General features: G+C 48.0%; 1 pseudogene; it reads left to right on the top strand.

The window, feature by feature from the left end:
* The first annotated feature begins 30,052 nt into the window (after nt 1-30,052).
* On the top strand, nt 30,053-120,713 carry LOC129150834 (60S ribosomal protein L26-like 1; annotated as a pseudogene).
* The last annotated feature ends 23,466 nt before the right edge of the window (nt 120,714-144,179 follow it).

Below are 144,179 nucleotides of genomic sequence, written 5' to 3'. Positions count from 1 at the left end.
CGATCTGAAACAATAAACTGAGTACAACTGGACAATTACTATGGACTAGAGGCCCGGTGTACGAATTCATGCATGGGTGGGGTCCCTAGGCCTGGCCAGGGATCAGGGCTGATAGGGGTGGGGGTGGGGGAGACGGGGTGGCCAGGGAGAGGGACCGCAGGAGGTTGGCCAGCTGTGGGAGGTTGGCTGTGGGAGCTCACTGACCACCAAGGGGCAGCTCCTGTGTTGAGCGTCTGCCCCCTGGTGGTCAGTGCACACCATAGCAATTGGTTGACTGGTCGTTTGGTCGCTTAGGTTTTTATATATATAGGTAGATGTGCAAGCATAGAATATAATGAACTACTATATACCCATCACCCAGATTCAATAACTATGAGGATTTGCCCCACTCCCTGCAGCTCGCCCCTCTTTCTGCCAACGTGTTTTAGAGCAAATGGATGTTGGCTAGCAGAGCCGCAATACCCTCACCACTGGAATGGTCAGGTGGCCCCATTTGTCTCACCGTGTCTTTTGCTCGTTGCTTTTCCAGAATTAGATGCAAACAAGGGCCGCTGGCCTTCAGTGGGCCAGTCTCTGGAGTCTCTTGTTGAGTGCGGTCCACTCCCTCCATCGTCCTTTTCATGTCATTGCTGTAGAATTCCCTGATCAGTGGCCCTGCGGGTGCCCCACATCCTGGATGTGTCTGTCTGGGCCTTGTGGTGTCCCATGTTCATTCCCGCCACCTGGAAGGTGAAGCAGAGCCCCGAGCCACCTGGGAAGGGGGAGGTTTCAGTTAAGTGCAGCCTGGGGGTTGGGACTCTGGGGAACCAGCTGCAAGCAATACGTTAGAAAGTGACTGCGTGTGTGAGAACCTTCCCTGGATCACGATGGAACCAGCACAGCCAGTGTTTGCTCCTGAGTGCCGCCGCCTCACTCCACATCAGCTCTGTTCCAGGGGAGTCGCTTAACGAGCGGCCCTGCCTTTCCCAGGTGAGCTGTATGTTAGCATTCACAGTCCCCAAACCATGGCCAGGAGCCCCCACACGGAAGAATTGCTAACCTTTGTGGCAGGAAGATGGACTGGTGAAAGGGCTGTGTTATACCGCATATGTGCATGGCACTTATTCTGGCCACCGTTACCCTCTGGGTAATTGGCGTGAATTGGGGAAGGTCAAGATTCAGTTGTTACAGGTGTAGAAAGACCCTGGTGCCGTGTGCTGGGCTCCACCACAGGCATGGTCTTACTGAATCTGATTGTGAGTCCCTCATTCCACGGCTGAGGACACTGAGGCTCAGGGAAGATAAATTTACTCAACGTCATGCATCTTTTAGTCCTGGGTTCAGTCTGGATCCCTGGCTTCTACTCTTGCCTCTCCATTGAGTCCACCCAGTAGCCAATCAATGACTACTCAGAAGTGAGATCAACCATCATGGTCTGCCCGTTTAAGGTCCTCCACCCCCTTCCCACCTTTCTTCACTTGAACCCTACAGTCTTGCCCTAACCCTGGAGGCGTGTCCCCTGCTTCCTACCTCCCTAGAACCCACTCTCCCCCACTGTCCCGTCCACAGCTTCCTCTCTGTTCCTTGCGTGTGTCCAGTCCAGTCCTGCCTCCAGGCCTTGGCCTGTGCTTTGCCCTTTGCCTGGCATGTTCTCCTGATGGCTTCTCTGTGGCTGGAATCTTCTGGGTTTTCCTCGGAGCTCAAATGTCACCCCTTTAAAGTAGTTTTAGCCTCTTTATCAGTCTTGTCTTTTATTTGCTTGTTTATTGGGTCTCTTTTACTAAAAAACTCCTCCTCTGAGGCCTACGCAGAGAAGGTGATCAATAAATATCATTCAGAAAGTAGTGAATAAATAAATGAAACAGGTCTGAATAAAATTCAAAGTACATGATCTTTCCCAAGGTCATATTATTGTGGACAAAGAGCAAATAAGTTGTCTTTTGAAAGCTGGACTGTGACCATTTACTTCCTCCATTCTACACGAAGAAATAGAAATAAAGATGCTGAGGATTTTAACTGGAAAGTGCAACCCCAGACCGTCTCTGTGTCTGACCCAGTCCCTGCAGCAGCGGTTCCACATTATAAACGACAGGACCTCTCCTGCCCAGCCACTTCCTGTCCCTCACGGGGAGTCTGGACCTTGGCTGTTTATTGTGTTCTTTATTGTTACATCCCAAAGGGCCTTGGAGAAATGCTTTATTTTTTCCCCTTTATCTCAGGACCTTCCTGGTCCCCTGCCCACCCCGGGGCATGTTCTCAGGACTAAATAAGTCACAGGGACACTGATAAGGGCTCTGGGCAGCCCTGGACCTGCAGGAGACCCCTTTGTTCCCAGTCCCAGGGGTGCCTGGGCCTGGGAGGCATTTTCTTTTCCTTCCTCCCTGCCTTTTTTTTTTTTTTAAAATCAAGTCTGATAAAAAGGCCTTTCTTCCCGCTTCACTTCAGATCTCCCTTCTCCGAAGAAGCGGATTCCCCTCCTGCTCCGTCTCCGTGACCTCGTGCTGCTTTCATCCCAGAGCCAGCCTGACACCTGCGAGGAAGGGGAACTGGCTATAAAAAGGAAACACTTCTCTTAATTACTCCTAAACTGCAGAGTGATCTGCTCAAGGTCAGGGCTCCGAGGCAGTGGGGTGTCTATGAAAGCCGGGGCCATAAATCACGCTGGCCCTGCTGCCTCTCTGAGCTGCCTGCCCCAGCCCACCTCGCTGGCACCCTTGCCCCTGGCGGCATTGAATCGATGGCTGTCTGGGAGCTCTGAGTGATGCTGTCTCGTGTGAGATGAGAACCCACATGCAGCTGGCCCTCTGATGGGTAGGGGTTAGGTCATGGGAGATGCTCTGGCGTGGCTGCAAGCTTAGCATTCCTCTGACTCCACAGCATCACAGAGCATTCTGTGGGCCAGAATTTCCCCCGGTGGGAAGGGACCTCTGACAAGACGCCAATTCCCTCCTGTCCCCTCACAGCCGCTGCTCTGCCAATACCTCTCTGGAGACCAGCAGGCTGTTTTCATTGCCCCTGTATCCTGTTCAGGTCAATGCGAAAGGAAACCCAGGACCCCAGTCCTCCTGCTTCCCAGCTCTAACCCCCCACAGCTCTGGCTCTCAGCTCTGGGAGAGGTGGCAGCCTCTCCCCCACCCCCTGTTTATAAGCCAGGTCCAGCTCTGCACGTCCCTGTCCTTGCTGACCAGGGGCGGGAAGGGTGAGGGCACACTAAGGTCAGGGCCCACCGTGCTGCCGGCCCCTTGCTTTCTGACCGGCTGTGGGGTAGGCCAGGTGGGGCGGAGCGTACAAGGACGTCACCCCGCACCAGGTCTCCTGCAATCTGCTTGCTCATTAATGCCAACTTGTATCAGCTCCGGCGATCAGTGTGGGAAAAGGGCTGCGAACTCCTGAAGGTGACTGTGACTGCAGCTGGTTCAGGTCTTCAGAGCAGGGAAGCTTTCTCACCCAGGGGTCTACAACTGCAGGCATTTGCCACATCATTTTGGGCGTGCAGACGTAAACGATGCATTGGTAGATGAGGCCCTGGGTGTCTTGTCACAGGTGGTCTCTTGCACTGTGTTAACCTAGAAACCTGAGCGGCCAGTGGTAGATGGCCCACCCCTGGCATCCCCTCCCCCGGGATCGGCAGGGCCCTTCCTCCTGCCTCACTTGGCACAGGGGGCCTGTCCTCTAACTCCCAAGTTCAGATTCAGGAACCAGGCTGGTTTTGAGAAGGTGTACATTACACACACACAGTCAGCACGACAAGGCTGGGTTTTGTCACCTACCTCTTTCTATTGTGTGATTCTGTGCAAATAGGCAGATGGCTTGTGGTTGAAGGGACAGAGAACTTAGTGCAAACAAGCTTGAACAATACGGAGATTTACGGACTCAAGCCTTAAACCATGCCAGAGATAAAAAGGCTCTGGGAGTGATTTGATCAGGCTCAGTTTCCCTGAAGTTCTCTCGATTCCTGTCTCTCTCAAGGTCTGTGCTGGCTTCAGAGTGCCTTCCCTCGTGGTAGCGAGGAGAGGCTGCAGAGGCTCTGCGAGCCCCACTCATATTCACCTTGTCCAGAGAGAGCCTCAGAAGAGCCAGGGGAGCCAGGCAAGCACCTCCTTACATCTCACCACCCACCTGGCAGGTGCCCATCCTTGAATCAACCAAGGCAGGGGAGTGGGATGAGGTGACTGATTAGGCCAATCATGGCTCACCCGCTTCTGGAGCTGGGGTCAGGGTCAGCCCACTAGGCTACTGGGCTGGGAGAGTCAGTGTCACATGACGAAGGGGATGACCAATAGTTGCCTAGAATCCCTCAGGAGGCACCCATGGCACAGAGAAAGTCACTGAATCTTCTTCTTTGGAAAAACAGGAAGAAGGATCACGATAGCAATCATAACCTTCTCCTACCAACCATGCAATGTTGTCATAAGAATCCAATGAGGTCATGGGAGGCAAACACTTTGGAATTAGCAAAGCCCTGTGAAATGGTTAGCAGGAGGAGCAGATGTCATGGTTATTACTGTTATTATTATTAATGCACCAACATTGGTTTGCTGCTGTGAAATTGGTTCTTTCAGGATGATGGCGTGCTCGGTGTCAGATATCTCAATCAAAGCTGGAAATTCTGTTTCTTTATTGTAAAATCGTTATTGCATGAAATCGATTTTTAAATTAAAATTAATTTTTATTACACAAGTAATACATAAGTTTGTTTCCCCTGGAGGAAAATCAAAACATTAGAGGCAAGCCCAGGTCCCTGTCGTCCTCCCCTGGCTTCCACCCGCCCACATATCATCACTGTTATCAGCTAGGTGTTTATAAATATGTGCTTTTTCTAGGCAGTTATTTACATGGTTACTCATATAAAGTAAGTAAAATCTCATTCCTTCAACAAATGCATATTGAGTCCCACCGTGTGCCAAGCAGGCCCCCCGTGGAGCAGGCATTCTGCTGAATGGGGCAGAAAATGAACACATAAAAGACAGAGCAGGTTAAAGAAATAGAGGGTGGGTGGTCAGGGAAGGCCTCGGGAGGAGGTGGCCTCTGAGCGGAGGGAGAGGGTTGTGAGGCCACCTGGAGGAGGACTGTTTTTACAATAAAAAAAATAACTATTTTTATTGTAGTTTTAATCACTGATGGGCCAAGAGAGAACCACAGTGATTAGATCACTGTCATGCCAACATGTTTCTTTAAAAGACACGATTGAAAAGGTGCCACTTTGGAGAACAATCCTGCCCAGGACTGCTTCTGCTATTGGGCCTGAGGGGCCTGACCTAGGAGGGTCTGCACTGGCCCTCGGGTGCCCCCATAACCATTTAATAGTGAATAACAAACACCACGAGGGGCCAAGAGAGAGAGACCACAGAAGAAAAGAAAAAGCTTTCTTAGCACTATTACTGGCATTTTCTTCCTGCTTTTGAGCACTTTTCTTCTTGTACAGACCCCACGGATAATGAAGCTGGGCCTGCCTGGAGAACGGTAATAAACCTCATTCCTCTGTCCCCGCCCCACGGTGTTCCTCACAGTCAGTCAGAGGAACCCTATGAAAGCGCAGACCTCCCCTTCGTCTTCCCATCTCCACACATGGCAGCCCAGCCGACACCTGGGCATTGTGCTCAGCTCCTCTGTCCTTTCACACTCACCTATCCAGCAGTGCAGCCTGTGAAATCTACCGGGAAGAGAACACCCTCTCACCTGTGACCGCCTGGCTCAGGCCATCATCACCTGCACCTGGCCACCCCCTGGGCTCCTTGATCCAGCCCTGGCCCCACACCCCCAACCTGTTTGTAGCCAGATAATTCCTGTTAACATATAAACCAGGTCATGTCCCAATGGCTCTCGCTTCCTTCAGAGTAAAAGCTGAAGTCTTCACAGTGGTTTTATAGGTCCGAGGTGATCCATCTCCTTGTCCCGAATACCACCTGTCACCTCTCTGGCCTTACCTTTCTCCACACTCCCCTTTGCCCACTTGGCTCCATCCACATTGGTCACCTGCTCTGCTCAGGGCCGAGTCCCCAGTGCCCAGAGTCTGTACCTGCTGCATATTTGCTGCATGTTTGAGTGAATAAAGGAATGAATGAATGAATGAATGAATGAAACATATATTCTCAACAAGGCGATACTGCTCCCCAAAGGGTGAAAGTTGGGTCTTGAGGATGAAAAGATTTCACCCTCTTTATGTGAAGACACGGATGTACGTACAGTACATAACCCATTGTACCGTATTTCTGCGGTATTAAAATTTCATGAGGGGCGATGAAAAAAAAAAAAAGTCTAATATGGCTCCTTAGGGAGTGATAATGAAATAAAGGTTGAGAAACTGAATTAGAGGAAACGCGGCTGAAACTATAGTGGTTCCTCCCACACGCTGCGGAGGCGTTGGTAGGAAAATGGGAGACAAATCAAGACACGTGAAAGTATGTCAGACAGTCCAGGCATTTCATGGGGAATGAATAGGAGGAAGGCCTCCTTGCTTTGGGGAAACACTTTTTTTTTCCCTGCCAATAGGACTTACAAAAGATGATATTTACATTTTCCCAAGCCTCTAATTGTCTCATTTATCATTTGTCAGAGCCCGAGGCCCTTCCACAGCCGTGGAATGTTTGCACACATCTAACGATCCCTTTTACCAAACACGTCGCCGTCTCCACGAGGAAATGCATTAGTGTTGCTGAGGCTGCTAATTCCATGCATTAATGTCACCTGTGCCGTCGCAGGGGTCTCGGGGCAGCTCCTGGTGCATGTGTTCCCCCGAGCGGCTGGAAGACAAGGGGAGCCATGGCCACCGCCGCAGGCAGGTCAGTGAGAGGAGGAGCCCGGAGACTGGACACAGCTGCGCTGAAGGGGCTGGGACGGGGCTCCAGCAGGGAGGGCTGGGGCTCCAGGACCCCACCCTCACTGGGGCCTGGGGCCTGACTGGGGCTGCTGGACTCACTGGGGGGGACTCTAAGGAGGGGCTTGAGCCAGCCCCAGGGAAAGGCAGGGCCGCGGGTGCCTCTGCCCCTAGGACAGGTCTCGGGCGCCAGGGAGGGCTTCCCAGGGCCCTGTGCAACCACTTTCCTTCCCTCCCCAGGCAGCCCCCCCACACGCTGAGAACACCAGCCTCTTTACATAAATTCAGTTCGGGCCCCAGGGCCGTGGTTCCCAGGCTCCAGCTGACCCTGCAGGGAGCATTCAGGTCTTGCTGGGTGCCAGGCATCTTGTGACAAAGGGACATGTGAACAGCAAAGCCTCTCTGGACCCGTCCTTATAAGTCAGCCGCCTGGTTTAACCAACAGATTATTAGAAAATGACAAAAATTAAGTTTTTGGACAATCACGAGTCCCGGGCTCTTTGAGAGACGGAAACCATCTCCAGGTTGGGTGTCTGCAGGACGGGACACGGGGTGGGGGACCTTCCTTCTCACAGTAGAAGCTCTGACTGTCCACAGAGAAGCCTGAGGCTCCTCCTCACTCACTGAAAAGCCAAGACATGTTTATTTTGCACAAACCGGAAGCCGGGTCCTGCCAGTCACAACGGGGCTCTTGATGTTGTCCCGCTCAGGGCCTCTGACCACAGTCACATTCCTGGGCCTTCCAGACCCCGCGCGGCAGGCGTCTGTGCACTGTTTTAAGCAAACTGGCCATTCAGGAGGTCAGAGCGTGTGAGGGGGCTGCCTTGGTGGTGGTTTGGCCACTCAGCAGGTTGGCTTTGGTGGGTGAGCTGTGGGGGCCGAGGACAGGGGGTGAGGCAGCAGCAGGGGTGACTGCGTGCCTGTTCTTGGCAGAGCCCATGATCGCCCTCATGCCCGTGTCCTCATCTAGGGAGCCCCTGCGTGGGTTCTGTGAGGCCTGGGCTCCCTGTTGGCCAGCTGGTGTCACACAGGAACCCGGGATGGCTCAGGCCGCCACTCCCGACGCAGTGGAGGCTCGGGGTGACCCCTGACCCAAGGCAGGCGAGGGAGGGGTGTTTGCGGAAACAGAAGGCCAGGGCGCATCTGAGTCAGATGCACGGGAACAATGAAACCTTCTGTGCGAATGCCCCCGGGGGAGGCAGGCGGGAGACGGGGCTTAATTGCAGGGTCTGGAACACAGGCCCCTGTGAGCAAATTCAGAAAGTGACCCTCGGAGGTCAAGGTCGGGCCACCGCACAGCAGAGCGGCTCTGAGATAGGAACTACTTAATGCAGCAGATAAAGTGGCCACTGTGGGGGCAGGTTCAGTCTGTGTCAGAGACACGGGTGGCGGAGCTCAGGTTGGGCGTCGGGGGCTTTGTGCTGAGTCCCCATGCGTCAGGGTGGTGCCGGCGCTGTGAGGCCTCAGTTTCCTGGACTGTGGTTGGTTCCAAGTGCGCTGTCCTGAGAGGAAGTCTGGGTCTCTGACCGCTGACCCCAGTTGCTTCACTGCTCCAAGGTCCCCATGTCACCTTTCCAAGAGGATGTGGATTTGAAGGACAGGCTGTCCACCTCTGGCTGGGAGCTCTGCTCCAAGGGTTTGGACCACCTGTGCCTGCAGCCTTAATTGGTCGATCGCATCCTCAAGTAGCCGCACCAGGTGTAATTAGCTGCCGTGTAACTTACCGTCTTGGTTATGTGGGGACAGACATGGACTCAGGGCCTGTTCCAGGTCAACTCCCCACTGACTCAGTGCTATTCTGAGGATGGATCTTTGCCTCCTCTGAGTTGTTAAAAACTAAAATCAGCGCTGGTCCAGAATTGACTCGGCCTCACTTTAATGGCCTCACCAGCAAATTGCAATAAAAATCATCTGGGGCTCCTGAAGCTGCTATTAAAATGGGCCTCATGCTGTCACTCGGGGACGTGTCACTGTCTCTGTTTCAGCGTTGATACCTGAGATGATGTCCATGGGAAACGGTGACCACAGATTCCACGGAGACAACTGATTGGCCAAGGTGTGTCCACCACTATGTTGAAACCAAAGTCACAACCATGGGTCTGAAGTTCACTTGGGAATTCCTTCCAAAGCGGCAAGAGAGATTTACAACAAAGTGTGACTGTCATTGGGCTTCAGAACAGGCCTCCCCCTGCCAGCTGCAGGCTGACAGGTCGGGAGAGCAGCCCGGGGCCGTCTCTGCCCCAGCCAAGGTGCCACGTCTGCGCCTGGAGCCCCAGCCGGAGAGGCCAGCCCTTCGCTCTGGTGACTGGAATGTCAAAATCATAAACCAGCAGGAGCTGGTGGAGACCAGCAAATTCCATAAAGGAGTCACAAGGCTGGTGAGCCAGGATCCACAGCTATTTCTTTATTTCTTCCCCTGACACCGCCTGCTAGCCCACCCGACCAGCGTTCCCACACTTCCGTTGTGAGCCTGCACAGGCTTCCTTGGAGCCACTGACCTGGGCTGGAATCCATCTTTGGGACCCGCCATGTGCTACAGCCCTGCTCACCCTTGTGGGTAAATCCTGACTCTTTCCCAGGCCAGGACACACTCCTGTGACCCCAAAACAGTGCACAGGAAGAACTCCGAGCAAAGATGAAATCTGTGACTCTCTACCTCATTATCATGAAATTAATTGTCATTCCGTCTCAGCAATTTCATTTTCACAGAGTGATTCAATAGCCCTTTAGAATCTGGATCACCTCCATGTGGTGTGTCCTAGAGAGGCTTTAATGTCGTCTGCAGTGCTGTTCTTTTACTTCAATTTGTTTGCTCCTGCAGTACGTGTGGGTCCCATACTTACTTACCCGGCAATCCCTGTGCCCAGAGCAGGAGTTCCAGGGTCTGAGTCACACGTCACTCTTCCGCAGCTGTCCCACACTTGGGTTCCTCACTGACTGGGGACACATGTTGCTTCAAGTCATCGTGTTCACGTTAGTGCCTGGTGTGCTGGGAGACGGATTTCACACGTATGTGCTGGTGGGTGGGTGAGCAGTGAGCTGGCTGGGAGAATTAAAGGCCTGATTTCATTTGGTTCTCAACTTGAAGATTTGAGGGAGGGAAATGATAATGTTCCTTTCCACAGTTGAACAGAGCTCAAAGCCAGGCCCAGGGACTTGCCAGTTAACTCTGAAATCCCTCTCTGTCCGGTTTTGCAGAGAGATTTCTGTCCATGGAGGTCACATGTGGCCCAAGGTCAAGTTACCATCTCCAAAGCAGCCTCACGCTAACAGAGCTGAGATTTCCCGTCCACCGCGAGATCCCTGGGTTTACCGTATTTCTCAGGGTTCTGAACCAGGAGCAGGGAGGCACATTATTCATTATCGTCCACAGATCCCAACATGTGTTTTGTTTTTAATTAAAAAAAAATTTAGATATATTTTTATTGATTTCATAGAGGAAGGAAGAGGGAGAGAGAGCTAGAAACATCAATGAGAATCATTGATTGACTGCGTCCTGCACAACCCCTACTGGGGATTGAACCAGGAATCTACGCATGTGCCCTGACCAGGAATTGAACTCTGACCTCCTGGTTCATAGGTCAACACTCAACCACTGTGCACACTGACCAGCAGCATCACATGTGTTTAAAGATTAAACATGATGTCACAATTTCTTCCTATAAGCATCATGTATGTGATCAGTATAAGTGATGTTTGCTGAGTGTCTGTGCTTTTTACAATGCGGAATGGTTAGATCTGGGATCAGAAAGTACTTTAGGGAAATAATCTTTGCTGGGGAGATAGAAACATGTGGTGGGGAGGGGGGTGGGGCATCAAGGTGGAAGGGAGAGCCTTTAAGGCCAGGCTGGGTAGAGCTTCAGGTCCTAGCTTGATTACTTCTCCCTTGGATGTGGGGGTCTGTGGGGGAATGCCACTCAGGGGAGGTCTGCCCCAGGCCAGGCAAGAGCAAGAGCAAATAGAGGCTGCCCCAGAGCTAAACAAGAGCCTCCTGTTTGTTCCCTGAGAGTTCCCTGCAGGCAGGAGATGTCTAAACAACCGCCTGCAGGCTGAGAGGGTGACTGCTCTCTATGAAGAAAGAAAACCCTTGGAAATCTTGTCCGTGAAACTCAAGCCTTTGTTGCAGAAATGCATCCTTAGACCTCGTTTGAGTAACCACAGTGGCCTCTGGGCTTTGTGGGAGTCTGGCCCCGGCTCAGGCTCAACGTCTGTCCTTCACTGAACAGGGTCTATGCTGAGATCATGGAACAAGAGGACGCTAGAGAGCGGCAGGGACGTCCTCAGCCTGACCGGTCCAGCTGCCTCCTGTGCATATGGGGCAGAAGAGGCTCAGGGAGGCAAAGGAACTTTTCCCCCCAAGGTACTAGGAAGCCTAGCAGAGGCCAGAGGTCCCAGTTCCCATCTCCTAGGTCAGTGCTCTCTCTATCTGCTCATCATCGGTCATCATGTGCCAGGCCTGTAAACTGACCCAGAACATCCTGGGGATGAGATTGCACCCATTCTACAGGTGAGAAATTGAGGCTCAGAGAGGCCACTTGATTTCCTTAAGATCTTAGGGCTTTTAGGTGGCAGGGTGGGACTCAAACCCAGGATTGTGTGACTCCAAAGTGCCCTAACCTCTTTTATACATGCCTCTGAGAGACAATTAGTTTTTTTTCTCTTATTAAAAGAAAAGAAAATGTAAATTGTCAGGAGAATGATTCTCTAATCAGATACTCAAGAGAGTTTCTTCCATCATTAGCAGTAACGCTAATAGCTAGTACTCTATTAGCTTTTGCCCCCCTCCCCACCCCCCCCTGTGCTAGGCATGCTCTAAGCACTTTTCTGGCATTCCTGTGTTGCATTTTATCACAAACTTATATGACATGATTTGACGTGACATCATTACCCTGTTGTACAGAAGTGGGAACTCCAGCGGGGAGAAAAGAAATGACTTGCTCCAAACCTGAGTCCAGGATTCTGTTTCATTGAGAATATGACCAGGAGGGGACTTTCACGTCTGTGGGAGGTTGTACTGTTGAACATCGTTGTTGTTTCTAATTCTCCATCTTTCCTTCCCTAGGTCCATTGCCCTGTGTCATGAGACTTTGTAGTTTTTTCTCTAGAAGTAGGATCTCTCTCTCTTTGTTTCACTGACATTGAATTTGGTGTGTGATTTGCTGTGTCTGATGGGATGTGGACAGAGGGTTGACATGTGTTTGCCCAGCTGGTCCTGACTTCACGCAATAGAAGGCTCCTGCCTCTGTTGTAAGAAGAATATGCCTTTGGTCATCACTGGTCCAAGGAGGATGAGAGACATGTGGGGCGGCCGACCTGGACTCAACCCTCAGCTTGGAGCAAAAAAGAGCCTGGCCTAGACTAGATCCGATGCTCCTCAGCAGACCTGTAGGTGTAAGAATGAGAAATAACTGCTTATGTTCTTTGTAACTGAGTTTTGGGTGGTTTGTTATGTAGCTTCATTGTGACAATAATGAAGTCACAAACCCTTGGGATGGACACTCTGCAGCCCTCAATAGCATCCACATCTCCTTGCTCTCAGCTCCGGGGAGGCAGCCCATTTTGTCCTTCATACTGGATGGTGGGTCCCTGCTCGCCGTGTCACGTTGGCACATGTTCCCAGGGGGCAGCACCAGCATGCGCTGGGCCATGCTCAGTGAAGCTCCAATTCTGTGCACGTTTTTGTTTGTTTCATTTTTCTCTAATCAGATCGTCAAGGCTCATCAAGTCCCACTAATGCTGAGATCGTCTGTGTGGACATGATGTCAGTTCATTTTCTCCTTTCCAATAGTTTTTCACTCCGCATTTGCCAAGCCTAGCGCTGGCCTCTTCCCAGTGACAAGGAAATAGCAGGGCAGTCTGTCTCCTCTGGATCACACACCACTCTGCTTCCTGTGGTTCACCCTGACACCTTCTCTGGAGAGACCCCCACTGTGTCCCCTGCCGGTGACGGTTCTTATTGTGGAGTTTGCTATTAAATCACCACCAGCGTCACTGACGGCCGTGGCTCCTCTGTGGGAGAGGTCGGGGAACGGTGGTGGGGGGTTGGGGGAGCAAAGCTCTCTTCCTGTCTCTTAGGATTCAAATTAGGAGTCAAGAGAGAAGCGACAGGAACTGTTTCCCCAGAGACGAGATGTGCTGGTCTGGTTGACTGCTCCCTGTCATCGCACGGTTTAGGCTGACAGCCCTGTCATTCATCATTCCCACTGGACAGGAGTAGGAAGTGAAGCTCAGAGAGTTTATGTAACTAGTTTGAGGTCACACAGCTCCTTCCAAAAGGAAAGCCACTTGTGAAAGTCATTCAGGAATAACTCCATAAAAGGGACAATTCAGTATTAAGCGATCAGGCTGAAAGTCTGAGCCTTTATATTAAATCAAAATGAGCTTAAGAATTTATGAGCTGATTTCTTAGAGCAAAGAGCCCAATGGCCATGCCAATTTCAAACAGGAGATGTCCATCAATTGCCCACCATTCTCCTGTCTGCTACGAGAGAGTGGCAAAGACACAGGTCCCCGTGAGGCAGGCTCCCCTCCCAGCAGCTCTGAGTGCCCGCGTCTCCTCCACCCCCTCTCTGAGGAGATGGAACAACCAGAGGCTTGTTCTGCCTCAGCAGAGCTTCTGTTCTCGGATGGAGCTCAGAGCCTCGCGCACCTGCTTCAGAACAGGCACTTTTTATATTGAGCGAAAACGTAAGAGAAGAACACATTTAAAAAAATGAAATTACAGCAAAACATTTAGTATTTCCCATGATCCAGGGGTTCCTAGTGCTGAACGTTCAGATCCAGCAGCTGCCTGCCCTGGGCTTGCCCTGGAGAAGGGAGGTGCTGGGCGATGGCACCGGGCAGGGGTGGGAGCCCTCTCCAGGTGATGCCTGGGGTGCAGAGGGGTGGCACCTGGATGGTTCTTGGGTTCCACACACGTCTTCATGCTCGCCTCCACCTCTGCAGACAGAACCCTGGAAAAGCTCAGGATTTACTTCCAGCTCGGGCTTAGGTTTTCTTTCTTCCCACTGGGAACGTCAGGGATCACCGGAGTGACTGAAGATCCCTAAGGATGTTCACTGCAGTGTTGTTTATGCTAAGAACAAGAACAACAGCAGCAGCAGCAGCAACAAAAAGACAGAAAAGAGAGAAAACACCCTTCTGTCCAGCAGTAGAGGACTCCTCGTACAACCATAGGATGGAATATTTCACAGTTGCTAACACTGATGTTTCTGAGGACTCCTTGATGGCACAGAGAAATGCATACAATACAGTGTGAGGTCAAAATCAAGGCAGGATCTGAAGGGTACATTTGTTAGCGAAATCCCAATTTTATATCAAGTAGACTTTTTATATGTGCAGTAATGTACTGGATTTCAATTTTATTTTTTCTCTAGTTCCAGGAGTATTTTATAAACGTTTTATTACTTTTTAAATAAAAAAAAAATAAATGGGCATCATTAAAAATCTATACTAATAAAAGGGTAATATGCAAATTGGTTAGGATGCCTTCACAGTAACGACCAAACAGCAGGCTGCGTGGGGCGGCCAGGCCGGCTGGGGGGTTAGTGAGGGGTGACTAGGCCAGCGAGGGGGGGCATTTGGGGGTGACCAGGCCGGCAGGGGGGGCGGCAGTTAGGGGTGATCAGGCAGGCAGGCAGGTGAGCAGTTAGGAGCCAGCAGTCCTGGATTGTGTGAGGGATGTCTGACTGCTGGTTTGGGCCTAAACTGGCAGTCGGACATCTCCTGAGGGGTCCCAGATTGGAGAGGGTGCAGGCTGGGATGAAGGGACCACCCCCCCATGCATGAATTTCGTGCACTGGGCCTCTAGTAAAAATATAACAAAGGTATAGAGAAGCCTTTAGCCACAACATATCATTGTCTTTTTAGCTGGAACCTGTTTCAGCCCCACAGACTCTCCCTCCTATCTGGGAAGCCCTGGGCAGGGACCCTGTCCCCTTTCTGTCTTGGTGGCACCAGGAATACAATCAGGGTTGGGATAAATAATTGATCATCACAAAGACCCCAATAGGAGCCCATTCACTTCAGCCCAGATGCCTGCTAACTCCCGAAGGCATTCTCCTAAGTGCATTTTATTTGTTTTTAATGTTTCTTTAAGTTAAATGTATTAAAATGCAAGCCAGGAGAGAGCTGTGGGTTTGCTGAGAGCTGGAAAGAGAGAAATAAATGAATGAGAGTGGGCCCTGCATGGACCCTGAACCCCAGGCACCTGAGGTGACTCAGAGTCCCCTCTCTCCTGAGAGGGGACTTTCACATCAGGGTAAAGCCACCTTCCAGTTTCCTTTTTAGAAATGTGTGTTTTTTGCCCAGCAGAGCTCTGAGGCTTTACTACCTAAGAACCAATAGAGAACGTGGGTGATGTATGAAGACCATTCAATATCAACATAGGAAAGATGCACCTGTGAGTTTACAGGGAAAGGGCTCTGCTTCTGAGTCATTCACAAACAGCTAATTGCAGAGCACTAGTCCCTGCCCGGCTCTGGGGACAAAATAAGTCCCTGTTCTCCTAGAGCAGTGATGAGCAACCTTTTGAGCTTGGTGTGTCAAACTTCGCCAAAAAACGGAGCATAACTCGGGTAGTGTGTCACTTTGAGGAAAAACATTATTTCACAAATGTTTCATCCTTGGCATGCGGCCGCCTCAGCAGCCGCGTGTTATCAGAAATGGCTATGCGTGTCAGTGCTGACACGCATGTCATAGGTTCGCCATCACTGTCCTAGAGGTTACTTTGTAGTCTGAGGACATGCAGCAGCCATTGAACCATCCACTATATGATGTGTCGGGAGGTGATAATTGATGTAAAGGACAATAGAGCTGATTGATGCAGCCATATAAGTGCTCAAGGAGGGCCCCTCTGAGGGCACTGGGAAGGGCACACCAAGAGAGGGAACAGTAGGTGCAAAGGCGCTGAGGTAGGAGAGACCTTGGTGATCTTTGTCGCTCTCATCCCCACCTGGAAGGCTTCACCCACCAAAGTCAGCTCCCTTAACTGTCATCTCTTTCCAGACCCAGTTCAAACCACTCTCCTTAGTCATCTCTGCTCCCTCACCTCTTGACTTCTCACCCCTGCAACACTGGCATTTTGAGCCGGATAATTCTCTGCTGCTGGGGCTCTCCTGTGCAGTGTAGGGTTTTAGCAGCATCCCTGGTCTCTACCCAGTAGCATCCTCCCAAGTTGTGACAACCTAAAATGTCTTGAGACATCGCCCCATGTCTCCGTTTTAGAGGCAGGGGGACTGCCCCTGCTTGAGAGCTCTGCCTTTTCCGAGCCTGAATCACTAGGATTTCCTGCCACAGCATCCACTCCTGTGTTAACATTTACTTCACTTTTCGGATCTGTTTATCGCCTCCACACACAGACTGTGGCAGCCAGAAGGGCCACCCCTTGGCCCGACTCTGCCTTTGGAGTCACCACACACTGTGCGGCGATGGCACAGGGAGGACAGGACACTGCGGTCACACGCTTGGGCTGTTGGCTTGGAAGCCGCTGCCAGGCCAGGAGGCTCACAGCTCGGTACCACGTCTGCAGGCAATGCCACGTCCCTGACGAGGACGGTCCTCATCTACTCAGGACGCCTCGCTGGCTGCAGCGCCTGACAGTTATCAACGGATCCAGTGCAAACCCAAACCTCCCGAGACCCTGCCACGCACTGTACTGACGGCCACCACCGGCCCCACCCTCTGAGCTCCAGACACAGCTCTGAACAGCTCTTCCCACGCACTGTCTCATTGACACGAATTAGGCACGCGTGCTCAGTTGTCAGATGGGGAAACCGAGGCACAGAGCGTGTCAATGGCCTGCGCACCTTCGGAGCGAGCGGGGTCTGACTGCAGGGCCGGGCCCATCGCCACGGTTCTCACGGGCACCGCGGCCCTCGGTGTCCTGGAGCAGCAGCGTGCTCCGCCCGCGAAGAACCTGCAGGAAATGAAGGCGTTTCCGCGGTGCCTGTGTCCAGCGCTAACTCACCTCCGAGGCAGCACAAAGCCGTCACTGAAGTAGACGAAGCGCTGACTGGGGGCCGCACTGCTTCTCCCCGTCACCCCTGCAGGGGCCGGATCTGCGTTTTGCTCACCCTGAGCCGCAGAGTCAGCAGAATTCTCAATGCGTGAAAGGAACTCGTCTTTATTTGCCTCATTTGATGGAGTTGTACTGCATTCCCTTGCACACTTCACCACGCCGAATGGTGTTTTGCACAGAGTAGTTGTTCAAAAACTACTTGTCAAATGGTTGATCAATCAATAGGTTTCAACGGAGTGTCCTTATAAGCGAGCATTATGACGTGACTCTAAAAGTGCGCTTATTCCTGTACGTTGACAACTCCAATGGAATGCTTTTCTAAGCACTGGGGGGTACGACACGCTTCCAGTTTTGTGCAAATGAGGCAAATAAAGACGCGTTCCTTTAAGCTCAGGTCTTGTCAGGTTTGATACATGCAGGTTTGGCAATCTCTGGAATGTATAATATGGATGCTGTGAGACCATAAGCTGGTGGCCAATTAAAAAGAATTCTTATGGAAACTTACATTCACTAGGAATGATGGCAAGTTCTGGAATGGAATTCTGCGGAGTCAATTTGTGTGTGTGAGTATTGCAAAGCTCACCAAATCTGTGTTGTCATTTTACTCATATCATGGTTAAGTATTAATGTCTCATGCTAGGCCACAGCTGCTCCTGTTGTCCCACTTTTATTTGGCTTCACGGATGTCACTGTCGCTGTCACAGGCCATTGCAGTCAGGTTCCCAGCTTTTCCTTCGTTCCTGGCTGATGGCAAAGTCAGCCACTGCTCTCTGGGCGAGGCCCTCACAAAAAGGCAGGCTGAAGGCACCAGCCAGCTTCTCTACCTCAGACTCCATTTAAAAAGGTTTGTCTCAGGGAGATAACTGAAGAGCAGCAAGCTGAGAGCTAACTTGGCTGTGATGCCCCCAGAGACAAACTCGCCTTGACGGATGGTGCCGGCCGAGCTTGGCGAGTGCCGGTTCCCATCCCAAAGGGGCCGCCCATTTTCTGACACCTGTCAACTCTGTCCATTAGCTGCAAATGTGTTGTGGGACAGGGAGGAACACGGTCTTTAGCCCTCAGAGGATAAGACGGTTGTCCTCTTGACTTCCACACAACTCTGCCTCTAGGCAACCCTTTGGGATTCACCGTGGTGAGATCTCTGGGTATTTAACCGGATACTCCCAGGGGTGTGTCCCATCTACCGGGGAGGCTGAGGAGAAGGGAAGCTGGGAATTTCTTTGACCCTGGGCACATTCTCCCAAAAGGGTACCTTGGCAACAACAATCGTTTTGAAGCGTTATGTGGACATGAGCGCTGTGAAGACAATGATCAGAAGATTTCAAGAAAGCATTCTAAAATATGCGATTGCACCTGGAGTGGCCAGGCTGTGAGACTGTGTGAGTGAGTGTGCTCAGTCACCTCCCTCCCAAACGGCACAGACCTCATCCAGATCCCAGGGGTAGAAGCAGCTTCCGGCTCTGAGACCTGCAAGGTGGAAATGCTGGAGGAATCACCCCTTTCCTAAGGAGGAAGGTTTAGGGCTGCGAGGGCTGCAGGCACGTGCTTCTCTGGTGCTCCGTGGCCGCTGGTCATACGACAGCAAGTTTGGGACTGCTGAATTCCTGGAGCTGAGGCTTCTTTGCAAGGGGGGTTACCTCCCCTGTTGGGAGTTCAAATACATCTATACCACCTTCCGGGCAGGGAGTGCGAGGACTCAGAACTGTGCCGGCAAATCATGTCACACAGGTGACAAAACCACAGAAGAGTTCCTTGAAAGTGGGACCCACGGTCATACCCACCCCCAGAGAAACGCCCTTTTTGGCAGGCTAACCTCTGTACCAGAGAAATCACTCAGCATGGACAAATGTTTGTCACTGTCTTATTCTGCACCAGGTGTCAGCCGTGCTTTAAAACCATCCTCAAGTTCACGTTCAAGGCAGAGCCGAGCTGGAGTTTGAAAAGCTGTTTTCATTGCAAGTGATTGGATTCTAGCTCTTAAGGCAAGCGGGGAATTTGTTGGTTCGTGTAATTTAAAGGTCCAAGAGTAATGACTTCAGATCCAGGTGCTGGCATGGTGTTATTAGACTCAGCTCTCTCTCTTCGTATCATGGTTCTACTTTCTGCTGTGCTGGCTTCATCAGCAGGAAGGTGCTTTCCTTTTGCAAGTACCAGTCGTGGCCATGTTTATCTTCCAAAGATGGCTACAACAATATCCCGACCTCCCTGCTCAGCTGCAGTGGGACCTTGACATTCCTCCCACGGACAGGTGGCTCTACGTCCCCTCTCCTTGAATCTGGAGGCGTGTGACTGACTGGAAGTCAATAGGCAGAGGTGAGAATGATGCAGAGACCAGGTCAGAAAAGGCAATGTGGCTTGTGCTTTGTTCTCAGGGACGCTTGCCCTTGGAACCCTGAACTGGTAAGATTTCCTGCTGTCCGGTGGCCACCACGCTGTCAGGAAGCCCGGCTATAGAAGAGGTCACTTGTAGGTGCCAAGGACGGCATCCTCAGCTGAGGTCTCAGCTGATAGGCAACAGCAAGCACCAGATGGAAGGAAGGTAATTCTGGATGATTCCAGCCCTGACTATTGCAACATCCCAAGCTGTTGATTCTTCCTGGCTGAGGTATCAGACCTTGGGGTGTAGAGATGAACGGTCCTGCTCTGTTCAGTCTGAATTCCCGACCCACCGAATCCATGCGATAATAAAACGGTTATTTTAAACTCTTACAATTTGGAGTAATTTGTTTATGTATCAATAGTAGGTGGAACTCCAGTGTTATCTTCTACCAGCCTCCCAGCCCTACCAGAAGAGGGTCTTCTTTTCATTGTCCCGAGGCTGGATGGTCATTGACCAGGCCCGGTGGTCATCGGACTAGGCTGGGTCACATTCCACCCTAAGCCAATCGCTATGGCAGGAAAATGGCGTCCTTGATGGGCCAGACCTGGGTCACTTGCCTTCTAAGAGTGGGTCAGCTCTGGGAATTACCACAAGGGTTAGGAATGCGGAGAGAGGCTTCTCCAAGGAAAAATTGGAACAATGTGGGGGAAAAAATGGTGGCTGGAAGCTGGGAAGGCAGAAACAACAGCTGTTCCTTCAGCAATTTACTATGATAAATGAGCTTAATTTTAGAATGAATAAAAGCAATCTCACCACGTGGCTCTACAGATTGCAGCTGGGGCTGTGGGCTCCACACTTTGCATCTTCACTACCACCCTCCGTCGTGGATCCCACTGCTGGGACCTCACATTTCCATCCACTGGTCTCTGAGATAATCCAGGGGATGGATGTCAATCTACCCATTTGACCGATGGGGAAACTAAGCTATGGAAAGGAGAAGGCTTGAGCAGACCCCAAGCAGAGGGGATGGTGAGTGGGGGCCGAGCTCTAGAAGCTGACCCAGGAGCCCCCACTCGAGGCCAGGCAGATGGTCAGTCACAGGGACGTACCAACCACCAGGACGCTGGCAATCATCAATGACCTTTGTGTCTAGCTGGCCATTGGGCCAGTCCTTGTCCCCATATGTGGGGAGGGCCCCTGAGAGGCGCCCCAGGCCCCAGGCCCAGGTGTCAGCAGGTCTGTGGAGCAGTCAGCCACACCGTGCACTGCAGGCGGCTCGCGTTCATCCCCACTGGAGGGAGGGCTCCGAGTCCTGCACGGCAGCTGGAGGAGAAATCAATACCCATCGCCTCTGAGACTTAAGTGCCTGATAGTCCTTTGAATAGGCCTTGGGCTCGGCTGACTTTGGGGCCTCTCCCTGCTCCTCTCGGCTGCACAGACAATCAGCTCTTAATGATCCAATCAAGACCGAGGAGAGGGAGAGGTGCCAGCACTTTCCTCTCTGAGGGGGCTGCCCCTCATGACCCGCTTCAGGAAGACAGAAGCCCCCCTCCTGGAGGGTTGACCTGAGAGAAACACCCCCAGACTGTGACATTGGCCTGGACGCCCCAACTTGTTAAATCACCTCTAATTTCTACAGGAGTCGATGTGACGTGGGCTGTGATCACAGTCCGCCCAGCCATCTGCCCCTGAGCGCCCCTCCTGCATCTCTCCCTCCACTGTGGCCCATCCAGCGGCCAGGAGTGCAGAGGAGAGCGTCCCTTCCCTTCCACCCGCCCAGGCTTTGGGCCCTCACGGGAGAGGATGCCAGCAGGGACGTGGGGTATGCTTTGGGGAGTCTGAGAAAGCAGCTGGGCTCTCAGAGGAGGGGGATTTAAGGTGAGCTGGAGGTTCGTGAGCAGGGAAGCGAGAAAAACAGTGATGTGGGAACAGTGAGCTGGCACCAGGCTCGGCACGAATGAAACATGGTTCTTCTAATATTTTATGTTTCATTTATTCATTTTTCTGTTAACTTATACTCTCTTGTTGCCAGGTGTATACAACTCAGGGAAGAAGTTGATAGATTTGCATCCTGTGGGTACACTGCCTAATAGATACGCTGGCCCACAGGAGAACTTGGGGCTTAGCATTTCTGCCCAGAAGACTTAGTTTTCAAGATATGATATAAATGCTTTTTATTTTTATTTTTGGTGTGAGTTGGAAGAGGGGGATTTTAAATATTAGTATAAAAAGGTTGCTTACTTTTTTTACTCTTAGAGATTATAAATCATTTGGAACTCTTTGGGGACAATGCATTTTATAGAAACTCTATCTGACCAGGTACAAATTGCATAATTAAGCTCAAGTTCCAAGTCTCTCATCCTTGACTTTGATGTAAAACCCTGTCATAATTCACTCAAGGGCTGCCTGCATGTCAATGATGTCAGCTTTCAGAGAACAGAACCTCAGTTTAAGGCAAGGTAGCTATTGCGTTAGTTTGCTAGGGCTGCCACAACGAAGTTCCATGGTCTGGGTGGCTTAAACGACAGAAATATATTTCCTCTTAGTTCTGGAGGCTGGAAGTCCAAGGTCAAGGTGTCAGCAGAACTGTTTTACCAGAGGCTTCTCTCCTTGGCTTGTGGACGGCTGTCTCCTCTCTATGTCTTCACATGGTTTTTCCTCTGTGCATGTCTTAATCTCTTGTAAGGACACATCAATCGTATTGATTAGGGCCCACCCGAATAACCTCATTTAACCTTAATTACCTCTTTAGAGACTGTCTCCAATTATAACCATATTCTGAGGAAATGAAGGTTAGGATGTCAACATGAATTTTGGGGGAACACAGTCCAGCCCATAATAGTTATTTTTCATGAAAACAAGTCTTTTCTTTTCTTTCAGTGATCCCAGTCCACACCAAGACCTGTCATTTCCTGATTTTTAGAGTCATTAATCAAACTGTCAACAAGAATTTACTGAGGACTTCTTATTCTTGGGTTCAAGGAATAATGGATGGTGCTAAGATCCTAAGAACCAGACATTGAATTCATAGCACATTTGGTCTACCTGGAGAGACACAAATATTTAATTTTAAAAATCCCAAACTCCCTTTTCTTATTGACAGGAAAAAAACTACAAGAGAATGACCTTTTTTGGGGAACATCAGAGAGTCTTTTGGTCATCAGCATTTATCATTTCTACGCTCATAAGGAATATGCTGAATATTGCCTGCACACTAGTTACAGACATCCCATTTTTCCCCACCTGTAATTGAAAATTTGGCCATTTCTATTCTTGTGACTCAGCACTAAAGGGGTCATCAATCTCAGGTTTTAAATGAACTGCAAAACGTGAAAGAGACAATTCAGCATGGGGGAAGGTAAGCAGTAAGTTCAGTTTTGCAAGCTTAAAAGCATCTTGGAATAAAGAAATCACATTTGGAAAGTTGGATACTGGAGGAAAATTCTGCCAAGTTTGCTGTAAAAAAAAAAAAAATCTACCCCATCACATTATGTATCTTAAAACTGTTTAGGAATATTTTATCAAATGATCCATTCCCAGCAATGTTATTTTAGGGACCCATGTGATGCCAGATGAAATGCTTCTAGTTAGTATTTCACTGGCTTTGAAAATCACAGCACCCAAATTATAGTCTCTAATGAAAGAAGGTGGCACGTCTGCCAGTGGAGCCTGATTAATATATTCATTTCTGTACCTGTTTCATTCTTGCGTTAGATGATAAGTGCAAATGTTGCATGAGTTATTTATTTATTTATTTATTTTGGAGGAAAAATAAAGGGAAGTTGGGATGCATGGCTCCCAGGTGAGCAAACACTTCATCTATGTCTTCTTCCTGGTCATCCACATAGAAGTAGGTCACTGGATACTGGCCTGGCTTGTGGAGGTGGCTTGTGAACTTGCCTGGGCTGCTTTAGATGAAAGGGGTCCTGTGGTCCCTCTCACAGATGGCAAGAGAAGCCTCCACCTGGTGAGCCCACCCTGAGATACTTTTGTGAAAGCCGATGTCTACTCACGGTGTGATGGGTGTGATGGGCTTCTTTGGAGTGGTTCCTACTCAGAGTAAAGAAAGAAGGGCTCATTTTTAAGAGGAAGATTCACCTACATGGTGTATGTTTAGGCATGGACTTCTTTCCCCCAAAGCTCCACAAGACAGGAATCCCTAATGGTTCTCTTTGGGCTGAGACAATGCTTCTCCTAGAAACCTCCATGACAACCACTTCTGAAACACCATTCAAGGAGAACCTGACCCGGTAACATGACCTCGATGTTGGGTTGGCAGGACCCATCTGGGTTCAGGTATTTCTGACTGATTAAGGTTCTCAAATTAGGTTCTTAAGTGATTACCTATGAATACTTTAATAAGGTTAAAATTGTAAGCTGATGCACTATGGAATTAAAATATGAAAGGAATATTTTGTATTAGTAAACCATCCACAGCTAATGTCTCCTATCTTCAATCATTGTTTCCCAATGTGTGGGGAACTGCTGCCACCACCATTAAATATCACCCATCATATTCATCATCACCATCCCCACCATCAATAGCATCACCTTTGTCATCAGCATCACCACCACCACCACCACCACCACCACCATCACCACCATCAACATCACCATCATTTACATCATCACCATCCCCACCATCAATAGCATCACCTTTGTCATCAGCATCACCACCACCACCACCACCACCATCACCACCATCAACATCACCATCATTTACATCACCACCACCACCACCACCACCACCACCATCACCACCATCAACATTACCATCATTTACATCATCACCATCCCCACCATCAATAGCATCACCTTTGTCATCAGCATCAACACCATCACCACCACCACCACCACCACCACCACCATCACCACCATCAACATCACCATCATTTACATCACCACCACCACCACCACCACCACCACCATCACCACCACCACCACCATCACCACCATCAACATCACTATCATATTCATCGTCACCATCCCACCATCAATAGCATCACTTTTGTCATCAGCATCAACACCATCACCACCACCACCACCACCATCAACATCACCATTATTTACATCATCATCATCCCCACCATCAATAGCATCACCTTTGTCATCAGCATTACCACCACCACCACCATCAATATCACTATCACATTCATCATTACCAGCCCCACCACAACACCATCACCACCACCTTTGTCATGAGCATCACCATCACCATCATCATAACCTTTGTCATCATTGTTTCAGCTACAATCTTAAGTAACAACTATTACTCTAGTTGGAGGAAATAAGAAAATGATTTTGTAAAGCAGACTTCAAATGAAAAAACACACACACCCATACTAGTAACAAATCAACTAGTGAATTTATTGGAAATAATTTCTAAATCAGTGAAGATTGAAAGCATGCTAACTACTCTTTATTATGAAAATGCTGCAAGCTAGTTACAGAGAGGGCACTTGGAAGCCTGGAAATGGCCCTCGTTAATGGCGAATACTTTGAAATGAGCTGGTGCTATGTTTGATGTATGTTCAATTTTATATGTTCAAAGTGGATGAGGAAAAAATGAATCACCTGCAGAGAAAAAAAAATTCTTAGAGAACTGTTTTTTTTTTTTTTTTTAAAAAAGGGGGAGGGAGGGGGGAGCACTTGGATGTGGTGTAGCTGGAGTCAATGCAGATCCCGCCATGTTGTCACAGGGTCTCTGAAGCCAAAACAAAAGAGGGGGCATCTTTCGTCTCTGTTAAGACTCATGCACCCACCATTGTTCTTTCTCGTCACAGAATGGAGAATGTCAAGGTTGTTATAAAGCTCCCTGTGTGTTGTGCTGCCCAGGGGAAGCAGACAGCCGCTAAGCGGAAGAGAAATAAAACTGGAAGAAACAGGTAGTCCTAAGAAAGAAAGCAGAGTGTGTGATGATGTCAAAATATATCCTTGGGTGAGTGTCCTTGTTCCCAGCGACCATCACAAATTCCAGTTGAAGTGGGTTCAACCCCACTGCATCTTACAAACCCAGAGGGTCCCCAATGTTTTTGAGATTGACGCTATGAACAGTGTCTCCACTCGGGTCCCCCGGAGCAGAGCCAGAGATAGAGCACTGCTCTCTCCTTCCTGCTTTATTTATCTCCAGGGCATCTGATGCCTTCTAACAGTTTTCATTGGGGCTACTCCCTTCTTCCACTAAATAAAATAAAAACTCCACAAGGGCAGCGGTGTGTGTTGGTTTGCTTGATGCTTTATCTTTGGCTTCTAGAAAAGTGCCTGGAATATAGTTAGGCAGTCCATAAAATGTGTGGAATGAAAAAAAAAATCATGAAGTGAGATGGAGAATATCGGGGGGTATACTTTGGACAGGGTATACTTTATCAGGGAAGGTCTATTAGAAGAAGTGACAGTTAAGTTGGGCCCCCAAAGGTGAAGGGGCTAGTTGGCGGAAGGTGTGGAAGACAAGGTATTTACGATGGATGGAACAGCCTGTGCAAAGGCCCTGAGGTAGAACAAAACTGGTCACATTCAAGAACTTAGAAATGACCAAAGTGGCTGGAGTTCTAGGAAGGGTGGGCAAGAAGGGGCTGTGAGATAAAATGAGACCAGAAAGATGGCAGGGGCCTCATTGTGCAAAGTTTTGGGTCTGCCCAAGATCTAATAGAATTGCACACTCATCTTTATCACTTAAGTATTCAAATAACACTTTCTGATTATTCTCTTATCACTCATCCAATTGTAACTCTCAGGTTATAGATCTGTTTCCCCCACTATCCTGTGATATCCTTGGGGACAGGGGGCCATACTCAAATCCTCTGCACCTCTCCAACACTGCGCACATATCCAGGCCCGCTCATCACCCAGTGTGGTTGCTGAATTGAAGGTTCACTTATGAAGCATCCCCGGCCCTTCCCCGCCCCCCCCACCTCCTCCCTCCCCTCCCCGCAAAGGAACACTCTGTGGACTCAGGGCTGTGCCAAAGAGCAAGGAAAAGAGAGGACCCTCACATGGTGGTAACATATTTGGGGAGCTGGTGTAGAATCTGCTGTGTGCCTGTGTAGCATCTGCTCCCTTTCTTCAAACATCAGTCCCTCTGCTTGCCTCTTGGGACCCACCACTCACCTGTTCTTCAGCTTAGCTCAGGCGGTAGCTCTTCTCAAGGCCTTAGGCCTCCATCATCACTGCCTCTTGATCATTTATCTGTCCTTGAAAGACAGAAAAGAGAAGAAAATGAACAGAAACACTGCGCGCATCATTATTAATGATGGCAGAAAAAGATACATAATTGAAATGAACATTTTACATTTCCTTGGAAACTTCAAATGAACGTTGCTCGATCCAGAGTTTCTATTCTGTCCCCACACTTTTCCTTTTGGTTAGGAGCTCAAAACATTAGCGCTAGCTTAACTGTTCATCCCTTCTTAAATACTGCCTTAATTCCCGGGTGGCCCACTGAATACTAAAGACATTTGAACACAATCTGTTCAAGGTTACCGATGGTGCTTTAAATATTTTCTTAAAAGTTGTTTTGGTTTTTGGCACAACTCAGAATCCATAAACACATTCTGCTATGCATTCTCTCACTTACTGTTTACATATTTCTTTAAAAACACAGTGGTTTTCTTTCTGTCTTAGAGTTATGTTCATGCCCTCCCTCATTTGCTTCCTAGGAGGCTGTCACCACACACAAATTTGTTTAGAAGGAAAGAATAATTCCTATCTGCTTCCCCAACGGCCCCTAATAAGTAATTCCCGTCGGTTGATATATCTGCTGTTAGTGGATGAAACCTGCTTTTATCCAAGGCACACAAATGAATCTTTGCCATACCGATCACAACGCTGTATCTTAGGGGGAAAAAGACCTTCACACGTTCCTGTCTTTCCAACCAGTGGCTTCCACGCGCTGAAGCCACGAGGACCAGGGTTGTCTTGGAGAGAAAGATAAGGCAGGGTCTTGGCAAAGCCATTTTCTCACTGACGCTGAAACTTCAAGTAAGGTGAATACTGCTTTGTGTCATTGGACACATGTAACCATGAAAGAAGCTCGAGATCATCGGAACATAACACCCTTGTTTTTTGCTTTTAATTATTTGTTGCCAGGGGAGATGCACAGTGACCCCACAGCGAGGAGGCCGGCTGGCTTTCGCTCCTCAGTGTTGGTGGGATGCACCTTGAGGACCTGCAGCCTGTGGCTGTCCGTTCTCTGCTCTGACTGTGGGGTGTGCAGGGCAGTGGTTGGCTGGGGGCAGGTGGGCGAGAGACAGCAGGGTGAGCGCAGGGTCTCACCAGGGAGCTTGGAGGTGCCAGGTCCCCACTCCAGCTCCATCCAGAAGTGGGCTCGTCCAGGAAAGCCAGGCCCACCCTCCTTGAGAACCCTCTATGAATGCCCAGGTTGGGTCCCCCGAAGGCCAACAACAACTGGGAACAAATCGTCTATTTGCCCAGAATATGAAACAGCTGACTCCTTCAGGGTGTCTCTTTGGAGAAAGAGGGGCTGGTGGGTGGAGACGCACTGGGCTCTCATCCCTACTCCCAGGGGAGGTCTGACTGAGAAAGTTTTCCGGTCCCTGGGAGTGGGGCCGAGAGCAGCTTTTCCTTCAGAGGTCCTGGGAGGGCTGCGATGGCCTGATATGTGCTGAGATGTTCACACTGGCACACAGTAGGGCTGCTAAGTCTGAGGGGGTCTTTCTGATGCCGATGTGAGAAAGTTACCAACATCCCATAAGGGATAATATAGATAAAATTCGATTCTTATGTGCATGTTTCTCTGCCCAGCATCTGACATCGAGCCGCCTACATCTCCAGAGTTTAAACAGCAAAACTGGCTGAATGCTTGTGTCCTCTGGACTGAGATCTGAGAACCTTTTATTTCTCATATGGATGTTGAAAGCCCTCTTTCTCCTGTTCACTTTTCTCTCCCCCTTTTTCCTCTCTTTCTTCTTTCTCTAAATTGCACTAAAAAAAAGTCTTAGTGTAATAACTGAACGCCTTGAGTCTTCTGAGAAGTACTGCAGCTGGACCAATGAAAAATGGGCCCTTGATTAAACCCAGCATCAAAATCTTGATTTTTTTTTTTTGCAGTTAAATTTATTTCCCAGTCTCTAGCACGGGCTCATGGAGGAGGCTGGGGCGGAGAGCGCAGACTTGCTCAAATCCAAATGGCAGCCCCAGAGGGTCCTGTGAGAACCCAGTCTCCTCCATGAGAACCCAGTTCCTCCTCTTGTGGTTTGGGGTCGTGGAGGATGGTGATGGGTGGGGTGCTCTTTGAAGGATCACTGGCGCCTCAGCTTCCTCCATGAATCTCGGGCGTGGCTGGGCTTCCTGCTGCCTCCATATCTGGACGGGGTCAGTCCCCAGGCCGAGGCCCTGGGCGCAGCGACCGCACGAGGGTCCCTGCGTGCTTAGGGAGCTGAGGGAGGCCCCACAGCTGCTCAGGTTTTCAGATCGGGCAAGTTTTCAACAAAACCACAGAAGACCCAGTGCTCCCATCCTCAGTAAGTGGTCTAGTCGCTCAGGCCTGTGACCCAGCATCTGTCATCCTCAGGCCCTCTCTCCATCGCATGCACTAAATTAAAAATCCACTCCCAGGCTGTCTGCTGCCCCCCAGCCCCGTGCTTTCACCTGAGTTGGCACCTACTCTCTACAGGCACCCAGAAGGAGCGTGAGCTCTGCAAAATACTAATGGGATCCTGTTACCCCGAGTAGATGTTTCAGCAGCTTCCCATCGCACCTGGGAGACAGTGGACCCACCTCCACCATGTCCTAGAAGGCCTGGCACCATTACTGCAGCTTTCCCCAAATCATCTCCCATCTCTGTCCCCCTCCCTCCCTCCATTCCAGTCACATTGGCCTTCCTCCAAAAGTCCAAGTCTTCCTGCCTCAGGGCCTTTGCACATGCTGCCGCCCCACCCCAATGCTCTTTCTCTAGCTCTCTCCAAGACCTGCTTCCTCATGCCCTTCCATTCTTTTCTCAGGTGTCACCTACAGAGACCGACCCCCTGTCTGAAGAAGCCCTCTGCACTCCCATGTCATGTCCCCATGTCCTGCACTGAACTTGTCACCGTCTGAACGTGATTTACTCATATGATACCATTCCACTGTCATTCGTGCCCACAGGAATGGCAAGCGCATGAGAGAAGGAAGGCTGTCCGTTTGCTGTTGAATTTCTGCTCCAAGAACAGAGCCAACCACAGAATGAGTTATTGATTTGTATTTGTTGAGTAATTAAAAGAGGAAGAAGAAGAATAGAATGGGAGCTTAAGAATTCTAAAATACATATATAAATCATAGAACATTCCCGTCAGACGGAGCCCCTGGAAATCATCTAAAACGCACTCGTTTTGCCAATGGCAAGCTGAGCCTCAGGTGGAAGGTGGTTTTCCCCACCTCTGAGACTGAGTGGTCCTGCTCTGTCAGGAGAGCCGCCCGCTCAGTGTGTTGCGTGTGGCTGTGAGGGCTGCTTCTCCCCTGACACATTGCCTAGGAAATAAGTGACAAAAGGCACCAATATGTCAAAGGGTCAGCGTGGAGAGCGGCTACAGCGTTCGGACAGGTTCAAGCCTGGGGCTAATGAGAGGGCCCGATCCTCTCGTGGCAAAGCCACGTGCAAGTCCCAGCACAATTACAGCCAAAGGCTATGGTTGTAAGCTTGACCTTATGGTCCTAACCTGTGGCCCCATGTGGCTGAGTGATATGGGCTGCGGGAGGTGCAGCAAGTAAACAAAGCTTGATCAGGTGCATGTAACTGAGCAGATTCGAAACCCGTGAGAACATTGTAAACATCTTGACTGTGCCCTTACTTTGCCTCGTGGAATCCGGCTATAAAATAAAGACTCGGCTTTCTCCATCAGAGAAACAGTATCCCACCGAGACCCAGCTTTCTTCTCTTGCCTGTCTTTTCTCCATCCTTCACCGCCCCCTCTCAGGTTCACCCATGACCATGCTGGCTCGGCACAGGTAAGTGACTAAAGGCAACACAGTTCAGCTGGTGACATGGAAGGGCTCCCCCGAGGACGAGGAGGTCTGAATGGCTGAAGAGCAGGTGAGCCCCAAATCTGATGGTCAGCTGGTCAGAGGGACTGGGGCAAGAACAGGGTGAGGCAAATCCCTCAAGAATGTAACTCGTGGAAAAAGAGGACCGGCGGCGATGTGCCCTGGGAAGCATTGGTTATTGTAAGTCACTGGGTTTGGAGCATTATTATGTTGTAGAGCACTATTGCAACTGGCTGAGTGAAAATGAATTAACCAGTTTCTTCATCTGTAAAATGGGGCTAATCACGCCACCTACCTTCTCAGGTTGTTGTGAGGATTAAATGAGATAATATATGTAAAGTGGCACATGGTAAATTTCAATGAACATCAGCTGCTATTATTATCATGAGGCGCAGCAGGACCCCCACCATCTCATATTGTCCCCCTAGGTCACTGTGGCTGAAGGCAAAGGCCTCCCCCCACTTTTTTTTTTGGAAAAGCTAACCCTTTGCACTCTGCACCCAATCTTCAAATGGGTGGATTGTTCTCATTCTTAGAGCTCAGCTCAGAGGGCCCACTTGTGGAAGTGCTGTACCCCAGCTCGGTCTGCAGCTCATGCTGGTCAGCTGCCTGCTTGCTTGAGTAGTGGGGTCCACACGTCGGAGGTCAGGTCATCCCACGAGGGCAGGGACTCTGTCTCTTTTCTTCTCTAGTGCTGCGGTCGCCAACCGGTGGTCCGTGGGGTCCAAAAGATTGGTGACCGCTGCTCTAATGAGTTCCAGGACCTAGAACCGGCCTCGCACATAGTAGGTGCTCCATTAATACTCGTTCTAAAAGGCATGTCCAACTTAGCTCTTACGTACTAGCATGTCTTCACCCAGCAAATCGCATTGCACTCCTTCCCGGCACTAAGCTCTCTTCAAGGAAGCAGAGAAGAAAAGCAAACAAGGTCCCTGATCCCTCACATGTTAGCCCAGGAGAGAGACCACGGACATGAAAAGGATCAGTGATCGGGGATATAATGGGCCAGTGGTGATGACGGCCAGGAGCAAAGTGCAGCAGGATCGCGAGGGAGGAACAGGAGTGGTTAAGTGGACCGCCCGGGGAGGGACTCGCTGAGATGGTGACAAGGGCCAAGTGTCCTGAGGAAATGAGCCAGGGACACATGGCCCCTGGGGGGAGATGGTTCAAGGCAGAGGGCACAGCCAGAGCAAAGCCTGCTGGTGAGGAGCAGCGAGGGCCAGAGTGGCTGCAGGGGCGTGGGAGACGGGGACTGTATGCGGCTGAGGTCAGAGGTGACATAGCCGGATCCATGTGAGACCTTGTAGACCGCTGCAAGGATGTTAACTTGCACTGTGCATGACCGGAGCCATGGGGCAGGTCGGCGCAGAGGGGCGGTGTGCTCTGAGTGTATTGTATATGGACTCTCAGACCGTGTGTACAGACAGACTGTGGGGACGAGGACAGAAGCAGCTGGACCCATGAGAAGGCCACCGTGGGGTGGGGATGGCAACACGGTAGGGCTGCCAATGCCAGCTTTGGGATTTATCTGTGAAGGCCAGGCTGGTGGATGGAATAGAGGAAGGAAGAGGAGAGCAAACAAATCAAGGACAACTCCCAGGATGAGGCCTGAGCAGCTGGAGAAGGGAGGTGCTATTGAGCCAGGTGTAGGAGGTGTCAGGAGGAGTGGGTGGGGGACAGTGAGGGGCTGAGACACTGAGAAACGAGGGAGGGGCTGAGACCTGGAGCTTGGAGAGAAACCTGGAAAGGACTGGCTGGGGTGGGGAGGTTTGGGGGTTGAGCTGACTTGCCCCCTGGCTCAAGGTCTTCCTTTGTTTGAGCTGCAAGGACGGCCACCTGGGTTGTCTCTGAGCAGGTGAAGTCAGCCAGTCTCTGCACTTGTGTCTCCCTCTGAGGGACAAAGGTCAATGTCACAGCAGTCTGCTCTGATGCTGGCTTCACGCCAGGACCCTTAACAGTCAATGAGAAATCTGCATTGATGAAATTTTCATTAAAGAAACATTATCCCTTTCACTCCCCTTGTTATTCTGAGGCTTGGAGTATCAGGCTAATTTGGGTTTGATTACCCCGGTGATCTGAAGATCGGAGCATTATTAAAAATTTAGATGAGCAATGATATGTCTGGGCCTCCCTCTCCTCTCTCAGCCGGAGCACCGGGGGCTCTGCTAATGATCACGATGAATTCGGGGCAGGCAAGGCAGTTAGAGAAGTATCTGTAGTTTGAGGGAGCTTTGACCTCTCTGTCTTCAACGGAAATGAGCTGCTTGGCTTCCAGGGCGCACAGATTTAATGGATGAAATGCATCCAAAGGAAACCCCAGTCCTGGACCTTTTTAGGACCAAGGAGCTGTATGCATGCCCGAGCAGGCGCCCTCCTCTTTCTGGGCCCCAAACAAGCCCCCCTCTGAGAGGAAGGAGGTGGGACCAGGGCAGATGCTTAAGGTGGCCACGGGCTGAAATCGGCTGAAGAGGGAACCTGTGCTGCAAACTGTTTCATTTGTTTAACGAACATTTCCTTAGGCTTGTGAGCTTAGTTCCCTGTGTTTCCTGCCTATGAACTTGTCTAATTCTCCCAGCCCCTCCGTGGGGCACATACGCTTCATTCCCACTTCACAGCTGGGAGACTCTGGCCAAGAGGGGTGGAATGACTTACGCTGGGTCACCTGCTAGGCAGAATTTGAACTCGGGTAACCTGGCTCCAGAGCCCATGCTCTAAATGGTGTGAGCAGGGCTGATCTAAGAATTAGATCCTCATAATTTTCTTTTACAAAAGGAAAACGGTAGGTAATGATCCAGAAAAAAATGAACAAGTAGCAGCATAAACATATTACTGGAAAAATACAAAGGTAGATACTCATAGAAATGCTAAAATTGCCCCAAATGGTTATTTCTGGAGAACAGAAATCAGTGGTGCATGGTGGGGCATCCACTATGACTTCGATAAAAATTATAATTAAATAAAAACAACAGGTATCTTTTTGGTGTAGATGGTACATGTAAATGGAAACATGCTATATCATTTTCCTAATTGCTTTTCTCACTCAACAGTATGTTTTTGAGATTCATGTCGATACACATGGTTTTGAACTTTTCTTTTGTTCACCGCATAGTATTTCTTGGTGACTTCGGTGCCATAATTGTTTATTTGTTTGCTTGGTAATAGACATCTGGGTTCTTCCCAGGTTTTTCCTCTTCTGGACAAGCCTGCACTGAGCATCTTTGTGTGTGTGCGCATCTGTGTGTCTTCCCAAGTTAGATTCCCGAGACCGATCGGTGGGATTCATGTCTTAGTTCTTCTAATGGATGTGCCAAGTCACCAAGCACTTGTTCAAAACAGCCATAACAATAACAAAACATGGTTTAAAAAAAAACCAAAAAACAACTGACTCAAGCTAGATTTTTTCCTTTTTTTTCTTACTTTTTGCTGAGAATTTTATGGTTGGTTGCATCCACCATATGTCTACTCAGCCTCTTTGTACCTGCTATTTATTTCTTCCACAAACTGAGGGCTCTATTTTCCAGGCCCTGATTGTGACACCAGCCCCAGGGTGACGGAGGGCACAGGCCGCCCTGCCCTTGAGAACCCGCAGCTGGGAGAGATGTGCGAAGAGATGATCATAGTACAGGACAAGAAAGTCATGGCAGGAGAACGAACAGCTGTGGGGTCACAGGTCTGAGTGACTGGCCTCCTTCTCAGGACATCTCTGCCTCAGAGCTCCCTCCTTAGAGCAGCTGGGTCCAGGAGCCCTGCGCCACAGTCATCCCTCATTTCTCTGTTTCCCCTCAACCCCAACCTGGCAGCAAATCCGTGGTCTCCACCTTCAGAACAGACCCGGAATCTGTCTGCTTCTCCATTTCCACCTCCACCTCCACCACCATGGCCCTAACCTCCATCGTGGATGCTTGCAGATACCTCCCCATGGGTCTCCTGTTCTCTTCGGGTGCCTGTAGACTGTCCACTCCCATAGGCGCCCCCCCGCCCCCAGGGGCCTGCCAACAATTGAGTCATCTCCTGCCACTTAGCTCAAGGCAGCCAATGGCTTTTCATCTCCCTCAGAGTAAAAGACAATGACATTAGAAGAAGTTATGGACTGAATGTTTGTGTCCCCCAATTCATATGTGGAACCCCTCCCCCAACATGATGGTATTAAGAGGTGGGGCCTTTGGGAGGTGATTGGGATTAGATGAGGTCATGAGGGTGGAGTGTGGAGAGCGGCTACAGCGTTTGGACAGGTTCAAGCCTTGGACTAATGAGAGGGCACGATCCTCTCGGGGCAAAGCCACGTGTCAGTCTCAGCACAATTACAGCCAAAGGCTATGGTTGTAAGCTTGAGCTTATGGTCCGAACCTGTGGTCCCACATGGCTGAGTGATATGGGCTGCAGGAGGTGCAGCAAGTAAAGCTTGATCAGGTGCATGTAATTGAGTAGATCGAAACCCGAGAGAACGTTGTAACCACGCCCTTACTTTGCCTCCTGGAATCCGGCTATAAAATAAAGACTTGGCTTGCAGGTCAAGCACTGTCTCTCCATCAGAGAGGGCAGCGTCCCACCTAGCACCCAGCTTTCTTCTCTTGTCTGTCTTTTCTCCATCCTCACCGCCCATCTCTCAGGTTCACCCATGGCCGAGCCGGCTCGGCACAGTGGAGTCCTCGTGAGTGGGATTTCTGCTCTTAAAGAGTCACAGGAGAGCTTGTTCTCCTCTGTTCTCTACCAAGTGAGGGTAAAATGAGAAGATGGAAGTCTGCAACCCAGAAGAGGGTTCTCACCAGAACTTGACCAAGATGATACCCTGATCTTGAACTTCCAGCCTCCAGAACTGTGAGAAGTAAATGTCTGTTGCTTATAAGCCACCAGGTCTATGGCACTCTGTTATAGCAGCCCGAGCTGACCAAGGCCCTGTAGAATCTCCCATTCCCCCCCACCTTTTCTACCTGTCCTGGAGTAGGATGCCAGGTCGGCGCCAAAGAGAGACAGAGAGGCACTGCTGACCAGGACACGAGGAGAGTTTCTTCTCAGAACAGCCAAGACTCAGGGCAAAACATTCTTCTCCTCAAATAGTGAGCAAGTACGTGAAGAAGCGCCTGCTACTGTATCCACTGCAAACCTTGTTATTCTAGAAATTGAGCATGTTGGGACTATTCTAGAACATGAGCATGTTGGCTGGTTTGGTGCTTTTTAAAATATATATTTTTATTGATCTCAGGAAGGGAGAAGGATAGAAACATCAACGATGAGACAGAATTATTGATCAGCTGCCTCCTGCATGCCCCCTACTGGGGATCAAGCCTGCAACCCCGGCATGTGCCCTGACTAGGAATTGAACCATGACCTCCTGGTCATAGGTCAACGTTCAACCACTGAGCCACGCTGGCCAGGCTAGTTTGGTGCTTTGTACTGAATTATTATACTGTCTTGAGTGACAGCTTTATGAATAAGAAGCAGATTAATCTAACTTATTTCCCAAATGTGATGGAGGCTCATTGAAGGAGGTGCACCTGATTCCTTTAAAGATAGGAGTTAGTCCAGGCGGGATGAGGCTGGCATGAGGCCCAGAAGGTCTCAGCAAAAAGTCCAGCTTGGGGCTTAGAGACCCAGTCTAAGGTGCTGGGACTTGCTGGCAGGGAGCAGAGGCAGGTCCCAACTGTGTAGGACCAGGCTAGGCCGAGGGCAAGGTGCCTCTGGACGGGCTGGCTGGAGACTGAGGACAGAGAGACAGGCAGCCAAGCAGAACTTGCCATCCTATCTAATAAAATAGTAATATGCAAATTGACCGCACCTTCACTATGCCCAAGCCACGCCCACCAGCCAAAGCCACTCCCACCAGCCAGCCAATCAGGGCGAGTATGCAAATTAGCCAACAAAGATGGTGGTTAATTTGCATACGCTGAGGGAGGGAGGAGTGAAGACTGAAGACAACTTAGAAGGAAGAGGGAGGAAAAGCGGAAAGCAAGGTGGCTGCCAGAGGGCAAGCCTGGCGGGGTTGTAGCGGGGTGCAACGGGGTGGAGCTGGGCGGGCGGCAGTGGCGAGCGGGTGCAGGCGCGGTGGCCGCAAAGGCGGCGGCAGCGGCCGCGCACGTGGCCGCAACAGCCGCTTGCAGGATTTTCCTGCAAATGGGCTACTAGTTATAAATAATACTGTAGAGAATATCTTTGGACATATATCTTTACATTTTAAATGCCCTGCTATTATGTAGAAGTTTAAATTTTAATGTAGTAAATTGTAAGAGGAACTCAACCCTGATTTAAGAAAAAGTAAAATGCATCAATTCATGTACCTGTAAATTTCAGAGGCAAGGCTTTAGGTACCGGTGGATTCAGGGGCTCAAACAGTGCCATCAGGATTCTGTTTATGTCAGCTCTGCTCATGCTGGCGTCACTCCCGGGCTCTCTGGGTGGTTAAATGGCTGGGGATAGCTCCCAAACCATCTATATTTTTATTTCACTTAAAATAATTTGACTGGAATAATAAAACCTTAATCTAGAAAATAGCTTAAATATGAGTTCCCTTCTCCCCACACCCACCCCACCCCACACATTTAACCCTAAGACTACGGTAATTCTGAGAGTGATTCAGGAACTCAAAATGAAAGGTTCTGGTAGATTTCTTTGGAATTCTGTTAGTCTTGCTAGTATATCCCCAAATCGCTCCATCTCTAAGCATATTGTGTTCACAGGTGGCATCCAGTGAAAGTAGAAAAGGAAACCTCTTGCCAAGCACATCTCTCCTTTTCCATATCAGGCAGCTCTTTCCCAGGATTCTCATCATCCCACTTCCCCCAGCCCCATAGGAGCTCCCTCAGATGCAACTGGCTGGACTGGGTCATGTGACCAGGACTCTCACTGCAAAGGATGATGGGAGAGCAAGTAATGCACTGTCTTCCTCTAGACTGGGGGTGGGGGGCTCTGCTGGGGGTGGAGTGGGGACCGGTGGGGACACCCAGCAGTCTGCCCCGGGGACCATCTTTTCCAGTCACTCTGCTTCAGACAGTGGATTCACTCTGCTTGGATCAAGTCTTGTGTGCTCATCCTGAATCACTTCCGGATCTGGGGGATTTGCCAGCTGATTGACCAGGCCAGGTTACATGTCCCACCCGTAGACCCAGACCTGAAGTTCAGGCTGAACCCTAAAAATGGAGAGTGGGAGAGTGACTACTGGGTATAGTTACTAGAGGATGGGGGGATGTGTGCTTGAAACTCAAAATGGGAGGTTTAAGTATGAACATGTAATCACTGCTCAGAATAAATGTCAGTTTCTGAGAATGAATTCCTGATGCACCCTGGGCTTTCACTAACTTTCCATTCTTTCATCCTCTTGGAGTGAATGGTGAAAAGGACTCCTTAATGAGCTCTTTCCTTTCCCTCTGCACTCCTCTTATTCTCACTCCACCCCCCTGTGCCAATCGCCCACTTAAAAATGATTGTCTTTGAAGTGGGAATTCAGGGAGCCCTAGCACAGACCAGTGTCACTGTTTGCCAAGTCGAGTGCCCATTAAATTCAGAGATATCTTTAAAGATGGCATTTCCAGCCTGTGTCTCCATAGGCCCCTATAGAGGTAGGTGTCATTGTGAAGGTTAATGACAGCTCTCCGTCTATTTCTATCAGATGTTCTATTTCTGCTGCCCTAAATGGAAGCCATCTAATCACGACTTCCTGTCCCCACATCCCTATTAGCAGGCTATGAAGAATCAGAGCAGCTCAAAGGCTTGCAATTGGTATGTTTCAGCATGGGCTCAGCTACAAAAGCCACTTGAATGTTCACAGCTTTAAAATGACTTGGCAGTCTGTCTATAAAATGTCCTGGAGTCTGAACAGGGTGAAAACTTGCCTGCATGCATTAGTGATCCATTGATTGTTTCTGGAGCTAGGTAACCTTTCTGACCAAATGGGAGAATGGCTCAGACCTGATCAATCAAAGCAGCCATTAGGAATCCTGCCTAGTGCAGGGCCTGCTCCAGCTCCGGGTTCCTGGGGAGAGAGATGAAAAGGGAAGGGGTTTAGCCATAAATGCAGGCAGTGTGCAGATGGGCTGGACAAAGGTTGGCGAGGCTGAGGACTGTTCGTTGTGCTGGTGGTTTGTGACTTTCTCTAACCCCCTCCCGGGTTAAAAACGGGAGCAAAAGGCACAGTGACATCAGGGCTCTGAGACCAGGAGCCACCCTGCAAGGTGACTGTCATGCCATTTCCTGCAGCTGCAGATCTCAAGGCAGCAGGGGTGCAGGTTTATGGTCGGGGCAAATCGGGGTGGGGCGGGGGGTGGACTCTGAGTTCACCTCTTCTCAGTAAAAGGGTCCCATCTCTGAGTTCCTTTAGGCCAGGTCTGAGAGCTCTCGTCCCCAGCCAACCACTAAGTGTGCCTGGGCCCAATTCAACATAAATGTCACGGGGAGGATGGACGGCAAGTACCCGAGGCTTTATATTAAACCGGGAGTGATGGATGAATGAGTGGTACTGTGTCTTTAACCTCGGGCATTGCAGAAGTTTTGAATGACAGTTTCTTCAAATCAGAAAGCAGAATTTTTATTTTTCAGAAACTTCATTTTCACTCTTAAAAAAACCCCAATTTTATAGGATACATTCTTTGTTTAAAAATCAAAATTTGAGAAACACCCGGGTATATCAAAGAAATGGATAAAAGAAAACAGACTTTTTTTTTTTTTTTTTTTTTTTTTACAAAAAACACCAGGAGACACATCAGTTTCCTAATCCTTCTGGAACAAATGACCACAAATGTGGTGTCCTAACCCACAGGTCTATGCTCTTGCAGTTGTGGAGGTCAGAAGTCTCATGGGTCAACAGGACCACTGTAGGGAGAACCCGTTTTCTTGCCTTTTTTGGCTTCTAGAAGCAGCCTGCTTTCCTTGGCTCACGGTGCATCCCCCATCCTCACCCCAGAGGTGCAGCATCTTCCCATCTCTCTCTCTCCTTCTTTGGTCACATCGCCTTTTCTGACTCTGATCCACCTCCCTCCCTCTTTTTTTTTTTTAAATATATTTTTCATTGATTTCAGAGAGGGAGGGAGAGGCAGAAACATCAGTGATGAGAGAGAATCATTGATCGCCTGCCTCTCGCATGCCCCCTACTGGGGATTGAGCCCACAACCTGGGCATGTGGGGAATTGAACCGTGATCTCCTAGTTAATAGGTCGACGTTCAACCACTGATCCACACTGGCATCCCTCTTTTAAGGACCCTTGAGATTACACTGGGCCCATCCGAATAATCCAGTTAATCTCCCTAACGAAGACCCTTAACTTGACCACATCTGCCAAGACCCTTTGCCATGTAAGATAGAATAGCCACACGCTCTGGGGATTAGGATGTGGACAGCTTTGCAGGGGCTGTTATTCTGGTGACCACAGGAGAATCTGCGTCCATCAGGACAGACAAGACAAACGCCCCCCAAACCTCAGGAGCTTAAACAGGCAGCAAGGCTTCTCTTCAATGGAGTCCCATGTTTACAAACTGGGAGGGGTCATCTAGGGACCTTGCCAAGGGCCACACAGCTGGAGAGTGGGCAACTGGACTTCCACCGGGATCCTCAGCCTTGCTCCACCGCCGTGACTTTCTGCAAACACGGCTTCCCGCTCCCCCCATGTTGCTCCGTCACTCTAAAAAGTAAGTAAATGACGGAGCTAGTTGGACGCCCTCTGCTCTGTTTATTTTCCAGCATCTGCTTCATAAGCCGTTGGACGTCCATGTTAATTTCCTCATTGCTGTTAACCTCGCCTTCCAATTATGCAAAATGTTCCAGCACAGCAGCCCCTTATTACACGGCCCGTCTTCGGCTGACATTTGGTGCTGTGTATCTTGGCCTTGACCGACAGAGGCAGCGACTTCTCACATCGGCCTCGCTTTCTCCAAAGTGCCAACGACTCCATGACCAGATGGGCGTCTGGGGGACCAGGAGCTCCAGTGGCTGCTGCGCAGGCAAAGAAAAGCTCATTTAAAAAAGACTCAAGACGGATGAACCTGTGTTTACAGGGTTTCTTCAAAAAGCATGAAGATTGGGAGCTTCAAAAAAAAAAAAAAGAATTGCATGGAACTCTGTAGTTTTGGTCACAAAATTTCATGTGGTCCATTTTAGTTAGCATTGGGGCTTTTCTCACTGCTCAGTTTTGCCCAGTTTCCCAATTAAACACTGAATCATTCACCATCAGTCATTCATGACTTAGTAAGCATCTATTATGTCCCGGGCACCATTCTGGACTCTAGGAGCGATGAAGAATCTGACGCTATGGAGCTCACCTTCTCCTTAGCGATAATCAGTAAAAAGATAAAATGTAAGTGGAATAACTCTGGAGGTGGCTGGTGCTAAGAAGGAAAGTGAGGAAGGGAATGGTGGGATTGGTGTTCCTCAGAGGATACTGACATGGAGCGGAGACCTTAAGGTGAAGAGGGAGGGGAACTTTTAATATTTGGGGAGAGAGTATAAGTATTTCAGGCAGAGGGAACAGTGCGTGCAAAGGCCCTGAGGCAGGAACATGTCTGGCATTTCTGAGCAGCAGGGAGTCACTTGTGTGACCACAGCAGAGTGAAGGAGAGAGTTGGGTGTATAAAGGCCAGAGAAGTGGGGAGACCAGATCAGACCGGGCTCGTAGGCCATTGGAAGGATCCGGGTTTTATCTGAGTGAGGTGGGAGGACTGAGGAGGATTTTGAACAGAGGAGAGTGAGTTTTCTATTACTATGTAACAAATGACCACAGACTCATGATCCCACAATTCCTGTGGGCCGGGAGTCGGGCATGTTTTAGCTGGGTCCTCTGCTCAGGGTCTCGCAGGCTAAAATAAAAAATGTGGGCTGGCTGTGCCTCATCGGCAGGCTGCACTGTGAAAAGATCCACTTCCAAACGCCCCTGGATTGTTGACATAATTAATGTTCTTGTCGCTGAATGACAGGTCCCCGTTGTCTTGCTAGCTGTTGGCTGGATACCACTCTCAGCTCCCACATGGCCCTCTCCATAGCTCCTTCAAGAAGATCTAAGTGCCTTAAAGGGTTCCAGTGATTATGTCTGCTCCACCTCCATACTCTACCATTAGATGAACTCAGTCAACTCACTAGTCATTTACTTACCAGGGTGATTACCATATTTCTAGTTTCTGCCCATATTGTAGGATAAGGAACGAATAGACCAGTGAATAGAGATCTTGGGGCTATCTTAGAATCCTGCCTGTGAAGAGTGAGTGATTTGACTTGCAGTTAAAAGGATCACTCTGACCATTGTGTTAAGAATAGAGGGCTCTATCCCTCCCCCCAGTCTGTTCTTAACACAAGTGCAGATGCTGGGAGATCAGTGAGGAGACAGTTTTAATAGAGGCTTTGACCAATGTAGCAGCAATGAGGGTGACAGAAGTTTGAATTCTGGTTGGTGTGGCTGTAAATGGATTGGATGTCTTGTAAAATGAATCGAATGAGAATAAAATATTTTTTTAAATATATATTTTTATTTTAGAGAGGAAGGGAGAGGGAGAAAAAGATAGAAACATCAATGATGAGAGAGAATCATTGATTGGCTGCCTCCTGCACACCCCCTACTGCGGATTGAGCCCGCAACCCGGGCATGTGCCCTTGACCAGAATGGAACCCTGGACCCTTCAGTCCACAGGCCGACACTCTATTCACTGAGCCAAACTGGCTAGGGTGAAAACAATAAAATCGGACACAGGTCTCCAGGATGTCTCTAAGCTGGCTGGTCTGAGCAACTTGGATTTTGAACTGTGACAGCTGATCAGCTTCATCAAGAAGTGTGGCAATTTCCAAAGAATTTCTTTGTGTTTGTGAAATTAAAAAAAAGACACATTCTGCTTTGTGGTTTCCTTATAAAGATAGCAATGCATGACCTATGCAGATGAAATTCATTGTCCCATTAGGATCTCAATTGCCATTTTTATCTTTTAAGAAAACAATACAGAAAAGAAAATGAGATCTCCTTTAACTCTATCAGTATATTTTCCCCCCAGCTATTGGTTCCTGAAAAAAACTGTAGCACAAGAGAATCAGGGACAATAATTCATGGCAGAGTTACAAATAGGCCAGACATTGGCTCGCTTTACTGGTTTTGACTTGAATTAGATGTAAGACAGATGCATCGACTCAGGCTGTTAGGCGGCAGAAAAAAATTGCAATGTCACATGGAGCAATAAAGGTGTAAGAATTGAGCAGAAACATATGTTCTCCAGATATTAGCTGTTAGGTGTGCGCCTTTCTCTTGTTGATGTTATCAGTATGAAATCCAATATTATCCCAGGGAAAGGAAACAAGGCCACTTAGCTGTTGGATGACAAGCTGTCTTACACTTCATCAAACCCACTCGTTAACGTGACACATGGCGTGTACTGCTCGGGAAGACAAGAGAAATTATGTCTGCCTTTCCTCATGGCGTGTTATGGGCGAGATGCCAGCGTGGCGGGCTGACCACAGGGCGTGTGGCCATTCACTACGGACAGGGCCTCGGCACAAGGTTCTGTGTTTTTCCAAATACAAAGGACAAACTGTTAAAGCCACACCACCCTGATGGACCACGAGATGTCCCCTGGCAAAGCAATGGTGCCTTTGCTACTGATGTCTTTCTCTTCCTTGCAAAATAATGTTTCTGCTTTCAGTTCGGAATGAACGTTGTTGAGAATGCCCCCCGGTGAGCCACTCCACGTCAAGAACAGGTATTCTCTGGAGTGGATATTGCCAGTGTCCCCTCTCCCTCAGAAGCCTTCAGTGGGCAGGCATCCCCGCTGTCGTATTCGACCCAAAGATGAGGGGGTTTTCCATCTCTAAGGCCCCTGGGCTGGAATTCTAAGGATAGAGGGACAGGAAGTAACTCAAATATTAAATCACAAGAGACCTGCCAGTTTTATTTGAAGTGCGGGAATTTTCCAGTAAATGCCGGAAGAAAGGAGGACGCCAAGTCTGTTGTTGTGCTCAGCAATTTGCCATCGCTAGGTTTTACTGACCAAATGCAAGCTCTGAAAATGTGATCACAGTTCCAAGGGGTAGCTGGGCAGGTGGGCTTCACCTGTGGTTCCCCCTCAGCATCTTGTGCTGCAATTGTGGTTTTAGTTATTTACGTCTCTTCCTAAGACAGCGCCTGGAGGTAGGGACGATACCTTATTCATCCCACAATCCTCCTTGCTCACTGTGGTGCCAGGCACCTAGGACACAATACTTAGGGTGAGCACATGTCCTGCTCTGTGTGGGAAAGTCCCAGTGTGGGCCTGCTTGCCTGCCCATTGCACTTAACACCACACCAGAGAACTGCCCTCTATCTAACTTAAGCAGAAGAAATTTTGTGCAGGGGTGTGGAGTGCCTTTATCAAGAGGTGATTTCTTGCCCCACGTGATGAAAAAATCATTCATGAGTAGGGGGCACCGTAAGTCCTGTTTGTCCAGGATGGTTCTTGTTTATGACTGTTGTTCTGGCATAATTGTGAATAATGTCTCTGATACTTCCACACGTGTCCTGGGTTTCATAGTAAGTTACATGGTCATCTGAGACACGAGTCAGGCACAGCTAAATTCAGAAAGCAAATTCAGGAGTCATCAGGATATATAGGAGTTGGCCTAACTTTCTGGGGACCAGATAGGGATAAAATGGCCCCAGCGGTCGTTTTATTGAGTTTTTCAAACAATGTAGCTTTCACAAAAGCTGGAGATAAACTCTGATTGGATCCATTTAGGTCACATGATCACCTAGTAATGAATTCCTGTTGTCAGGGCAACGCTTGTGCTGTTTACTTGAACCTGGATTACAGGTCCCACCTCCTGAGTCTGGGGCACCTTTCCCTGCACCCTTTATCGACTGGGTGTTGACTGGAGGATGAAGTTTTCTAAATGAAAATTTGTTGCCAGATCTCTCCCAGCAGAATATGTGTTTTTTTGAAATGGGGACTTTTCAATGCTATATTTCAATGCTATATTTTGAGCATCTAGAACAGTACCTGCTCATAGTAGAAGCTCCTTGACTTTGAATGAATAAATAGAAGACACAAAACAAGTTTTCTAGGCACAGTGTCTTGTACAAAATACGATACACTTCATTGATGCAAATGCTCTGTGAAGCAACCCCACAGTACAGGGAAGTGGAATGATCCAAGATAATCCCCCTTTGGTGTTGGAATCACTGGCCTATGTGGGTCTCTGATTCGCTGATGATACGAACCCTCCCAATGCCTCAGGCTAGATTGGGTTGAGCCATGTGCACAGGAGTTCTGATGCTTCCTTAGATGATGAGGTTCCTTCTTCCAGTGAAACTGGGGTCCTGGGCATGAGAGAGCCAGAGGTTCTCCCACAAGCCTCCACAGGACCAAGTCAGTTCCCAATGCGTCCTTCCTTCCTGTGTGAAATTCACACGATAAGATTTTTCTCAGTTGTGATAATGTTGATGAGCTTGGATCTACTTACTGCAGACCCACCCACCTGCCGTTCTTGGCCTGTTCCAGGGGGTGACTGTATCCATCAGCCAGGGTCCTTTGGTTGCAAGCAACAGGAAGCTGGCTTCGATCAGCCTTATCAAAACAGGAATCTACGGAACCATGTGGGGTGAGTCTGGGGACAAAAGGAAGGGCTGGGGGACAAGGCTCTGGAAGAACAAGACTGGAGTCAGCTCTAGGGTTCAGGAAGCAGGAGCCCCGGGAAAGTCTCTTTAGGGCTTACGTTTTAGGGAGATGAACCAATCACACTTGGTTCTTGTGTCACTCAAGATAAAATTTCCCAGGTGACAAATCTGAGTTTGAGTCTCATGTCCACCCTCTGGCCAGAGCACCTTAATTGTCTGTTCCATCACGGTAGAAATAAAGTGGACATGTGATTCTCAAGGTAAGATTGAGCAAAATTGTGGGGAAATGGATGCTGGCCAGCTCACAGTACCAGAAGCCCACCCCAGGCAATTTCTACATTCCTATCTTGGGATCTTTACAGCCTGGAATGCACCTGGCACTTAATAGGTCTTCAGGAAATGTTGAACTTGCCCAACTTCTACCTCTGCTCCCCACACTTGAGGCACAATTGCTTCCTCGCTGACCCTCATCCCACAGCACTTTATTGTTACTTCTATCAACCCAGTACATATGTCTTGTTAGAGTTGATTTCATGGTTTTGCCTCTTTGAGTTGGGAATTGTGTTTAATTTACTTGTCCCCTCCATGTCCAACTGAGTTCTTGACACAGAATGGAAGCCTAGTAAATGGTTGTTGAATAGATGAATGATTGGATACATATGTTCAAGGTGGAAAGTCCCCATTAAACCAACAACCATATTTATCTTTAAGGCATGGGAGAAAAATTTCATATATGTTAAGAAAAAATATTCAAAACTTGAAAATAAGGCATAAAGACAATGTGAGACCTTTAGGGAAGAGGACAGTGTAACAAGCCCATGTGGAGGACACCGACTACCTAAGGAAATGAGACTTTGTTTGATTTCCTACAACAGTTGGCTAGTGCCCGGACATTTTATAACTCTGGAAAGTTAGAGGTTAACAGAAATATTGTCAAGTACAACATTTTTCTTTTCTGGTGGTACTAAAGGTAATCCAATAGTTCTAGTTTTATTGCCCAGGGGAATATGAAGAGGTTATATCTAACTTAGCAATTGTATTGTAACATTCCTTCTTTTTCATGGACTATATAGAATCTTTGTTCTTATATCTTATATTTAATCATTTTGATCATCCTATAAATTACATCACTAATTAAATATATTTGACAAATGTTCACCATCTAGTTTATAAGAATTGTGTTTTTTAACATTTTGAGAATTATACTTTGATATGTCTACACATACACACACACACACACACACACACACACACACACAACCAGAATCTTTCTCTTCTAAAACTAAATGGTATTCATTACATTAAAATAGCAAGTTTCTGCCAAAAACACCTTTTCCTGGAATAACATCTGGAATCTATATTGTGACTTTTCTCTACCAAGCATTAGCTCCCTTCTCCTGATTTCTCCACCAGGGAGTTGAGAATTTAATACTTCATTTTTTCTTGTCTCTTTGTCAATTTAAAAAGTGATATCACTGCGGTCAAGAGCAGAGCTAGATAGCTATGCTGGGAAAATAACTAGGTAGTGGACATGTGTCATGATTTATGGTTTTCCAGAACGTTCTGAAACCCTTCTACATTCTGGAGAATTTCTCCCCTATGTATCTGTGCATCCTCCAAAGAGAAGCAGAAATGCACCTTCCCTGTCACCCTCATAGCTGGAGAGCAGACACGTGGTGTAGACTGCACTGGTCAGATGGACACAGACATCAACTCAGAAGACAGAGCAGTGTGAAAGGGCAGCACACATAGTGCATTTTGGGACTTTCAGAAGCTACTGGGGAGGCAGAAGGCTGTCACCTTGTCCCCTGTGCTCAGTGTCAGTGGTGTGAGCTGCAGGGTCTGTGCCCAGCACCAGTAGCGATGAGAGAGACTTTTTCTTGGTTATAACCTCCAACTCTGATTCTCTGGCCTTGTGGAGACTCTAGAAGCCACTAAATAAACTCATTTTTGACCTAAGGAAGCAAAGGGGTTCAGGACATGTCATCTCAGAATATGTCACTTTGTCATATTGATTAAATAATGCCAAAGGCACTGAGAAACTGCAGGTGCAGGAAGTGCTATATGATCTCCCATTTCTACTTAAAAGCAGGTCATAAAATTTCCCAGGAGAAAGGTGCCCTCCCCATACCAGAAAGAAAAGGACATTCTTATCATGGACCGGGAGTCGACATCCAAATGGATCTGTACAAACAAATCTACTAAAATAACTCTTATCTTCTATGAGTTTCCCATAGATTTCCTAGTCACCGTCCCACAATTTATTGCCTCTAGCCCAAGCCACTTTTTCTTGTCACATCCTCACGATTTATATACCTTTTGGGCTTAAAGGTTTCTTCGGGTCTTAATTTTCTTTAGAAGACACTCATGTGCCCGTAAAAATATTAAATGTGTATGCTTTTCTCTCGTTAATCTGTCCTATGCCAGCTTAATTCTCAGGCCCAGCCACAGAATCTAAGAGGGCAGAAGGAAGTTTGCCTCCACTCCACTAGCTAGAGTGGATTCTGTTGTCTGTAATGCAGAACCCTGCCTCATCCAAACTTGGGGACGTCAGAGAGGCTTGGATCAGGTATAGCTGGGTGAGAGACAGGAAGCTGACACCCCTGGTCGCGTTCTAGAATTCTGTAATTTTTCAAAGGACTGGGCAAGGTTTCACGGTGCTGGCTGATCACTTTGCTGACAACATCTGCGAACTTTTGCCCTATTACCTAAGCAATATCTCAACTCTAATTATTCTTGAGGCTGCATCCAGTTCTTTGATTTCCTGATTCTGTGATGCTTCTTAACAAATGCATGCAATCAAAGGTTATCTGGAGTCGGACTTGTCTCAATCTTAGAGAAAAAAAATCACACAAAACAGTGAAATCTTCAGGGATTAACCTACCCACCAACTGGCATGCCAGCAGGGGGGAGCAAATTAAAAATACATATTCAAAATAGGATCAGTAAATGACTCCTGGGATGAGCTTCCTTGATATTGACTTCAAAGAAGGATTTGCGAGTATAATGAAATGAAAAAGATACATTATAATTTGATGGTTTCCATGCAAATGAAAAAGTGGCAGAAATATCGCTCGTTTCAGTTCAAGGGAAATGGTATATCAGAAGGTGGTTTTTATGGATGGTTGAAAAATAGGGATAAAGATTACTTTGGCTACAAGTTACAGAGACTCCCTAACCCCTCCTCAAATAATTTAGAGGTTTTATTTCCCCCTCATGTTTAACAAGTCTATACACAGGTAGTCTAGGGCAGTGGTCGGCAAACTCATTAGTCAACAGAGCCAAATATCAACAGTACAACGATTGAAATTTCTTTTGAGAGCCACATTTTTTAAACTTCTTCTAACGCCACTTCTTCAAAATAGACTCGCCCAGGCCGTGGTATTTTGTGGAAGAGCCACACTAAAGGGGCCAAAGAGCCGCATGTGGCTCAAGAGCCGCAGTTTGCCAACCACTGGTCTAGGGTGAGGATGGTGGCTCCATGGTAACACCAGGAACCTAGGTTCTTTATGGCTTTCCACACCTCTGTTCCTCTATTTTTATTCCAGGCCCTGTCCTCATGCTCTCAAGAGGGCTGCCAGAGCTCTAGCCAAAACCACAGACACGGCAAAGGGCCCTTCCCTGCGGAGTCGGCTCCTTTTAAAGAGTTTTGCCTGGAAGTGCCACCCAGTACCTTTTGCTTAGTAACCACTGGCTAGATTTGTGTCACATGAACATTAAATGCAAAGGAGCCTGGATTTTTTTTTTTTTTTAAAGCTGGGAATCCACCCTCTTCAAATACCATCAGGGTTCCGTGAAAAGGGAAGAAGGCTAGGCAATCAGGAGTTTCCGACACAAACCTAATGGCATTTCTTTACATAGAGTTTTCTCAAAGAGATGACTTTTCTTAAAAATGCTCCCTGATGGTCCTCATTAAAAAAAAAAAATCTCTCAATGTTCATAAAAAAAAATTTGCAGAATCTATTCCTGTCCTCCTGCACTTCTTCTTCCTTCCATCCTTGAACGTTTATATAAAATAGGATCTGGGTTGCACAGACCCTGTGATCTCGCCTCTAAGACACTACAGCAGAACAATCATTACGCTTCAAATTCCTAGGAGTTCCATGATAAAAGACCAATCTTATAAATCAAGCAACTCCGTTCTAAAGAATTGCATTTGCATATTTTCTGCAATGTGGCTGCTTTACATACATATTTAGTTAAATAAATATTTTAAATCACGTGAATTGAACTGAACACTTGAATGAACTAAGCTAATTGGCTGGAATGCCATCAAAATCAACACTAACTGTTAAATTTTATTCCCCGATCTCCCTCCCACAAATATTCAACTCGAGAATTGAATATTCATATTTTCTTTAAAGATTCAACTTGAACAAAATAGGACCATCCAATTATTTTCCAAAGAGCTTCGGATCCAGAAGATTGAGTTCAGAGTTCAAAAGCCCAATTGAAATCAAGTATTTTAAAAAATAATTTTATTTTTAAGATGATTGTATAGTAAAACAGATTTCTCATGGCTGTACAGGCCTATGGCTTGTAATACGTGTATAAATATGTGTATTCACTGCCATAGTCAGGACATAAAGCAGTCTCATGGCCCTCGAAATTTCTGTGGCCCATTGTAGCCAGCCTCTCTTCTCTCCTCCAACTGCTGGCGACCACTGGCCTGACCCCCAAATTCTATAGTTTTCATCTCAAGAACATCATACAAAAGGCATCATACAGTTTATGACTTTTTAAGCCTGGCGTCTCTCACTTAACGTAATGTCTGTGAGATTCTTCCAGGTCATCATCACCCGGTGTGTGTCACTCATTTGTTCCTTTTTGCTGCTGAATAGTATTCCATCGTGTGGGTCCCCCACAGTTTTGTCTTGTTTCTTCCATTCATCCTCCATTTGATGGGTACTTGGATTGTTTCCACTTCTTGGCTATTATGAATAATGCTGCTGCGAACATTCATATGCACATCTTGGTGTGGACATATGTTTTCATTTTTCTTGGCTTGCAACTGCAGGGCAGGAGGTGTTCTTCTAGAAAATATATGGGGAATAGTGTGTTACTAAAAATAATGTGAGTGAATATGTGTGATGGGAGCCAAAATGAATACTTGTCTATTACACTGAGCCAAGCTTTTTATTTTTTTTTAATAAAATAAAGTTAGTTTTGGTGTTTTATACTTGCAGTTTACCAAACTTCTCAGTTCTTTTTGTAGCTCATTCTTTTTCTTTTTCCCCCCTCTAAAATATATTTTTATTGATTTCAGAGAGAGAGGGAGAGGGAAAGGGAGAGATAGAAACATCAATGATGAGAGAGAATCATTGATTGGCTGCCTCCTGCACACCCACTACTGGGTATGGAGCCCGCAAGCCAGGCATGTGCCCTTGACTGGAATCAAACCTGGGTCCCTTCAGTCCACAGGCTGACACTCTATCCACTGAGCCAAGCCAGCTAGGGCTAGCTCATTCTTTATGGGAACAAAAGATGTTCTTTTGATTTCTGTAGTCATGGTTAAGCCATGTTGACCACCCCATGAAAAACATATTTTCTCCTTGTTTTTTCCTCCCATTTCTTAATAGATTGAGGATGAAATATACTCACAAAGTGGATGACAGCAATTATGTAGCTCAAATAATCTCCAAATGGCACCATGTGCCCAAGTCCCACTGGTTCCTTCCTACCTGTCACTAGACTATTTCTAAATTTAGACCTCCTTTGACAAAGCCATTATAGTGTCCATCCCTGATGTCAGCACTTTTCAACGCTTCTCTCCCTTTTATCATATTTTATATTGGAGCAACAGTTCCTGATTTGCTGAAGTCAGCAGCTATCTCATCTATAACACTTCTGATTTTTTCTTTTCTTTTTTTTTTTTTGGCCTGGAGGAACTTCAGAACCAGTAATATTTTGAGAGTAAATTTTGAGGAAGTTATGGGCTTTTTATGTGTCCATTTATAGGATATCGTGGTGGAAGATATTGGGTATGTTAATCAGGAGGGAAAAGGTTATGCTGCAGTAAAAAGTAAGACCCAAATCTTACTTAACACAACTAAAGTTTTTCTTACACTTTATGTCTGATGTGGGTCATATTGGGGCAGGTCTCTGTTCATCATAGTCATTTAGTGATCCAGTCGGAAGGGGGCTGTGCCATCTCATATCTGCCCCTGGGACCACTGAGGCAGGGGAAGGGAGCACAGAAAATCACATTCTAGCTCTTGATGCTCCTTCTTGCACAGAGCACCTGCCATTTTCTTTTGGATTTTATTGGCCAAGAGTGGTCACATGTTTGTGTATGACTATGAGGAGTGGAAAGTCTGATCCTTCTGTGGACCTGGAACGAGTGGGGAGCTAGGGACAATGGTGAGCTCTAACAATGTTTACCAAGAGGCCCATGGGGTGTGAAGAAGCAAAAATGGACTTAATGAACAACTTTATTCATGTGATAGCTTCTCTTTGACACTTTGGATCTCAGCAAATTATTGGGTTTCTGAGTGGATGGATTAAGGAGAAGTATTATTTGAGGTTGGGCATTTTTTTTTTTTTTGCGCTCAATATCTCTATAATCTTATTTTTGTCTGCATGAAGGCATTAGCATACGTTTTCTGGGCTCTGAGCCAAGATGAGTCATTTGTCTGTTTTTGCATCTCCATGGTGCACTGGTCTGTGCCAGAACCAGCAGTCTCAGTCAGGAACTGCTCCAGGGATCTTAATTCCCCCAAGCCTGGTGCCCAGCCACCCCTCCTGTTAGCTCGATGGAGCCCACCCTCAACAAGAGCCACCAGCAGGGTGAAGCGCCAGGGACAATACCACTTGGAATCTGATAAGTAACACTTGGTACTGTGCCCAGATCAACATTTCATCACCTTAGAAATAGAAGGGCTTGTGACATTTCAATCTCCACTGAAACCCTCAGGGGTGCCTTTATGATTACTGGGTGGGACTATTGTATCCTGCTCTGTGGATGGACCCACCCCTACCTCAGGCTATGTGAAGATTAGAGAGGGTGAAAAAGCAGAATGAAAATGTCAGATTTTTATTGGGGATTAGGAGTCACTCAACTCTAGCCAAGTTTTGTGTGGGTTGGTTTTTTTTTAAAGGAAGAAAAAAAAAAAAGGTGCAACTCAAATTCTCCCACTCAACATACCATAAAGGCATGATTAGAAGGAAAAGAAACCCCAAACATAAACTATTTGGTCAACCAGCCAAGATTGCTTTGCTCAAAATATTTTCGTTTTCTGTGATTTGAACGTGAGCACACAGAAGTTTCTAAGACCCATCTCTGGTGTGAATGAAGGCTGAATTCAGGGGACAGAGATTCCTTAAAAGTGAGAAATAGAAGAAAATGCAATCTCTTAGCCAGCCATAATTTATTCTACCAACTATCAAAAGTTTGACCAGAATATTTTGAGTAAAATAATCACATTGACTGATTCTTGTCATCCTTGAAAAGCAGTTTGAGTTCACCTAACTCCAGCCTAGACTCCAGTAGGCATTCTCAACTCTAAGTGTTAACATTTTCTTCAAAGAAAAAACCTCAATGTGTAAAATAGACCAATACCAACCATCCTCTCTGAATCTTGTGGACCCAGTTCATCCAAGAATTGTTGGTGTCCACTTGGGACAGCCCCACTCCTTAGAGAACCTTTGGAAACATCTAGGGGTGTTGTGAGTTGTCACAGTAACTGATGGCTGATGTCATCTCTAACATTTAGTGTGTGGGATCAGGGATCTACTCTGTGACTTGCAATGAATGACAGAGCCCTCACAACAAAGAATTGTCCTACACAAATGTCCAATGGCCTCCATGAAGAAACACCCGACTAAAGGATTTAACTGCCTTTCAGAGGCAGGAGATAAGAGTCACCTACCCAGCACCAGCCTTGGCCCCTGTTTCCCTGTCAGAGGAAGCATGGTCCTCCTCCGCCTATAGAGCAAGAATATGCAGAAACACCTCTCCCAACCTTCCCTGCAGCCGTCCCACCTAGGAGAAGGAAATGGTAGGAAGCCAAAAAGGAAGGACGCTCTGATGATGGGATGCCAGGCCCTGGGCAGGCTCGTGGGCTGATGGGCAGCCTCCCCACCCCATCAGTCTGGGTGAGGAGGACTCAGGCTTCTGCCTGAAATGGAGACCAGGCAGGGGCGCTGGGTCACCAGCTGTGCCTTTCTCTGTGCACACCAGAGCCACTACCACGTCCTGCACAGACTTGGAGGCCCATGCGATGCTCATACAATCAGACTTGACAATGGATCTGCTTCTGTGCGCTGGACGATGTCCAGGTCCCCGTGGAGAGATGGCTGTTCATCCTGAATCCTGACTGATGATCAATAGACAAATTACAATGTGGCCAAGTGCTGCAGGGAGCAGGGCATCCTCACTTCCCAACAACAGAGCCAATGTGTCTTGAAGGTGAGCAGGGATGAGCGCTGCTAAATGGATCTGCGAGAGAGCTCACATTTCTGAGGCTATCTAAGGAAGACGTGCAGACTCACGGGGGCAGAAATCATCTCGGGGCAAAGCAGATGATGCCCTGGGCATGGGTTGTACACTTGCAGCTTGATTTTAAAAAAAGAAGCATTTTATACATGCAGAAAAGTGTTAGGTAACAAGCACCTGGGTACCCCCTACTTGACCATAAGAAATATCCAACTTTCAAAGTTCATTTGACCTTCCTGTGTACCCTCTCCCTATAGCTCCCTCCCTCTCCCCAAGAAGTAACCATTCTTCTAACTTTGTTTTCTTACTATGCTTATTATACTTTTCATGAATTTGTTTATTCTCCCAAATAGTGTGTGTGGATATGTGTATATATACTACTTGGCATATTTTAACACTTTATATTAATGACACTTTACTGTATATATCCTTCATTATAATTTGCTTAGTTTTATTGAACATAATGTCTTTCAGTTTGATTTTTGTTGATGTCTATTATTCTAGTTTATTTTAACTTCTATAACCCTGCCGTGGCTTCCAGCCAATGGGTAATCAAGTTGCCTCCACGTGTTCACTCTCACAGACAAAGTTGCAATGAACATTTTTGGGGTACGGGTGTGCCAGGTATTTACCTGGGAGAGGAAGGGGTTCGCTTTTCCAGATTATGTCAGGGCAAATCAAGGGAAGACATACAGGAGAGGTGGGGATCTGGAGCACAGGAAGGCGACTGTGTTTGACCTTGCGGACGTTCGGCGGGCTAGCTGTGGGGCTTCCCCTCTTTTCTTTCTTTCTTTCTTTCTTTCTTTCTTTCTTTCTTTCTTTCTTTCTTTCTTTCTTTCTTTCTTTCTTTCTTTCTTTCTTTCTTTCTCTCTCTCTCCTCCTTCTCTCCTCCTTCCTCCTCCTCCCTCCTCCTTCCTTTCTTTCTTTCTTTCTTTCTTTCTTTCTTTCTTTCTTTCTTTCTTTCTTTCTTTCAGAATTATCCTTCCCCATTAGGAGCATCCTTTCTGGGACTATTTGATCAAGATGGCCTTCCTATCCCCTCGCTGGGCCAATCACTCTTTCTAGGGAATTTGATTCTGGGGAGGAAGAAAAACAGCTTGAGAATGACTGAAACCCTCTGTGATGTCCTGACATTTTCCCCTTATTTTTTTCTTTGTGGATCCTCAGAAGCAACTCAGTTCTTGTCCTTCCTAAGGCCAGTTCTCCAGCCATACCTTGCTTTTTTGAGCTACTCGTTTCTTAGCTTAAGTTGGCTGGACCCAGTGTTTGCGGGATGCAACCAAAGATCACCAACTGATACATCCTCCAGGGCATCTGGTAAGGATGGCAGGTGGGAGGGTTTTCAGTGTCCTTCCTGTCCTCTTCCCATGTGTTCACACCCTGCCTCAGACCATCCAACCCTGGAGAGGGGCTGGGGTGTGGCTCTTTCTCATTCTTGGCCATCATTCACATTTATTTAGCACCAATGTTGAGCTAGCATTGTGTTGACATGAAAGACATATTCTTTACCCTTGGAGAGGCCCCGGTAAAAGCTTGAAGTCTCATGAGGGACCACAGGTCATTATTTTACGCAGGAAAGAAATGTCCATCTAGGTCACTGTCTCACTCCCTTCCTCCTCAAAGGTCCCATAGAAGACTCAGTGTCCACCAAAGGATTGTTTTGTGCTTGGTATGATCCAGAAACTGGGGAGAAGGCATAGTCCTTTCTTTTAAGGCAGACAAGATATTTCATCAACACATGGCTTGGCCTTGCCAACATGTGAACTCACTAGCAGTGACTGGTGAGCTCATAGGTCCAATAAATCAAGAGATCCCATAAACAAGGTCAGTGATTTCAAATCCATTTCCCAAACACAAACAGATGAGTCTGAAAGATACAGATGACACACTCTGCAAGAGGTCGCTGTGGGTTGCATGCATTGTGATTGCTTCTAAGTAAAATAAGAAAAAAGAGGAACTTTTCTCACATAGGAGCCTAGGTAGTGCTCTTTATTAAGTTGCTCTTAATCCCCTGCATCTCTATCACTTTATTTTTGAAACAGGACACTCTCACCTGCCTCTCCCCACTCCCCAATATTCATTTGGAAAACCTTCCCTCCCCAGCTTGAATTATATGCTCTGGGAGTCAGGGGTTGGCCTAAGACCAGAGCTACCTGGCAACAGTGAATCATCAGGTGTGAGCACATGACTGAAGCTACCCCAATCAGAATGAGTCTCAGGACTTCCCTGGAAGCTCTGGCTCTTTTCCTCTGGGTTCAGCCTGGAGGATGAGGCTGGAGGTGTCAAAGACCCCTTGTCACCTGGAGCCTGAGAAGGAAGTGGTCACAGCTGAAGATAGTGCTAAGGCACCAGAGAAACTGAGTGTCATTGAATTGGGTCCAGAATCCAGCCATGCTTGAAACCAGCACAATACCTCAGTGTTTTGTTTTGAGAGCCAATACATTCTCTTCTTGCTGAAAAAAGTTTGGTTTGCATTTTCTGTCACTCACTACCAAAGGGGAAAAGTCCTTAGTAACACACTGGAGTGGCAGAGCAGCCAAAATATCGAGGCCTCAGTTTCCCCACCTGTCACTCAGGGCATTGATCTAATGAGGTTCACCACCATTGTCTTCCAGCAACACCGTCCCAGTTCTCTGATTCTGGGTAATTCTTCACCATCTTTTCTGAGTGACTGAACTTTGGGATGGTCTGCCTAGTTTCAAATGTCAGTGTCACCACCACTAGCTGTGACTTTGGACAATTTACTTAAGCCCTCTGTGTCTCAGTTGTCTTACCTGTAAAGTGGAAAAAGAGATAATATGACTTTCATATTATCTGCTTTAGTTTATAAATTTCTTTAATGAATATAATTTTTGTAATGTACTTAATTTTTTTGGCTACCCAGAATCAATTGTTTGGTAACCAAACCCCAAATTCCCTGGGAAACCATCTCCCCAATTTTCATCCAAATGACTTGACCAGCACTCTGTCAGGTGGGATAAGACCATCAGGGCTTTCCTCTCCCAGCAACTATGATTGGTTCAGGGCTGGGCATGTGACACACTGAGGACCAATGAGATGTAACCAGACTGTCGTGACTTCTGGGATTGTGGCAGAGACTCTTTACTACTGGACTTAGTCTGTCCTGCAGCCATAACAGGAGATTGTCTCTAAGAATGGAGGTGAGAGGGAAAGGAGGAGCCGAAGAGCAGGAGACATGAGTCAGGATCTGATGACATCATTTGAGCTTCTGGATCCAGCACTGCTTAGTTACTTGGTGTTCTAAGTTCCTTTAATTTAAAGCTACTTAACTCATATTTCCTGTGGCATGCAACCAAGGGTCCTAACTGATAAAATCGTTCAGTTGTGTGAAGTTTGCCTTTAAAAAGGAGTGTTCACCCTGACCGGTGGGGCTTGGTTGGAGGGTCATCCTGTACACCACAAGGTTGCAGGTTCAGTCCCCAGTCAGGGTGCATCTGGGAGGCCACCCATTGAAGTTCCTCTCTTCCTTTCTCTCTCAAATCAATTAAAAATCTATAATAATCAAAGCATACTATGCTAATTAGACTGGATGTCCTTCCGGACAACCTTCCAGATGAAGCCGGGGCTGCGAGGGAAGCCTGGGTCCCAGGTGCCAGAGGGAAGCCGGTGCCGGCAGCCGTGGGAAGGAAGGCCTACTCTTGCACGAATTTCGTTCATTGGGCCTCTAGTAAATAAAGAGGTATTCAGTCTCATCCTAGAAGGAATAGTGATAACAGGATTGCAGACACATGACAGTCCAAGGAGGAAGGTGATGGCTGGGAGGGGGGCTCTGACATTGCACCGGACAGCTGGTTGCTACTCTAGATTCAGCGGGTTCTGTAGGAAGAGTCTTCAAGTTATCAATGTTCTCCCTTCATTCCTCCAGAAGCTGTCCTGTTCTCTTAAGACAGCACACAAGTAGTTTAGGACCACTTTAATTATTCCAACAGGGGAGACACTGAGGAAAAGTTAAAGCCTGAACCGTTGGAATGTGGTGATTCGGAGCTTAAGGATTGCCCAGGTGGGGCTGACCTCATCCAGGACTTTAATGCTGAATTGCATACTCTGGTTTCCATCAACATTTAGGAATGTTGGATCCCTGCTCTGCCAAGGCCTCAGACAGATGGGGAAACATTTATATGTACAGAGTGAAAAAATCCATCACAAAGGGAGAATTTCAATTGCCTTACCACCATTGACCCAGAATACCAGGGTCTAAGATGAAGGTTTCAAAAAGTGTCTAAATGAGCTGCTTGGTTGAATGGAGCAAAGGTTCCGACCAGCCTTGAAGGCCGGCCATTCAGCAAGTACACTGGCACATGCAGGGTGGTGTCTGAGCCTGGATGTGCGTTAGTGGAATAGCAGGTCGTGTCCATTTGACTCGCTAATCAGTTTTCCTGAGTTTTCTGGGCAAGTTAATCACTTTCTCTGGTCTTCATTAGGTATACATGGTGTTTCTGTTGCAAAGACCTTCGTGGTTACGTTCTTATTTGATAGTAAATGTTGATGGACACCAGGCCTGCTTATTGCCTCTGGCCCTGGGTCAGACCAGGAAATGGGATTTATGAGAAATGTCACAAGGGTCATAGGGGCAGGAGTAAAGAAGTAACCACGGAAACACTGCTCAAAGATCTGTGGAAAGTTGCAAAACCCAACTGAGTGTTGTATTAGGGCTCTTCAGAGAAACAAAACCAATAGGAGTTGTGTGTGTGTGTGTGTGTGTGTGTGTGTGTGTGTGTGAGTGTAAAATTGTAAGGAATTGGTTCACATGATTATAGAGGCTGAGAAGCCCCACTATATGCCATCTGCAAGCTGGAGACGCAGGGAAGGCAGTTCCCATCTGAGTCCAAAGCCTGAGAACCAGGGTAACGAATGGTTTAAGTCCCAATCCAAGGCCAGGAGAAGACAGAGGTCCCAGCTCAACCAATCAGGCCCAAAGAATACATTTTCGAAGAGTAAATTTTCCCTTTCCCTGCGTTTTTGTTCTATTCAGGCCTCAACAGATCAGAGGATGTCCATTTACCTGAGGGGAGCAATCTGCTTTACTCAGTCCACCGATTCACATGCTAATTTCATCTAGTAACACCCTCACAGGTAAATCCAGAAATAACCTTCAATCAATTATCTGGGCACTCCATGACCCAGCCAAACTTACACATAAATTAATGATCACAATGGGCCCTTTCTGAAGACAAATCAGAGGAGAGAATGAAAATTGTCAGTTTTTGAAATTTATTTAAAAAGGCAGATATTTTAAAAGGCAGATATTGACCAAGGCCTACGGGTTTTAAAGATGAAAAAGAAATGGTTACAAAGATGAACTGAGTATAGAATAACTTGGCATTTCACAGATTTAACATAGGAAGTTTCAGCTCTTAGTAGATGGCTCTTGGTACCATTCAGGATGGGTGAGGCAATGCTGCAGTAACAAGCAAGACTCAAATCTCAGTGGCTTCAAATGAGAAACGGTTCATTCTCATGAAGGCTGCATACCCATTTCAGGGTCAGCTGGCACATCTGCATGCTGGTACCCAGACTCCCAGGGGTCCACCTAGGCACATCCTTCTACACTAACTGTGGCAAGAGGAATGGGCAAAAATATTTGCCCAAGAGGGACACTACCACTTCCTCTCACATATCACGGGCAAAGACAGTCACATGACTTCCAAGACAAGGAGTCTGGAAGGAGACTGGAAATGTTTGGTGAACAGTACTCGAAATCACCACACCCTATGAGGTGCAGCAATGTGTAGCTTTGTGAGGCATGGATTCCACTCTCCTACAGCACAGTGTTGGGCCTCTTAGCTGCTGAGCAAGGCCAGCCCACTCACTGCTCAGGACCCAGATGTCAGAAAGACCCGGGGTCTCTCTTGCCCACTTTGTATAACTCTCATGAATTGATGCAGAGGCAGATTCTTTGTGACAAATTAGTCCTGAAGTGGAAGCCAGGAGTAAAGAGCCAGAGAAGAGATTTAAAGGAGTTCTCAGTAAACAGCTCTTCTGGAAAAAAATTAGACACAAATGCAAAGGACAAAAATGACAAAGTTGTGTAAATGACAGAATAATGTCAATGTTAATATTTTGCAGTAAAGCTGTTGTGTCATCCTTTAAGTGCATCCAATTAAAGCTAAATCTCACAGCTGTTTAATATCCACTCTCTTTTAAAAAATATGTTTTCCTGAATCATTAAATGTGTATCATTCTCTTGTCTCCTTCAAAGATCTCTTTCACTTCCCCCTGGTAATTTTACCTTATTTTAATATATTTTATTCTATCAATTATTTGGGTTATAAAACAAACATAGGATATATTTAGGTAAGTAATTATTAAACATCAAAACAACATTTTATTGGAAATGCATGTTGTTCGGAGGTGGATGGAGGGGCTCAGGGAGTCTTAATTAAAGGACACTTGCCCCAGACCCCAACATTACAAGCTGCCTGCTTGTTGAATGTGTGGCGGTCTGACCTACCTTGAAGCAAGGCACTATGGGAAACTTCCAGATGGGGGAAAATTGTACCTTTTTTTCTAAAATGGGAAAAGGGCCATTGCGAAAGGGGAGATGGAAAAGAAGGACGGTGAGAGTCTGCTCAGGTAAATCAACACAGGAACCTCAACATACGGGAGAGTTTGAGGGGCTGTGCCCACATCCTCTTGGAGAGTGTGTGCCTCCTGGAGTAAGTCGACCTCAGTTTGAAAACCCTTCCTGTGCCCCCGCTGCTCCCACAGGAACAGCTAGAATTGCTAGGGAGCATTGGGTGCTTTGCACAGGACTTCTCACCCATGTCCATTTGTGCCCTTGCAGCGATGCTAGGAGGTGCTCAGAGCAGGAACTGGTCTTCACCGCCACCTGCCATGTGTGGGGAGGCGGTGTGTGTGTTTGTTTGGGTGTCCACACACTGGTTCCCACACCTCTCTTCTCTCCCTCTTCCTCTTCCCCTTCCTCTTCCTCTTCCCCTCCCCTCCCCTCCCCTCCTCTCCTCTCCTCTCCTCTCCTCTCCTCTCCTCTCCTCTCCTCTCCTCTCCTCTGCTCTGCTCTCCTCTCCTCTCCTCTCCTCTCCTCTCCTCTCCTCTCCTCTCTTCTCTCTCTCTCTCTCTCTCTCTCTCTCTCTCTCTCTCTCTCTCTCTCTCTTCCTCCCCTATTTTCCTATGTTCTAGTCTCTCCTCTAGTCTTCTTTCTCCTTGAAAGCATTACCACAGAACTAAGGCTTGGATGTTTTTGCATAAAAACACTACAAAGGGGGCAAGACTGCCATTTCTTTGTGGGCCTGGGTCCAAGCCTTTGACAGATTGGAGCTGATATCAGAGGAAACAAATTGTTGATGTTATATTGCAATTTCACTGCGGGCACTAGGTATTTGCATGGGGGAAGCAAATAGACTAGGGTTGAAGCAGATAAATTCCATTCCAAAACCACTAAAATGAAAAGCCAACTGCAAATTAGGTCTGAAATGGACCTGCCTGTCCTCAGAGATTTCACAGTGACAGATGAGTTAGTCCCCACGAGGAACACAAACCTACTTTGCTTTCAGAGAGCGAAGACGGCTAATGAAGACCGCGCCTCTAAGCAGCTCTGAGTCAGCCAGGGCTCCGTCAGCCTCCGTTAATACCCCGCCGCTCCTCAGCCGGGCTTCTTAATTAAGTCGCAGTAAGAATTGACCTTTAAGAAATCCCCAAACATCTGAGTCCTTGAGTTTATTTATTAATTAATATCCAATTTTCTCTTATTTAAAGTTAATTAATTGTTATGTTATTTTGAAAATTAATTGTAATTTAAAGGAATGGCTTGGAAAGGGATGCGTTAGCGCCCTCCTGGCATCTATCGCATGAAATAAAGAGCTAAGAGAAACACATGAAGTGAAGTAAGATAATCTGTAGGAAAGTGTTTTATTCCATTTTATCTGGTTCATCCATTCTGCCTCAAGCCAGTATCCCAACCTCCCTTCTTGCCCCCAAACCCTTATCAGTCCAGAAGGTTCTTATGCTGCAGTAACAAACAAACCCCAATCGCAGTCATTTAACACATAGAGATTTATTTTTCTTTCTCACACAAACATGACTGCTGGCCCAGAGGACCCTTGAGGACAGGGTTCCCTGTGGACTCGGCCATCTAGGGGGCTTCATCTTGAGGAGTCAGCCTGGCCACACCAGATTCCACCCCCACAGGTCAGGGGTGAGCCCTGGGCTCCAGTACCTGCCATGGTACTTCAGGGAAGTGACACACAACGCCTCTTCCCTCCACACCAATTGTCTAGAATGTGTCTCACTGGCACCCCCTCCCCAGCTTCAAGGGGACAGGAAGCGGCATCCCCTGTGTGTCCTGAAGGAGGGGAGAACCAGCTGTGTATAAACACTCAAAATTTCTATCATTTCTCCTTCCAAAAATTTAACGCCTCCAAGACCCTCCTGCAAACAAAATTCTGGAGCCACGAATGCATTTCACAATATGGGGGTGCATCTATTTTCCAAAAGAAATAAGCAATAATTTTCCCCTTTTACATAGGGCAGGACCCATTCCTCTTACCCAGAATAGTGCCTGGCACATAGCGGGCCTCAGTGATAGCGGTTGAGTGAGGTCACGAGTAAATGACGGGTGGAATGAACGAACAAGGGCCGTGCAAAGCCCCTCCCATGGTGTCAGGACTCCTCTTCAATCCTGCCAGCTTTGCAGGGTGCAGCCCTGGAAAGATGGGAGAGCCAGGTTCCCCTTGTCCTGCTGACAGCTCTGTGAGCAGCTAAGCCTCACACACATGGGGCATGAAGGAACATGTGTGTGTGCAGAAAAGGGCCTGGAGCTCGGGAGCCACTGGCTGCTTCACGAGGGACACCAGCCAGGGGTAGTGCCAGTATGGAGGGCGGGGACTGGGGAGGACTGAGCAGCGCAGAGGGAAGCACCAAAATATGATCTGGGGTTAGGGACTCAAGAAAAGATTGAACTTGAGGCAAGTAGAGAGGAGGAAGGGTCTGGCTTGATAGTTGTTGGGGAAATCTGAATTACACAAATAAAATTATGTACCAATACAAGAAGACAGGAAACCAGCTGGGGGGACATGACCTGGCTTTGTTAATAATCAGGATTATCTTATCTGTATAAGCTCAGACCAGTGGAGGTGATGGGGTGGTGAGAGTGGAGTTTGCAAAGCATTTTAAAATAGAGAATCGACGCTATGAACATTACATCGAATGGGCACCCCACACACCATCAAAATACCTCACAGGCAATTACTTTAATCCTCAGAGCAAGACTGTTTCCATGTGACAATGAGGTGGAAGGTTAATTATTTTGGCTGAGGTTGTACCGTTAGTGGCAGAGTCAGCATCTACACTTTGAAGCCAGGCATAAGGTCCCAGAAGACGCTCACTGAATTCTGCACCCTGCAGCCCCTGAAGAAGATGAAATAAAACTCTTGTGATCATGCCAGTGGTTGGAATCCATCACTTACTCAGAATGACGGGGCTACAGCTTCTCAGAGGGAATGACCTCTGTTTGGAGGTCGTTGAGGGGCAAATACCTAAATGTTGTCTCGGCCTGGTCTTATCCTGTAGTACAAAGACAGTTTGTCCTATATTTCCCATCTTTTATTTATTCTCTGAGGAGCAGACACTGATTGAGCGCTTATTATGTGCTGGGCGCTGTTGGAAGATTTCATGTGTGTTACCCTCACACACCTCGTCTTAGTCTGTCCAGGCTGCTGCCACAAACACCACAAAACGGATGGCTCAGAAACAAGACATGTATTTCTCGAAGCTCTGGGGAGAGGGGAAGTCCAGGATTATGCTGCCAGCAGATTCGGTGTCTGGTGAGAAGCTGTTTAATAGCTCTTTCCGATGTGTCCTCACGTGGCAGAGGAAGAGGGATCGCTCTGGGGTCCCTTTGTAAGGGTGCTCATCCCATTCATGAGGGCTCCACTCTCACCACCCCATCACCTCCTAAAGCCTCCACCTTCTATAATATTAGCTCGGGGTTAGGATCTCAACACAAGAATTTGGGGGGGACGTAACCATTCAGTTCATAGCACAACTTTCACAGTCACTCTTCCTGCTACGTGGGCACCAGGATTAGAATCCTCCCATTTTACAGATGAGGCACGGAGGAAACCGAAGCCCAGATTGGCGAACTCACTGGCGACACATCTGGGCCCCCTTATGGATAGAGGCCTCTTCGCTTCACAGCCCACACTCTCGGCATCACCCTCCACCCCAGGTCAAATGTCACAGCCTCCAGGCAGACGTCCGTGACCCGCTCAGGCAGAATTCAGGACTCCCTCTGGGCTCCCTCACGCTCTCTCCTGCCTCTCGTAGGGCATGGCCATACGGTTCTGTGACTTATTTGCACATTTACCTTCCCTGTCGGTTGTTGGCTTCTTGGGCTTTTATTCCCAGGGACGGGCACATGCTGGGACCTTCACCCATGTCTGTGCGTGAATGAATGACTGAGTGACTGCCTGACTTCAGTCATTCCTACGAATGTCGCAGACACTTCCTGAGGCCTACACTTGTGCTCATTTATATGTGCCACTGAGAGAGACAGAGGGTCGTATAGACAGAGGAAGAGAATCATAGAGAGACCAAGGACGAGAGAGAAAGAGAGAGAGAGAGAGCCACAGAGATAGGAGAGGCAGGGGAGCACAAGGAAACCCCAAAAGAGGGAGAAAAAGGGAAAAAGGAGGGTGGAGAAGGAGCCTCCAGCTCCGATTGAGCCCTCCAGGGTAGGGGTGCCCACAGAAAGGTTCCTCTCCACACCACTGGCTTCTCTGCCCTCACCCACTCTGCTCCAGCCACACCCACACCTTGCCAGTCATTGCCGGTGCAAAGCTCTCTGCTGCCTCAGGGCCTCCGCGCCCATCTAGACCACGCAGCCATCTCCACGGGCCAGTCGTCATGTGGTCGATTCTGATGACGAAAATAACTAATCGAATCCCTAAAATTTGTTTACTCTGAATGCATTAAGGTGCTACTTATCAAATCAGAACTGTATTACCTCTTAAATTACTTTGGGGAAAAAAATCAATATAGTTTATTTAACCACAGTCCAGGAAAGAAAAAGTAGGAGAAAAATGGCCCAGAGGAATCTGTGTGATACGCTCTCCTTGAGAGGAAACATGGGCAGAAGTGGAGGGTAAATGAGAGCTGTGGTAACTTGGAGGAACAAACTGACCCCCAGCCCTTGACTGGTCATTTCTTGGCTCCTCCTTACAAAGAGCTCCTCAGGCCATCGCCCAGTCTGAACTTCTTTCTGCCCAAGTGATTAGAAGCAAAAGTGCTGTTGACCCATTAGGTGGGTAGTGTGGATGTCGATGCTATTTCTTTTTTAAAATAAATTTATTCAGGTGACATTGGTGAATAACATTATAAAAGTTTCAGGTGTACAATTCCATAACACATCATGTGTATATTGCAACCTGTGCTCAACACCCACTATCTAGTTTCCCTCTGTCACCATATTTGACCCCCTTTACCCCTTTACCCTCTTTGTCTAATGCTATTTCTTTTTTTAAAATTCTCATCCAAGTATATGGGGTGGGAGAGAGAGAGAGAGAGAGAGAGAGAGAAGAGAGAGAGAGAGAGAGATCAGTTGCCTCCCATATGCACCCACACTGGGGATCAAACCAGCAACTTAATCATTAATACATTGAGCCTCCATTTGGACTCCCTATCAGCACCACCATTTGGATTCCAAGAGCAAAGTGGGAGCTCATTCAGATACCACCACCACCTGAACTGCTTTTATTTTTAAAAATCTTTTCTTTAGATTTAAAAGTTCTCAGTTTGTTTGCACCAAGTCCTGGCTTTTCCGTCTTTGGTGGGATTGGCAGTTCCCATGGGATGGCACACACAGCATTACTCCCAGCTGCATAGACTCCGAGAAGCTCGATCAGCTGATGCTCCCACAGAGTCTGTGAGCTCCCAATGCCCTTTACTGAATTCCTTTTCTGCTTAAATAGCTAGATCGGATTCCATTGCCAGCAGCCCTGGCAGATGTGCTGGTTAAGACCTTCTACTTTATACGCTCATTATTTCTGGGTCGGAACAGCTGGTGGCTGCTGGGATAGCCACCACCCCAGTGTCTGACATGCAGGAGTCATTCCTGCTCGCTTCCCCGTGAGAGCTGACAGACTAGCCAAGTGGAAGAATTTACTTATTACTTGTTTTTAAACAGCTCTGTTGAGGTGTAATAGGTACAGGGAAAAAAATGCACATATTTAATGTACACAGTTGGATGAGTTTGAACATATGCACATGCTGTGAGACCTTTTATTAGTATAAATAAATGCTACGTTGTGTCAATATATGTTATGTTATATAAGTTATTAAGCTTTAATATATTTATTTATACATACATAAATAAAAGTTATATATAAATGGATGTAATTTTTGTCATGTAAATATAGATATTTTAAAAGAAAATTGTAGTAAAACATTCAAAATGTGCCCAAATGAAGCTCAATATCATTGTGGTTTGATACTCACCATCATGGATTAAAATGTATATATATATATTTGATACTCACCATCATGGATTAAAATGTATATATATATATATATTCATGTACAAGCTTCACTTTGTTAGTAATTCTGTATTGTTCTTTTTTCTGGATGAACTTGTATTCCCTGGCAGAAATTTCATCTTAATGCATTATATATTTGTTCTTGGAAGTCTTTTATTAATCACTCTATCATATATCACTGACTGCAACAAAAATAGGCTCATAAATTTAAATTTAAAAGTTTTAATTGACTACAAGTCTTTAAATTTTAAAGTAAATTGTTTTTAATTCAATTATTATTATGCTTGTTAGAACACCATTGATCAAAACAACATAAATATGTCACAGCTGGTGATAAATAGTGATTAATCCTTTAAAAAGTAAAGTACTTTGGGACATACTTCTCTTAATATGACAGGTGGGACTGTTTATTTCTCAATTAATGTATTCATGAATGAATGTTGGTATTTTAAAGAGACAGGTTTCGGCATCAATTGTGTTTTCTTTGGTGTCTGCACTGAGAGCCTGTTCACACAAACCAGCAGATGGGAAGGAAGGGCCCCTGCTGCATGCTGCTCACGTGTTGGGGCTCCTTTCAAGTTATATGCCAAAAAGTAATAGTGATTTTTAATCATCTATGAGCTGACATCAGTACGGTTCTTCAATTTCAGTGACAGTGGAGAATTGAACATAATCAGACTCTACAAGGTCGAGGTTCCCAGGGATCAAAAATGTTAGTGTTCTGCACATCGAGGTGAATATTTCAAAATGTGCCTTTCCTTGGTGCCCTGAAGGACTTTGCACAGAAGGGGAGGCGCTCTGCAGGGTGGGTGATGCCTTTTCAGTGGGGATGTCCTCCATTCTCCACCTCCTCCACCCTCCCTTCGCTGGGGGAGGACAACTGTGTGGATCAGTCAGTGAGCTCTCTTCCCCTGTGGCTTCCGGTTGGGTTTGGCCAGTGAGAAACCCGGGCTGTGGGTAGAAGCTAGAAGCAAGGGGAGGAGAGTAAGGTCGGTCGCTTATTCCCGAGTCTCACCTGCAGGTGACCCAGGCTGCATCTTCAGAAGGACAAGCTCCTTCACATTTTGCACAGCCTCCCCTGTCTCCAGGTTCCAGAAACCTCTCCCTTCCCTCACCCAGCTCAGGGCCCCACCACCCAAGGGGGCTGCACTATTATTGCAGCCACACTTTTATAAATATTTCCTCTATTAAACACTCATCAAATTCCCCAGTTTGAGTGCACTTTCTGTTTTATGTTGGTACCCTGACTGACAAACCTGTTTTTTATTTAGTGGGCAAAAGGACATCTGTGAAGGAGGGAGTGGCAAATAGGACTCATGTCAGTGGAGGGTTTGCAAATGGATTCTCTTCAAACTGTTCGTGCCTGTGAACCTCGAGAAAATCTTCATGGCCCTCAGGGGTCTGGGGACTCCGACTGGATGATGGCTCTTCTGGTACCTGCCCATCCATCTCTGCCCCCCTCCACTGAGTAGTGATAAGGACTCAGTTGGGAACCAAATAGGCGCTAAAGAAAAGGGCGCGTGCTTTTTCATGAGTGCCAACGACACAGGCGAATCCTACCAAGCCACGCTGTGCGTCCAGCACCTGCTCTCCTTTCCTGCTGCCCAGCCACTCCCACCACTGCCTCACACACAGGGGAGGCACACGTCCCCCCCCCCTGAGCTGATGGATGAGCTGATGGGGGCTGGTTTCATGAAGCCAGAACCCCATGATGGCCTGCTGGAGTCTGGCATCGATCACCCTGAACAGAGAGCCGCCTGGCTTCTCCTCCAGGCTCCCCGCAGTGCTGATTTAGAAATTCCAGACAGCCAACCCATCGAGGGTTCTTTATGGCAGCAGCGGGCACCTGATCTACCATAACATGTAAAAAGATAGGGGTCCCCAGGCAACAACAGCAGCTGCAGTTTAAGTTGAAATTGGGGTTAAATGTGTGCTGTGTTGAATTCACCTGCTCGGGGAGAGCGATGATCTCGAATCTTCCATCCTGGAATTGGCTAGAATCCCCCTGGGGCCAATTGCCATTATTCTTGGTGCCACTGAGACTTGGGGCTGCTGGCACATGGCCGTGGGGTGTGTTTGCATTAGCTGCTACTGTGATTTTTTAACTTCAGGAGGGTATTTAAGATTCTAGCATTTATTTACTTATTGTTTGTTTGTTTGCCAGTTTACAGCCATGGCTTATGTGATAGTTTGGATTATTGTTCAGCAAATGTTCCCTTCCTTCCCTTCACATTGTGAGGGGAGAACACTTCACAGCCCTTGGATGTGGGTTTGGCTCTGTGAGTTGCTTTGACCAGTTGAATGTCAGTGGAAGGGAAAAGAATGAAGAAATGTGTCCCTGCTTTTGTTTGTCCTGCTCTTGCTCTAGGGATCAGACACTAGGAATCAGGCTAGGAAGAAGGCCGTAGACCTGAGCCCCAGCCTGCACCAACCCTGGGGCGCCCAGCCGCCATCAGAGCCACGGGGGGGCCCCAGGGCCTGTGAGTGTGGGAATCGGTGCTTCTTGTAAATCGATAAGATAGGCTGGCAACAACTGACAAATGACTGAATTTGCAAATTCTGTTCTGCTGAACCCAAGGGAAGTCGTTTTCAAAAGATTTCTCTGCTCAAAATCAGCTTTCATCCATTCAGGCATTTATTTCTTAATGTACTTGTTTATTCTGCAAACGCTTTTTGATCACCCGAGGGATCAAGCACTGTTCTAGAGAGACTCATCCATCTCTGTGTATCTGGGTTGTCTCTTGATCTTCGTGAGAGAAACGAGGTTATGCAGGTGCACATTCTTCAAGTGCTCTGAAAGGCAGGGCATAAATCAGCCTGTTTCCCAGCTCATGCCTCCTGCTCCGCTGGGCTGCATGGCATTCACTGAGGCCGGCCTGTGTGGGGTGGGTGGAAAGGAATGGCCCTCCTGCCTCCTCCCCTGCATGAAATCTGAGGCTTGGGGAGACAGGGTGGAGAGAGGTGATGCTCACCGCCTGCCCTGGGGGGGCACAGGTGTTTGAACCCCTTGCCTGGGTTAACTGGCTCTGCCACTTATGATTGGCCCTGATTCTGTTTTCAGATAAAGAAACTGAGGCTCAGAGAGAGGTAATAACTCACCCAATTACTGGCACAGAGGAGGAGCAGTAAGCGTTCAATATTATTATGCCTCATCCCATGATTAGAGAAGTCACAGATTGAGCTCTTGAACATCTGTGCACAGGAGAGTGGCCGTAGCAGCCCGACTGCTGTCCTCTGAAAGGCCTGTTGGCAGGATTGGTCCTTGTCTGGTGTCTGAGAACTTGGGTTCTGGGAGATTCCCAGCACCGACGGATAAGAGCGATCACTGTGCCTTCACTGTTTGTACAAAACAATATGGTTTATGCAGAACACGGGCTTTCCTTCTGGGAGTCCAGAGTTGGTATATGCCAGGCAGCGGCTGCCACATGACCAGTCTCCACTAAAAACCCCGGGTGTCTAATGAGCTTCCTGCTGGGCGACATTCCACACTCACTGTCACACTTGTTGGTGGAGGAATTAAGGGAGTCTTGTGTGACTCCAATGGGGGGGACTCTGGAAGCTTGCTCCTGGTTTCCTCTGGATTTCTCCCGTTACAGACTTGTTTTGTATCCTTTTACTGTAATAAAATCATCTGAGTACTTGATCTATGAGCATGACTATGCTGAGTCCTCCCAGTGAATTGGCAAACCTGAGAGTGGTCTTGGGGACCCCCAACACAACACCCCTTCCCTTTCCTTGACTCCAAGCCTTTGCTTTAGGCCCTTCATCCTAAAACAAGACACCACCCTTGACTTGTAGGATCATTTCACTGATCCATAGGACCTTGTTCAAATCTCATCTTGACTATGAGTTTTGAAAGGCTTTCACCTTCTTGAGATTCTATAGCATTTACTTCCAGAATCATCCATCAGGAGCTGTGTCTCAAATAATTATCAATTCCTTTCCTAAGGACTGTCTGAGTTTTGAGTCTTGTGACATGTGTCAATTTATCACAGCCCTTAGCCTAGATGCCAAGACAAAATGATATAAAATGAATGTTTTGACATTGGTTTGCCTTGTCCTTAATACCCTGTGTTCACCGAAAAACATTTTTTTGAAGATAGAATCTTAATAGACCAAATTATTACCTAACTTCAAAATATTTTGACAGTTCTTTGCAGATACAGCTATAGCAAAATATGTCTCTCAGTTATAGTGACTGCAACTGGAATTGGCCCTAGGTCTGTGAATCCTATTTTAAAATGTGATTAGGATTTTATTTCCGATAGCCTGATGGTTTTAACTCATTAAGCCAGTCATCAAAAATTGATTGAGTGCTTACAAAGTGTCTTTCATTGTGAAGGTTGTGGAAACTGAAAATGGAGAAGACATTCTCTGCTTTGGAAAGACTCAGTTCTATGTTTGATACCTTTTGTAGATATTTTTTGTGCCCACTGAGCCCATGCCCCTTTCATGGAATACCTTCAGGGGATGCTCACCCCTCTCCCAGGTTGCACTTGCTCTCAGGAAAACTGACCCCATGTCTAATTACAGCAGTGGGACCTGAATGCTCCAAGATAACTTGCATAATCCCACCCTCTTTGCCACAAAACAAGGCATAAGCCAATCAGCATATACTATTTTTCTTAGGCACAGAGTGGCCCAATCAGTGCAGAGTTCATATTTTCCTTGGAAACCTCCTTCTGGATAGGCAAGAAATGGTGACTTGAATCCTGGAAATGCTGGGCCATTTTGGGAAGCCAGGTTGAGGAGAAGGGCAGAAAGGCACCCTACAGAAAACCAAATACAAAATAGAGAACGACATTAATCAAGGCACTCCTGATGGTCCAACCTTTGGACTTCCTATTTACATGAACCAACAAATCATTTAAAAGGATTAAGTAAAAATGTGTTCGCACTTTTGATGTTTGCATTCAAAATTAATCTAAGTTATTTAGCTCCATGGTATCTATCGATCTATCTATCCTTTCTCCTATTGTCTCTACCCTGATTTTCCTTTGGGAAAATCATTCTTCCTATCTTCCCAGACACATTTTGGGTGGACTGATCCCAGGCACAGAAACATAGGGGGGCTCATATGAGTTTACAGAAAGCAGCACTCTCCACCACGCTGACTTAGATGACTGGTTTGGGAATAGACTCATGACCCAGTTTTGGACAGCAAACATATATAAGACTATGAGACCCCATATCCTCCCCTAGTTTGTGTGCTGTCAGGATCTGTGTTCTAGATTCCCAGGAGCAATTCTGCCACCAGACGAGAACCCAGAACGGCCAGAAGATGGAATTCAAGGACGAAGCCGACATTAGAAAAAGCAGAGATGAATGAGAAGAACTGGTTCAAACGATCCTGGATCAAACCTGCCTTAAAGCGTGCTGCCTTTGAACTTCTCCATTAGGGGTACCAAACGGAACCAAAACAAACCAAACCACAACAAAACCATTTATTGATTAAACTAGTTTGAGCTGGGTTTTTCTGACATTTGCTACATACTAATGTTAGGTACCACTTTAAATGTCTACTCCATGTCCTGTCCTGTGTTTAGTCCTGGAGCAGCCTCAGGGACGAATGGATCCAGGCACTGGAGTGGGAGAAGCTCCCATCCCAGTGGAACAGGTGGCAAATGTACATGGGGCTGTGACGCAGGGAAACTTGTAATACACATGTTGAATGAATGAATGCGTCCTCTTTTAAAAAGAAAAGGAGTTATCCCTTTCTGGTTCCAGGTAAGATGAAGCAAACACTCCCCTGTTTCTCCCACCAAATAAAGTGATAGGATCTGGAAAGACTGCATGGAGCTCTGAATTGAGGACTCTGCAAAGAAAATGATTGTCGGTGGGTCAGAAAGGAATATCAGAATTTGAAGTCCCACCAAACTGGTGGTGCGTTTGCCATGTTTTGCCCTCTGGTATCACATGACCCAATCCAAAAAGCCAGAAGTGGGCACTAGGGTGGAGATGGAGAGAGTTCGGGGAGAAGCCCAGAGGAACCCCTAGTCTTGTCAGGGAACCAGTTCTGGTAAAGGAACTCCTAACACTCAGAGACAGTGTGGGCATCCCCATTTATTTTTCTTTCTTTTCTCCATGCATGCCCAAATTATTTTTTAAATATATTTTTATTGATCACAGAGAGGAAGGGAGAGGGATAGAGGTATAGAAAATCAGTGATGAGAATCCTTCATCAGCTACCTCCTGCATGCCTCCTTATCTTGGATAAAGCCTACAACCTGGGCATGTGCCCTGACCACAAATCAAAACATGACCTCTGGGATCATAAGTCGATGCTCAACCACTGAGCCACACAGGCTATGCTCATGCCCAAATTCTTAAGCAGTCTTGTGGTATTGATGCTCAGGACTTGAACAAGATTCCAAATCTCATAACAAAATATACAAAATGTTCAGGATAAAATCTAAAATTACTTGATATATAAAGAGCCAGGAAAATCACAACACTCTTGGGGAAAGACAATTAGTAGACATGAACCATGAAATCAACAGATATTGACATTTTCAGACAAAGACTTTCAAGCAGCTATGGTAAAAATCCTTCAAAACACAAGTATGGACATGGGTGGAACAAGTGGAGAAATGGAATCTAAGCAAAGAATAGGAAAAAAGTTTGTGACCTGCAGTTAGGAAAAGGTTTGTAGACATGATACCAAAAGCATACTCTGTAAAAGAAAAAATTAATAAAATTGATTTTAATTTTGATAAAATTAAAAATATTTATCCTGTGAAAGATACTGTTAAAAGAGGACACTGTCAAAAGACTGTTAAAAGAAGTCAAGTTTGTTACTGGGGAATAAAGTATTTGCAAATCACATATCCAGGATATGTAAAACAATTCTCAAAACTGATCAGTAAAAAAAAAAAACAAGCAACGCAATTAAAGAATTGACTTGAACAGATGATTCATGAAAGAGAACACACAGACGGCAAATATACACATGATAACATTTTCTATGTCATTATCCATTAGGGAAATGCAAATTAAAGTCACAGTGACATACCACTGCCCCTCTATTAGAATGACTACAGTAAAAACCTCACACTACAAGTGCTGGAGCTAATGGAGCAACTGAAACTCACAGGCTGCTCTTAGGAATATGAGGTGGTACAGTCACCCTGGAAAACAGTTTTTCAGTTTCTTATAAAATGAGACACACACCAGATGACCCAGCAACCCCGTTCCTGGATATTTTCCCTAAAGGAAAAGAAACTTATGTTCACATGAAAACCATCCACACATGTTTCTAGAAGCTCTCTTTATAATTGCTAAAACATGGAAACGACCCAAATGACCTCCAGCGGGTGAATGGTTGAACAGTCTGTGGCACATCCACGGGATGGGATACCACTCAGCAGGAAAAGGAATGAACCACTGATACACACAGTGCCTTCTTTGAATCTGGAAGGCATTATGTTGAATGAAAGAAAACAGTTTCAAAGATTACATATTATACATTTCCATTTATATGACTTCCTAAAAAAGAAAGAAAAACCATAGTGATAGGGAACAGTGCGGGGGCTGCCAGAGGTTATATGGAGGGGGGATTGCGACTATACAGAAATAGCAGGGCGTTAGATTTGGGGGGCAGACGATAGAACTCTCCTGTGTCCTGTTAATGAGAGGGTTACACAACACAGACACATTCACCACATTTCATAGAAACATACACCACAAAAGGTCAATTTTATTGAATAATATTTATTAAATGACATTTTAAAGTCACACACACAAAACTGATATCTCTAAATTCATTAGTTGAATTTTCTTTAAAAAAATAAACAAAAAACTCTTGCCCTGGCCAGGTGGCTCAGTTGGTTGGAGTATCATCTCATATACCAAAAGGTTGCAGGTTTGATTCCTAGTCAGGACACATGCCTGGGTTGCGGGTCTAGTCCCCAGTCCGGTGCACATATGGGAGGCAGCCAATTTATTGACATTCCCCCTCTCTCCCTCCCTCTCTCCATCCCTTCCTCCCTCCCTCCCTTCTTCCTCTTTTTCTCTCTCTCAAACCAATAGAAACACATCCTTGGGTGAGAATTGAAAAAACAGACAAAAATAAAAAAACATATAAACATAATCTCTCCCATAGACCTGCTCTCATCTGGGTAGGGCCTGATTTTCCAGAATCAAATCGCAGCAGGAGGACGGTGCTGGGATCCCTTCCTTCAAAGGCATCAAACACTGTGTCTGCCCATAAAAATACAGCACATTCAAAGCCCTGGTCTTCATGCCCAGTTTTTTTCTCTTCCTCCTCCCAGCTTTGACAGGCGTATGGAAATTATGTTAGAAATGTAAACTTCAAGCATGAATGGAAATTTTATTTTCAGGGATGGATGTGTATGATGTTTTTTCTCTTGGGTTGAAACCCTTATTCATATCCAAATAAATTATTTGAGAGTGTTGATAAAGGGATAAATCTTAGAGGATTTTCACAAAGGTCTGTATTCAGAAAACCTGCCCTTCTCTGGGCTGCACTTTAAACATGGAGTTGGGTGGGGGTGAGGGTGGGGGTGGGGAGCTGTACGGCAATCTGAATGTGCTGTGCTTTCTTTTCCTTTTTATACGTTCACAAAACTCTAGCTATCGGGCAACCACAAGTTCAAGGTGGGAAGAAAGATAGGCTCTTCCAGAGACAATCGCCTTTCAAAGCACACACATTGATTCAACTTATTCCTGGAGCCCTGCCAAGGGAGACAGCAACAGACCTAGCCTTTGTTTGCAGTTTCTAAGCCAGCCACGGGGAAGTATCAGCAATAAGATAGGGGACACCTGTTGTCTACGCTGAGCCTTTGTGTTTAGGTAGCTAGGGACTCTGTTTAAATGGCTGACGAGTGAGGATGGTGGGAAGGGGAGTGTCTAAGGAACTGTGGTGTTAAGGTTTTTGTACGAGAACTATGGTTTTTATTTTTCTACATTTCTCCCCCATTTTTTACAGCAGGTATGTGTATTAAGTTAGCAGGCTTTGGCTGCAAGTGGTAGGGATCTAAACTAAACGAAATCCTATCTAATAAAAGAGTAATATGCAAATTAACCATCACTCCACTACACCCACAAGCCATGCCCACCAGCCAATCAGGAGCAAGTATGCAAATTAACCCAACAAAGATGGCTGCGGCCACAGAGCGAGCAGGAGGCTGGAGTTACCCTGGCAATGGATGAAACCAAGCTTTCCGTACACCCTGGCCTGCCCTGGCCTCTGCTCAAGGCTACAAAGTTTCAATTATAGAAGATAAATAAATCCCAGATACCAGGGCCTCCGCTTGGGTCACCAGGGAGCGTGGCCAACCTGCCAAACACCACAGGCCCCTCGCCCAGGCCACCCTACACCCCAATGGATCCCCCACCCTGATCCAGGACAACCTTCAGGGAAAACCAGCTGGCCCCCACTCATGCACCAGGCCTCTATCCTATCTAATAAAAGAGTAATATGCAAATTGACCATCACTCCAAAACACAAGATGGCTGCCCCCATGTGGACACAAGATGGCTTCCACAAGATGGCCAGCAGGGGAGAGCAGTTGGGAGGGACCAGGCCTACAAGGGAGGGCAGTTGGGGGCGATCAAGTCTGAAGGGGAGGGCAGTTAGGGGTAACCAGGCTGGCAGAGGAGGGAAGTTGGGGGCGACTGGGCCTGCAAGAAAGGGCAGTTGGGGGGGGAGACCAGGCCTGCAGGAGAGGCCAGTTAGGGATGACCGGGCCTGCAGGGGAGGGCAGTTGGGGGCAAACAGACTAGCAGGGGAGCAGTTAGGCATCAATCTGGCTGGCAGGGGAGTGGTTAGGGGTTGATCAGGCTGGCAAGCAGAAGCGGTTAGGGGCAATCAGGAAGGCAGGCAGGTGAGCAGTTGGGAGCCAGCAGTCCTGGATTGTGAGAGGGATGTCTGACTGCCCGTTTAGGCCCGATCCTACCGGACATCCCTTAAGGGGTCCCAGTTTGGAGAGGGTGCAGGCTGGGCTGAGGGACACCCCCCCCACACACGTGCACGAATTTCGTGTACCAGGCCTCTAGTTAGAAGATAAGGGGAAATGGGTCAGGATGACTGTTTAACTGAAAAGTCTGGGGGAGGACTGCAGGCCTGGTTGGACCTGGGAGTGTTGAATGGTTATTAGTTACAAACAGGAGAAGTCAATCTAGCTTGTTTAAGGGTAAAGGGCTTATTGAAGGTTAACATGTGGTTCACAGAAATTCTGGGGAGAACGAAGAAGCCAACTTCGTGGCTCTGAAACCAGGAGCCACACTCGAATGGTAGTGAAGAGCTGCACCAGAGCTCCCAGGGACACTGTAGTTGAGCCCCCATGCCAGCACCAGAGCCCCCTACATTGATGCGGCTGGAGAGCTGTGGACCTGCCTCCTCTAGGTCACAAGTAACTTGCCAGATCTAGAGTGACTATCCATCCTGGCATGCCTGAGGCAGCCCCAAAAGAATGATGATAAGCACCCCCATTTACTCTCAAAAGTGATCTGATATGGCCATGACTTCTACAGTTATGCTACCACGGTCACACAGCTGGGAAGAGGAGAAGCGTAGATGACAAATAGCCACGAGTGGGGTCAGCTGACACCACAGACTCAGTTTTCCTCTTCCTCCACCTCTCAGCAGTGCCTTCTCTGTTTGGGTTCGACCTTCCACCCCACAGTGGTCCAGGCTGAGATCCTCTCACTTCCAAGGCCAACGAAAAGACACACCATCTCCACACACCCTCCACCAACTTTTAAAACAGAAACCAAAGAATTTCAACTCATTGGCCCAGTGTGGGTTTAGAACTCCCTCCTGGAACCTGGGCTGATGCACCCAGGAAACTCAAGTGTGAGGAGTAGGGAGTGTCGCCAAACGAAAACAGTGGTGCTGTGACCCAAAGAAGCAGAAGGGATGGTGTGAGGGGACACAGAGCAGATGTCCCGCGTGACGGTCAGAACCAACCATTCACTGTGACCACTGTATATGAAAACTCGATGCAAACTCGATTCTCCTAAGGTGCTCTCTAGAACATGGCATTTGCTGGTAATCATGGAGTTCTGATCGTATCACGAAGCAATCAGATGTTGTCACTGGAACCCATCCAGTTAGAGACGCAGAGATGGAGAGAACAGAAGGCCCTCCCTAAATGACTAATAATTGGCAAACTTGTTCTGTGAAGAGCTAGAGAGTGAATAGTTTAGGCTTTGCAGGCCAATGTGGTTTTGTTTGTTGTACATTCCTGTGTGTGTGTGTGTGTGTGTGTGCATAGAGTGTAAAAAACTGTTATTAGTTCAGGGGTTGGACAAAAGGGGGCTGTATGGGATGGCTTTGGCCCAGGGCGCTTGTTTGCTAACCTCTGATCCATCAAAGAAGGCAAGACAGAGATACGTGAATAGAGTGCATGAATGGGCTTATATACCCGCACTGACCCCACATGTGTGTCTGCAGAGACCATGTGGAGGGGTGGGCATCGGGAATGTTCCTTGAGGTGACACTTGGGAGTGGACGTGAGGGCTGCTGGAGTGGACCCTGTTATTTCAGTCACTCTAATCCATTCATCTTCTTCCTGCTGGCAGCACTGCAGAACCACTCCGCCCCCTGCTCAGCTCAGACCTCAGCCCACCAGGCCTCACACCCTCAGTCGCAGTAAAGAGCCAGGAATGGGCATGTGACCCCAGGAGTCCTTGAGACTTACTGCTGCCAGGGGGCCCTTTGGGTGCAGATAAGAGCTTCTCACCCTTGCTCTCCACCCTCCACTGGCCGCTCTTTCACGTTCAGGGTAAAACTCAAGCTCCTCCCTCAACCTGATCAGGCTCCTGCTCACCTGTCCTACCTCTTTCTGTCTTCCCTTTCACCCCTTATCTCCAGCCACCCTCATCTCCTGTGTTTCCACTAACACACCCAGCGTGGTCCCTCCACTGTGCCTCTGCCTCTGCACTTGCTGGTCCCTCCGCCTGGAATGGTCTTCAGTCCAATACTCACAGAGCTTGCCTCATGTAGATCTTTTCTAAAAACTGACCTCCTCAAGAAGCCTCTCCTGACCTCTCTAAAATCGTCCTTGCTGTCCCTCTTTATCTCTTTGCCTTGCCCTGTTTTTCTTCATTACGTTTGTCACCATCTGATATTATTAACATATTTATTAGATAATGTATTTATTATCAGCCACTTGGCTGGACTGTGAGTTCCAAAAGGGCAGAGATTCATGTCTGTTTTGTCTCAGGTATCCTTGGCACCTAGAAAAATTCTGGAACGAAGTGGTGCCCCTTTAATATTTGCTGGATGACTAAATTAACGTTGGCACACATTTGCTCATTCTTTCCCGGAATCCTTGAGTCTGAGAAGAGATGAAATATGCTGCAGCCACAAAGGGTAAATCTCTCTGAGAACAGAGCCAAGAGATAGAGAAACCAGATCCTGATGCTAGCCTTTAAGCAGCTTGATCAAACTGCACCTGAAGCCAGTGCCACTGCTCTGCTCTTTTCAGGATATTCTCCTTATGCATAAACCATTTTGGATTAGAAATCTTGTTGCCTGAAATAAAGGAGACCTTAGAGTATCGTTTGGCTAACCAGAGAGGAGAGGACAGCGAGAAAAGGAGGGGAGAGAAGAGGGGAGAGAAGAGGGCACATCGGGAGATGCAACAATTGTGGCCTCTACTACAATGAAGGTCTCCCTGAGCCTCAGGGAGAACCCCTTTACAAATGCAGCAAAGCAGGAGTCAAAAATGAACTTACAGGAGGTGTGATTAAAACTTAGGGTAATCGAGCCGGGCCTATTTGGAACACAGATTTTCTACAAAGCAGGAAGAGTGTGGGTCATAGAGAGAGGACAGGGATGCTGGGTCGAGCGAGCTGTGAGCGGCTTCAACCTGCTGGAGCCTCTTCCCCGCATGCGACCTTGGGCAAATGCCTGAGGCTCAAGTTCCCATCCAAAAAAGAATACAAGTTTTAACAGCGTTGTGATGAGGACTAGGTAAGGACATGCATGTTAAAGCGCCTGGCACAGAAGGAGGCCACGGCGGGCACTCCGTAAATGGCCGCTGCGATTATGATGATGGGGTCTGGACTGCCCGCTTCCAATCAGCTCTGGGATTCGGAGAGTTGCTGAAACTCTGCTAGCACCAGAACTGAGAGTCAGAAACAGAATTGCTCCACAGAAAAAAGCAAAGGATGTGGCTTACCCAGAGTTTGTGCCCCAGTCCGCTCCATCAAGCAGTCATAACGGTCATAGAAAACATATAGCCAAGGCATCTCTTAACACTTTTTGCATGATCACCTGTCAGATTAGTTAAGCTCTAAAATCAGAGTCTTCTTTGATGAGATAAGGTAAAGTGCAGAAGTTGTGACGGAAAGAAATGCAGGAAACTTCCACACTGGGGGTGGAAAGCCCAGGTGGAGTGCCAAAGCCTCCTCCACACCGCCCACCCCACCCCCGCCAACCCCCAGGAAACTGGGGGTGGAGGGAGGAAGGCTGTTAGCAGACCATAGGAAACCTGGGAGGTGGCCATCAAGAGAAGACATGCCAAAGCCACAGCCATTCCCCCTCCCATTTCCACAGAGGGAATTACAGAGCGATGTCCAGACCCTTCTAGATGCTTCTGTTTCCGTAGAAAGGTGCACTGTGGGGACTCAGGCGGCCCCGGCTGCCATTCCGAGCACCTCCAAGTCTTCTGCAGTTGGCAGAGCCGGCTCGGATCACCATCCATCACAAGCTGGTGATGGATCCAGTCGCCGGGCCTGTGTGCTCAGAGCTAACAGAGCCCATCTGTAAGGCCTGCTTGGCACTGGGACACAGGCCGGAGCAGACTGTTGATGGAGGAAGGGCCGGGGCTGGCAGCCACTCATGTTTTCCCTCTGCCTTGAGTTCCCCCACCCAGGAGCCCCAGACAGCCTGGAATGCACCCCTCCAGAGAGCTGGCGGCCTCTGAGGCCTGTCCCCTCACTGGACACATGGCAATGAGCCTCAAGGAGAAGCCTGGAGAAGAAGGTGGGCATTTATCAGGGTCCTGTTCACCTCCTGCTAAGGGTGCGAGACAACTTGTTTAGCCACTGTTGAGACACCTTCCCATTCCTTTGGAAGAAGCTTCCAGAAGCTGTGTTTTAGCCAGCTGTCTCTGACTCAAGGTCAATGCGCTTTTGCTCACATTCCTTCCTTTTGCTTCCTCCCGAGGCATCAGCAAACCCTGTGGCTCTGCCTCCATAATAGACCCTGTATTGCCCACTTCTCTCTATCTTGACCAAGACCCCATTCGTCCAAACCACCACCATCTTTAACCTGGACCACTCAGCATCCCTCAAACGTGTCTTCCATTTTCCCTCTCCAACCCATCTTCCATATAATGGTAAGAGAGGTCATTTAAGAAGATATGTTAGACCAAGTCACTCACCTGCTAATGTCCTCTGAGGAGTTATTACATCTAGAATAAAATCTCACCTCCGTCCCTGGCTTTACTCTCTGTGTTCCTGGCCCCCTTATCATGCTTACAACACTCCAGCTAGGCCAGGATGCTTTCTGTTCCTTGAACACACCAAGCTCATTCCTGTCTCAGGACCTTTGCACACGTGATCCTCTCTGTCTAGCAAGATCTTTTCCAAGATCTTTAAAGGGTTCCCTCTGTCAGTTTCCTTTCTAAGTACCCTCTTCCCCAGACACTAGAACTTCAGAAACTTCTCTCCCAACATCAAATCTCCTCTCCAGCTGCCACCTTATCATGTTCTCGCCCCGGGCCTGTGCCTGCTCTGGTCCTGGTGGCTCCTAATGGTCTGGTCTTGGGGAGACAACTCAGGACCAGGAGAAACCTAAACAACTTGCCCTTGACCTGGGTCGCACTGCTGGTAAACAGTGGATCCAGACTCTGAACTCTTCTCTTTGCTCCCCGTTCCCGCTCCCATTTTATGGCCAAACCTTAAATCTTGCAGTGGGCTGAAATACGGTCAGAGCTAATGAGGACAGGGCTTCCCTATGCTTCTCCCTCACCTCTCCTTCTTAGGCTGGCTTACTGGGGAGGTGTAATAAAACATCACTGTGTGAACACGGGGAGTGTTGCTCATTCTTTCAAGAACGTCCTTGCCTAAAAGGAGGGCTGGGAATACAGAACAACTTTTCTCTCTTTGCTTATTTCTCTAATGGAAGTGATCTCCTTGAAAGTCTAGCTCCAGCAGACGTGGTCATTCCATGATCAACAGTCACCGAGTAGACGAGGTGGGTCTTATGCCAAGGCCCTTGGATTAAAAGAGAAAACAAACCACAGATTTCAGCCCCCTCCAGGATCTGGATGCCCGTCCCTGCCAAGCGCCTGGGGCTATTATTTCCTTAAAAGGCAATATCTGAACCGAAGAACAATAAAGGAATGCTGGCTAAGGAGCACATTTCTGCTGCAAGTGGAACCATAAAGCCCCTCTGCACACTTCCCTCCCCGAGACTCAGCCACCAGAATGGTTTGCATCCTTCCCAACAGAAGTACTGTTTTTGCATAAGTAGGATTATAATGCTCTCAAAGGTTGGGGAATCCTTTGGTTCCATTCGTGTGCCCCTGACAGTTTTAACTCCCCGTTAGCAAGTCCTGCTGATTTTAACTCCCAAATATGTCCCAGGCCCACCCCCTTCTCTGCATTTTGACCACTAATGCGGGTGTTCGGTTCACTGTTCTTCCCCATTGCTCTCCCTCATTTCCAGTCTTGTCCTTAAAATCTCAATTCTCAGCTCCTGCTGGAGAAATCTAACGACAATGCAAATTGGTCCATGGAAAGGACATCGGAGAATGTTTGCGGCTGCCTCACACCTTCTGAATCCTTGTGTTTGGAGAGTCTCCTCCAGTGCAGTTCCTGCCTCCCCAGAGGCATGCTCCCAGTCTCCCTTGCTGCTACAGGCTGTCATGTGACTTTGGCTTCTCCAATCAGATCCTCTCATTCGAGACTCTGCTTTGGAAGGGAAACTGCAGGGAGGGACAGAATTGGTGCTCCTGGGGGACTGGTGTGCACTTCCTGGTGTCCAGTGCAGCTCCTGGCTGTGAATACACTGACCTTGGCCTCTGCCTCTGGAATATTCTCTGTGCTGCCTGTTATCTTTCAATGATTTTCAGTTTTGCTTAAACCAGTCCAAGTGGAGTCTACTGTTTAAGAAGCCTGATTGATACAGACCACATCACTCTCCCACTACAATAGCTTTCATTGGTTTTCCTGCCCACCTGGCCCTGCTCACTCCTCCAGCTGCATGCCCCGGTGCCCCATCTCACACTTTGTACTCCATGTTTATACCAAGTATGGACTCCTCACTCTTGCACACTACCCTGTGCATGGATAATTTACCTTACTACAGGCTGTGATGGTCCATTTCACAGAAGAGAAAGCTGAGTCTCAGCGACATGGTCACATGTTTATCACAGAGCCAGACCCAGAACTCAGATCCCATTGAACACGGGACGTGACCCTGTTTCAGAGAAACCATCCACGTCTCTCAACCACGTCCAGGCTGAAGTCTCCTTTTAGCCTGAATTAAAGGCCTTCCTAACCTCCCCCCGCCCAAACCCCCCTTATGTCCCTTCACTTATGGCCTATACCCTCCCCAGGCCATGTACCCTGACTCATTCCCTACCCAGGCACAGGTACCATTCCATGTCCCCTCCTTTGCCCAGGCAGCCTCCTCTCCCTGGACCATCTTCCTATCTTTTTGGTCTAGTGGTGAGGTCACAGCTCTGAGGCCATCTAGTCCTTGTTTGGAGAACTTCTCATGTCTCTTCTGAGTTCTTGTGGCAGCAGGTGGTTAAGAGGCTGGATTCTGGAACCAGATAGTCTGAGTTCATACTTGGCTCAAGCTGTGTGACCTTGGGCAAATGACCTAACCTCTCTGTGTATGCCTCAGTTTCCTGGGGAAATGGCGATGATAAAGGGACTACTTCACCAAGTAGGCATGGAGACCAAATGTATTAACACTGAAAACAGTGTCTGGCACACGGAGAGTGCTCAATAATGGCTCTCTTATTAGTTGTTTACTGTCTGTCCTACTCTCTAAACCATGAGCATCTTAAGGGCATGAACCAGGCAGTATTTATCTTTGTGTTCTTGGCATCTCGTGCAGTGCCTGGACTGGTAGATGCCACATTAGTGCCCTGTGCTTGCAGTCTGGTCTCATGACAGTTATTTTATTCATACCCTCTGCCTGCAGGGCACTGTTCCAGCCTGAAAAAGAAACAGTGCTTCGATCCAAGCTCGTGCTTAGGGGGCTGTTGGCCCAGGAACACCCGGGGCATGGGGAGCCTGTCAGCTGTGAGGACCAGCAGACCTCAGCAGGGGCTCTGGGGACCACTCTCCCTCCGGGGGGGGGGGCATTTAGGATCTCATTTAGAGGCACTGGGAGGATCACTTCATGCAGAGGGCCACAGCATATACTGTGTCTCAGGCGGTGCCAGATGGTGGGGATTTGGCTGGTTTCCCTCTATATCTGTGAGCCTGCTGACCCATTCAGTGGCTCCAAAATGCAAAAGAGAATTTATAATGGTGCTTTGAAATGCCTGGAGCTGGGAAGCTGCGAGGAGCTTGGCAGAGAAGGACCACGGCCTTGTCTCTGGTAACTTGACTGTATTCACGCACCAGCAAAGCAGGCTGGATTCCAGCCTGCTTAATGACCACCTTGGTTAGCTTTCTGGTTCATCCAACTTGACCATCATGCAAAGGATCTGTAATAGAATGGTGGTTAGGAGATCAGGCCCTGGGCTACACTGCCTGGGTTCAAATCCCAGTTGTACAAACCTTTGGCAAATAACCTCCATTTTCTGTGCCTTGATTTCCTTACCTGTAAAATGGGAATATTATTGCCATAACAGCAGAAAAATGTTTGGGATCAACAATGCTGTTTGCCTGTATATCAATATGACAGAAGCTAACTCTTCTTCAGCACTTAACACATCAGGAACTTACTCTTCCTTCCCTGTAGGTGCTATTATTAAATCTATTTTTTTAAATATTTGTATTGATTTCAGAGAGGAAGGGAGAGGGAGAGAAAGGTAGAAACATCGATGATAAGAGAGAATAATTGATTGGCTGCCTCCTGCACACCCTGAAACCTGGGCATGTGCCCTGACTGGGAATCAAACCCCTGACCTCCGGTTTCATAAGTCGACACTCAACGATTGAGCCACGCCGGGAGGGACTACCTAGTTTTTAAATAAACAACATCCAGAGAGTTTAAAAAACTCACTCAAGGTCATAAAGGTAGAAATTGGCAGAACTATGATTTAAACTTAGGCTGTCTGGTCCATGCTGTGTTCTCTGACATGTGACACAGAATTAGTCAAAGACAGAAATAGTCCTCCCCTGGAGCAAATGTTTATGATATACTCTGGAACATTAAAGGAAGTCATGTATGCAATAATTGAAAGCAGCCACAGAGTATCAGCTTAGCTAATTGAAGATTACCAAGCAATCTTTTTCTCTCATTAAATACAAGGCATCAATTAGGATGGTTTTGGCTGCAAGTAACAACCCAATTCCAAGCCATTGCAATGTCTTAACTGGTTACTATTATTCCCATAGGAGTTCAGGCAGCTGCAGTTTGGATCATCCAATGGCTCAAGGACGTCATTAAGGAAACTGGGTCTTTCCTACTTTCTATCCAGAGATCTTTGGGCCCAATTCCCCTCTTGACAGCAAGGTGGCTGCCACAGTTCCAGGCTGTTCCACATGTGAAGAATGTCTAAGGAAGAGGACCAGGGAGGGGTTACCCATTCATGGGTATTTTTTTAGGAATCTGAAAACATTCTCCAGAATCTTCTGGAAGACTTTCCATCATATCCACTTGGCCAGTAGTGGGGCACGGGTTTCTTCCCTCACCAATCACTGGCAGGGGTGAGGGTGCCGAGACTGATCATCTGGAGTTGATTGGGTGGTGGATAAGCCACTACACAGACTTTGTGCTTCTCTACTTTACTTCACTTGTCTCCTGCAGGGACGCCTGTCCCATTCCTCAATGTCATCATGGCAACCCATTTGTATCATTTAGGAATCCCTTTAGTTGCAAATAATAGGAAACCCGACTAAGGGAAGACAGGTTTGTCTTTCTCACATCACAAGGAGCCCAGAGGCAGGCAGTGCATAGCCAGCTGTGCATCATCATTGAGGATCCAGGGACCAGGCTCTTTCAGTCTTTCTGCTCTTCATCCTCAGCACACTACTTTTCATCCACAGGCGCATCCCCTGCTGGTTCTAAAGTAGCAGCTTCATTTCCATACAGGAAGGAGAGAGAAGGAAGTAGAGGTGGTTCATAGGAATGCCCTGCAGACACCCATTTATGTTTCATTGGCTGGAACAGGGTCATGTGGCCACCATTAGCTGCAAGGGAGTCTGCAAAAGTGAGTATCTTAGCTGGACCCCATGCCACCTTGAACAAAGTCAGGGTGCTGATGGTTAGGAGAAGTGGCTACTGAGAAAGCAACTAGCAGTGTCTGGCACACCCTTTTCTACAACTCAGTTCACACTGTAAATCCTTCCGTTTTTATCCCAAATGAATGGGCTCCCCTCCCCTTTGGAAAAACTAAAGTGAAAAAGAAAGAGGGAAAAGAACCTGATGAAAAATCTTATGGATGTCATTTCGGTCATGCCTCAACACTCTCACAGGTGATGTTGATATCCCATCTCTGTTGGCCAGGGAAACTGAGGCTTAGAGGGTAGTAATGATTTGCTCAAGGTCATAGCTAAGTATGGAGCTTAGCAGGAATGTGAACCTGGATCTGTCTCACAAGTTCACATGTGACTCTAGTTAGCCTAAGTGGTCACTGCTCACTAGCAGCTTTCCTGTCCATCAGTCCATCTCTCTCAATTGTATGACATGTTCCTTAAGGTCAGGACCAATGTCTGTGGGGTTCCTTGTGTTCCCACACAAGGGGGAGAGCACACCTCCATCAACACTGACTTCCTGGCTAAGGAGAGGAGGAGCCATGTGGGCTGGAGCTGGCACATGAGCAGACTGGCAGCCTCTGTGACTCCAGAAACATCACTTTTAACCATGGGGAGATCTTTAAGATTTCAAGTGGGCACTGTGCTTCGACAGGTGCAAACACTGAACATTTTTCCATTGCCATTCCCTCCCCGGAGCTCTGTTGAGGGCAGGTTCATGGGAAGTTGGTTAATTGGAACTGTCCCTGCTGCCCCAGTGAGAAATGGGACGTGACGTGTACACCATGTCCCCTGGAGAAAGTCTCCCATCTGTTCACTCTGTGAGCACAATTATGTGTATAAATGAGCCGCCTTCTCCTCCCTCCCTGGCCTGGATGGGAGAGGGGGTGTGCTCCTGATGAAGGTTCCCAAGTGACCTTTGAGATGGTGGAGTGTGACTCAATCAGCTCGGGGACCAGCCATCTGCCCTGAGCACGACTGCAGTATCAACTTTCTATTCTAGGGGTGGAAGATGCACATTTACTTTGAAATATTTTCTGCAATGAATCTGTGATTTGGGAAGAGTGCATCTACAATTATTATTGCTGACCTCGATGTGACTTCCAGCAACAGAGAGAGTCACTGCTGTCACTGGGCTTCCTTTTACCCCTTATTGCCAAGAGGAAAGACCCCAGGCTGAGCAGCTTGGGAAAATGCGCTAGGTGCTTCCCACTGCAGCAATGCAGTAAATCTCTCTCTGAATGCTCCAGCTGCAAAATACATCACGTGGAACTTTCTCTACCTGGAAAAGTCTTGGGAGTGAGGATTTATGGGTGGAGTCTTCTCCCCGCCACTGACCAGCCATAGCACCTTGGGCAGCTCACTTCTTCAAGGGCCTCAGTGCTCCCACCTGCGAAATGGGAGGAGAAGATCTGCTTTCAATTAGCCCTGTGGTAAGCAGAATAATGGTCCCCTAAGATGGCTATACCCTAATCCCTGGAAACTGAATATGCTCAGTTACATGGCAAAGGGGAATTAAAAGTTGCAGATGGAATTAAGATGCTAATCTACCAACCAAAAATAAGATTTGCCTGGATTATGTGGGTTATTCTGGATTGTCAGGGTCCTGATTAATGGATGAGGGAGGCCGAAGAGGGAGACCCAGAGAGATGGCAGCCTGGGAAGAACTCAGCCTGACTGAAGATGGAGGAAAGGGGCCATGAGCCAAGGAAAGTGGGTGACCTCTAAAAGGGTGGCAAAAGCAAGGAAACAGATTCTTCCTTAGAGCAGCCCTGCCAACACTTTAGTGTCAGGTGTATGAGGTCCATTTTGGGCCTATGATGATGAGAATCAATCCCTGCAGAGAGCACAGGCAATGCCGGTAGTAGGAGGAGCTTTCTATGTGTTATCTCACTGCACTTTTAGAGAAACCCTGAAAGGAAGGGTTATTGTTGCCCCACCATTTGACAAACGAGGAAACCGAGGCCCAGACAGGGTGTATAACTTGTCAGGGGTCACAAGAGCTGGGACTGGAGAAGCCTGGATTTCAACCCTTTTGGGTCATCAGCCCGTCCCTGTTCTCCATGCAGATAAGGGGCATTTCCTCAGTCCTGTGTAATGGCATCTAGTTAGAGTGACCACAAGTCCCAGTGTGCCCCAACAGTCCCTAAGCCCTGGAATAACTATTAATGGTGGCCCCATTCATGCTCAATGAATTTTGGGATATAAGTCATGTAGTCATCCCATGTGGAGCCCTCCCTCCTAGTGTGACTAAAGCCTCAGGGAAGAGTGTACAGGAAGATAAGGGTCCAGGAGCAGGTAAGAAAGCCCTGGAATTGGGTAACTTGTGTTTAAGTCTTGGCTCTAGGACCATTTTGTTCTGTGACCCTGCGGAAATAAGAGCCCACATGACCAGCCAGCCCTCACCCTCCGGGCTACCTAACATTTGCTCTGTCTTCATCTTCGCTCCTCTTCTCCCTCACTTACTGGCTTCCTTAAGGATCCCCAAACATGAGGCAACATCTGGCTCAGGGTCTTTGCTCTTATCCACATAAATCACCTGCTTTCCTCCTAGAATTCTTTGCTCAAATGTCAGCTTCTCAGAGAAGCCTTCCTGACCACTTTGTTTAAAATTACAAATTACTCCTTCCCCCAAACACCTCTCCTTCCCTTCCTTTGTTGTTCTTCATAAATCCAAACACAATCTGACATATTATATATGTTACTACTTATCCTGTTTATACTCTCTCTGCCTCACTAGAATCCAAACTCTAGAGGGTAAGGATTTTTCCCCCTAACCTCCTTTTTTAACTACTGTATCCCTGGTACCAGCAATAGCATCTGTCAGAGAGTAGACAGTGAATGGATGAATGAATGAATTCAGTCAAGAAATAATATCTTAGCATAACTGAGGAATGAATGAATTTGATAGATATTGAAAAAAAGTTTTTCATTTGTGTTTCACATTCAGCCAACTTTACCCCTCTGCTTTTTGCATTTGATATCTTATTTATATGTTCCCCAATATTCTATAAGCATTCATTTATTTTCTCCCAGGACTTTTGATGTTTTTTACATTTAACTTACCAATGCTTCTGGAATTTATTTTGATGTACATAATGAGATATGAATAGGATTTAATATTTTTGTCAAGATCATTAGGCACTTTCAAAATGGTCTGCATATCATTATTGAATAATCCATCTTCCTCCAAATAAAAGAAATGCAAGCTTTATTACACTGTAAAGTCATATCTATGCAAGTCTTTTCCTGAACTTTTTATTGAGCTTTGTTGTTCTGTTCACAATCAGCCCCATACTTTAGTTATTATAATTCTATATGTGAGAATACCTGGTAGAGCTAACTCCGTAATTCCCTTTTTTCCCCAAAAATATTTTTAAGACTTAATTTTCCAAGTGTATTCAGACCATTTTTCTCATGATAACTTTATGGAACTTCACATTTTATAGATTTAAATCTAGTCAATATTAACTCTCTATCCAGGAATATGCTATCATCTTATTTGTTTTTTTCTTTCCCTAACTTATTCATATGGATCACAAAGACTTATTATAATAATATTTAATTATTGTATATTATTTCTATTGAAAATTGGATTTGTTTCTGTTTTGGGTTTAACTGCTTATTCTTAATGCATAGTATACATTAATTTCTGCATCTGGATTTTCCTCTATTAACCTTTTTCTTTATTGCTGAATCAACAACAAATTTGGTAGAAGAAGTTTCCCCTGTTTATACCTTCCCCAATATTCTATAAACATTCATTTCTTTTCTTCCAGGACTTTTGATGTTTTTTACATTTAACTTACCAATGCCTCTGGACTTTATTTTGATGTACGTAAGATATGGGTTGGATGTGGTCAGCCTTCCTGACCACTTTGTTTAAAATGTTCATTCTTTTTCAACAAACTTGTAGGTGCTCTCTATGGAAATATTATAATTGACTTGCTTAGCTCCCTAAATATATGCTGATTCTGTAGTTCATTGCACTTCTGGACACAATTACAAGCTCTGAAAGTTCTACTTGACTCTCGTGGGTTTTCCAAGTAGATGATGGGCTAATCCTCTGTTCAAATTCCTGTACCTCTCCCAGCCTGTCCAAGGTCTGGTCATTAATCATGTGCTGCCCTTTAACACTTCCCCTGTCACTATCCTGCATGTCACTCGCACCTCTTTCTGTTCAACAAGTCACATGTTTGTGTCTTGGCTCCACGTCTTGATTGTAAGGTCTGTGCTTCCAGTCCAGAGCCGCCCACACCGCAGACACCCAGTCAGTAACTATTAGCTTAATCCAATTATAGACTGAGAATAGAGTTAAGACACGCATGAGCTCAATTCTTCCTCTCACGTATCAAGAGTTCTGAGTCCAGATGTGTCCCTGGTTTCTTTTCAAATAGTAGGATGGAACTTGGCTAAGGGATCTGTCCTTATGAACAGCAAGCCTCATACAGGACTCAAGGTGCCCCAGGCATTGTTCCGGGGACCTTCCACATGTTAACTCATGCACATCTTGAAACAATCCCATGAAATGGGTACCATAATTACATATACTTTTTATCTGGAGCCTCTAAACACACAGAGGTTTAAGTCATGTGTCCAGGGTAACACAGAAAAATGACAGAGCAAGGATCTATACCGAGGAAGTGTGTCACCGGAATTCGTGCTCCGAACCAGTACACCCACCACCTCTGGGAGGGTGCATGCATAGGTTGCCTCGTTGGTCTCCTCAGCACAACATGTTTGGGCAACTTGCCAACTTTGACCTTTTGGATGCCAGGCAGTTTTCAGTCCATTCCAATAAACCTATCCAATCTACTCCAGTCCTCATTTCATTCTGCCCTCTCTGAAACAGCCTGCATGACCTGGAAACAAAGGTTTCCCCATTGTCCAGGGCCCCATCTCCGAGGCACCAGATGAAGACATTGTCTAACTGTGGCAGATGTTTACCCCACCCCTCCAGGGCCCACTCACCCTATAACGTAATGTAAGGATGGTGGTGCCCTTGTTGATGGGGAAGAACATGCCCAGCAGGAGGACTCGGGGTGCATCTGTAGCCCTCTATTTTCCTGCTAGTGGAGAAACAGGTTGCAAACAATCTCCCAGTGATGTGAGGTTCTTACCCCGCCGGCCTGAACCAATGTGGTATATGTGGAGGTGGGATTCTAGACATTTTGGAAGGCAGGACCAGCTGGATTCACTGCCACATTGGATGGAGCGTGAGAGAAAGAGGAGAAGCAAAGTTGTGCCATTGCCTCTCTCTCTGCCATGATTGCGTATTCTGATGAACATGGTGGCCAACCAATGGCGTTTATATGGATGGGATGAAGGTTTCACAAAAGTGCTGTAGAAGCAGTTATTGCCTGTGGGCGGGTGATGCCAATCAAGCAGGGAACAAGTGATAGTGGGACCTGGTTTATTTTGGAAGAACATCGTGCCTGTCACCACAACTCCTGGTGGGAAGTGATCACCAGGTGTGCACAGTTGCTGGAAGCAGCGTAGCCCAGAAGCACTCATGACCTCAGGGAATTTGAAGAGGCATCTATTGTCAACCTGACTTGTTAGATCTGTATCGCCCTGGGAACTGTGGCCTCAGGAAACCTTCACCACCACCACCCACAACACGTGTTCTCCCTTCAAGTTAAACAAGGCTTCCTTTTTGTTGGAGCTCATTATCCATTGGTTGAATTGAATACTCTATCTTGTTCTTAAAAATGTCAAGTTCATAAAATAAGGGATCAAAACACTTAATTTAAGGGAAAATATTTTCAATAACCAACTCTTTTATTTCAAGAGACACCACACCTAGATTTGCAAAATAGCAATGTGCATGCATGTGTCCTATGCAAATGCTTTCTTTCCATTGCCTTCTGTTATGGTTTCTGGCATGTGTAACTTATCTTCTCCTCCCCGACTAGCTATAGTGTTTCCCAGGTCTGCCCTTCTATATGCAATATCTTCTTTAAGCCCAAATTTCCATGGACCAGAGGAGTTCTTAGAGTCTAGGCCTCCCGGAAGGCATCTTGGTGACCTGCTTATAACAAGTCGTGCATTTTGAGCTGAGTTTCTTTGCAGGAAAGCTGCCTGCAGCTTTAAATGGGTTCCCCAACCTCAGGTTCTGGGAGCCTGCAGCCAGCTGCACCTGAAGTGAGTTATGATGCAGTATTCCAGAATTCCTAATGAAGTCTCCTGAGCAAAAAATGCTCTTACTCCACTTCTCCTAAATCACATTGTGGGTTGATTCATGAGCGAAAGCACAGAAAAACCTATGGCTTTAGGGGACCAAGGAAGAGTGAAATAATTCCTGCTTTAAGAAATTACCTGGCCCCTGCCCTAGCCAGTTTGCCCAGTGGTTAGAGCGTCAGGCCCAAGGACACATACCTGGGTTGCTAGCTCAATGCCTAGTCCTTGTCAGGACGTGTGTGGGAGGCAACCAATTGATGTGTCTCTCTCACATTGCTGTTTCTGTCTTTCCCCCTCCCTCCCACTCTCTCTAAAAATCAATGGAAAAAATAAACAACACAATTCATCTGGTCCCAATTATTTTATTTAAGAAAAGGCTACTTCATTTTCCATTTATTCCCTGCTCTAAGTATAGACTCAAAGCCCCCCCCCCAAAAAAAAAAAAAAGATTTGGATCTATACTCCCCCCCCCGCCCCGCTTCCACTTTCATTCCTGCTTATTTGCCCAAGATAGAAAATGCAGAAAGAAACCAAGATGGCGCCATAGGTTAAACACCTAACCCGCAGCCGGGCACAACAATTTCAAAAATACAACTAGAGGTCAGAACGGTCATCGTCCAGAACCACAGGAAAGCTGGCGGACTGAAATGCCCACAGCTGGGGAGAAGGAGAAGGCCACGGGGACAGTCGGGGGAGCCGCAAAAGCCTGAGGTATGGAGAAACGGACGGAGACACGAGCACGCGCGCCTGCGGGGAGGATAGAGCCGGAGAGGAAGGGGCGGCTGACGGCCTGGCCGGCGTTCACTGGCAGGAAGGAGATAAAGGCTCCGGATTGCGCTGAGCGCCGGCTCCGACTGCACTGAACCCCGTTCCGGGCGAAACCCTGGGAAGCCAGGCGCAGGCTGGGGGAATGAATCTGGGCTGTGGGGCGCAGGCACAGAGGAGCGGGGGAAGGCAGAGCTCCAGAGGCGCGCGCAGGAAGGGGCGCAAAGGACGGACTGTTGCCTGCGCCACTGAACTGCCCTAGCGGGAAGGAGACAAGGGCTCCGGACCGTGCTGAACCCCAGTTCTGACTGCACTGAACCCCAGTTCCGGGCGAAACCCTGGGAAGCCAGGCACATGCTGGGGGAATGAATTTGGCCTGTGGGGCAGAGGCACAGAGGAGCGGCGGCGCCAGAGGCGCACACGGGAGGGCGCGCAGAGGAGGGACTGTTGCCTGCGCCACTGAATGGCCCTGCTGGGAAGGAGACAAAGGCGCCAGACTGCGCTGAGACCCAGTTCCAACTACATTGAAACCCAGTTCCAGGCAGCGGGCGAAACTCCAGGGCGCGTTTCTCTCAGAGGTGTTTGCAAGGAATACAGAGGGACACAGACACAGGAGCCTCATGTCTCCTGCACAGCAACTCTTCCTATATAGACAAAGAGGGTCCTCATGGGCAATTGGCCTGGAGGACAATTCCTCCTAGTGACACCAACAACAATCAAGACTTAACTGTAGATACTCACTCAGTTTCGCAACTGCGCCGCCCCTGCAGGCCGCCCGGCCCGGGGCACTGGGGACGCCGCGGCGGCAGCGGCTTCCGGAGCCCGGAGGCCGCCCAGCGCCCATCCCCGCCGTGAGGCCCCCGCGCGCCTGGTTCCGCGGGCCGCTCGCCCCGCACAACGGACAGAGGCCCGGGCGCCCTATCTGTGCACCTCCCGGCGCCACTAGACCTCAGTAGAGTTGACTGAATTCAAGGGATTAAGAAGAACAAATTGGGGAATTCGAAAAAGATGACGGCGGAGGTGAAGGCTGATGTGTTGCCTCACATGGCAGTTTCGGAAATACAACTGGAACATGGACTAGTGAGGGTGGCGACTGCTGCTCGCGTCTCCCCAGACCGGGCGGCTGCTCCTCTCAGTCAGCACCGCAGCCGGGGCCATGGGCTCGTGGGCGCCGCAGCAGCTGCTGTGGCGGCGGCCGCGGACTCGGCGCAGCAGCTCTCTGTGAAGGAAGAGACCATCTTTCTGCAGGAGGGGCGCATCCGCGCCACCGACCTGGCCGAACTGCGCAGTGAGATCCTCGAGGCCCCGGAGGCCGCCAACACCGATTTGGAGGATTCTTAGGAGTTCTCATCTTACATTCAAGCCCTTTAAGCCATTTTGACAGAGGAGAATCAAGAAGGCGGCTAAGTTAAACAAAGGAACTGCGAACTCCACCGCGCACAGCAATTTCAGGGGCACGAATGGAGGACAGAGCCTCTGCCATCCAGAACTACAGGAGAGATGGCTGAATGGTAGATTTACAGCTAAGAGGGAAGAGGAAACCAGCGAAATCGGAGGGGATGAGGTGTGGAGGCGCGTGGGTCTGGTTGGTGGCGGGGGAAAGGGGCTTTTGTTCCAAACCTAGGGGAGATTAGCTCTCCATCACACTGAAATCCAGCTTCTGGGGACCCGTGGGAGACCCAGATGCCTGCGGGGAGAGGCGGGACTCTTGCGGAGGTGCCAAGCGCCCCTGGGTCTGGGGGAGGCCGCGCTCCCCTGGGTCCGAGTGAGGCCAGGGGTCAATAGATCCAGTTGAGGCCTCGCGCATCTAGGCCCGGGTGAGCCCAAGTGGCCCTGGGTCTGGGAGAGGCCAAACATCCCTGGGTCCAGGTGAGACCATGTGTCCCTGGATCGGGTGAGGCCTCGTGAACCTAGGCCCGGGTGAGCCCAAGTGGCCCTGGGTCTGGGAGAGGCCAAGCGTCCCTGGGTCCGGGTGAGACCATGTGTCCCTGGATCCGGGTGAGGCCTCGTGCACCTAGGCCCGGGTGAGCCCAAGTGGCCCTGGGTCTGGGAGAGGCCAAGCGTCCCTGTGTCCGGGTGAGACCATGTGTCCCTGGATACGGGTGAGGTCTCGTCCACCTAGGCCCGGGTGAGCCCAAGTGGCCCTGGGTCTGGGAGAGGCCAATCGTCCCTGTGTCCGGGTGAGACCATGTGTCCCTGGATCCAGATGAGGCCTCGTGCACCTAGGCCCGGGTGAGCCCAAGTGGCCCTGGGTCTGGGAGAGGCCAAGCGTCCCTGGGTCCGGGTGAGACCATGTGTCCCTGGATCCAGATGAGGCCTCGTGCACCTAGGCCCGGGTGAGCCCAAGTGGCCCTGGGTCTGGGAGAGGCCAAGTGTCCCTGGGTCCGGGTGAGACCATGTGTCCCTGGATCCGGGTGAGGCCTCGAGCACCTAGGCCCGGGTGAGGCCACGTGCCCCTGGGTCTGGAAAAGACCAAGCGCCCCTGGGTCCAGGTGAGACCATGTGTCCCTGGATCCGGGTGAGGCCTCGTACACCTAGGCCCGGGTGAGCCCAAGTGGCCCTGGGTCTGGGAGAGGCCAAGCGTCCCTGGGTCCGGGTGAGACCATGCGTCCCTGGATCCGGATGAGGCCTCGTGCACCTGGGCCCGGGTGAGCCCAAGTGGCCCTGGGTCTGGGAGAGGCCAAGCGTCCCTGGGTCCGGGTGAGACCATGTGTCCCTGGATCCGGGTGAGGCCTCGTGCACCTAGGCCCGGGTGAGCCCAAGTGGCCCTGGGTCTGGGAGAGGCCAAGCGTCCCTGGGTCCAGGTGAGACCATGCGTCCCTGGATCCGGATGAGGCCTCGTGCACCTAGGCCCGGGTGAGCCCAAGTGGCCCTGGGTCTGGGAGAGGCCAAGCGTCCCTGGGTCCGGGTGAGACCATGTGTCCCTGGATCCAGATGAGGCCTCGTGCACCTAGGCCCGGGTGAGCCCAAGTGGCCCTGGGTCTGGGAGAGGCCAAGCGTCCCTGGGTCCGGGTGCGACCATGTGTCCCTGGATCCGGATGAGGCCTCGTGCACCTAAGTCCGGGTGAGCCCAAGTGGCCCTGGGTCTGGGAGAGGCCAAGCGTCCCTGGGTCCGGGTGCGACCATATGTCCCTGGATCCAGATGAGGCCTCGTGCACCTAGGTCCGGGTGAGCCCAAGTGGCCCTGGGTCTGGGAGAGGCCAAGCGTCCCTGTGTCCGGGTGAGACCATGTGTCCCTGGATCCGGGTGAGGCCTCGTGCACCTAGGCCCGGGTGAGCCCAAGTGGCCCTGGGTCTGGGAGAGGCCAAGCGTCCCTGGGTCCGGGTGCGACCATGTGTCCCTGGATCCAGATGAGGCCTCGTGCACCTAGGTCCGGGTGAGCCCAAGTGGCCCTGGGTCTGGGAGAGGCCAAGCGTCCCTGGGTCCGGGTGCGACCATGTGTCCCTGGATCCAGATGAGGCCTCGTGCACCTAGGTCCGGGTGAGCCCAAGTGGCCCTGGGTCTGGGAGAGGCCAAGCGTCCCTGGGTCCGGGTGAGACCATGTGTTCCTGGATCCAGATGAGGCCTCGTGCACCTAGGCCCGGGTGAGCCCAAGTGGCCCTGGGTCTGGGAGAGGCCAAGCGTCCCTGGGTCCGGGTGCGGCCATGTGTCCCTGGATCCAGATGAGGCCTCGTGCACCTAGGCCCGGGTGAGCCTAAGTGGCCCTGGGTCTGGGAGAGGCCAAGTGTCCCTGGGTCCGGGTGAAGCCAGAGCCTGGGTCCGGGTGAGGCCGTGTGCCCCTGGATCCATCCGGGTGAGGCTGGGTCCCAGGCCCGGGTGAGACCACGCGCCCCTTGGGTATGGGTGAGGCCACGTGCCCCTTAGTCCGGGTGACGCCGTGCCCCTGGGTTCGGCCGAGACCAAACCAGAGGGAGTCGGACCTCCGTTACCGCCATTTGTCCACCATCCAGAGCTGGGGGGTCAGTGCTGACATGTACACATAAGGAACTACTGGACATTGAAATTGAGTCTCAAAAGAACTGTTGGTCCAGGGGGAAGCTCGCTACAGACTGATTCATTTGCCTGTCAGCATAACTATTATTGCTCGTCTCACATTCAGTGCTTATTAGTATATATCTAGTGACATATGATCTCGCTCATCTAGGGGAAATGATGAACAACATAGACTGAGGAACAAGAACAGAACCAGAAGCAAGGAGGCATCGATCGGACTATCGGGCCTCAGAGGGAGGATAGGGGAGGGTAGGGGGAGGGTGGGGGGAGGGGGAGAGTTCAACCAAAGGACCTGTATGCATGCATATAAGCCTATCCAACGGTTAAGTTCAACAGGGGATTGGGGCATGCGTGGGGAGAGGGGTGGGATGGGAATGGGGGGATGAGGACAAATATGTGACACCTTAATAAATAAAGAAATTAAAAAAAAAAAAAAAAAAAAAAAAAAAAAGAAAATGCAGGCATGCCGTTTAGGGGCCAGCTGTCTTAGCTCTTTGGAAGGTGTTTTAAATCCCATTTAGTTTACATAAAATAAATCTGCAACCATCTTATGGAAGTCATTGTCTCCTGGCTCAAAGAGGCAGCCCAAGTGGAAACTGGGGGTGGCTGAGCCCAGCCTGACACCCCCCTTTCCCCATGGTTCTTCCCAGGATGGGCACAGCTGGGGCATCGTGGAGAGCTGACCCTTGGGGGTAAGTCACTTGGCACAATTCACTGCTTGATATTGGTGCCCTTTGTGGAGTTGCCTAGGCTAATTAAAAGTCATGCTGTGTGTGATTTTAATTAGGATTCACATCAGGCTGGGCAAGGCTTTCAAAGGGAGAGGAAGCCACACACTGAGCATTCAGAGGGTGAGGGGCAGCAGGAAGGTGGGGAGGACACTTAATTATAACCCTTCCTGCCACGTGTACACTGTGGAGGCCAACAAATTTGTGTTCCCATTCCAAAGGGCAGAGGAGCTGGAACTTGAGAGTCCAATTTGGCCCGCTTGGTTCAAGTCTTCATAAGCTGGAGTTTCTGGAATTTTCTAGAATTTTCCCTCATTGCAGCTAAGGATTGCACGCTTCATTTTATTAAAGACAAGAGTCAGGGTTTGGGATTCCAACTCACCGTTGACCCTCAGAGTTCTCATACCCTTGAAGTTCAGCCTCTAGACTAACCTTGGACGAGGGGTTGGTGTGGACAGGAAGCGGAGCCATTACGGGTCCTGTTTCAACCAGCTGTGGCCAGCCATGGTCAAATGTGTTATCTTACATCAAATGTTTAGCACAGTGCCTGATGCGTAGTGCTAGTAACTATTATGAATACCACCATTTTGCCTATTTCCTTCTTATGTTTCCAGTTTCCATGATATCAAGGATTGGCTTCCATTCATCTCTGTATTCTGAGCGCCTAGAAATTGCTGGTCCATCATAGTGGCTGGAAAAAATCTTTGCTGATTTACTCCTGAGTAAGTGAGATACTCAACCAGGAAGATACTTGCATCAGTGGGAAAGCCCTTGGCTGAGGTTACAGAGAACCCAACTAACTTTGTCTTAGGCTTTAAAGACACCTTGTTTCATATGAACAAGATATATGGAACCAAGAGATCCCAGGCTGGTGTGGCAGCAGTGTAACTTCACCATGAATGCAGAGTTTTTCCACACTTCAGCTCTGCCTTCCTCAGCTCGTCGCCCTCATGCCTGCATCCTCATAGTCACAATGTTGCTGCCAAGATCCTGCTCTTCCATCTTTAAAAGGGAGAAAGAGTCAGGGCAAAGGTTTGTCATGAAGCTTTGTGTATCATTTTCAGGGTGGGCAGTCCTTCTCCTTACATCTCATTGCCAACTCCTGAACCAATGGCTGGCAGAAGGAAAAGGATGTGCCATGATGGTTATAGCACAGATTAATCCTCTGGGATTGAGGATGGGTTAGCTTCTCTGAGAGCTTGAGATCACTAGCTCCTATCTCAACACAAAATCAGGGATCTGTTTGTAGGGCGGAAAGGTGAGGTGATGCCTGTTGGGTAGACAACCAAAAGTCTGCTATTGCTATTACTGTTGTAATTGTTACTAGAAGATTTTTCTAAGTCTACGTAACCTTGACCCTTATCATCAGCTCTGTTGTAATGAAGTAGATGATCACCACATCAGGAGTTATAGACCTGGGGCGTAGTCTTGGCCGTCTAGGTAAGTAGGTTCCACATCGCCAATGGGACAAGAGTGCGTTCCCTCTTTCCATTCAACATCGTTAGCTGCCTGTGCCTCAGGTGGCTGCTGATGTGCACAGAGAGGAATCTGTGTCCTTCACCTAGCAACATCTGATTAGGTCTCCTTGGTCACCAGCTAAGCCTTCAAGGACAGGGAGGCTTTTTACAAGCATGCTATTTAGATTTAAATACCCACATATCCAGCTCACTGAGTTGAAAGCAGTCAACCTAGGGAGCAAAATAATTGGGGCAAAGGGAATAAGAAAATGTCTTTTCTGTAATAAACCTTATACAACGATGTGATTACTTAACCTGTGTGCACATACCTTTGACTAAATACATGGAAAAATATAACATCAGGGACATCTGTGAAGTGGGTCTGCATCCCAACCTCGACTTCACCTCCTGGGAGGATGACCCAGTTCCCTCCCCGACCTGACTCCCACCTCCCGCTCCTCCAATTTGATTGCCATTTCTCAGCCAGAGCTTAAAGCAAGAGAAACTATTTCACCTAATCACCTGGGCCATTTTCTCAAAAACTGTTGTTGTTTTTTAAACCGTTTTTCATGAGGAACATCATCAACAACAAAAAACCGTGAGAGGCAGCCAAATTGCTGTCCCCACTGGCTCTTTCTCTGGAGAGGAGGCCGACCTGAAAGGGCAAATGCCTTTGGAGGAGGCTTCAATTTTCAATCCATCTGGAGAGACAGCGGCCTCAGGACTGCTTCATGACATGAAATGGCCACTTCGAGAGAGGCAGATAAATCAGAGTGAAATGCTTTTGACACAAGCCAGAGAGCAGCTGCTAACCTGGGTGAGAGGCCCAGAATCAACTTCTATTAACTCCTGTGGTTCTAATTATTAAAAAAAAATTTTTTTTACTGCCCTTGCTGGTTTGGTTCAATGGATAGAGTGTCAGCCTGTGGACTGAAGAGTCCCGGGTTCGATTCTGGTCAAAGGCACATGCCCGGGTTGAGGGCTCGATCCCCAGTAGGGGGCTTACAGGAGGCAGCCAATCAATGATTCTCTCTTATCATTGATGTTTCTCTCTCCCTTCCTCTCTGAAATCATTAAAATATATTACAAAAATATTTTACTAACTTTTTTAGAGAGTGGAAGGGGGAAGAGAGAGAGAGAAACATCAATGTAAGAGAGAAACACTGATTGGTTGCCTCCTGAACATGCCCCAACTGGGTATCAAACCTGCAATCTGGGTATATGCCCTGACCTGGAATCAAACCCACCACCTATTAGTGATTGGGAAGACATTCCAACCAACTGAGCCCCACTGCCAGGCCTGTGGCTCTAATTCTTTGAAAGTGCCTTCAAGCTCCACTCTTAAAACCAGAAGTCACTCAGAGGACTAGAGTTTGAGCCCAACTTGGGTCCGAATTGCTGTGTGGATGAGGAAAAGTTACTCAACCTCTCTGAGCTTCATTTCTACATCTGTCCAATATAGCTGAATGATTTCTACTCTGAATACTCAAAGGGGCAATAGGAAAAGAAAAAAAATCATAGTAATCACCCCAAATTGTGAGTTATTTTATGGGATACTTAAGATATTTTCTTGGGTTTTCTGCTAATAGCAGCCCTATAAATAAGTCAATCTGCTGTCATCATCCCCTTGTTATAGGGGGTATCCTATACAATAAGAGAGGAATATGCTAATTATCCGTTACGCTGTGAGTCCTAACGACCAGATCACGGATCAGCATGAGGGTGGAGCGGTGAGCTACAAGTGGGCGGCAGAGAGCTACAGGAGGGGGCAGGGCAGCAAGCTATGGGGGGCGGGGGCAGCTATAGGAGGGTGGGGCAGTGGGCAGAGAGCTACAGGAGGGCGGCAGCAAGCTACTGGCGCACGGATTTGTGCACAGGGCTACTAGTGTATACATAAGTAAGGATGTGCATGAGAGTGATAACCACACAATTTAGGATGGTGGCTATCTCTGCAGGGAAGGAGGGCTGTGTGTTTGTTTGGGGTTGGGGGAGGAAATACACAGAGGGCTTCACCTCTCCTGCTATCTGGGAAGTAGACATGTGGCTATTCACTATAGTAGTTTTCATATCTTTTGTATATCTATACCAGTTTATCAATCTTCATTCTGTTGACATTGTGGGCTGGATAATTTCGTGTTGTAGGGGGATGTCCTGTGAATTATATGATGTTTAGCAGCATCCCTGGCCTCTACCCACTAAATGTTGGTAGCACCCTGCCCTCCAAGTCGTGACAACTAAAGGCATGTCTCCAAACATCACCAAATGTCCCCTACAGGCAAAATCATACACAGCTGAGACACTAGCCTAGACAAAAGAGGAACTATGTTTCAGAAATATTCGGTGACTTCCCCCAAGTCACACAGTGGGTAAATGAGACAGGTGCAGCATCAGGTCCCCTCATCTCATCCAGGGCTCTTTAAAATCTATCAAAGTGTCCCTCAAGAGCAGATATTTTTATTGTTAGGATTACCATGGAGTTGTACCAGACATAAATATAACTGGATATACTTGACAGAAAATAAAACATGGGTTGATTATCTTTAGTTTTACAACAAATATAATAGTAACTGTAATGTCAGTAATTAGACATTAACTACTTAAATGTGTACAAGTACCCCAGCCATGCTCCTGCCTTGGCCCCAGCCCTGGGAGGTGGAGAGGGTCAATGGATCTGCTTATCCATCATGGAATCTCAGTCGCCAAGGGCCACTCCAAATGGGCTCATTTACCCAAGCTGATCAGTAGCCTGGGTTTGAGTATACTCAGTCATTCCTGCACTTGATGTTCACTTTGTTTACTAATTTAAAACCTGAGCCAAACCCAGCCTCAGGTGCTACCCCCCTTATTTCCAAAAGGGAAGGCACTGCCATCCCCATGGCTTTATAGCAGATTAGGGTGGAGACTGTTTGGTCAGAACCCACAGGCCCATCATGCTTGAGAAGAAATGAAAACCTGGAGAGATGAATAAATTGTGAGCAAGCACCTCACCACTCACAAATGTAATTCAAATTTCCAGAAGCCCTGGAGGTAAGGGGTGCTGTGTAACTGACAAGTTTCCTGATGCGGGCAGGTCATGGAGTGCTGAGGACGCTCTGATTCACAGTCCTGTGCTGGGCGGGCAGGTGATCCATCAGAACTCTGATGCTTCCCATAAGGCATTAGGTATGGGAAAAATGCTTCTGGTTCAGAATGTGGCTTGACCTTTCAGTGGATTTCTGGCTACATTTTAAAACCAATGTTTGCTAAATGCATCCCAGCTATGAGCCAAGGAGAACATGGCAGGTAATCACACCATACTGCATCTAACTCACTGACAAATTCAAGAGCACTCATGCAGGGGAGGAATTGCAGAGAAGGGCTAGACATAGGTGGGGATCCAGCCTGCCTTTGGGCTCATGGGGGAGGGGGGTCCCGGGAACTAGATGCCATGATGTCATTGGGAAAACTCAGAAAACCTATAGTATATGGCAGCTATTGCTGTTGGGTTGCTATTTACTTTTTATAGGACAAATGACTTTGCATAAGATGGGACTCCATTGCAAAAGCAAGAAATTGGTTTGTCCTTGACATTAGGAAAAGTTCATGAGGCTAAATATTCTTTTTAAAAAATATATTTTTATTGATTTCAGAGAGAAAGGGAGAGGAAAGGAGAGATAGAAACATCAATGATGAGAGAGAATCATCGATTGGCTGCCTCCTGCACATCCCATATTGGGGATCAAGCCTGCACCCTGGGCATGTGCCCTGACCGGGAATTGAACTGTGACTTCTTGGTTCATAAGTTGGTGTTCAACCACTGAGCCATGCTAGCTGGGTGAGGCTAAATATTCTTGGATAAAATGACCTAAAAACACTCAACAAAAAAACATCATGTAAACATTACACTGCACCATGGAACTCCACTGTAGAGAGATGGGGGTCACCTTGGGGGGAGATCAATCAAGGAAGGCTCCCCAGAGGAGGGAGTTCTCAGCTTGTCTCAAGGAAATTCAGAGGATAGGAATGGAGGAGAGCTGGGTCTAGGATACCCAGGAAGAAGAAAGCACTGTGGAAAAATCAAGCAAGTTGTAATTGGCAAATCTTGCACTAATACCATGATCAAGAGATGGCCTTGTCTCTTGGCATGGGGCCACCAGCACCTGACAAGGTTCTTCGTTGTCCACGGGCAAGAAACAAATCAGAAATCACAGGTGCACGCAGCAGTTGCAGACATACTATGATCATGTCAGGGCCAGGCATCTGTCTGAGCATCACAAATGTTCATGAATATTAATAACCATTTGTTCCCAGAGGACCACAAATCAGTTAATTAGGGTCCTGTCAACCTGTTTATATTATCTGTAAGTGAAAACACACCAGCAGCCAAACATGAAATTAAACCGACCGTGTGTGTGGGCCGTCACCGTTTCTGGGTAAATCACACAGCCAGCTCCACCTGAGCCCCCACCTTTGGCATGGAGGCGGGTATTTCTCTTCCCGTTCCTGTTTTAATCGCGTCAGTGGTTACAGGAGGCACAAGATAGATGGTGCTTCTCCTTGCTTCGTTGCTTGGGAGGAGGGGTGATTTAAGACTATCGGTAAATTAGCTGCAATCCAGAGTCTTGGAGGAAAATTACCTATAAATCAAAGGTCCATAGACAGGTAATCAGGCCCCCAATCCAGCACTGATCACCATGGGCTTGGTCCATCCGACTCCTTCTTGGAGTGACAGCACTGGGTGGGGGCCCAAGTCACAGCCCCTGCCTGGGTCCTGTTCCATCTGGACAGCTCAGCATCAGGGGTCTTAGGCACGTTCCATGGAACAAGCCTCCAGAAGTCAGAGGCAGAGAAGAGAGGGAATAGAAGAGGGACAGGCAGGTGACACAAAGAAGAAAGAAGCCTCCAGGGACTGGAGAGGTGGGTGGGGTGTGGCTTCCAGGGCAGCAGCCAAAGGCAGGGATCTCAACTTTTCCTGTTTTTCAAGAGGAGCATAAGATCCTGATTTTTATGTGGAAATCCCCAATTATTAGATTTAGTGACTTGTTGATTTTTAAGAAAACAGAAATGAACCACATCAGGAGACTGTCATTCAGGAGTGTGCCTGCCACCTCCAGGGTACAGGGAAGGCCGTGAATTCCAACTTTGGGAGTCAAGGGCGTGGAGCAGCCCTGACTTTCACAGGACGTCCCTGTCTTGGCAGAGCCCACAGGTCCTTGCCACTCCCCACGGCAGCTGGCTCCGAAGTCTCGCTCTCATCTGCCCCTAAAGGAGCCGTCAGCGGGAGGTGACAGCGACTGCAATTCTGTTTCCATTATCACGGAGCGCTGCTCCTTTCTGGCTGAGTGGCGCTGAGTGACGGGTAGTGATTTAGGAATCTTACCGAGGGATTAGGGAGGTGAAGGTAAAAGCATTTTCCTCCGAGGCCCAGACTGGCTGCAAACAAGTTCCTGTTGGAGGATGCTGATAAAAAGCAAATTATTTTATTCTGTTCAAAATCAATTTCAACTCCAGGCTGCAGAGTCCCCCAAGAAATAAGGTATTAACACTTATCGTATGGCACTGAATTCTTTGAGGAATAGTAATCCTTAAATAGACGGAGGAGAAGTCGTTTTTTAAGCGTTAGAATCTAGTGGTGTGTGCTGCTCATCTTTCTTCTTCACGAGCCAGGCGCCGTCTTGGTGTATTTGCTGTGGGAAGTGAATTCAAATCACATACCAACTGCTGATACTGATTCCAGAGGCACCAGGAACATGCCCTCTTCTTTCTCCAGAACCTTCTCCACATCCTCGTTGCTGCCTGAAATGCCACCAGTAGAGACTCGCATCTTGAATTTCCAGATGAAGAAAATTACCTGCAGAAAAGTACATGTTAAGCCTTGTAGTCCAGCCTCTTCGATGAGGATGTGAGAATGTATTTTCCATGAACGTTTGTGAATAAGAGAAAACTAGAACTGTGGCGCAGTCCATTCTTGGTCCAGCTTTTTTTTTTTTTTTAATATGCTTTTATTGATTTTAGAGAGAAAGAAGAAGGGGGATTGAGCCACAGCCTGGGCATATGCCCTGACTGAGAATTGAACTGGCAACTTCTTGGTGCATGGGACAATGCTCAATCAACTGAGCCACACCGGGACACCCCAGAGCAGGGCAGATCTGTGGGGGCCCTGATGAGCTCTCCGGGAACCATACGCACAGGTTCTGGTTAAATAATGCTCAGTTCCAATGCCTGTCCCCAAACTTGCTGTTATTAAAACTCGCTGAAAAATACCACATGATCTCACTCATTTATGAATAATAAAGAACATTATAAACTTGAACAAAAAGATAGATACAGAGGCAGTAAAGCATCAAACAGTCTGTCAAATTACAGCAGGAAGGTTAGTGAGAGGTGGGGGAGATAAGAGATCAAAGGACTTGTATGCATGCATATAAGCATAACCAATGGACGCAAAACTCTGGGGGGTGAGAGCATATATGGGGGGGCAATGGTAAGATATGTACACATATAATACCTTAATAAAAAAAACAACTCGCTGATGCTGGCTCTAGTTACAGTACCGAGGCCTTACAGTTCTGCTCTGGAAGGAAGAGAGAAAAGAACAACCCCGGCATGTTCTGAATGCATAACAAAAGCATGTTTAAGAGGTAGAGGCAGATAACCAGAATACTGCATTGCCATCATCCAATCATTCCGCAAAAATCAAGACCCTACTTGGTGCCAGCAGTGAGCACCCCAGAACTCAGTGCCCTCCCTCATGGAGCTGACACACCAAATAAATAAGGTGATTCCAGCCAAAAAAAAACAAGACAAAGTCATAAGCATAATAGTGATGAGGACAGGCGGGTGTATGTCACATAGGGCATGCCAGGAAGCTGTTCTGAGCAGGTGACTCAAGAGCAGGGAACTGAATGAGGAGAAGTGGTGAAATGAGCACAGGAAAAAGCAATCCAGGAGGTGGGAACAGCCAGTGTAAAGGCACAGAGTCTACCTTCTTTGAAGTGGAAAGCATTCCACAATCAGAATTGTTCTCATGCTCTTGGGATGCCTCTTGGCTTCATAAGGATGGAGGTGTGTAGCCTTTCACTCTAGTAAAGCCTTCTAAAATCTCCTTCCTCTTCTAGAGAGCAGGTGGTAAGGGATGCAGAAAACTCCACGGGGGACGTCTCTCCAGTTAACTCACCCATGGGCCTGAGAACCAGATCCTGTCACACCTTAAAACCACAGAGCTGGAAGCCTCCTTCAAGGTCACCTCCTTCAAGGTCACTTGTGTTCTCAACCTTCAGCATTCACAGCACCTTCTGCATATCTACATCTCACCTGCACCTGGTAAAGCTCTTCAAACCAGCTTTCCATCGGCTCACTTGCAGAAGGTAACAATAACCATGACATTATTGCTAGTTCTAAAATGTGTGTCTGAGTACCACCTGAAATCCACCCATGGATGACATTTTGGGAAACACTGCTCGGGTCTAGCACACAACTGAGCCCTAAAGATCTGTACAAAATCGCACAGTTAATGAGCCCCACACACTTCCATCTTCCCGCTGTCCTCTGGGCTGCTTCATTCCCTCCCCGCCTCCCTCCTGCCTCTCCCGCTCCGTCTGTTTCTCTTCCCCTTCTCCCTTTCCTTCTTCCTCCTCCCACCTTCTCCCCTCTCCATAGCTCTGATATCACCAATATTTTTGTATCTCAGCTCTGCCTAACTCACTTCTTCCAAGCTATTCTTTCCAGGAGGATTAAATGCTAAATTAATCTTCTTTTCCATAAAGGGGCAGAAAGATTCCTCTTCCATGTAAACATTTTGAAACAACCCATCACATCACATATGAGCCAAATCTCCTCTCTCAGAATCCTTCAGGGAGCATTAAAGTGTGCATTCATTCATTCTACATTTATTAGGAGCTCAGATGTAGGTGAGATCCTGTTCAAGTCACTGGATCAAAGCGATAAACACAACAAAGATCCTGCCCTGGGGGAACTTCTGCTCTGTTGGGTGAAACAGATAATTCACAAACAAACAAAAAAAGTAAAACTTAAAGCAAAACTGAACAGACGAATGAATGATTTTCCCAGCTTTCCAGGCAAAGTCCTTTTCATCCTTCAAGACCTGCTTAACCCTGCTCTCTTCCGGCAGCCCTCCCCGGTCCACCAGGGCTGGATGCCCCCTCCTCGGTCCCCGGACACCTGACAGGTGGCCCTACAAAGTGCCACGAGCTCAGGAGATGCTGAATGAATGACAACAGATGAGTTGAGCACGTGTTTGTGTCCAGAAAGGGCCACTGGGAAAGTGTTGTGTGTACATGCATTGGATGACAGACAAGTGGGTGTGTTTGTGTGCTTGCTAATGGATGAGGCTACATGTGTGGGTGTGTTTGTGTGCTGTGAATTGCATCTCATGGGTGGGATGATGCTGTCTCGGCAAGGGCAAGGGCATAGCATCTGAGAAGGAGGTTTGGTGGTATGACTGTGTGCGAGAGTGTGTGAGTGTGTGTGTGTGAGTGTGTGTGTGTGACCCACACTGACCTGCTGGTGACCCAGAAATCAGAGCAGGGACGGCTTTCTGTCCAGGACTCAGGACAGGAGACACCTGCCCTGGGAGCTGGTGTCCGGCCTCCTGTATCCCTGGTGCCATCACTAAGGGCCCCGATGGGCCGCAGCCTATTTATGCCGAGGCCAAGCCTGGGGCTGCCCAGGCCTGGTGTTCGCCATGTTCCCTGTGCAACTCCTTCTCTGTGCAGGGCCCTCCCAGACCATGGAGCATTGGCTTTTGAAGGGGCTGAGCTCCCCTAGAGGAAGCTGAGCTGCAGGCTAGCACCAGACTCCCCGGGCCCATCTTGGCTCCACGTGGTCAGACAAACCACCGGCTGCATCATCCGCATCGGGCGCATGATACATAGAACCCCCTGGGGAAGTGGAAGGTGTTAGTTCTCATAAAGCACTTAACCAGAGCCCAGCCACGCTCGGTTCCTGGTGGTGTTGGCTGTTGGCATCACCTATCACTGGGCGGGTGAAGCTTCCTCACTCCGGCCCATGTGACTTCTGTGGACAGCCACCTGGCTCCCACCTGTTTACAGACCACCCTAGAGGGCCTCCCTGGTCCTGCCCCCTCTCTTCTCAGTCTCCTTACACTTTCCTTGGCTGGGAATCTGTTCTGCCCTCTTTCCCTACTGAGGGCTCACTCTGGCCACCTTCTTAGTGATTGTAAAGAACCCCCAGGACCAGCTGTTTTGCTCTCCACACTGGGGACCCTGCCTGGCTTTGGCCCGATGACACTTTCTGCTCCTTGACACTCACACTCCACCCCCCAGGAGCACAGCCCTACAGGCTACCTCTGGTTGTCTCCAACCCCCAACACTGCACCCCAGGAGGCCTGGCCACCCCTGAAGTGTCCCCATGTTCCTGCCTCCTCTACTCACTACCAAACAGAACCCCATTCCCTCCGGAGAGAAACAGGAGGGAGGGAGGAAGAAATCAAGAGCTGGGTTTGGATCTGCTAAGTTCCACTCCAGGCCTCTAGTCCCTGCAGAGGGTCCTGGCTTGTTCCGTTCCACTCCCCCAGCCACTTGCCCTGCCCTTGGTCACTTGCCTTTCCAATCACAGCCCAGGGCTCCAAGTGTCTGAGAGGATTCTAAGTCAGAAAATTCCTTCAGCTGATACCTAGGCTCATTCCCCTGTCTCCAGGGAAGGGAAGACTGGAAGGATTTATTCTTGATTAAATAATATATGCTAATCTATGCACCACGGGAGGCTGGGGATCCTGGGCTGCAGGCAAAGCTGCCTTACCTGGGCAGGGCTGTCAGAGTGGCCAATGGATGGGTTGATAGGTTGGGGCCAGGTCACATGCTTGGGTAATCCAGCCCCTCTCTCCTGGTCCCGCCAGGTCACAGCAAGGTCAAAGAGGGTTTCTGACTGCCACGCTCCCAGAGAATGGGGAATGGGCCTCTACAAGTGGTTCCAGATGCTGTGGGCCCCATGCAGAGAGGCTGCTGGAAACCAGATGTCTCCAGGAAGCCAGGGGCCAAGCCCCCAGCACTTTCCCCACCCCCCAGTCCAGCACAGACTTCTACTGAGGAATTCAACCCAGGTCAGGCAGGTTGCGCCAGCGGCCCCACCCTCCACCCTTGCTAACAGAATCTTCAACTGCTCCGATGCCTAGGCAGAGGCTGTCCGTGTAGGTGCCAGTCTTTTCAAGTTTTGTGTTATCATATATAAATCCAGGTCTCTGACTTCCCTTGCAAAGACCAAGCACCTGACAACATCAGGCCAGCATCTCTGGGTACGGATCATGAACGCTGGTAGCAGTCTCCTTGTTGGGGAGGGGGTGCCCTCCAGGGCCCTCAGTGTGCTGTTGTGGCACCCTTCCCTGAGGCCACCTGCCTAGCCTTGGTAGGAGCTCTATGTGCAGCATCCATTTCACAGTTAAGAGGAAAATGTTACTAGTAAAAATACAAAGTCTGTAGTCTGCTATGGAAGCCACTCAAGATGTGCCCTCACCCACCTCCCCCTTTAAGTCAGAACCCCACCACAGGTTGTCCTCCACATGCTATTTTCCCAGCGTGTACCTGGAATACCTTCCCTGCATCTTCCATCTCTTTTGAAGTCCAGCAATGAGTCTTTTTAGGCCACCTCCTCCACGAAGCCCTCACCGATCCGGCAAACCCAAATGCCGACATAGTTTAAAACCCATGTGGGCCACATCAGTAATTCCACGGGTCCTTGTAGCATAGGCACTTTTGTTCCTCGGAGTTCCCATCCTCAGGCCTGAGCAGGCCCCTGCTCCCCTCCTATTTTGCTCCTGCCCTGTCCCCCAGGCCCCAAGTTCAGGCTTCATCCTCAAGAGAGTCCACAAGCCCCTGTTCACTTGCTCCCACACAACTCCTGAGCAATGTGACAGGAGCTCGTGAGGCCCCCTCAGCCTTTGGCAAGCAGGACTCTCAATTACCAGAAGAAAAACCAAGGTCAGCTAATGGTGTGCAAAGGCTGCCATTAGCTGTGGCAGTGACCGATTCTGCCAGGGGTATGGCTGCAATAAAACATATTCAGTGGTTTTATAACACCAATAAGATGTTAGGAAGCAGCCCGGATGGCATGGCTCAATGGTTAAGCATCAACCTATGAACCAAGAGGTCACGGTTCGAATCCCAGTCAGGGCATATGCCTGGGTTGCAGGCTTGATTCCCACTGTGAGGTGTGCAGGAAGCAGGCAATCAATAATTCTCTCTCATCATTGATGTTTCTATCTCTATCTACCTCTTCCTTATCCTCTGAAATAAAATATATACAGTATATACATACACATGGAAGCAAAGCCTGCTCGGCTGCTGCCATCCACAGGTGATGACATCCTGATCCACTGCATAGGTGAGGTCAGCTTGGAGAGACTAACATGGGCCTCAGGACACTCCAAAGACACTTCCAGAGGCTATGGCAGGAACTGACCAGTACATCCTGGGGTCTGCCAACCAGTGACCCTTCGCCAGGGGGTCATTTGTCTAATGACTCTTCTAGCTTTGTGCTAAGGGATATGCCTCTCTGTGCCTTAGTTTTCCCATTGGTCAAACAGGGATCATTATAGAGTCCCTGAGCTGAGTACAATTATTTATTATGAATAGAGGTTCCTTAATGCAGAGCAGGGCCTACAATAAATTCTCAGTGAATGCTGGTTATTATTATTACTTTCCCAACAAATCATCTGGTCTCCCTCCCAGCCTTTATGCTTTCCTTGGTCCTCACCACCACCTGAGACTCTCTGCATATGTATGTCTCTATTTTGATTATTATTTACCAGACTCTCTGAATGCCGGGGTTCTTGTTCTGGCATTAAGAAGGATTCAGCAATCTGGAGAAAGGCTGTGTGTAGATTAAGTAGGAGTCCAGAGACAAAAGATAATTTTGAAAGGCATTGGGGGTCAGAGAAGCTTTAGCTAAAGGAGCTAAGTTCTCCTTGTCTCAGGACCCCTTGCTTTTTATTAACAAAAATTGTCCTAAGGCAAGGTAGAGATATACACTTCAAAGGGTAGGGTTTTGTACAGAGCATTGTCAGATTGGGGAATAGCTTACCGGCTGATCAGGTGTTTGGCCAGTAGGAGGCAATAACATGTAGATTAAGATGCCCTGAGCTGTCTGGCAGCAAACAATCAATTTAATGCATTCTTTTCATGGAGGGTATTTCTGCCGCCCAGCACAGCAGTTTGGGGAAATGCCTTTAGCCATTCCCAACAGGTAACAACATATGTGACACCCAGCACAGCAGTGGAGCAATGGCGTGGAGGAGGCCATGGAAAGCAGAAGAAGAAATGGTTTTTCTAACAACCATTATTATTATTACCCTTGTGATTATTCTAGCTTACACGGATCGAGTGCTTAGCAACCCTGTGAGCAGGGACTATTATTATTCCTGTTTTACAAATGAGGAAGCTGAGGGGTGTGTGTGGGTTCAATAAGTCAATACGCCTAATGGAGTGGCACTCAGCACACACTGGGCACCCTGCAAGGTTCGCCGTTGTTTTTATTGGTTTGCTCCAGGCTTGGAATCCTACCCGAGCAAGAGGACAAGCAGGTGAAGGCAAACCAAAGAGAATGTGCCTGGCAACCAGAGACAGAGAAATGCTGCCCCAAAGTAGCCCCAGCCGTGTGGTTGTCTCTTGCAGGGCCAGGGCGCCAAGTTCTCGAACAGCACATCCATTCAGATCACACACCAGCCACCAGGACCAAACCTGGTCTCCACCGCAGGCCAGAGAGAAGGAGTGCAAATAACTAAGCAAACGAGATGAAACCCCAAACCACTGCAGGTCCACACACACAGCACCTTCCTCCGGGGAGGCAGGCCCTGGCCAGTCATTGGGCACCGAGAGGAAAACAGTTTTGTTTTCTCGTTCCAGGGATGGACGGGACGGGCTGGGAGTAGCGGGACATCTGGAGAGCAGGACTCGCTGGAGAGCCGCAGGGACCCAGCATTCCCTGGGCTTCCCAACAAGTTTTCATGGCCCTGGAGTTTTGTTTGTAAAGCAAAAAACCTGGCGTTCAAGAACTGAGGCTCTGGGGGAAGGGACCCCTGAGAATATAGGAATACCAGGCTCTCTTTACCACCCCCCGCCCCCCCCTCCCGCCCTCACCAGCCGTTCTTTCTGGGTTGCTTGGCATAGACTGGAATGACCTGCTTTTTGGAAGCCCTACCGCTCTAAAGATGACATGGGTGGGACAGAGACAAACCTGCAGTTATTGACAACGTGGCACAAAGACACTTGATTTAAGTTTGAGTGTGGGGTTACACGGAGAAGTATTAGTGGGAAATTAGGGGTGGAGGTAGAAGAGGATAGAAGAGGGTATTTTTTTGCATTTTAAAAACTTGTGGAACACAATACACATCCAGAAAAGTGCATAATACATATTATTATTAACAGATTATGATCAAGTGGACACTCAGGTGCCCCTCCCTCTACCACATCAAGTCACAGAGACTCCCAGAAGCTCTCTCCTGGCCCATTCACAGCCTCCTTGTTTGTTTGTTTTTTTGGCTCACCTGGGTGTTGGGTGGCCACTTTCCATGCAGTGATTCTGGGTCCCGGGTTCCTACCTTTTGGCTCCACCCAGACAAACAGGTATTGCCTTAGAGCGGTGGTCGCCAACCTTTTGGACCTCACGGACCACCAGTGGTCCGCTGCCTTAGAGGGTTCTCTGGGCCAGCCACATGTGATTGGTCAAATCTAAGTCACATGACAACACCGAACTGCAAAGGGGGCTAGGAAATGTAGTTCTTTTGTTTGACTGGGAGGCATTTAATGAAGGCATGCTGGCCTCTCCCATGAGAATAAATGAGTTGAGGGAAGTAATGTTCTTAGGGCAGTGGCCAGCATGTGGTAATGCCATGCATCATTATTAGCGGTATTATCAGTACTCCTCTTCCTCTTCTCATTACCCACTCAGAAAGGCCTCCCCTGACCACCCAAGCAGAGCAACCCCTCCACCATCAAAGAACTCTCTACTAACACCCATGTGGATCACCTTGACAACAGGAATTTCTTATTTACTTACTGTTTTCCTGCTCACTACCCACCACCCCAACTAGATTATAAGCACCTCTACAACCAAGGCCTTGGACATCTCACGTGCCCAGGCTCAGTTCAGTTATTATTATTTTTTAACGAAATATGGGCTAAAGAGCAGGCTGGGCCTGTCACACTGAAACCCCTCTTGTTCTGCATGGCGCAGTCTGTCCAGTTTCTCTTAGTCCTCAGGCTCCTGGGACCCCTTGGGCCCCCACCCCTCCCTCCTGGGTCTCACATCCAGCCTTCGTTTCTGGGAGCCGCAGGGTTCTTGGCAGCGTCACTCACTCCAGACTGCATCCAGCCTGCCCCCCATCTAAGCCATCTCTCTGGAAACTGCCTCCTGAGCCCTTGGTTCCCGCCCACTCCCACACCCCTTTATGAAGAGCAAAGTTTGTTTTGCTACAAGTGTAATTAACACATATTTAGTAAACACCTTATGTCACAAATTGTACCAAGCTCCTCGTTATCAGACTCTGCAGATGGCTTCTGAGCACAAAATATTTATAAATCTTGTTTCAGGGGCATATGGCTCAAGAGGTGACAGCAAGATGAGTGTGACATTCTCCCAGCATGCCCCTTTCTGCTGCCTCACAGGTTAGACCAGTGCCCCCTCCCTGTCTAGAGGGACTATGGGGTTTGGAGGAAGGCCCATGGGTGGCCCTTCCCAGAGACCCAGACACAGGGCTCTGTTGGGACTCGTGGCCAGAATATGAGAGAAGATTCCGGGAGGCAGCATATAAAGGGAGGAGGAGAGGAGAAGGGGGTACCGGTATGTCCGAAGGGACAGGGTTGTTCAGAGTGTGGGTCTAGGGTAGCCTTGCTGGGCTCTGTGTGCCTGGGGATGAATCTGAGGGAATCATCCTGATGCAATATATAGACTCCGAGAAGTGAAGGGGCCTCAGGCCCCCCTCCAACTCGCCCACCCCGCTTTTGTTTGACAAATCAGCTTATGGAGCTGAATGGTTCATCCTCATTAGAGACAGAGCTGGGACTGGGAAAGGGACACAGGAGGGCTTGGGCCCAGCACTGGGGACCCCACTGGACAGGTGCAGTTAACATACACCACGCCATCTATATGTGCTTAGCAAGTGTAAAGACACGAAGAGATGGAAAGAAACACAGAGAAAGGAAAAATACCCATTTAAAGTTTGAACAACACACGAGTTTTTGCACTGTTAACACAGCAGCTAAGATGCTGGACTCTGAAGCCAGACCATCCAGGTTCAAATTTCCATACATCCTTTGTCTCCATCTGGGAGATGGGCATAGGAACAGAACCTACCTAACAGAGTTGGTGTAATAATGAAACAGCTTAATGTGTTTCAGATGCTTGGGGAACCGCCTGGTACATAGAGTGCTCAGTGCTGTATCATTGTTATTGTCATTATTAAACTCAGTAACCACATGCCCTGAAAGAACAGGAGATGGAAAACATGTACCGATTGCTCTTCTTTGATTCAGATTATGAGCATCTTGTTCACCTCTTTACGTATAATTCTAGTTATTAAAAATATAAGTGACTTAGAGCACAACCCTGCATCCTGGGGAACCCCTTAGTCTTTGGCAAACCAAAATCTGGCCACCTTAGATTTAAGGACCATTTAATAAAGCAGTTCATTGCCTTGACTATCCTGATATAGTTATCACACCGACCTTATAAGGTAGCTGTGACTGGGGAAACTGAGGCTGGGAAGAGATTATCTCATTTCCCTAAAGATTTTGCAAAGGTCACAAAGCTAGTTGGGGAGCCAGGAAGTAAAATGAGAGTCTGTCTCCTGAGTTCATGCTTCTACCCATGAAGTCACACTATCCTGCCAAGGAAGAGGTGAGAGGGGATCTGGTGGGAATGCATCCCAAGAGCAGTCCATCACTTCTGTCTCTATTCATCATTCCCTGCTTGTCTGAGGCAGAGAGGAGCCAGCAGAGAGTCTGGAGCCTCTGCAAAGCATCTTGTCTCTGTGATATCATCAAGCTATATCATAATATTTCCCTGCTAGATGGTGTATTCCAGAGAGATGAAGTCCCTGCTGTTTCCATGTTTGTATTTCCCAGAGTCTAGCACTACCTCTAGTTGACAGTAGGTGCTTAAGAAATATTTATTGTAAGACTCTAACATTTATTGAGACCTGAAGCAGAGAGCAAAGGAAAGAGAGACAGAAATACACAAATTGCAACAACTATCTATTTGCTGTCTAACAACGCTGCCAAGAGGCCAGCCTAATCAGGGGCAGGGGGAGGAGAATAGTGTCTTCTAAGCAGTGATACTGAAAGGCTCCTGGGAGAATTGAACCCGACTGGTAGGATTCAGAGACGCATATTGAGAGACCTCCTATTGAGGCCCAACGTCTAGGAAGGCCTACTGTTTCAATGACCTCCTGCTCTCTCTGTGCCTGTCCCTGGTGCATCCGTCTCAGACCCTCTGCTCTGTGTCACAGGGAGCCTGAGTGCTGCTTCCCCAGGCTCCCTTGTTACCAGCTTTGGGCAATAACAGCACTGTCAGAGGACTGGAGGAAGGCAGAAGCCAGCGCATCTGTGACTCTTGCTTCTGCCTAGGACCAGCTCTGGCTCCCTCATGGTTACTTAACCCCAGACGGGCCCGCTCCTCACCAGGCCCCAGCCTGGCACACCAGCTGGCCACTACATGATGATGAATGACTAGTTTCTTCCCTGGGAAAATGAGTGGTAAGGTTAACCGTCCACCCCTTGCTGGCAGGTTCAGTGTGGTCAGGAGAAAACAGTTAACCCATTTAGGAGCACATATTTTGAAGCCGAACTTACTGTAGATTGAGCCAAGCAGGTTTCCATCCCATAAAAGCAAGCATGGGTCAGCAGCAGCCCACAGACCTGCCATTCAGCTGCTAATGGAAAAGGGTCCACTGATGACATTGGCGTTCCTGGTTCCTGGAAGAAGTCCTCTTCAGAGGACTTTCCAGGACAGAGTTTCCAGTATTTTGGTCCATGAGCATATTCTATATTAGTTCTAATGAAATATGGCTATTTTATATGCCTCTGCTAGATTAACAGCCTAAACCACAATACTCAAGGGCCGTTCAGGGAATCTGTGTCCCCATATGCCCCATTTGCCATACTTAGATTCCAAAGAGACAGAGTCCAAGGGAAAGTTTGGTCAGATGCACAATTGTTAGTCCAGAATAGTCCTTTGGTCATGAATCTCAATACCTTTTACTACCCTGGCAAACTGGATGGGCATTTACTGCCTCCTCTTTCTAACTGGGACAGGTCCAAGAAAAAAGGACGAAGAGAAGGAGGAGAGGTGAAGAGGTGAGCCATGAATGTCAATGTCATCCCGAAACCTGAGAGATGGGACAAGTGCGTGAGCGGTTCTGGGTGTCAGCAGGAACCTGTCATTGTTTGCAGGCACCCCCTGTACTTAATAGGCAGTTGTCTCTCACCTCCCTGGGAGGCCCAGCAAGACTGGCTCACGAAGGCTCCTTCTTCCCCTCCAGCCACTGAGTAGGTTATGGGAAAGCAGGTGACCCATGCCTGGCCAATCTGAGCATCACATTCACTAGCTACCTGCATTAGCCCCACGTCTATCCATTGAAGTGCAATTCTTAAACTGTAATTGAGATAGTTAAATAAACATACTTCTTACCTGTGCAATAATATAAGCTGAGAAATTCTTTGACACACCATATGGCAAAAATTTGCTTGCATGTGACGCTACATGATGGAATTAAAGATGAGAAGTAAAAAAGTCAGAGAGGCCAAGTCCTGATAAAATAATTTAAGCCCATGATCCAGCCAGGCCTGAAGTCCATCTGTTCTCTGGACATTTCATCATGTTCAAATGATTTAATTTTCAGTTTTTTTAAAGTCCAATAATTTTACTTGAACTTGGTATTGGTCATTATGGGTTTACTATTCTCAGGATGCAGTATGCTCTTTCAAAAATTGTTTCAAAGCCTTTTTATTTTAGTTTTAGGAAAAAAATTCTCTAATTACAGTTTTTAGTATTTGTTTTGTTCCCTTGCTACAGCTTTCCTTCAGGGATTCCTTTTATCTGTGTGTTGGTTCTTTTTTCCCTATCAATAATATATTTTACTTTCTCTCCTAATTTTTGCCTTATCTGATCTTTTCCCTCGCCCTTCCTCTTCCCCGCCTTCTAAAATCTTTGAAGCCATGTTAGATCAACGATTTCTCTCCCTTCCCAATAGCTTCAAACGATTCTCCCAACAGTCCTGTCACTGACCAGCCTTAACGGAAACCTGACTTTCTCTGAGGACACGGTGCCCCTCTAAGCAGGGACTCTTTTTGTTTTTCTCACAATTCAGGTCAAGGGTAGGGTCAGTGCCCTCTCGTGGCCCTTCATGTACCATATTCCTTCTTCAAAAATCTGTCTTGCGCCCTAACCAGTTTGGCTCAGTGGATAGAGCGTCGGCCTGGGGACTGAAGGGTCCCAGGTTTGATTCCGGTCAAGGGCATGTACCTTGGTTGCAGGCACAACCCCTGTCGGGGCTGTGCAGGAGGCAGCTGATCGATGTTTCTCTCTCCTCAATGTTTCTAACTCTCTATCCCTCTCCCTTCCTCTCTGTAAAAAAATCAATAAAATATGCTTTTTAAAAATCTGTCTTGCTTGAGTTTCTTGCCATGTATCTACACAACCCAACCAATACTTCCCATCCCCTCATTTTAAAACATCCCCTTACTCCCCTTAGTTTAACAAACTGGAGTTCTTAGCATTCTCTCCGCGCCCCCCCCCCCCCCCCCACCTCTCTCTTTCTCTCTCTCTCTCTCTCTCTCTCTCTCTCTCTCTCTCTCTCTCTCTCTCTCACACACACACACACACACACACACACACACACATCTCACCAAGGGCTTTAACATATACCAGGCTTCAACTCTTGACTCCATTTATTAGATGCATTAGCTTAGGTAAGGTGCTTACTTTGCTTGTGCCTCAATTACCTCATCTGCAAATAGGCGTAATGATGGTCCTATCTGATATAGTTGTAACAACAGCATGAGATAAAGTACATTAAATGCTAAGAACAGTGCATGACACGAAAGTGCTCACTAAATGTTGGCTCACATGACAATTATCATTCTTATCTGGCTTGCTGGAAGAGTATAAGTAGCCTCTTAGCTGAAACAACACTTTAAAAAACTTTGTGATTTCATTTTGCTATCTCATAAAGTACCATTTCAGACGCATTGGTTTATGAACCTTCAAAAGAAGTAATGATAAAATTTACCCCCATGCAGGAAGGCTTATTTATTTATTTTGTAAGTTGACTTTACTGATTTCCATTACTGACCAACCAGCTCACCATCAGCCCATGATAAAAAGTAATAATTCATAACAGCAGGGGAGGAGAGCAGAGGGCTTCCGTCACCAAGCTCAGCGATCATCAATGTGTGTGGCCACGATGGCCCAGTGCCTCTCCAAGGGCATAGTTCCATGGCCACCTCCTTCTCCCTGCCTCCTCACACCATCCCAAACCCATCTGCCATCTCACGCCCATACCACCTCTTGCCTTCCCTGAATCTTCCCCACCAGTGCATTCCTCTCTGGATTGCACATCACTACACAAGCCGTCTTCTGAAAACTCTTGCTTTCCCCTTTAAAGTGATTTGTCATCGCCAAGAAGGATGATGGGAAGGGCCTCTTCATTAACCGAGATGATTCATAGGGCTACATGTAAGAAACTGTATAAAACAACCTTTTTTCCCCAAATAACATAAAATCATCATTTATCATCTCACCCAACCCCTGTCCTGAGTGACCTTTTGCTCATTTTACCTTCTACAAATTAATGTAAATCACTGGGGTGCATATTTGAGGTGGAGGTTCGTCAGAGTTTCCCACCGAACCTTTGCCTTGCTTTCTATAAAACACCACACACTGTGATTTCAACCCCTATTTCTTACTTCCATGGCTGGGCAGGGGTCTTCCAGCCTCAAAAATCCATTCTTTGTGAACCAACACAGCAGCATTTAATACTGCTCTTCCTCCCTCCACCAAATCTCAAACATACTGGCTGGGATGAATAATTAGGCCAACATATGGAGGACAACATCCTTGTCTAGGAAAACAACCTTCATAATGTGCAGGCCCATCAGAAAACAGACTGAAATTATATGCTGTAGCACAGTGGAAATTTCCCCTGCATGTTTTATGTAAACAAGATAATTTGTTCATTCAATGAATCCACAGTTCTTCAAAGGCTCTGTTTATATTAAAAGAAAGAAGCAGAAAAAAATTGGATTGGCTGGCAGCCAGTGCTACACCTACAGAGTTGTCAAGCTGTTAGAGCAACATTCAGGAGCTCAGATGTTTATGTCGAGATGGGCTCTTAAGCCAAAAGTAAAATATTGCTTTTGGATGCAGCAGCCACATGTGTGAGCAATGGAATCACATCTTCAGAGACAAAATGACCAGTGTTTTGCAAAAGGGCAGAGCTGAGCTTGGAATGGGCCTCAAACCTGGGGCAATCCTGTGGACTCACATGCCGTGTAAGCAGTAGCACACAGAGGCTTTCACATTAAACGATCTTCTATCTATACTGGTATATATAAAAAGCCAGCTACCATAATGCCATTAACGACCCACCAGAGACCAGAACACCATGACCCTCGCTCAGGCTGGCCCCACCCGCCAGGGAGCAGTTAGGGTAAGGTGACCAGACGTCCGCTTTTGGCGGGAGAGTCCCGATTTTTAACAATTTGTCCCGCGTTCCGCGGCGTTTTAAAAAAGTCCTGATTTTTGGAAAGAATGCACGACAAGCTAGGGAACGGCGGGAGAACGGGAAGGGAATATACGGTTTTCGGCGGCCATGTGGCTATTTAGCCAGGATGTGAGTTTTATATTATTTTTGTTAATTTTATAATGTTAAACTTTAATAATAACAAATAATTGTTGAGAACTGATTATCGAGAACTGCTAATCAAAGTTCGCATTGTTGATCAGTTGTTAGAATTTGACCACCATTGTTGGGACTTAATGAACAATGGCATTTTTTGGGATTGGCAATGACGAAAACATTTTGTAACTGTCTCTCAGATGATACACATCGTACTGCATGCTAGTAAGCTAGTTAAACAAGTGATGTCATTACAAATCAGCTATTCAGATAATTTAGGTAAGTAATTTATTTATTTATTTCATAAATACATAAATTTTCTTGAATTTAGCAGACAGTACTCGTATTATTTATATTTTATAGTGGCGGCAAAAAGTCTAGCACCGGCCTCGAAAGTGACACTTACAACTTATGTTATGGCAAATTCAGAGGAAAAATAATACAAATTAGTATTGTTATTATTTAGAAAGAAATATAGGATTAAAATAATTTTTAAAATATAGTTACTTTATAACAATCAAATTAATTTAATTTATAAACTAACAATAAAATATGTTCATGTAATTATGTACCTACTTACTGTGTTTTTAAGCAATATTTATATAATAATATAATTTTAATTTTTTTTTTAGATTTTTAACATAATGAGTAAGAAAAGAGGATGCAAATTCAACGATGATCTAAGAAGTGAATTTCCTTTTATTAAAAAAACCAAAAGCGATTACAATATAGACCAAATTTTTAATCAAGAACCCCCCCGCCCGGGGCCGAAACCGGTTTGGCTCAGTGGATAGAGCGTCGGCCTGCGGACTCAAGGGTCCCAGGTTCGATTCCGGTCAAGGGCATGTACCTTGGTTGCGGGCACATCCCCAGTAGGGGGTGTACAAGAGGCAGCTGATCGATATTTCTCTCTCATCGATGTTTCTAACTCTCTATCCCTCTCTCTTCCTCTCTGTAAAAAATCAATAAAATATATTAAAAAAACAACCCCCCCCCCCCCCCCCACCCCTGTCAATGGTGTCCCGCTTTACCAATGTTAAAATCTGGTCACCTTACCCTGTAAGTCCTCCGTCTTCAGTATGTGGACGTCACTTCTGGCGGGAAGTTATTTGATTGAGGTTTGCTGTTGCCTGGCTGCAGGAAGGTCAGAATTAAAGGTTTCGCTTGTTACCTTGGTTTGAAGCGGAGGAAAATGGGACAGTGACGAAGAAGAAGCTTTGGAGATAGTGAAGGGCAGTGTGTCCAGACTGTTGAGAGCTCAGAATTAGAGTTTAATTGGGATGGAAATCCTGCCCAATAGCACCTGATGCTGAGATCTGAGCACTCTACTTTTAGGTGTTCCAGTTCAAGCTTGGAGGCTGCCTATTAAAACATTCCTGGTTGGGGAGCACTTCCGGCGCCAGACGGTCACCTTGAAGTTCAACCCCTTCGTGACCTCCGTTGCAGCAAAAACCGCAAAGGCCACTTCAACGCCCCCTCGCACGTGCACCACAAGATCATGTCTCCCCGCTCTCCAAGGAGCTGCGGCAGAGGTACCATGTCCGCTCCATGCCCATCCGCGAGGACCAGAGGTCCAGGTGGTTCGAGGACACTGCAAAGGTCAGCAAGTCGGCAAGGCAGTGCAGGTGCACAGAAAGAAACATGCCATCTACATGGAGCGGGTGCAGCGTGAGAAGGCTACCGCACACCTGTCCACGTGGGCATTCACCCCGGCCCGGTGGTTATCACCAGACTACAACTGGACAAAGATCGGGAAAAAATTCTTGAGCGCAAAGACCAATCTTGACAAGTTGGAAAAGAGAAAGGCAAATGTAAGGAAGAACTTATTGAGAAAATGCAGGAATAAATGTAACCTGTTGTGTAACCACGGTTTAGCTGTAGGTTTTTAGCCTGGTGTGTATTCCTTTAAAATTGTTCAAGATGTCTCTGGAATATTTTGTTTCCTTCCCGGTTTGTTATTGATATGTGGCTCTGTATATCTATTGTTGCTGTTTGGATTAATTTTATGAATAAAAATTGGAAATGTTTCTTAATTAAAAAATAAATAAATAAAATAAAACATTCCTGGTTGGAAAGTGTTTGTATAGAAGACCATAAGTATTAAGTATTTGCTGTGTTTACCATGCTTAGCTCTCTGTAAGGAATATGGAATAAAGTTAAATGCCTCATATTCTCAAGAAGTTTGACTTTTAAAATAAAAAATAAAGAATAAATATAAATATTAAAAATAAAAAAGAATAAGCTTAAGTTTTAGGGGCAAAATCAGGCAGGCAAGCAGAATGGTTAGGGGTGATCAGGCAGGCAGGTGAGCTGTTAGGAGCCAGTGGTCCTGGATTGTGAGAGGGATGTCCGAAAGTTCCCGGATTTTGAGAGGGTGCAGGCTGGGTGAGGCGCTCCCCCCCATGCACGAATTTCATGCACTGGGCCTCTAGTTTTAAAGTAACAAAGAGGAGAAACTGCCTGATGTCAAGACAGTCTCTGGTACATTTCCTTGGATTCTAGGGAAAAAGAATCTACTCACCAAAGACTGAGTCCTTTCCAAGTCTAATGTTTTGAACTTACTGTTTACAAGACTATGTAGTAATCAGATAGCAGCTTCAAGAGAGGATTCATGAGAGATTCTTGTATTAGTCAGGATTCTTTGGGTGCAAGTGACAGAAACTCTACCTCAGGCTGGATTCAGTAACCAGAGATTTTATTGGGTCACAAACTTGAAGCAGGGCAAGAATTTTTGCTTTAAGTATGGCTGGATCCAGGAACTCAGTGGATGTCCCCATGTGGCTCTTTTGCTTCATCTTTCATTTACCTGGATTGGCTGCAGTCTAGGTAGATGTTGCTCACCTGTAGTAAGTTTGCCACTAGCTGTTCCAGCTAAACACAGTAACTTCTCAGCAAGGGAAGAAGAACCCTTCTGCAGTTATTTCAACTGTTAGCTAAGAATTGCTTTTACAACTCTAATTGGGTCACATGACCACATCTTAGCCAATCACTGATACACCAGGTCCAGGTCAGGTGCACAGCCCTGGCCTCTGCCAAATGACATGGACAGAGAGTGGACCAGGCCTCTAGTCTATAATAAAAGCAGCTATTTGGTTAAAGAAAGAAAAAAGAAAGGAGGTGGTGGGGGTTGGGGGGAGACCCAATTTCTTGGCCTCTTAGTTCTCCCAACATCAGCATTATACCCTTGGGCTCCTCCTCAGAAACTGATGGAATTGCTGGGGTTCAAAGACGACTTCAGGGAGTTATGTAGATATTGCACTAGAATAACATTACCTCACACCAAGGAAAGGTTCTACCTGGCTCAATTATTCTTTTCACTTTTGATTTTGTCAAGGAGAAAGTCAAAGTCTAGTGCTAATATATTTCATTCAATTTTGCAGCTCCTGTCAATACCCATTTGAAAAATAAGAGATCAATGCCTCAGACTCAGAGCCCTCTGTTGGCCATAGTATTAGGCTAGAATTTGACATGAATATTTTGTTTTAATAGTTCTATTTTTACTACTTTCTTCTATTTAGGGATATGATACTGTTTCTCCATTTTATAATAGTGACATCTGTGTTTCCTTTTTTTCCCCCCCTCTTGAGTTAAAAAAAAATCTCTCCTTTCAAAATTAAAAATTTATACCCATTGAATAGTAACTCCCCTTTCCCTCCTAGGTCCTGACAATGATATATTTCTTTTAAATACATGTATATTAGTGAAACATATAAATGTGTGCAAATAAAAATATTGAATAAGTCATACTATAGATAGTTCTTCAGGGAAAAGGGTGAAATTGCAAGAGATGTTTGGAAAACACTGGAGAAACCTCTCCTAAGATGACAAACCCTGTCCACAGCATCCCTCAGAACTCCTTAGCAAAGTGGCCTGTTCAAATTAGGGACAGTGTTACTAACTGTTAGAAAGTTCTTGCTTTCATCCAGCTCTAACCTTGGCTTGAAGACTGGAGCTGCACAAAAGGGTGGTCAGTTTCCTTCCACACTACAGCACCTCAGATATTCCAATCTGGGTTTCAAGGCCCAGTTAAATGGTCCCCCTTCTTGGCTGGTACCCCAGCTTCTGCTCACAGATCTAGGACCAAAGTTACAATGGAAGATGTTAAGAGAGTGGTCTATTCCTTGTCTCTTCTGCCCAGCACCCACATTGCCACCTTCTGGTCACACCTGGTTTTCTGGTTTTCTTTTGGGATCCACACTTCCTTTACTGCCATTCCTGTTGATTGGCAAAGCTGACTCCACCCCCAGAGTTGGTGGAGTGATCATATTACCCAGGGCTGACCAATCAGAACAACCCATTGCCCAGGTCTCACTCATTGGCTCAGGATTGAACAGGTGATTGTACCTGGCAATACAAACAACCCAGATGCCCAGAAATCACCTCCTACCCAGCCACAGGCACCACCCTACGCAGCTCATCCTCCTCCTTTAACCAATGGCTTAGGCTTATTTAAATTCTGAAAACGTGGATATGTCCAAAGATCAGGACTCTACTCATGATTTCCTGCAGCAACTGCCACCAAGCTTCACCTATGTGCCAGGTGCCGTTCTAACTGCTTGACCATACTACTAATTCATTTAATCTCCAGAACAACCCTGTTAGGTAAGTCCCAAGACTATCTCTACTTTTGCGTGAGGAAACTGAGGCAGAGGGGTGGAGTAACGTGAGCAGGGATTTGAACCCAGGCAGCTGGCTGTGAACCACTCCTCACAGCACTCATACTAGGGTGAAGAGCACTGTCCCCAGCACCACTCGCAGAACAACAGGAATCGCCACTGTTGCTTGCACTGTCCAGGATTTCCTCCCTTTCAAAGGCAACTCGTGCTTATTTCCGGTCGCTTGCAAGGTCTCTCAAATCAAATACTTTTGATCTTGAACTCTTCTTTGGAAACCCCTGAAGGACTTGGAGTCCAGTCCATCTCTCTCCAGCATCTCGGCTCTCCTTGCTGTGTCTCCTCATTATCTGGCACACAGGGCTGGTGTCTAACACCCAAGGTGAAGTCTACCCTATGGTGAAAATGAAAGAGAAATGAAAAAAATCTTAGCCCCAGACTGGGAAGCACCAGTTCCCAGAAGAGAGCCGAGTCCTGCTCCGAGATAGCATCAAGTTTCTGCCTGCACATGCAGAGGGATGCAGCGACTCTAATTACACCTCTTAATCCGGGATCTAGACATTTACTAATCTAGTCATTTACTTAATGACTAATTTGCCAAAGCCACGCTACTGTTTGAGGTATGAACCTGAACCTGGTGTGAGAAGAGTTCATATGCATCTCTCCCACCGGGTATCTTCCTCTCCAGCATCTGCTTTCCTAGGAGAAAATGTTTCTAAACCAAACAGCTGCCTCCTCACTAGCCCTCCCTGCCCAGCCCATCTCGCCCCAGCCTTACACTCTCTCTGTACCAAAGGGAAAATGGTTCTTTCTTGACTTCTCTAGCTGCAGAGTTAGCTAAGGAAAGAAGACTCAAAACGTTCCTTAGAAAGCATGGGTGTCGTGGAATGGAGGAAGGGAGTGAGAACTCAGCAGAAGCTCTGACTGGCTTAATAAGGCCAGACACTCTGCAGTACCATGAAAGATGCCATGTGAGGACGGTTAGAAAGCCCTTATTGAACCCACTGTCCTCAAGGTGGTTGCGGAGTAGATTTTAGGGCCAAATTAGTCTTTGACGAATTTCTAGATACAAGGTCATGGTGAATTAGAGAGCCAAAAAGAGGCAGTTTCAGACATCTCTGAGCATTTATGCTAATTTCCCTTCAAGATCCTGGGAGACAGACTCTAGGGGCCTAGCAGGAACTGCTTGTTGTTTACCCCATTTCTAGTCTCCTCTTCTTTTTTGTAAACAGGACTCCAAGTTTAGTGAGCACATGGCTCCCTAGAATGAAGATGACTTTGCCCAGCTTCCTTTACACTAAGTAAGGTAATGTGATAAAGTAAAGGCCAATGTCATAGCAGAAGTCTTATGTGAGATTTTAGGATAGAGAAGAGGTTCATTGGGAAGCTGTGCCTTCTGTGCTCTGACTCCATTCCTCCTTCTGGCTATCTGAAATGTGGGCACCATAGCTGGTGTTCAGCAACCATTTTGGACTATGAGGGGGGCATGTGGATAGAAGCCATCCATTGAGTAGCAGAAATAGGAAAGGTCTGTGGTCCCTGATGATGTCTTGGAGCTTCCACATAAGCCATAGACTGTTTATCCCCCAAACTTTCTTTAAGTAGGACAACACAAATGAATACTTGTATTTAAGTCACTTTATATTGGAATTTCTGTTATATACAATTGGATCTACCTTTATTGGTTACAAGGGACAAATTATTTAGGCTGATAAGAGTGAGGAAAAATGTTGAGGATCAAGTCATCATTTTTCAGCTTGCATTTTAAGATCTTTTTTTCTTTTTTTAAAGTCCTTCTTGATCATGGACCAATTCTATCACCAAATGTCATGGCCCATCTATTCCAGGACCCACCAGACTTTCTTCCTAGTTCCAACCTTCTCACCACTTCCTCTGCTTGCCATGCTTCCTCCCTTCTTTTAACCATTGCCCTTTTGGTAAGCCCTACTTGGGCCAATCTCAATGCCTCCTCTCTACAAACATCACCATCCATCATAGTCTCAATTTTTTATTATCACCTCCATAGTCTTTCCCATATCTTTTGGGAGATGCCTTTATAGGATATCCATTTAGAACTGAATCCTGTTGCAATAGGCTATGGTTGAAGAAGTTTCCTCTAAGTGTTTTAATATCTGAACTGTTCTGGAGGGCCCTGAGTCAGGTGGTCCTGGCTGGGTCCTTCCACCAGATAATAATTAAAAGAAACATCCTCCCCAGCCAAGGGCAGGACAGAACTCAAGTTCCCCCTGAATGAATGCAGGTCGGGGACTCCCTTGGAGAGTTTAATTTTTTTACTGAATATACAGTTTGCACATTCTGTTCCTTGACCCAGCATGCTTGTCCCCTTCATCAGCCAGATCCAAATCTTCATCGTCACCTACAAGCTCTGCATGGTCGCCCTTGCCAGCCTCTCCTCTCACTGCACCTGCTCCCTTGTTTACTCTACCCCAGCCACACTGGCCACCTCTCTGAGCATCCACCACATAGATAACTTTGCAATGGCTATTCTCTCTGCCTGGAATATTCTGCCCCAGGTCACCTTCTCAAGTGAGACATTCATTGACAGCACAAATGAAATAGCTATTCTTCCTCCCACACCCAATTCAGTGACTATCATGTTATTGCTTTCTCAGCACACACCACGGGGTAGGACTACTTTTGTCTTTTTTCCACTGTATCCTCCAGTGCCCAGAATACCTTGTGCATGAAAAATAAATATATATTTACTGAGTGAATGAATGTAAATAAAGGGAAGGTCCTACCTCTTTCAAGCTGTGTGTGACTTCAAGCAAGACATGTCACCTCGCTGGACCTCACTTTCTCCATCTGCAAAGTAGTGCTAATAATATAAAGCTCTTCTCCCAGGAGAGATTATTTTTCTCTCAAGCTTTAACACAGAGAAGTTCTTGCTAAATTGTGGATTGTCATGCAGAGGTTATTGAAGCCACTTAAGTTAGACTTGCACACATTCCTGCCAGGAGACTCCCAGTGCGCTCACACATGGCGAGCGTTGTCTTGCCCACGGCCAGCCACACAGCAGAGGCTCTGCAGGGCAGGCTCTGGGCCTCCTGGGTTACAATGAAGCTTGGGATGCCATTTACTCCGAGGTGTTGATGGATCACTAGGCACTGACAGAGACACTGAGAGTCAGCTGTAGACAATGCAGATCTCCGCTCTGACCACAGGGAGCTCGGTCTCGTGGAGAAACAGGTGCTGGAGAAGTGCAGTGAGCATTACACATGGGAACAGTCCTGAGCTGTGGGCACCTCAGCCGGGGCAGCTGGCCCAGGCAAGGGGTTTCCGGACGACCTCCCTGAGGGGGTGACATTTGACTGACTCTCGAAGAGTGGGCTTAGCCAGGAAGAGAGAAGGGGAAGGATTATCAGGCAGAGTCAACAGAATGTTCCAAATGAAAAGAGAAAGGCCAGCGTGAGGAAATGAAAGGTGAGGGGGTTTAACCAGGAGAAAGATAAGGTCACATTTCTGACTTCAATAAGACCACTGTCCGCTGACGGGAGCAAGGATTGAAGGGACAGAGCGGCAGCAACGAGGGCCCGAGGAGCCTCACCTGGTCCAGGTAAGAGGTGATGGTGCTCAGACTGGGTGTCAGTAGAATGTTTTTTTTGTGTTTTTTTTTTTTGTTAATCCTCACCTGAGGATATTTTTCCCATTGATTTGTAGAAAGAGTGGAAAGGAGGGGGAGACACAAAGAGAGGGAAACATCAATGTGAGAGAGACACGTGGATTGGTTGCCTCTCGCACGATCCCTGGCTGGGGATGGAGCCTGCAACTAAAGTACATGCCCTTGACCAGAATCAAACCCGCGACCCTTCAATTCATGAGCCAATGTTCTAACCACTGAGCGAACTGGCTAGGGCAGTAGAATGTTTTATAATAACAGTTTTATTGAAATATAATTTGCATACCATAATGTTCATTCCTTTAAATTCCTTTAAGGTGTACAATTCAGTTGTTTTTAGCATAATTGTAGAGTTGGGCAACTATCACCACTATCTAATTCTAGAACATTTTTATCATCCCAAAAGAAATCCCAAGCCCCTTAGCATCACTCTCTTTCCCACTCCCAGCCTTAGGCAACCACTAATTTACTTTTTTACTCGATGGATTTGCCTATTCTGAACATTTCATGTAAATGGAATCATACAATATGTAATTGTGACTTTTTTTTTTTTTACCTAGCATAATGTTTTCAGGGCTCATTCATGTTGTGGCATGTATCAGTATTTCATTCCTTTTTATGGTAGAATAATATTTCATTGTATGTGTATTCACCCTTTATTGTCTATCCCAGTGGTCGGCAAAATCATTAGTCAACAGAGCCAAATATCAACAGTACAACGATTGAAATTTCTTTTGAGAGCCGAAAACCGACTTCTGCGCATGGGCCATGAAGTCTCAATGGTACTGTACGTGAGCACCCACATGTGGTATTCTGTGGAAGAGCCACACTCAAGAGGCCAAAGAGCCGCATGTGGCTCAAGAGCTGCAATTTGCCGACCACTGGTCTATCCTATCTAATAAAGAGAGAATATGATAATTGACCATCACACCCTCACAAAGATGGTGGCACCCACAGCCAATAAGGAGGGAATATGCTAACTGACTGCCACGCCCTCAAAGATGGTGGTGTCCAGTCCCCTCAGCCCTAACAGGGCGCCTGCCTCTGGAATCCCCCAGTCCTCTCAGCCCCCCAGCCACCCAGGGCTGGCCTAAGATGCAGGCAAGCCTCAGATGGTGGCTGCCCAGCTGCACAGGGCCGCCCAAGGCTCAGGTAACCAGGGCTGGCTGAGGCTTGCACTGCCAGCAGTGGCAGCAGCAGAGGTGTGATGGGGGTATTGCCTTCCCCTGATTGCCAGGTTGCCTCCTGCCCCTGAGGGCTCCTGGACTGTGAGAGGGGACAGGCCGGGCTGAGGAACCCCCCTCCAGTGTATGAATTTTCACGTACCGGGCCTCTAGTTATAAATAATGCTGCTGTGAACATTCGTGCATAAGGTTTTGGGTGGACATATGTTTTCAGTTCTCTTGGGAATATACGGAGGAATGGAATTACTGGGTCATAGGGTAAATTTAGGTTTAACTTTTTGAGAAACTGCCAAACTGTTTTTCCAAGTGGCTACACCACTTTACATTCCCACTAGCCATGTATGAGGCTTCCAATTTCTCCACATACTCGCCAACACTTGCTACTGTGTTTTTATTATAGCCATCCTAGTGGATGTGGAGTGATATTTATTTTACTATAATTCTGATGTGCATTTCCCTAACAACTAATGATATTGCGCATCTTTCCATGTGCTTATTGCCTTTTGTATGTACAGCCTCTCTGCAGAAACCTCTTTCTTCTGCTCCCTCCAGTGGCTGCGAGGCTGGTGAGTTCACAGCTACCATAGTGATGACGTTGTTGGCTTTCAAGCTACCACAGAGCAGGGGAGAGGCAGAGCAGGGCAGGGCAGGGAAATTGCACAAAGCTTGCTGGTCTTTCTGAAATTCAGCCATCTTTCTTGAATAAACATTCCTGTAGCTGTAAGCCCTTGTCACTATCCAGAATTCAGAAACAGATGATTTTTGACAGATTTTTTTTTTTTTTTTTTTTTTGGTCAGTGTTGTCATTGCTTTTACAGAAGAGTAGATTTGGGGAGGAACTATTCCTGCCGGTCCAGAATTGCTTCTAATTGAGGTCTCACTAGGTTATTAAGAGCGTACTATGTGTCAGACACTTAAGTATTTCACATATGTAATGCCCACAACTGGAGGAGGGAGAGATTATTACATCCACTTTAGAGATGAGGAAATGAAGGCATTAAGTGACCTAAGGGTTAAGCGACTTGCTAAATCTCACACAGCTGGTAAGCAGTCCTGAGTGGGGGCAGGAGGGGCCACTAGGCCTCCTGCCATTGAACCTGAACCTTTGGCCTCCCCCCTCCTCTTCCCTCTTCCATCTGCCTCCTGCGTGGGAAGGGGCCCAGGCACCAAGGCCGGCTTTTCCCCAGGGGGACGTTTGCAGCTGGGAAGAATAGAGCAGGACGCTTCCCTCGGAGGGAGCCTCCCTCCCTCTGCTTGGCTGGGCCATAATCGCTGTAAAGCCTGCCCTGACCTTCCCACGGGGCTGCGTGGATCAGCTGGAGAGAGAAGGAAGCTGACAGATGGGCCTGTGAGTGGGCGATGGAGTTGCCTCTGTGCTTGGGACGCTATCTCCTTTCCCACTCCACCCACACCCTCATCAGCTGCCAGCAAACCGCCCGCCTGCATCGGGTAGGGCGGAGGCTGGGTCTGTTGAGAGTTTCTGGCAGAGTCTTGGTCTGAGCCAGGAAAGGTGAATTTTTAAAGAGATTTTACTGGGGCCACGGATCTATGTGCAGGCACCTCGCCAACTTCATCTCTCACCACCCGTCTCACTGGCTCACGCTGGCCCCCTTGCTGTTCCCAGAACACACCAAGCACTAGACAGATGGATAGAGAGATGGACAAATGGACAGGTGAATGGATGGACAAATGAGCGGGTGGGTGGAGGGATGGAGAGACGGACCAAAGGATGTATGTACAATGGACAGTGGTACCACAGTATGCTGTTCCTGGTCACGTGAATGTTTTGTCAGACTTCCTTGTGAGCAGAGCTGAGAGGAATTGTGTAGGCATTTAGCACCAAAGCCAGGAAGGAAGCGGCGATACAGCACTGTCACCGGCAGAGTCCCTCGGGGGCAGTGGCAGGTGAGCCCAGGAAAAGTCCTGCCCCAGGAACATGTGCCTTGGAGTGGCTTCAGGAAAGGTGACATGGATGCCCCCAGACTCCCATGGAATAAAAAAGCCCAGGGACTGGTCTCTGCGCGGCATCGGGAAAGCCGCTGACCTTAGGGAGCCTCGGTTTACCCCAATGAGGCTCAGAGGCATGGGCTTGCACCTAGACTAGACACAGGAGTACAACCTCATGTAAAGATGGGTGGTGTGGTTGTCAGAGCCAGGCTGTGGGGTTCACATCCCTGCTGCGGCCTCGCTGAGCCTCCGCACAGTGCTCACTGCCTGGGGTTGTGGGAGGATCCCGGGAGTGAATGATGGAAAGTTCTTACCCCAGGGCTTGGCAGGCGGTCAGTTCAGTTCGTAAATACTAGCTCTCACTATCGGTGCCTCAGCAGGGACTGGAATCCGTAGGCCCTCAATAAATGTTTCTGGATTGGATTAACTGAATGAATGTTCACAGGCCTATGAGCTAAGTAATCTTCACTTCTGTTTTCCAGATGGAAAACGAGGGCCCATAGACACCGAGGAGCTTGTCTTTCCAGTGGGACACAGGGACCCGGCATCCCACAGTTTGCCCGCTCACTCGGGATGACAATTTACTGCCCCACATCCAATTCAAACTGGGTCAGAAACCAGGATTTCCAAATTCGGGGCCTGGGGGCATTGCACCTCAGCTTCTCTCTGATTTCTCTAAAAATACGCTGCCTTCCCAAACTCCCAGGCCTCTCTGGAGGTGGAAGAGAGACTTTATGCAGATGGCCCAGGCTGGAAGGAGTCTCAGAATAGCTGCCTGCCCCTGCACGCCCAGACCCTCCAGCTCCCCACCATCTGGTCCCAACCAGGACCAGCCCCGCCCCAGCTGCGACTCTTCCTCTGGCCTGGAGAGATTTATGGCTCCCAAGCCGCCACAGTCTGGCCTCGTGGACATGGTTTTGCTGCGCCCCCGCCCGCCCCCCCCCTCCAACCCATCCCTCCTTCCCTCTGCCTACGGCTCCCAGAAGGCCACTTATCCAGTGTCCACAGTAATGGCCTCTCAGCTTCACTGGCGAATTCTCTGATTTCTCATAAAACGGCCTGGAATTCAGCCCCAAGGACAGCGCTGAGGGAAGGGACAGAGGTCATGAGAAAGTACTTGGGATTCAAAACCCACACCTGCTCCTCCCCATTCCCCAGCCACCCTTCATCTACCCGCCCTTTCCTCAAGTCCAACCTGCTGCCATTGCCCCTGATCACACACTGGGGTCCGGAACCAGCTTATTCCCTCCTCGGGCCTCTGCCCCTGCTGGTTCCTCCGTCCAACCCATGGCTGGCTCTCCCCCTCAGGGCTCAGCTCGAATGCCACCTGTCTTAGTCTATTCCAGCGGCTATAACCAAGTATCATAGACTGAGTGGCTTACAAACAACAGAAGTGTATTTCTCATAGTTCTGGAGGCTGGGAAGTGCATGATCAAGGTTCCAGCCCAGTTTCTGGCTCATAAATGGCCACCTTTTCCTTGTGAAGGGACAAAGGATCTCTCTGGGGTCTTTTTTATAAGGACACTAATTCCGTTCACGAGGGCCCGTGCCATGACCTAAGTCCCTTCAAAGCCCCCACCTCCAAATACCATCACATGGAGGAAATAGGTTTAAACAGAGGAATTCAGGGGACACAACCGTTCAGTCCATAGCACCACCGCCCGGGGAGGCCCTTCCCCGGCCCCCCGCTGAGCACAGGCCCGTGGTCACAGTCACAGCATCCCAGGCTGTCATTTCCAGAGCACGTCTCACTGTGACGTTTTCTACTTTGTTTGGGTCTGAACGTCAGGTCCAGGAAGGCAGGTCTCATCAGTCTCACTCACTATTATATCAAACACCTGTACCTCGAACCACCTGCCCGGCACACAGCACACGTGCTCCGTGACCATTGAAGGGGTGAGGGAATGGATTCCTCACTAAGAATTCATTCACTAAGACTAGACTCACCCCAGACAATAATATTTTAACAAGGGAATAATAATAATAACTCATACCCACATGACGTTCACTCTGTGCCAGGCACTTTACACATATTGTCTCCTTTAATCCTCCAATGAGGTGCTACAGTTACGTATTGTTATGTCTATTTCACACCTGACTCCTGCATTTGTGTTTTGAGTTCCCGTGGAAAGACCCAGCCAGCTCCTTTGAACTTGGTGTGAAAGTCATGCAGAAGCTCTGGCTGGAGCATGAAGGGCCATGGAGAGGTCTCTCCTGCAGGGGCCTGGGCCCAGCACGCTCCCCTCCTGTCCCACTGGCTCCCAGGCTGCCTTCCCACTGGAAACAAGAATGAGGCTTGCTCTGGGGAACCTTCGACAGCTTAAGGTTAATAATTCTTTAAAAACACACGCACTTTACAAGGGCCTGGCCATTTTGTCATCCCATCACAAAACCCCCAACTGAGTAGGTACCATCATAACCCTGTTCGTTTAGATGAGGAAACTGAGACACAGCGCAGTTGAGTATCTTGTCCACGCTGCAGAGCCAGACAGTCGGGCTCCTGACCACGGCTCCAGACTCTCCCTTTGGCGAGACTGACCCTCACTGGAGGAGAAGGAAGGCAGAGACAGGGATGCAGAGGGTGACAGGTTACACTGTGTTGGTTAAGACTCATTTGGTTGCCAGTGGCAGGAAGCCATACCCAACTGGTTTCAGCTAAAAGGAAAAGCCAAATGTTACCATACTTCAGGGGTGGCATGATCTAGAACCCCAAGCAATGGACTGGGTCTCTTTCATAGTTCAGTTCTGAATACTTTTGTGTTGGCTGCAGTCTCAGGCTCCGTGAGAAGACAAGATGGAAGCCAATAGCTCCAGACCTATTATTAATTCTAGCTTTGAATCCAGGAGGGAGATAGCCTTTATTTTTTTTTTTAATCCCTCCAAGGGAAAGGCTAGGAATTGCCTTTCTTTGAATCTGATTGGATAGCCTTGAGTTATGTGCCTACCTATGAACCAATCGTGATGGCTAAGGGGATGGTACAGTTCTCTGATTGGCCAGTCTTAGGTATTATGTCAACCTTGGTGGGGAGGGAGCTAAGGAACTGCTCAGCCTAAGATAGAAGAGGGTGGTCAATAATGATTCCATCCAAGACCTCACAACCACAGGGCTGCTTAAATTGTGATCTCCCCATTGGTATGAAGAAACTAAAGCTCAGAGAAGGTAAATTACTTGCTCAAAGTCACACAGCAAAGAGGGCAGAGCCAGGATTCCTTATGCTGGGCCCATGCTACAAACCTGAGCACCTTGCAGCCCTGCTGTCCTTCTGGGGCTTTTCTTACGCCAATTGCCCCCAATTCTGGGAGTATGGCGGTTGACCGGCCCCACTCCAGACAGCACAGAAGTCTGCAAAGGCAGAAGTCCATCATCCTCCTCATTTGGATCATTGCACTGAGGGCATCAATTCATCAACACGTGCTTGGTCAGATGCCCCGTTTTTCTCCTAAGTAGCAAATTTATGGGGCACACGTGCACATGGGTGATTATTTCCTGATGGTTTATAGTACCAAGGCTCCTTTATTTCCCTCCAATAAATCCAGTTTATATGGACTGGCAAATCAAACAGTGCATTTCCTGGCACCAGGAGGTTGTGAATCATTCACAGTGATTTAGGAAACTTGGGAGATTAAGGTTTTGCATAATGCAAATCAGGCTGGAAACATATTTGGTCAGAGTCGCTGTGGATGCAATTAGAGCAATGAACACTAGGAGAAATCCATTTTCCTGGGACAGAGCAAGGTCTGCTTGGTATGCAGAAGAGAAGAGTTATATCCAGCACAGGGGCCCGGAACATGGTTAGCCAAGCACACGGTGACTGTTTGATTTGCAGCTTTAAAGAATTCAAGGATGAATAAAACATTGAATTAATTGCCCAAGTTCTGTCGCCAGCCTGCACAAGAGCCAAGCACCTTAGAAAGCACCAAATAACCCCAGACTGGGCCTGTCGATACCTAGTAGTGACCCCAGAAACTGTGTTCGGGTTTCAATACTTGGTTCTACCTGGAATTTTCTCCCATCAATACTCTGTCTCTCAGTCCCATGGACCCCATCTTAAGTCTCCTCCTCCAGGAAGCCCTCTCTGCTAGCTCAGGGGATGCTCCTTTGTCTGACCTCCAACAGTAATTGCCTCATTTGTTGAGTAAATATTTTCTGAACACCTATTATGTGCCAGCCACTCACTTTTCTAGGTGCTGGAGAAATAAGGGAACAAAACAGACGGTGATCTCCATCTGTGGGGAGTGAAAGCCAGTAAGTAAAATAGAGAAATTAATGCATTAGAAGATGTTATGGGAAAAAAAGGAAAAAAAAAAAGCAAAATGTGGGAGGAAGGATAGGAAATGCCAGGAGGTCATTGCATATTTCAGTAGGGTCGTTGGGGAGGACATGAGATGGAGACATTTATGTAGACACCTAGAGGAGGTGAGCACACTAGAAGCCATAAGAAATATCGCGGGGAAGAACGTTCTAGGCAGAAGGAAGAGCAAGAGCGAAGGCGCTGAGGCAGGAGTATTCCTAGGTATCTGAGGCACTGCTGAGGCTGAGGTGGCTGCGGTGACTTAGGGGGGAGTGGTACACAATGACTCCAGACAAGGAGCAAGGCAAGATCATATAAAACTCATCTATCCACTTCCCAGTTCATTCCTTCACTCAAAAATATTTTTGAAGCCAGGGCTTGCTGTTCTAAAGCCTGGAAATCCAACAGTAGACATGACAAGCAAGTTCCCTGCTCTCACGGGGCTCGCATTCTAGGAGAAAATAGAGAATGAGGAGGGAATAAGGGAGAGAAGGTAGGGAGGGAAATTCAATCACCATCAGCTTCCAGGCCCACAACCTTGGCAGAATTCACTCTTGTCTTTTCCCATAAGCAGTTAGCAGATGAGGGCCCTTAAGGGCAGGAATCCTGGCTTTTGCTTTTTGGTCTTTGCCCATAAAGCCTGGGAATATGGGAATGGAATGAATTCCCTGCCCCTCACTGAGCTAGCACCATGCTGTAAGGAGGTTCTTAGACGAACATCTCCTACCGGAGGGCCGTGACCAAACCCAGACCTGCACGCAGACCTCAAGGAGCATATGGATGTGGGAGTGGAGAATTCACAATCAGGCAGAGAGACCCACCCTCACACTGTAGACACTGGCGGTGAGTGACCTGAGGGCTGTCTGGGAACAGGAGGCCAGACCTCATCTCCTGGCTCCAATTGGCTACTGGAGGTGCTATTAGTAGGTTCAGGGCAGTGGACAGAGGCCTGGCCTTGGAGTGGAGGGCAGAGCACACAGTCTGGCTCTGTTACCCCAACTTTGACTCAGGACAAGAGGAGAATCTCTGGGCAGCTGCTCTCCCATCTATGGGAGCCTCCTGGGCTCCCATTCCCGCCTCACTGCCTGCACTTCACTGTCTATGCAGCCAGAGGGAACCCAAATCTGCTCATGTCCCCCCTGCTCAGATCCTCCCACAGCTCCCATGGTGCCCAGGGAGAGTCCAGGCCAGAGAGGACACAGTAGTGGCCATGTCCTCTGAGCCACGTGCCCCCAGCACTGTCTCATTAACCCTCCAACTACCGGGGTGGACTTATTATTATCCTCACTTCTGATGGGGAGATCCCATAGTGTTTGGTGAATGAAGGCATAAAGGAATGAACCAACAGTGGGGTTGACCGCCCTTCTCCACTGCCCCAGGGTCTCGGAGGACGCAGAGGAGGAGACCTTGTGCCGGTCTCAGGCGGCAGATGCTCTTGGTCAGCAGCAATGCCCCGCTTTGCCCTTCACAGTGGGGGTGTGACCATCACTTTAAAACGGGAGACTCTGCTCTCACTCACCAGGGTGCTGGACAGTCCAGCCCACTGAGTGTTCCCATCCCTGTGGCCACAGATGACAAGGGGAGGGGAGAAGACAGATGTGACTTTATGGACAGGGCTCACAGGGACCAAGGCCACAGGAGGCAGAGGTGCTGACCAGAGGCGGTTTGTCCAGAGCTGCTCCAGGCACCTGGTGTGGATGTGGCCTCGAGCCCGCACTGCCCAGCCAGGCAGCTTGGGGACATCTGTGTGGCCATCTCCCCCATTTTCATGTGAAAGGCAGGTGGGGCATGACATGGAGACCGGGACTGCCATCTGCTCCGGGAGGGCATTGTGCTGAGAGCCACGTGCCCCATGACAAGGGCAGGGGTGGGGGCAGCTGGGATAGAGGGTAAAGGAGAAGAAGGAAACCAACAGAAGGCGCTTTCAGGAGGGTGGGCTCTGAAGGGCAGGGCTGTTCGGGGCTGCTGTCACCATCTGTGCCCATCCCCTCTGAGGTGGTTCTGAGCTCAGCTCAGCTCAGATGGGCCCCCTCCCCGCCCAGGGCCAGGCTGCTCCTGTGCAGCGGGCGCTCAGCCCTTGTCAGCCATGGAGCCAGCATCTGAACCAGCCCCCTCTGGTCTGTCCCAGGCCATTCTGCTCAATGGCTCAGAGACAAGTGTTGGGAATGGTCCCCAGGCTGCACCTGCTCAGTGGCCAAGAGGCTGCCTCCCAGGGAAGCTACCTTCAGCGCTGACCCCTTCTGGTCCTGGGCACTTGGCCAAGGAAGAGGGTGCAGTGAGGGTCTCTCCTGGGGAGCCATCAGGATGGGACAGGTCCCCTGTCTTCTGCCATGAAGAGCTCTGACACTTCGATGATAAATCCTCATTTTAGAAATGGGGAGACTGAGTCCCGAGAAGAGAGGTAACTCCCCAGGGTCACACAGCAGAGCCTGGGTTTGAACTGGGAGGCAGGTAGATTGGTGTCCATTCCACAACATGCCACAGCAGGTCTCCTTCCCACAGGGACCTCAGCAAGGCTGAGGGGACTGAGATCGGGGCCCTGGGGACTGAGCTGGGGCCCTGGAGTGCGGCTCCTGCAGGAGGACCTGGGCCCTGCCTGCCGTCCCTCTGCAGGTTGAGTCTTGCTCCATCCCAGTCAATTTTAATGGACTCTCAGGGCAGGGGTGGATGCACAGGTGACCTCTAATGAGCCATTGATTTTACAGTGGATGCCTGCTCCAGCCCCAGCGCATTTCCTCCTAATGGAAGGACAATAAGACGTGAGAACCCCGCTGCCCTGGCCCAGGGCCATCCTGGGGCGTCACTCACTCCTGTTATTTCTCCTTCTGAGGCCAGAGATGGCCTTTTCAGGGGACAGCACAGGGCAAGAGAGGCACTTGGTCCTGTTCACAGCTCTAACTCGTCTGTCTCCCAATCCCCCATTTGCTCAGGCGTCCAGGCCAGTTCCATACACAACGGAGCCGTCACTCAGTTGTTCAAGCCTGAGAGCCATCCTTATAGCCCCTGGAGTCCCCTAGTGTGGCTTTTCTGCTTTGACCTCAAGACAGGCCCACCTCTATCCACCTTCCCTGCCCCCACTTCTCCAGAGTCACTGTCACCTCTCCCTGCATCACTGCAGACACCTCCCCTCTGGCCTCCGGCCTCCGGCCTCCACCACGAGGCCTTTAGAGTCCTGTTCCCATAGCAGTGAGATGACACCTTAAACATGTACATCAGATCTTGTCACCTCTGCTCACAGCCCCCATGTCTCCCCACCTAACTCAGATAAAATGCCAAAGCCTGGCCTGGCCTGTGGGCCTGGGCTGTGGGCCTGGGCTGTGGGTCTGGGCTGTGGGCCTAGGCCTTCCACTTTCCCTTTGCCCTCCATGTCCCTCTCCCCACCTCCCCCTGCTCTGAGACCCACAAGGCTGATGGAGGTAGTTAGCACTACAGAGCTCTCTTGCCTGTGGCTTTGAGTCAGGTCCAGCCTGTGGGGACCCCCAGCAGGAGTCAGCAGAGGGGGAGAGTGGTATTGGGGTGGTGGCTCACTGGGCTTCCTCCTTCAGGGCTGGCTGTGCCCTGGCCTCCTTTCTATTCCTCACTATAGGAGGATCTTTCTGCCCCAGGGCCTTTGCACTTCTGCTCCCTCTGTCTGGAATGCTCCTTCCCTGGCTCTTCCCACACTGGCTTCTTCCATCTTCCAGTAAGTGGTGCAGCCAGGGACTGAGCGAAAGACTGATGGAGGGAGGGGCAGGTTTGGGCAAGAGCTTCCCTTCAGTCCCGTGGTCCTGGGGCAAGAATGGACCTCATGGCAGATTCGAGTTGGTGTCTGGAGCTCAGTGCTTGGAGCCATGACAAGGGTCTGAACTGGAGACAGACATTTGGGCAGATTTGCATCCTTCAGTGTCACCCTCTCAGGGATGCCCTCCACCACCCTCCTGTCTATAGGAGGGCTCTGATCCCCCACTAATCTTTTTAAAAATTCTCGCCCGATGAGAAGCTTTTGTTGATTTTAGAGAGAGAGGAAAAGAGAAAGAGAAAAGCATCAATGTGTACCAGGGACTGAACCTGAAACCTAGGTATGCACCCTGACTGGAGTGGAACCTGCAACCGTTTGGTGTATGGGATGATGCTCCAACAAACTGATCCAACAAACTGAGCCATCCAGCCAGACCCCCCCCACCCCGATTAATCTTAAAACACTGCCCAGTTAGCTTCTCTCATAACCCTATGCCATTATAAAATTAACCTTACTAGTTGCTAGTTATTGTCTGTCTCTTGTCTGTTATTTTAACCACTAACTCTTAAGGGTATAACACAATCCCAGGTACATAGTAGGTATTTGGTAAATATTTCCTGAACAAATAAAATTGATGAATATATAGTGTTCACAAAACCACACACACATTTATGCCCACATCCATGTGCGCGCGCGCGCGCACACACACACACACACACACACACACACACACACACACATTTCCTGACCGTGGGAATCTTTTGTTAAATGACAGGACACAGGTCCCTGGGAGGAGCTTTAAATGGAGCCCACCACGGAGCCAGGGCCCACCCTCACCCCCGCTGACACCTGCTGAGTTAGAACAAGATGTTTAGTGAGGCTCTCCCTCCTCTGCGCACAGAGATGTCGGCTCTCTGTGGATTTATGCTTTGTCCTTCTCATTCCTCTTCTCCAACAGTGTCTGGGAGGATTTATGGAGAGGTAACAGAACGACACCTGAGCTTGGGGACATCAACCACTGCATCTTCAGAGGGGTGGTAACGGTCACGTGGATAATGTCACATGGTTCCCTCGCCCTCCCTGCCCCCAGCTCCTGTCTCCTGAGGCCACATCTGCCCTTCAAGGCCCAGCCCAGTCCTGCTTCTTCCCCCGAAGTCTCTGTGCTTTGTGGTTCCCAGGTCTCCTCTGACCCTGAGGCAGCCCTGCCTGCCACTCACTGGGGTCATTTCATGGAATTGTCCTCCCCACCCCAGGCCCTGCTCTTGGCCCCCCTCCCCCCCTACAGTGGTCAGAACACTGCTCACATCCCCCTAGGACCCAAGTTGGGGTTGTTTCCTAACCAAGGGCTCAGCATCAAACATGGCACAGATAGGACCAGGTTATGTCACAGTTCACCGTAAAGTAAAGCTATAGCTTTAAAACTCTGTAAATATTTAAAAGTAATGAAATTACACTCCAAGTCTTATAAAACTTTCATTGCATCAAAGACCTCTGTATAATAAAAATATACACATATACATTATAAAGACAACAGTCCAGAACCATACATATGACAAAATTAACGTATGGTGGGAACAGATATTAAACCTTTATTCACACGGATAAATGCTTGTTTTTCTAGAGTTTAGGAGGCTGTTTTGGAATAATTTATCTGGTCTAAAACTGCAATCAAAGCGGATTCAAACCTGGGCTTGGAGTAAGTCAGGATGCTCCTGGGGTCAAGTGCAGTCTGTGGCCTTGGGAGGAAATCAGACTCCTGCTGATTGGGTTCCTCTTCTGCGAAATGGAAAGAGTAACAGCACAGCCCTCCCTCCTGGTTGTCCTGAGGATTCAATGACATCGCACGTGGATGACTGATGTGGGAACTGGTGGCATGAATCGACCATTTAGTCAGAAGCCTTCATTGTTCACTTGACTACACAGGGTCCCCCCCCCCCCGCCCCCCGCCGGGGACCGTCCCCAACAGCCCAGCCTCTGCTGAACTCCCAGGGAGAGGTGCCTTGGTAGATCTTCATAAACAACTGGAACAATAAAAATATGCTCCTAGGCACACACTTATCTGCATATATAAAGAGCATATTGATTATACAACAAGCTCTAATGTAAAAAAAATTACATAACGCAGATTAAAAATAGAACTCCCTTGGCTCATAAATTTGACCTACAACTTGCACTTGAGCTAGAGCAGACACTAAGCATTTCATTAATTCTCTTTTGTGGGCCCCGAAGACCTCAGAACAAGGTCCCTGTAGTCATGTAAGTGTCCCCACTTGCTTCTGCTTTTCTGGGATTTGGAATCCACCCCCAACACAGCCTTGGAGAAGGTGCTTTCCATCCGCTTAAGACTCAAGGGAATTCATTGATTCATTAGATATTTATGGAGCACCCGCTCTGTGCCAAGCAAGGTTCTTGGCACTGGGGATGAAACATTGAAAAACAAACATAAAAATCTCGGCTCTCTGGGAACTTATGGCCTAATCAGGTGAGAAAAAGACAAGAGGAAGGAAGAAAAGATGGAAGTTTGGGAGGGAGGGAGACAGGAAGGAGGAACAAACTTCAGTGCCTCGAAGTTTTGCTCTGTGCTGGGCTGAACATGCTTCCTCAGTCTCATTGGAAGTTCACAGCAACCTAGGTACAAATGCTGTGATGTTCCCCACTTTACAGATGCGGAAACTGAGGCTGAGCGGGGTTAAAGACATCTGATAGGAAGTGACGGAGGCATGAATTGACCCCAGGTCCATCTGGATTCAAACCCTTTCAATGGTCTGGAATACATGAATGACTTCCAGAGTGAAGGAATGAGTGAAACACAGTGTCCACTCAAAGGTTCCTGCAAGGAGGGATCCCAAGAGGGCTTTCAAAGCTCAGGAAGAGTCTAGGCCAGGGAGTCCTCAAACTTTTTAAACAGGGGGCCAGTTCACAGTCCCTCAGACCGTTGGAGGGCCGGACTATAGTTTAAAAAAAACTATGAACAAATTCCTATGCACACTGCACATACCTTATTTTGAAGTAAAAAAACAAAACGGCAAAAACACCCGCATGTGGCCCGCGGGCCGTAGTTTGAGGACTCCTGGTCTAGGCTTCTCTCTACTTCCCCTTGTCCACCTTCTAACTCCAAGAATTCTTCAGGATCCAGATCAAGACATCTCCTCTCCCCCCCTCCCAAACCTGCTTCCTAAGGCATGTTGCCTGGACTACTGTGCAGCCCCCTAAGCGCTCTGACTGATTCTGCCCTTACCACCTACAGTCCATTCTCCACTTGCACCAGAGGAATCCTGCAAAAACCCAGGTCAGACCATGGTTCCCACCTCACTCAGAACAAAAGCCCGAGTCCCTACAAGGGGCCCACAGGTCCCATATGCCCTCCCCTCTGCCTCTCTGGCACCAGCTTCTAGCTCTCGCCCCTTGCTCTCCTGTTCCAGCTGCTCTTCCTCTAATAGACACACATCCCCTCTGGAACCTTTGTCTTTGAACCTCCTTCTGCCAGGAAAGTTCTTCCCCTGGGTCCTCTGTCTTCCTCCATCGGCTCCCTCAGGTCTTTGGTTAAACGTCTCCTCCTCCACGAAACCCGCTCTGACCACCTATATTCTCACTGCAGCCTCACCCCCTTCTGTTCTTTATATTCTTTTTTTTTTAAAATATTTTTTATTGGTTTTTTTACAGAGAGGAATGGAGAGGGATAGAGAGTTAGAAACATAGATGAGAAACATTGATCAGCTGCCTCCTGCATACCCGCTACTGGGGATGTGCCCGCAACCAAGGTTCATGCCCTTGACCGGAATCGAACCTGGGACCCTTCAGTCTGCAGGCCGATGCTCTATCCACTGAGCCAAACCAGTTAGGGCTGTCCTTTATATTCTTCATAGCACTGGTAGCATCTGACACTTTTAAAATATATATTTCCATTGCTGTTTGTCTCCCTCTCAAACAAATGTCAGCTCAAGAAGGTGGGGATTTTTTCCAGTCTCTGCCTAGAATCTATATATATAAAAGCCTAAGTGACCATTCCACCATTTGACCGTTTGACTGTTCGACCAGTAGCTATGATGCGCACTGACCACCAGGGGGCAGATGCTCAAACCACAGGCATGGAAACATGGAACAGACTGATGAATCTCAGAGGGAAGCGGGGAGGGCAGGAAGAGATTAACCAAAGATCTTATGTGCATACTAGAGGCCTGGTGCACAGATTCACGAACTGGTGGGGTCCCTCGGCTTGGCCTGCGGGGATCAGGCTGAAACCAGCAGTCTGACATCCCCCAAGGGGTCCTGGGTTGCGAGAGGGCACAGGCCAGGCCGAGGGACCCCACCGGTGCACAAATCCGTGCACTGGGCCTCTAGTTTCTTTCATAACAATTAAAACAAAAGGCAAACATTAAAATTAAAAGCCTTTACTCAGCATTCTTGATGCTAGGCACGGTGACTGCCTCTGTCTGACCAAGACTCTGCCTGTCAACCAGGCCCGGGTCAGGCCTTGGCTGAAGGCTCTAGTTCTTTCTCTTTGCTTGTCTAATTTCTGTGAACATTGTTTCTCTGCATGACTCACCCATCCATACTTCTATAAGAACCTCATTTGAGTAAACTGAGTCCCCAATTAGAAAACAGAAGTTCCTTAAGACAACAGATCTATTTTACTAGTACATCTTGTCTAGTCCCCAAAATGTCAAGGACAGTACTGGGGAGACAGGGAGTTTTTGTCTGTCCTGCTTGCTTCTGGATTCTTAGCACATACAACAGTGGCATATAGTGGCTTCTCCCTAGATGTTGAAGTTTGAATAGTTGTGACAAGGATAAACAAGTAGCTGAGAAGAGTGAGTTTAGCCTGGGTGGGGCCAGTCACATTTGAACAGAGACATGAAGGATGAGAAAGTGCCACCAGGAAATGATGTGGGGAAACAGCAAGTGCAAAGGACCTGGGGCAGGAACAAACTTGACAAGTTGGAGGAAAAGCAAGGAGGTGAGTGTGACTGCAGTGGAGTGAGCTGGGAGAGGGGAGTCTGAGAGGTCAGCTAGGGCCAGACCATCCAGGGCCTTGGAGGCCATGATGGGGAGTTTGGATTGTATTCTAAGAGCAATGAGGAGCCCCTGAAGGTTTCAGAGCAGAGGATGACGTGATTTGATTTATATTTTTTAAAGCTGGTTCTGACTGCAGGGGCTGGGCGTGGACTGAGTAAGGCCAGAATGGATGCTGGAACCTGGGGAGGAGGCTGTTGTGATTATCCGGGCGGCCGTGATGGATGATGGGGCTCAGCCCAGGGAGGCACATCTGGGGTTCAGGCACTCTTTGGAGACAGACTCAGCATTGCAGCGTGGCTATGTGGCGTCCACACGAAGGTTTGGGAATGAAGCGCCTGCTAACAGTGAGGTGTGGCTACGTCTGGAAATTCTCGTTTCCTGGACACATTCCACGTGGACTCTCAGGGGAAGGAGAGAGGATTGGGTCAGCGCCCTGCTCAAAATGCCATCGTAATGCATCCCCAATGGTCCCCTAACCTCACACCCCCAAGACACTCCCAATGGGGTCTTTGCCCCCAGCTTTCCCACTGGACTTCCTTTCTTGGAGGAAGTCTGCTGGAGCCTGCACACGGCCGTGAAACTCATGTTTGCTTTGCTAATTGATATAAATGACTTGCCTTTCGCAGCCCAGCATCGCACGGAACACATCCACATTAATTGTGTTGGAGGAGTAAAATTAAGTGCTTCAATTTGCCATTTTTCAGCATGAAAAATGGGAAAGGAGAAAATCACTTGGCGGAAAGAGAGGAGGCGTGAAAGCTGAACTCTGGGTAGGGATGGGGAGGAGGCTGCCCTGGGAGGGGCCTGGACCCTGGGGAGCAAGGATGGTGATGAGGTGGGAG

Source organism: Eptesicus fuscus, chromosome 12 (assembly GCF_027574615.1).
Source record: "Eptesicus fuscus isolate TK198812 chromosome 12, DD_ASM_mEF_20220401, whole genome shotgun sequence".
Classification (NCBI taxonomy): Eukaryota; Metazoa; Chordata; class Mammalia; order Chiroptera; family Vespertilionidae; genus Eptesicus; species Eptesicus fuscus.
Note: the sequence above shows the minus strand (reverse complement) of the source record. Positions and strands in the feature narration are given on the sequence as shown.